Genomic DNA, 142,450 nt, shown 5'->3' with positions numbered 1-142,450 from the left:
TGCTTCAATTCCAACAGTGCTTTTTTTTTTTTTTTTCTGCCCCAAGATTCCCAAAAAAAAATCCTTCTTTAAGAGACTGATTTCTCTGGAAACCAGCACATCAGCAGACTGCACATCCCACTTTCTGGTAAGAAGATTTCAAAGGTGGCTGCAGTGCTCCCTTCTGCTGCAGGGGAGTGGAACTAATTATCCCCACAGTGCTGAAGCCAGTTTTGCCCCTGGATTCCCACCCAGGCAGTCCCAACACATGGGACAGTCTCTGCTACAAGAGCATCAAGGCACCCTGGATGAAGTGACGACAGCAGTGAGAGATTTGATCTTATTACATTCATTTAGGAACATGTTTATGGCAGGCTGGCATGAATTTCAATTCAAACCTTGCTCTCATTCTGTAGCATCTGCAGCTCCCAGAACCTGCAAGTGTAGGCAAACACACTGTTCTTTAAAAACTGAAGATGTAGGTCAAAATGAAAAAAAAAAAGTTCTGTGAGTCCTGTGTTATCTGAGCTCTTTCACAGTTCCACCAAGGTGTTCTGGTGTCTCAGCTCTCTTAAAAAGAAGGGCTAACCATAGAACCTGGTTTCTGTGCACAGCTGGTGACACCTCTTGCAATATTAGAGAGGCAGACCAGCTCCATTTCACAATGGACTTGAATCCTCAAATCTGTTTGTCAAAGAGTCTGGAGCTCTTAATGTTTGTCAAAACAGATTTGTCAAAAAAGTCAAAAAATATTTTGACTTTTACTTCTCAAGACCAGCAAGCTCCAGGACAGGAACTGCTGTGAGACTCAGACTGAAACAGTATGAAGCAGAACCAGAAATACTCCCCATCACACAGCAACCCAAAATCCTGATCCCAAACCTTGCCCTGAGCCCCAGTCCTCCCATGGCACCCTCAGCAATAGCCAGCAATAGCTGCTCCCCTCGTGGCAGCAGTTCAGATCAAGGCTAATTGTATTTGAATCTACAGGGCACCAATTTTCCAGCGAAGGGGTTTTAATCTAACATGCAGATCTCTTGTCTACATTCACGTCACCCCAGAGACCCATAACATAGGTCATTTGTGCATACACAATCTCAGTAATAGGATGCACAATTTTAAAATGCCTAAATGTGTAGTGTAGAAAAAAATGTTATTACAGGAGGAAAAAGAAAAGATTAGCTCACAGGCTGAGATCATGTTTGCCAAGTTTCCACCCAGAGAATTATTCCAGTACCGAATTCTATGCTACCAAAATAACGGGTTTATACAGCAGGCATTGTGCCAGCTTTTTGGCTATAATTATAGTGTTTTCCTCTCTCAAGTTCTTTATTGATATCTGGATTTTTTAAAAAAAAAAAAGGAGGAGGTGGAGAAGTGATTTTATACGTTCAACAAACTACAGCAACACTTGATGCAGTTAAAAAAAAAAAAAAAAAAGGGAAGTTTTAACAACCTGCCAGCCTCCAACTTCACAGGAAATGTCAGTGCCACTATCAGACTTTAGAGAAACCCCAGGGATCCATTACTGCAGTTTGAAGATGTCCCTGCACTTCCCTTTTAAGTAAACGCCGGAGCCGCTTGCTTCATTCGGCTGCTGCTGTGCTGCACAATATTCCTTTGAGGAGATGCTTTGCAGTGACAAAATAACTGCTGACAATGTGAATACCGACTTCATTTTAATTTTGTTTTACATTTTCTTTGGTATGTTTTGATCCTAAAAATCTTTAGAGCGCAATTTTTTTTTTTATGATAATAAAGCAACTATTTATACAGTGCCACGGAGTCGTTGCTCCTCCTCCCCACCCCTTTCCCTTTTTCCTCCCCCATCCGAAGGGAGCAGGTTGTGAAGGAATGACACATCCTCAGCACAGGTTCAGTAAAGGAAGGAGGTGGAAGGGAAGAGAAGCACCCTAGAAAAAGCAGTGACACAAAATAGGGCAACACTTCTCTTTTTTTTGCAAGCTGTAAAAACAAACACTGAAGATCATGACGTCAACGCAACTGTCAGGGAATCGAGCCCTTGCCACAGTCAGTTCGTGCAGAAAATGCTGCCTCTCCATCCTGTCTCCATCCCAAAACAGGCAACCAAGGGCAGTAAGTCCCAGTTGAGGAATCTCTTTCTCAGGGATGCATTTGGCTGAAACCTTAAATTCTCTGAATCCAGGATATTAATAATATACTTCTGAAAACCACGGCTTTTCCATCATCTTTTATAATTCTGGGAAACTTCACAAGCACTTAAATTAAAATTCCATCAGCCCTGAACCCGGGAACAATTAGCCCAGCTGAGATGATTCCTGATAGTCTTCTGCATATAATAACCAATATCCAATATACCTCAACATTGTGAGGATCTTTGTAAATGAAGTGACATCTCTTGCTGGACAAAGCCTGGAAATGTTATCCTTGGGTGATAGGAATCCTAAGGGGACAACTATTCTCCCTCGTTCCGAGGCTTACTTAATTGTTCCAGTGGCTGGAAATTTTAAACAATTTCCCCAGCCGCTCTGCCAAGTTGCGTTAAGCTCTTTGTCTGGCTGATATGCCAACCAAAGGCACAGGGAGATAAGGAGGGCTCTGGGAATTGCACAAGCTGAGTTACACAGCCAGAGTTCCCCCACCCCAGCTCCTGCCTTCAGCTTTGCCACTACTTCTACTACTTATTATTATTGTCACATCACTGGAACCAGCAGTTCTTTCACCTCCGGTGCCTCAGCTGCACTTACATGAGGAGGACTCTAAAAACAGGACACAGCATTTAACACCTTCTTTTTGTTCATTTCCTTTCTATGTTTTCCTTATTTTCCAGGAAAAAAAAAATCCTATTTATTTCACTATTCCAACAGCAGAGTGGGCGTGTCTAAGCACAGATTCATTGACTGCATTGCACTTACTTTCCCAGGTCAGATTTTCAGTGGTAATAATGGGTAGGAAGCCTCTGCTTTTCCAAGAATTACCTGAACCATAAATGAAACCAATCCTCTGGATTTTTGAGCAGATGGGCAGAGTTTGGGTTCATCATCTCCTATGATGTTCAACAGCACAAGAGGTCACAGTGAGACCCTGCCCTACGTCACTGATAATAATACATTATTTTATGGCATTTGTTCATAAAAATGATACTTTCTTGCAAAACAGGTCTTTATTGGGCATCTCAACATTTACCATCTTTGCTGCCATTTTCCAAGACGAAAAAAAAGGTAACAAAACCCCTTTTCCAAGGTTATCTTCTCCCAGGATCAAACTGTGATGCAAAGGCCAGAGCATTCAGTAGAGGGTTGTATTCAGTAGCTCCCAGGAGCAAAGGTTGATCTGTATTGGATTTCAGAAAGGCTAAATCTTGTCTGAGAAGCAGTTATGAGAATCACTGGGGGTTCTGTACTTTTAAATGGACCTTTCCCATTCAGATCCATGAGCAGGTCATTGACAGTATAGTGTGGGATCCTTGGAAGGGATTGATCACTGAAATTTCTAGCCCTAATTCTGGGCTTGCATGACTATTTCACTTGCAAGCTTGCTGGGAGCTTGGAGAAGACAGTGCAGGCTCTCAGACCTTCCCCTCCACTGACCTGCACAGTTGCTTGCCAGCACAGCCACAGCACTTGTTTGCACCCAAACGACAGAGAAGCTGCTCTTTGGCACAAGACCTCTTGCTCCAGTTTTGGCTAGATGAACTTGCCAAAGTGTTTAACTTCCAGGCCAAAACAAACCTCTTTAAACTTCCTGACAGATTGCCCTTTACACACCCCATGGCTTTAATTTCACCCCAAACCTTCATGTCAATATTCGTATTTGCTTCAACATCAGCATAGCAGAAGGATCCAATCTCCTGGTAGTTCTGAAAATACTTTTTCTTCCTAATCCATTGTAGCTCTGCATGAAGACAAACTTCAGGGCAGACCTTCAAACTGGCATGAACTTAAGCCTCTTCAGCACTGATAATATTTCTAAAAGTTCGAAGAGACAATATAATTTCGATATCATGTCCTGTTTTGCAGTATTATGTCCAGGTATCTTCTAGCTCTACACCATGAAAGGGAAAATTTCCTTTTCCATATCCTTTTTCCCCCATTATAACAATACCAGGATACAGAAGTGTGCAGAGAGGAAGTATCTTCTCTCTACAGTCATTTTTTCCTTCTTCCTCCAAGGAGAAAGTCAACAGGAGCCAGGAAGGACCAGAAGAAATTGCTCTGCAGTCTGCCAGTTCAAGCTTGTTACTAAGTTAAAAATCAGAATTGATGTCAATACTGGTGGTACCAGCCCACAAGTGTTTCTCCTCCAGCAAAATGGTTTTTTAGAACACCGTGATTTCCTATCTCTTTAAAATGTTTTCGAGCCTGAAAACTTTTTATAAAATATTTTGGGGCAACAAGTGGAACATTTGAGCTAAAAAAACCTTGAACTGTAACTTGAAAAACCCCTTAACACTTTTTGCAAAAGCTGTTTTCAAAAGTGGGAGGTTTTCCTCCTCAGAAAATATGGAGAACATCATGTACAGGTACTTGTTCCGCTGAAAAGACATTTTCATTTTAAAAATTCCTAAAATATACTCCCTTCAGGAATCAGTTTTAAAAATACACTGATTTTTTGGTTTTGTTTTGTTTCAGAGTGACACCAGCAGTGATTGAGCAGGGGTAGCAGTGCCTGCCCTCACAGCTACACACACAGCAGGGCATGTTCTCCACTGCAGATGCAGCAGGCAGGACCACAAATATCCATAACTCTCCATTGCAGCAGAGCTATGGTGCTTTATAGCTGCAAACCTGACCCGTGGCCCCTACTCCTGGACATTTAAAGCTCTGATTTGTGGCCTCCCATAGCAAAGAGCCCCACTGGTTTCACTGGGACCATCCAGCCCAGTGGCATTAGAACCCTCCGTGCCCCCTGCCAGGTTTTCCCTGCGAATCAGTGACGCTCATCTCCCGACCTTAAACCCATTTCATGGTAGGATGGAGGCAGCCTCTGACACTGGCCTCCACCACGGTGTCACAAGCTCTGCCACTTCAGCAGGATGGGTGTTTGCCAGCAGGAGCAGGCGGCTCAGGATGCAGCCTGTATTCCTTCCTTCAAAATAAAATATATTAGTTTTAAATGCAAGTCGCAGCTTACAAATGCCAAGAAATTCCTCTTGCCACATGAATGTTTCCAGAATGCTGTGCTGAATTAAGTGGATTCAGCTCTCTTTCAGATCTACACATACAAAGAGACAGCTTGATAGATAAATACATTTAGGGTGCAGACAGCTCTGGTCAGTGGACAATTAAGGATGGAAAGACAACGGTGCCTGGGTAGCTTCAGATCCAGAGCACAAATTATTCCTGCTAGAGAATTCTATTAGTAATATTTGCATCTTGCTAATAGAAATCCAATTACTCAGAATGACTCTGAGCACATTATCCATTTTTAGCAAAATTTGCCTTATTCTGCAAACAGATTTTTGCTTGATCGTCACTTTACTTTTGTTCCCGCAGTCCTCTGGGATGCAGCATCCTTCAAGGACATGTCAGAGGAGCGTGCTATCCCGTCAGCCCCTCGCTTTGAGGCCTAGCAGCTGAATCACCCCCAGCCCTATTTTCTTTTCCAGTGTTAGATTAGCGAGAGGGCTTATGACCTGCCATCTGTCACTGCAGTCTGCTGACTGTGAGGCTCTGCTCTCGCCACAACATTGCTGAGGAGGTGGAAGGCTCCGGCGGGGGAGGAGGGCAGGGGAAAGATCCTTTCCATCCTGCTGCTGCTCCTTGCTCCAAAGCCATCCATAAAGCTGAGCCCAGCACCCTGGAGGATGCTCCAGGGAGGAGCAGCCCCCAGCACCGAGGGGCTGTGCTTTGGCTGAGGGGACGCTGGCCGTGCTCGGTGACAAAGTGCGGCGGTACCTCGGAGGCAGGCGGCTCTGGACCTGCGGCTCCCGCATGCTGTTTGATCACACCTGCTGAAGCTTTCCCAGCCTTGCCAGGGAGAGCCAGGCAATGTGACCATGCATCTGGCTTCCTGGCAAGGAAAGGACTGCCTCTGGCCCCGTGCCAGCGCAGTCCATCTCCTCCTGAAAATAGTGCACCGTTTAAAAAAACCACCAGAAACCCGCACGCCCCGCTGCGCGCACAGAGCTGGAGCGCGGCTCTGTCACCCGCCAGGGATGGGTGACCCACGGGTGCTGCCACAGGAGCAGCAGTGCAGAGGATCTGGGGAGAAAACAGTGCATCCACTGCAGAATTTTCCTGCCTATCTAAGAGAGTTCTGGTTGCAAGGCTCCTGCCCTGAAGAAAGGAAATAACTTCTCATTGAAGCAAGGAGTCATAAGACAGCAACTCTCCTTACAAGCCGAGGGAAGGAGTGTTCCCACCTCGTGTTGGTTTGCTTGGAAAAATAATCTCTGCAGAACTTCTCCAGTATTTTCCACTGAGTCTCACTATAATTGTATCAAAGCTCACCAGCTCCATCCCTGCTACAGCAAATGGGACTTTTTCTGATCAACTTATTTCTTTCTTAAAAATAAGACAATGTACAACATAAGCAAACACTAAATCAGTCCAGTTGTGGTGTCAAATTTCTCCCCACAGAAGTTCCTTCACCCTCCTGTTACTGAAGTGGTTTCTACTTCAATGTCCAGCCTAAATTCTGCTCTCAGTTTCTCTGCTGGGATGTGCTCAGGCCATTTCTCCCCAGCAACCTCTATTACTGTAAAACCACAAGCATGTAAGGAAAACCCAGCAGTCTGAGGATGAGAGACCTGATTTGGGATTTTGTGTGTCAGCAGCAAGAACAAACCTGCCCATACATTGAGCTCTGGTGCTCAGGGAGGGGCAGCCCTCCAAACTGGCCTCCAAGAAGGTCCCCTGCCTTCTGACACCATTTGGGTCTGCCAGCACCGGGCTGCTCACATCCTCCCAAACCATACGAGAAGTCTCCACAGATGTTTCCCTGGCTGAGAAAGAAGAAAGGGCTCAGGAACCAAAGTAAGAGAGCAAGTCAAAATATTTCTCCAGCCTGAAATTCCCTGGGGTTGTTTCAGCAGAAGCTGGCCCAGCTTTGGAGATCCAATCAGCCTCAGCCAGACCCCTAACCACTAGAACAGGCTGGGACAGGGGCACACTGCCACCTTGCCAGAGCATTTCTTTATACAGAGACCCTTTTGTATCCACAGGTAAGCATGGCAATAAGCCTCGCACGCCGTGGTCAGATGCCACGTCCTGCCATCCCTTTCCAAGCAGTGATCCATCCAGCAGATGGTATTGTTGACAAGGAGCCTGTGAAACTGGCACTGCCAGTGCTGCCTTCCCTGCGGTGCTCCATGACCTCACCGCAGAGCTGCTCGGGATGTTGCTGAGGCACATGTGGGCAGTCTGATGTTCAGCAGCAGATATTTCCAGAGATAAGGTTACACCCCCTCCTAACTGATATCAGTATGTACCACCAAGCCAGGGCTAGCCTCCCCCTGGACACTGCCATCCCTCCTGTCTCCCAAAGCATTTTATCTGGATGTAGTATGAAGGTTTTTGGCCACATGGACACCCAGAAATCCCAGAGAAGTGGCCCCTGGACACACAGAGATCATCTCAGTGCATTTGGGTTTGCTGTAAGTGGTCAAGCTATTTTTGCAGCATATGTGCAGCAGGCCGAACACAGCTTGAAGAATCACTGGACATGTGTTACCCAGTGTCTGTGCACATATTTCTGCACCAGAAGCCTCCATCAGGAGCGTGACACCTTTTATCATAAGGCAGCAGGACCCAAACATCCAGCCCTGCTCCGAAGCCACGCACACAATTTGAGTGCAGACACAGCAACAGTGTGCACAGGCATAAAATTAACTGAGCTGCATTATCCCCTCCAGCAACTCTACATTCAGGGATGCTGCAAAAACACAATAGCAAAAGAGGACAAAGGACAAGGATGTGGGTTGTAGAATTTGGCATCAAAGCAGGAGCTGTTCAGCTTCAGTTTTCCTGAGACAATCTGGCCTCTTGCAGCCCAAGGAGAACACCACAGGTACCGTGCAGAGCTGGCACTGAACAAAGCTGCTGTGGGAGATGCAGATTAGACCCGTGCACAGGCTGTGGGACTCACTAGGGTGTCTTGGACCTACATTTCTGGGCCCAGCCACCCTGTTTCAAACAGCTCCTGGAATTTCACTCAGGTGGGTGATCAGGCACAGCTGCAGGCAGGGACACAGGTTTCCAGTGAGAACCCCAAGCTTCCTTGCCTGCCCAACACAAGGCTGATGCCACCCCGAGGGGTTGCATCCCCCAGCACAGAAATGAGCTGGGGAGACTTGCTGGGGTGCAAGGCTGGAGGGGCAAAGACCACTGAGCCACTCCTTCTCTCTTTGAGGGGCCATTACAGCCCGTTAAGCAATCCTGGCTCCCCTTTGCACCAAAACCACAGGGGAAATCTGTGCCCTGGCTTTACTGGTGGACATTCTACAGCATGAACTGGACACGTCAAATCCTTGTGTGTTAGACATGCAGAGAAGCCAAAAAGTCATTTGGAAAGAAGGAAGTGTATAAGTTACTCTAGCTTGAGGGCTCCAGTAATTTATGCACTGAGAATTTATACAGGTCATGTACCTATTTACATTGCTGTGCTCTAAAAAAATGCACAGTTACCTTAGCAACTTTAACATTGCAAGTGAGTACAGAGCTTTCTTAAAGAGACATTGTCCAGAGTGGTCAATCTGACCAGCCACTGCCTTGCTTCCCTGTGTCTGCTGGATTCACATCCACATGTGCTTTTCCCCTCAAATATCCATGCTGTTATTTTAACAATGAAAAAACCAGCTCAGAATCTATTGCCATTGCCTAATAGTAAACAAAACCAAGCCTATCATGTGTAAGAATGAGGAAATGTCATCAAAAAATAGACAGAATTTACTCATTTCATCATCCTGACATGTTCTGAAAGCTTAAAATGATTTTTCAATTTGTAGAAATTGCCTAGACTCTATAAAAACATAAAGCACACTAGTTACACCTTGGGGCTTTCAGATTTAAAAAAAAAACATTGTCGAAGAAATCTAATAAGCTGACTAGGCAATAAGCACCCAACCTCTCTAATTTGTTTTAGTCAATTCTCCTCTCTCACCAGGATTTTTCACTAGATTTGTTCATACAGTGTTTTTCCCAAAGCCAAATTAACAGAGAGTCTCTATAAAATGTTCTCTAGTACCCAAATGCAAAAGTAGCTATTCAAAAGATAAACATTTTCTCTGCCCATCACAAGAAGTCTGGTACAGTGAGGTCCCACCAAGTCTTTTGTCAGCCCTGTGAGAAGTTTTACAAACTAGAAGAAGATGTCTGATAAATCCCCCAAGCTGACAGCTGTGGAGAAGGACAGTGAAGTGGAAATCCAGGATGTGGAGGAGAGCACGGCCACCTTGCTCAGGGAACTGGGCAGCCCTTCCCTTTCTGACTGGAGTGCCCAAAGCAAGCAGAGACTGATCCCCAGCACCCAGACACCAGCACAGCTCTCACTGGGGCTTCCAAAACACAAACCTGCCACCCCAGGTGATTTGGGGTGCATTTCATCAGCTGCCAAAAATCCTCCCTCATTTTCTGCAGCTTTCAAAAGCAGAGTAAAGCGATGGCAGGACACACTGTCAGGCAGGGACTGTGCTACAGAAAACAACAATGATTTTTAAAAAAACCCTTGGAGCTACAATCAAAAATGGCCCAGAAATGTTGCACTGTGGCACTGCTGAAATTCTGAACTTTCTCCTCCTTCCTACTCACATCTACAAGCCATTGGAAACACAAAACACACAATAAAATATCTCCCTTCATACCTACATAACAACCATCCATCTTCCAGTGTTAAAAAAAAAAATTGTTTCTCTTCCAAACAACTCTGGTTTTGCAAACCTTAGAGAGCACACAATAGATTTAAACAACAGCTTTTTTTTTCCCCCAACAGCTATAAATGTGATATATTCCCTGCAGCATTCTGTGAATGGTGGAGGTGCCTCTTCTTTTGCACACAAAGGTTGTGCACATTGAGCTGGGGCAGAGAGAGCAAGAGGAAAGCTATAAACCTCCTATTTTCTGGCATCCACTTTATTCCTACACAATCAAAAAAAGAGTCAAACTGTGGCTCCTTGCAATCACAGGACAAAAAAAAAAAAAAAATGCAAAGAAGCAGAATATTGACTCTCCCTGATGAAAAGTGCATGTCCCCAATCGAATTCTACAGCTCTGGGCCCACATAGTTGGATTTTAAACCAGCTGGGCCAGAGAATTAGGGGAAAATCTACCACAAAACTCAGGGGTTTTGCATTTCCAACTGACCCTTTTCCTGGTAAGCATAGCACACCTTCAGGGCTCCATTTCAGGAAAAGATGTGGGACTGGACCTCAGAAATCACCTTCATCAGCAGCACAAGTAGACACCCTCCAAAGCAATACAGCTAGGCTGGGAATTCATTCCTCTTTCCTCTTGCCCTTATGCTTATACACAACCAAACCTCAGTGATTTTCTTTTAATATTGCACCCAGTTGTCCCATCCACAGTGTGCTGCTGAGGCAGCTCTGCACAGGCTGGGCAGCAGCAGCTGAAGCTCTTGTGACCTGCTCTGCCCCTGCAGAGTGAACCCCCCATGGAAACCAGCAGAGGATAATGAACCCCTTCCCTCACATCACTCCCCCATGGAAACCAGCAGAGGATAATGCAACTCTAAGCCATATCAGCCACTGCAAGGAAACCTCTCCTCTAAATCCAACTTCCAGACCTGCACTGAGGAACAGAATCCCCAGCTTTCTGGGACTCCCACGCAAACAGCAGAGCCACTGTCCAAAGCAGCGTCCCACCTGCCTTACAGGCTCCCTTCTCCCCTGCCCTGCAGCAGCAGAGGTGTGGGAGCAGCCAGGAGGATGTGGAGATGGGGGCTGTGAGAGCCGCTCCTCTCCCCATGCTCCGCGCTGTGTCCTTCCCTGTTCTCCACGGAGGCAGCGCTGTGCCTGCCGTGGCCAGGTCCCACAGGCAGTGTGACACTTTGCCAAGGCACTGTCAGCTCTGTGCTGCGTCACAACCAGCCCCTCCACATTAATTCAACTTGGTGGAATCATAAAACAAAATAAAACAAAAAAAAAAAAACCTAGAGGGAAGGCAGGACAAGGCACAGCAGATGGCTGAGGACAGATACTGCATCCCATTCTTTCTTGCTCTGCAAGGAAACAGCTTCACTCTCTGCTGTTTATCATGCTGCTCCTAGCTTTTTTCTTTCCACCTAAAAAAAATGCAGAAATTGGTGTCCAAATACCCAAGGCCTTCATGTTTTTGTTGCCTCCACTGAAATTTTGTGGCTTTCTCTCCCCGTTGCAGCTCTTGAGGCCACATGGCACAATGAGGGTGCGATTGCTATGAGATAATCACACCCTTGGGGTGTTATTAAACACAAGGCTATGCCTCGTGCCTCTCACTCTCCAGGGATGTGATTATATCATGATAACCAAACTCCCCAGAGACACCTTATTGCAATTATGACATTTCTTTCAGGTTTATGTATGAATACATTATTCAAGGAAATTACTTTGATCACCAGAAACTTCCACTTAGTGTTCAAATACTTAAACTGGATGGTTTACCAAGATGAAGTTCCTTCCTTACAGTGTTTGACAGGGAGAGAAACGGGGCTTTTAATCTGAGCAGAGCAGCACCAGGGCCTAATCACCAACATGCAGATGCACTCTCTCTTACTTAGGATGGCAGTTTTTCAAATATCCCGACTAATCCAAATATTCAATCCATATTTTGGCAATTCCAAGCCTTGGTGAACTCATCCCACAAAAAAATTCTCTAAAGAAATGTTTAAGATAAAAAGAATTGAAGATGGAGCTGTTGCCTTCTGGCTTCCTCAGCAACTCACACCTGCTGGTTCAAGGATCAGAGAGAAGTAACAGCTCCTCTTATTGGCTTCATAAACTCAGCTGAGCCACTGAACTGGAGTAGCCTCACCTGTGTAAGGCACCCAGCATCCCACCAAGTCTTTCCAATGACATCCAGTGACTCTTTGCAGTGACTGGCCCTAATGCTCCAGCAAAACTCGTTAGTTTAATGTTCCCATCTGCCTCCCTTAGTTATGGTCATGTCAGCAGCAGCAGGAGCTGTTTGTACAGCTGGTTTTCCACTTCCACTGGGGTGCAAGAACATTCAGATCTGCAATGCTGAAGGGTTAAATAGTTGAGGAGCCAGAACTGGCTCTACAGATTAGTGGTGGGGCAAAATCAAGGTCACACAGCAGACAGGTCACAGGAAAGGCCAGCACTGTGCCACAGATGGATAGTGCCAGCTGATAAAAGGTGCAGCCAGAAGGTCTCCAAAGCCCATCAGATCCTTCAGGGACCAACTGAATTAAAACAAAGAAGCAGAAATAACACCTGCACCCCAATAGCAATGAATATTCCCTAGGGACACATGGACTTAGCAGGAGGGTACTGTGGACCTGTTCCTGTGTTTGTTTGAGTGACCTTGGCTGAGTGTTTATGAAATACATATTGGTTATCGATCACTGTCCCATCCCTCACCAGAGAGAACCCACAGTTAATGGCATTGCTCTGGTGTCAGAGAAACAGAGAAAACACACAGAAGAGGACACAGCCTTAGTGCTTCATGGGAGGGATCAGAAAATACACATCCAAACTCAGTGGCATCATCCACTGATGGCTTTTTTCCATCATTTCTGTACAGCTGGGCTGTGTTCCACAGCAACACTCCTTGCTCCAAACAGCCCTGCTATAACTGCTTCTTTGACAGCCAGCAATTCCAGATGTCTGTGCCACTTCTACTGAAACAAAGACCAGACCAAGGGCTACAAAAAATATGTACCTAATTTCTTACGCTCTCTTTCAAACAAAACAAACAAACAAACAAAAAAACAAACAAACAAAAAAAAAACCAAAAAAAAAAAAAAAAAACAAAAAAAAACAACAAAAAAAAAGGAAAAAAATGGTTGTGCCAGAAAAAAAAATAAGCTCTTATTAACCAAATTCCATCAGTTTGGTTAAATTGTTTTTTAAATGTCCTGAATGAGATGGGAATTTAAACAAGAGCTCAGTGTGCACAGTACAGCTGAACAACCTACAAGAACATTCCCACTCTGGGTACTCAGTTAATATCTTAATGATGTTATTCCTCCACTTGTGACCAACAGCCAAGGAAGAAATCTCATCATTGTTCCCAATTTCCTATGCCAAGCCTGTCTTTCCTATGCAAAGTATTAGTCCCTGATCACCTGTCTCTGCTAAACATAATTGCATCCTGTCATGAGCTTTGATCTCTAAAATAGAGATCATCTCTAAAATTGCCAGTGCTCGGGGGCCTCTGCCTTGCTGACACGTGCTGCAGCAGAGCTCCCTCACAGAGTGCTTCAGAACAGCAGGAATTTGGCTGTGCTGGCTGTGAGGTGGTTCAACCTTTTATTTGGAACTTTAAGAACAGCATTTCTGTGAAGCTCCCGACACCCTTGTCCATGATGGGATTCAGATCCGTGGAAATGCCTGTGCTGATGTCTCTTCAGCCCCAGGTGGCTTCCAGGAAAAGGTTTCTGCAGGTACCAGAGGTCACAGACCATGCTCTGGTGCTCTTAAGGCTTTGGAAAGCCCTGTCCTGCTGTGCAATAGTGCTGCCATGCACCTACAAGCCCACCTGCAAACAGGGAATGCAAATGCTTCCAGTCTGCACAGGACCTTCCGAGAGCTGCTGCAATTCTCCTGTGCCTTCCCCAACCTTCCCAGCAACTTCAGAGCCCATCACACTCACACCTCTTCCTCTGAATTTGAGAAGCAAAGTGGAAGCGTCAGAAAATCTGTTACACAGGTGATGCTTCACTTACAACAGCCATGAGAACGTTTCTGCCACAGGAGCCAAATATATATATAAAGTGCTAAAGATAATGACAGAGTGTGCATTACCAGCCTCTCAACACTGTATAGTTATTGGTGATAAATATGAATCTGTGGTGAACTTCATATATCTCACATCCTTTACTGACTATCAGTAAAGGTGACTCCAGGCAGGGGCAGCTTATCTCCAGCAGTGTACCCAGTTAATTGAAATGAGCTTAAAACCAGCTCAAACGATCAAATTCCTACACACACGACTTTGTTTCTATCTCTTCAGCAACGTGACAGGCGACCTGCAGAATTACAATGTGATGGAAAGTGCCAAGAGAGCTGGTCAGGCACATTTGAGGGGGGAAAAGAATGGGGAATTTGGTTAAGAAGTGCATTTTATTGCTAAACAATCCCTGCTGTTTGAAAGCTCTGGATGATGATAAACAAAAATACTAATGCAGAATAGATTCATTAGTAACATCGCTATGAATTGTATTTACAACATTTGCACTGCTGCTCACCCAGCCTTCCTCAAACAGTGTTTTTCTTTACACTATGAATTTGAGCAGAAACCAAACATTTATGTGTTATCAGGAAAATTGCCTCTTGCTTATCCTGTTATCACAGCACGTGGGGAGTGATGCTGGGAGGCTGAAGCAGCCGGTCCCACAGAATAATTGACAAAGAACATCCTTGGGGTTTCTGTGCACCAGGACTTGCTGATGGAGGCAAATGTGAATTATGGTAGAGCCCAGCCCTGCACAACTCTCTGTATCAATTTTAGTACTGATTCAGCCACCAATTCTTCCCCTTTATTTGACCCAAACTTTCTTTGTGTACATCAATACCTTTATTCATGACTCCCACTAACCCAGACGTGGTAGTCCAGGCTTAAGCTGGGTAAACTGAGGCTGAGGAAGATCATGTGTAGAAACAGCTCTTTTTGTGATAAAAGAGAGTGGGAGACCCTGGTTTGTTTGGCCTCAAAAACCTGAGGTCGTGGGCAATGCCCCTGACTCTCTCCTCTGGTTTGGAAAAAAAACCACACACCTTGGAAGGCTGCTTGGACCTTCCCTCAGAGCACCCAGTGCCCATGGGGAAGAGCCTCCCGAGTTCATCATGAATGCAAATAATAAATGCAATTTGTATACAACAAACAGTTCTTTGGACAATCAGCAAGAGCAATAATTATATTTCTAAAAATCACCCATGAATCAGATCCTTTCTTTGCAATGGCTGTATTGCTCAAGAGGAGGTTTTAGATCACTGTATTTCTCCAAGCTAAACCACTCTCCTCGTGGTAACAAATAAATGCACTTGTTGGAGTGCACTTGGTTCTCATAAGGACAATTACGCAAGGACAGCATCAGCGCTGCCAGAAAATGAAATCAAGGCAGGAGGCAGTGGGTGCCAAAGCTGAGCCTGTACTTTATGAAATCCGATTCTCTCCCAAAGACAAAACTCCAGCCCGGCAATATTCACAGAGGTGACACAACTCACAACATATTCCCGTGTTGTAAAATTCATTGAGGGCAGAAGAAGACAAAAAAAAAAAAAAAAAAAAAAAAAAAAAAAAAAAAAAAAAAAAATTCCAACACTCCACCATTTAAGGAGCGGACTGTAAAATAAATGCACAATGAAAGGTTATGCTGTCATTAAAGGAGTAGCCAACACTTTCCAGCATGAGTTAACACAGTGCTGCACAGGCACTTTGCATTTGCAGCTAATCTGCCAATGATTAAATGAGCTGTTATTGAGCATTTGCCCTGTTGAACTAGGTTTTTCTTATCCTTATTAATCATTCATTTTGCACTACAGTAGCCTCCTGTCTTTCAGCAAAACATCTTTTTTTCTCTCCTATTTTTTTTTCACTAAGGCAAATTTAACTTTTTTTTTTTTCTTTTTTTTTTCCTCTGGTGATGCCTTCTCTGATCCCAAGAGCAGATAGCCGAGCAAAAGCATGGACAAAACCTGGGAGAGCCCTAAAGAGCGTGGGGAAGCAAATTCTTTTTGCACTCAAACTTCGGGAGTTGAAAGTAGAGGACATGGCTGGAGCCACTAAGCTGTGGTGTAAACACGGCCATTTAAGAGGATTTGCATACCATTTATTAACCTTCCAGAGGAACTACACAGACCCCAGTCAGGGAAAACAACTGTGTACACATGTTCCTTCCATTCTTGCTATCGAAATATAGCTTCTTCCAGCCACCCCCAGTATTTTCCAGAGGCAGGTAAACACTGGGAATGGGAAAGGGGTGGGTGGATCCAACCTCTTCCCTGTCCCCTTTGGGCTTCATGAGGTCTGGAATTTATTTTTAGCTACATTTTAAGAAGAAAGGTGTGAGCAGGCACTTGCTGTGCTTCAGGTATTTGTTAATGTGCAGAAAGGAAGGTGATTCCATGATCCAGGCAGTCCTGTCCTGTCAGGAAGCATTGTGGATGTGAGTGCTGGGTGCTGGTGTGGATCATCAGCAGTGCTGGGGGCTGTGACAGAGCCTGCAGCACCTCACGTGTCCTCAGGTTCCTCCACCAGGCCCCAGTCTCACCTTCATCCTGATTTAGGATTTCTCCCTGTGCCACCACAGATCGTACCTCAGTTTCCTCAGGACAAAGTGGGGACACCAAGGCCTGCTCCCCTCCCTTGGGCACTCCCAAATCCCTCCTGGCCCTATAAGCACCATCCCTTGTGCTCTTTCTGCTGTTATAGGCTGTATTTACCGCATACATTTCAAGGAGCTTAATAAAAATTCTCAACAGCAAATTTCACAGCCTTCTGGAAAGACAATCCTCTCTATTCAGACATATTACTGACATTTCTTTTTGAGAAATATGGATGAAACAAAAGCAAAAAAAAAACCTCTCTCCACAGCAGTAATTAAATAGTGCACCCACACAGGGTGAGAGCAGACAGCAGGCACACAGCCACAAATGGGCTGGGGAGATGTTGGATGGAGAAATTCCAAAGGCACCAACTGCCCCAGCTCCTGCAGAGCTTGAGCTGCATCTCCCTAAAACTCCCAGCCTGCTTTCTTTTGGGATGGCTGTGCTTCATGGAGAGCCACCAAATGGGAGGGGGTACAAAAATACCCTGGGACTTCGGAGATACAGATTCTTGTCCCCATCCTACCACATTTGCACAGCTCCAGAGTCCCTCCAGTTTCATCTGCACCACCAGGAGAAATGGCCAGAGCCTTGATCCTACAGCCTGTGCTTTGTTGGAACCATTGGTGGCTTTTAGCATGGCAGAGTCTTGGTGTCCCTGTGCCTTAGCAGGAGTCCTGGTGTGCTGGGACTGCATGAAGATGGGTGAATTTCCACGAATTCCCCTGGAAAGCCCAGATTTCTATCCCTGAGAGTTCTCTGTACCTTTCCAAAGAGTAAAGGCATGAGCTGAGTTTGGAGCTGGGGGTGAGTGGGGATGAAGATCAAACATCCTCATAAAGGCATCAGGGAGCCCTCCAGCCCCTGCTCCTTTCCCACCACACACACAAACACTCTCGTGCTTCAAAGCTTCAGACAAGGATATTATTAGCTTTAAATAAATAAGTAGACAAATAAATAAAAACAGAAAAGAAAGCTTGTTAGAAGAGATTTTTTTTCTCTGCAATTTCTTGTGGCTTTTCACTTTAAATACATGTTTCATTCACTTTACTCTTTGGTTTAGAAGCTGGATTTACTAATTTTTTTTTTTTTTTCCTTTCATATAACAGCATGTTGTAAAGTTTACTCTGCAAGCACTGCATAGGAAAAGCTTTAAAATAAGTCTCTATAATTGATTTTTCATTGATTTTTGGTTAAACTACGGGACCTATGCCATTGTTATAGGGTTTAACAAAATCCTATTGTTATGTGTTTGTTATTCAGGTCATAATTTATTTCAAGAATAACTTCTTTATACTCTTAATATAATAAAATCCACCTTCATAATAGCTAAGCTACCACTAAAAATCCAACAACACCTTCCAAAACCCAAGGTGATCATGCAATTGAGGAAGAAATCCTGACATCCAATATGTTAAAGATATGTTTGGAAAGTGTAATTAATGTAAGACAGAAAGCAAAAAGGAAAGTTCTGAAATCTCTCCCAGCAATCACATACTTCACAGTGTAGTACAAATGCAGTTCCAAGAGCTATTTTTAGCCTGGCACACACGGGTATATTGTTACCCAGCCTGCTGCTAGAAGTAATTTAAAATATCTTTCTGATCAAAGAAGATGCTATATTCAAGAGCAGGCACAGAAGTCATCCTTATCTTGCATTCTCCGTGAGAACATTTGACCTTCCTGATTTGGGTTCATTTGACAAGCATTTGCTGGCTGCTGGAAGATCTGCATCTCATGTAGAATGATTATAATAAAAGTTGGTATCACAAACCCTACACAGAGCAGCATTCTCTTTACCTACCAAAAGGTGACATTTTCCAAGCTGTTACCTAGAGAGCAAAGGACAAATGGAAAAGATCAGTCACATAAAAGCAGCATTATCATAACATCCCATGGCAATTTCAGGGTCCTTTGAAGGCCAGATGCTTCTGCTCCATATCTAAATTTCCTATAATAAGAGACTCAATGAAAACACAAACGTCGCAAAGTAAAAAATCCTGGCTAACCTGCAATTTCAAGTAATTTTCTCTTTAGAATTGGACAATGTTTTCCAGTGTGAGCGTGGAACGTTTTCCCTGCTATGCCAAGGAGAGACAACAAAATATTGAGAGTGAAGTTGTACAAAACGCTATGGACAGATTGGAACTGTTGGACCGGCTCAGCTGGGTGGGAGCTGCAGCTGAGGAGCTGCAGGTGAGGCTGAATTCCCTCAAAGGGCAGGAATTGTCTGGCAGGATCCCACCTCATCCCTGACAGCTGCTTCACAGCGAACACAAGACGCCCTAGGACTGATAATCCAAAACCAACCTGGACACAGGAAAAGCTTTTTGGTGGCTTCTTCCCACGCCAAAGTAGACAACTTCCAATGCTTTTTAAAAACCTTTGGTTCCACTGCAACGTATTGGGTATACCTGCTGTTGGTATTCAGTGCTCAGACTGTTCTGAAGCCTCCAAAGTTTGCAAATCAAGGTTTAGAGTGAAACCCAAGAAAAGCCAGTGCCTCACAAGATCTGAGTGTGGTTTGGGCTCAGCAATGAGCAGCCTCTGGGTACACCCCCAGCAAGCTGACATATTCCAAACTCTGCGAGCTCCATTTCCTTGCACAGATGGCAACCTTGCATGGAAGGTCCACAGCGAACTCTAAAACTGTCACTTCAACCAAACCCTCATGTTGGCCCTGCCTTTCTTAGGCCAAAATCATGCCAGACTATCTGCAGGAGCTGGGGAAAGAGACTGGCTGTAGGAGAGTGCAAACTGACTTCATTGGAACTACTGCCAAGCCAGGCTGATGGAAATAAGAGGAAAATCACTGTCCTCCAGACTGAATTCCCAAAGGAAGCAGAGCCTTTGCACAGCCCTTGTTCCCACTTGCTCAGCCAGAAAAAGAGCAAAAACAAATAAGGAAGGCAGGGGAGAACATCCACAGAGTCTGACCAATGCACGGATCTACCTGGCCTTGCTCTGCTAAATCATCTTAAAATATAGGCTTGTTTCTTGGTTGTTGTTCTTTATTTATATGCTTTTGGGGAAAAAAAAAAGAGAAAAAGAAAAAATCGATTCTTCTATGATTTACAGTGGGGTTAAGGCAAACGTGAAGCCAATGTTAAGGCTGTTCATCTCATGATAAGGCAGCAAAAAGGTCAACAAATTACTCTCTCCCTAATGGTTCATTTGAACCAATGAAAACAGGATATTTTATCCTCCCGGGTCAGGCCTCCTTAGAAATCCTACGTCCTCTTCCCTCCTTCCCTCCTCAGCCTCCCCCTATACCCCCTCCCTCTCTCCCACTCCCAGCCCCTTTCTTTTAATTCTCTATCTCTGATCCTCCAAGGTGACCTTTTCTCCCACTCCTAATACCAAGTTTTCTGGCTGAGTGCCTCTGAGCGCTGCTGCCGCCCTGGCCGGGGCTCCCTGGGCTGCAGGGGCCGGGTTTGGAGCTGCAACCCAGCCTCGGGACAGGCTGTGCCCCGCTGCTGCTGCTGCTGCTGCTGTGCGAGCAGCAAGAGAATCCAGAGCCGGAGCCATGGAGGGGGAAAGCCCTGCGGTTCCTGCCCCGCTTGGGAGAGGTTTATTTGGCCATCGGAGCCTCATCAGCTGTAACCTCGCAGGGGATGATCCAGGGTTCTCCTGCTTTAGCCAGAGCTGGAGCAGCGAGCGCTAACTGCTGCCTATTAGGAATAGCTATCACATCTAATTGTTATCCTTGCTGCTGATTGAGGGGGGAAGTGGAGGGATGGGAAGTTCAACCGGGTGACATGATGCAGTTTTAATGAGTCTCTCTTTTTCTTTCCCTTTTCTTCTTCCATTTTTTTTCCCCCACGGCCTGGCTGTTTTAATATGGAAATATAGTAAATTCTAACAAAATCAGGCTGGCACGCAGAGCACAGACCCAAGGCAAACCTCCAGGAGGCTTTCAGCAGCGGCTGGGCAGCAATAGCAATACAGAAGCAATTAGTTCCTTTAAGTTCTTTAGTGCAGGGCCTTTGGAAGGGGGTGGACACTAGATTAAGCCCTGCTTCATTTGCCTATTTATTCAACTGTCAGGAGGCTGAAAGGGTTAAATCGCGTGTTGGAGCAGAAAGCCTCCCAGGAGCCCGCTCCGAGTGACCGTCCCCGGCACACAGCGCTGCCTCCACCGCAGCACCGCCGCTGCTGCAGCCTGGCCTCACGCATCAAACAGTTAAAAATGCACTTTCCCCCCTCTCCCAGCAGATGCAGAGCTGCGAGGTGGGGCGGCAGCGCAACCTGACTCAGCAAAGGCTCCTGATGTCAGCGCAGCCCCATCGGTGCTGGAATTCGCCCCAGCAGAGGCGAGCGGAGCCCGGGGCTGGTCCCAAAGCCAAACACACGCTCTGCAGCATTAGCCCCACTTTAGAAAAAGAGGATTTCTGAGCTGGGGTGCATGTCTGACACCGGGAGAGGCTGGTACACAGCGACGGACTCTCTGTCTCTAAATAATGGAGAGATTAGGCTCCACGTTGGGGTCTGGTGTGTATTTGTTCCTTGCCTTGCTCCCGTCCCCGCAGCCGTGCGTGTGTCCGAGCCGTGCATCCCAGGGCTGCCCTGCACATCCCAGCTCCTATTTTCCACATTTCATCCGAACTAGATTTAAAAAGTTAACCCTCCCAGTGCAGTTGTTTTGCTTTGTACGCCTCGACGCACACACTGGGCATCAGTTGTGTCTGTACCAGGGAAGGTTTTAATTACAGAATCATGTTTGTGGTGCATGACCAGTTTATCCCCAATATAGGTCACTAATTTGGATTCTCTTTTGGCTGGAGGATCTGGTAGTGCTGCTCTCTGTGATGTCTGGCAGCTCATACCCAACCCCAGAGCTTTTGCTCTTTCTCTCTGCATTATTTGGGATACAATATTGAGAGAATCTGTTTTCACAATCTAAAAAATGTGTGTGTTTTGTTGGTTGTTTTTCCAGGATTCTGTTTTTTTTTTTTTTTTTTTTTCTTGAAGAATTAAAAATGTAACATATCTGAAATGTATTTAGAGACAGGGCTCATATACAATCACACACTCAGAGGAGGGATGCCACTGCATATGGAGTATGATAGCTCAAAACACAGAGAGAGCATGTAATGCAATTTTGTTGCAGCATATCACTGAATTTTGTTGATATAATAACCTGAAATAAAGTATTAAGACAGATTGACATGCTTAGGTAGCACAGCTGAGGATTCAAATATTTAAATCTAACATGTTCTAGCTTGTTCCTGCTGAAATCGATGGAAGTTCTCCTTCACAGCTGATTGCAGTGGGGGAAAATGGATCCAGCTTATGCAGAATAATGACAGGAAGGGGAATGGGTAAGTTCAGCTGAGTTTTCAAATGTTGATTTCTCAGCTCAAATCAGCTCTAATTTCCAGTTGGCTTTTGGTGGGGTTTGGGGGTGGGTTTTGGGAGTTTTTTAGTTAGAGGAAAAAAAGGAAGCTGTTTTCTTCAACATTCATAAATAAAATAGAAATCATCCCAATGCAAGGAAAGAGAGGGGGAAGTGAGTGAAAAACCTGTTTAATCTGCATCTTCCTTTCATGCCTTTCACTTCCTTTGCCACTCTTCTATTGACACTCTATCTACCCAAAGGATGAGACCATATCCTGCAAGAACCTGGAGATTCTCTAAGTCTGCTCACAACGGACACAAAAACTTCAAACCCCGTTTTTGAGCTCCAGATCTGAAAACACAAATATTGCAAAAGGTATCGTAGCCTCACGCTCAATTTATGGGTGGTCACATTCTCATTCGAGTCACCTATCTCTGTTCCAAGACCATCCTGACCAGGCAGTCGCTCTTTTAGCTGCCTGATAACATAATTTTAATTTTTTTTTTTTCCAGGATTCTGCAGCTTTACAGTAGCAATTTGTGTCTGGGCATTCAACCTCCAAACTGACTTCAAAAGATTTTAGCAAAAAGGCACTGGTTTATACTTCCATTGAGACAACAGGGATGCCCCAGTTAATCACAGGAGAAGGAGGCTCCAACCCAGATCCCAAAAAGCTGAAATCTTTCAAAAAAGATTAAACCTATTTAAGTTATTTCTACAGAGGGTATTTTCCATCACCCTTCCACAGGACTATCTCCTTTGATTGACTTTAAACATCAGGAAAGTTCTTGGAAATAGGAAACTTCTGTAATAAGACTCACACAAACACATTTAAAGCTCATTTATAGCAAATTCAAATTTCCATACTAAAAACTTGCCACTTCAAAATGCTTTCTCAGATTAAAAGCCGAGTTTTCAAAAATAAAGCTGCAGCAGCTACAAAAGCAGACTGGAGAATTTTGCTCGAAATAAGGAGGAAACACCTCCTTTCCTTCAAACAAAACTAAATCAAATGGATTAATGAATGGCGAGAAAAATCGACAGGAAGGGTCTTGACATTTCCAATAGGAGCTTTGAAGGGAAAGAAAATAGCAATTCCCAGACCTCCCAAAACAAGCCAAAGAGATCCTTTCTGTGGTAGAAGTGTGGAAAGAGGAAAAATGCATAACCCAAAATACTGCAACACCGCTCAGGGAAGGGCAAGAGAAAACCCTTCCACTATTTCCCATCTCCTGACTGAAAACTCAAACCCTAAATAATTTCAGGTTTTATCCACAATGTTCCTCTGGTTTGTTTTGCTCAGGTGGGGGGGTTGGTTTGGTGTTGGTTTTTTTGTTCCAATTGCGCTTGACAAAAACCAAAAACCCTTCAGCTGCTGAATCCTTCCTGCACTGCTCTCGGCATTCCCGGCAAGGTCCATCTTTTGTGGGAAACAAAGACTTGGGGGATGCAGGCGGGAGCAGCAGCCCAGCCCTGCTGCCCCATCCCGCATCCAGGGGAAGGCACCAACCCCTTGCAGGGTACAACCTTGCTCGGGATGTTCCCTTTGCATCTTGCCGGGAGGAAAATGCCATTCCCTGCCCCGGACAGCTCCTTCAGGCTCGCGTTTGCATTCCAATCATCCTCCCAGGGCACGGGGCTGGGCGCTCACCCCAAGCCACGAGCCAAAGTGTAACTGTGTGTTCCTCAGCTGCAGGAAAGCACTGGGAATACAGATTGGAGCCCGGATCGTTTCCTGGCATTATTTCACTGTAAATTTAAATGGCCTTGGCATTGTGAAGCTCTCTCATTTATTTTAAAAGCAGGGAAGATTTATTCTACCAAGAAATCGTTCAGAGTGGGATGGAGAACAACCAGGACTTGGGGCTTGCTGTTTTCCTAGCAACAACCAAAGTCAGGGCTGCCTCTGGGCTGAAATTGTAGAGGGGTTTGGGGTACTTTTATTTCTCTTCCAAAACACTCTCACATTTTTCCTGGTTTTCCTACACATCATCTTCTGACATAACTCCTGGTAATCTGATGTGCCATTTAGCCCTTTAAAACCCACCTGGGTTTTAAGCAGCAGCTTCCAGAGCCATCCCTGTATTTCTTGTACATGCTAAACATAAAAGTCCCTTCATAGGAATTCAGGTTATTTTGGCAGACGTGGGGTCAAGCTGCTGGTCACAAACAAAGTGTTGCCGTTGAGGACTGTTCTGAGACACAAATAAATACTTAGCATTAACCTCCTCACTTTCAGAGATGGAAGAACAGGCTGGGGAAGGAAAAATGACCCAAAGACAAAGAACAGACCTGCAGGGAAGCTGAGCTTACTGCTCATGCTCCTGGCTAGCAGCCCCATCCCTGTACCACTACTCAAGCTCTACATCTTTGCAGGGTATGCAACTGGCATATGGGATTTTCAAAAGCAATTTTGTAAAGATGGGCTTCTATTTCTGTGCATGCCATAGCTTTTAATCCCGAGGCAGAAACAACCAATGCCTGAGTTTTGCATGCATGCATATGCATTACCTGGAAAAGGCAGGCGAATGTCAGTTTTGGGTTTCTACCAAAATCTTCCCTTAGCTGAGTTTTTCTCAGAAACTAGAGAACAGACAGAAGCAGAGCCCTTAAAATATGTTTTCAGGATTTAAAATGCAAACTGCAGCCTTCTTCCCTTCCCCACTTGTACCTGGGGTGACATTCAGTGCTCTGGGGACACACAGATTGTCCCCTGGATGCAGCACAAAGTGGCCAAGGTGGACATCACCCCACAGAGGTGAATGCTTAACTTGGACATGAGCTTTCTGCTGGATAAAAAACATGTGCAGAGAGAGGCTGGAGAGGAATAAAATCAGGGATGAGAGATATTCTTGACTGACCTGCTGTTATTTGAATACACAGACTCAGCTGTGCAGAGAGGCCAGTGCTGGATATTAACACGGAGGAAATTTCAAGCTCTGCCTTCAGGGTTGGAGCTGGACTCTCTTTTGTCATATATTCACATCTCCCTTGTGTATAACCCATTAGCTGAGGCTGTGCCCAGGCTGTCAGGGGTAGGAACAGAGCCACACACGTGTTGGGTCAGGAGAGTGCAGCATCTCTGGTTTTCATGGATACTGAGCAGCCAGCCAGGGACACCCATTGTTGGACTCAGTTGTACATCATTGAGAAATTCCAGCACCACAACCATCTGAATCACTCATTTACTGCCCACTCCAACAGGAACTGGCCCTAAAATCTGGGAGAGCTGTAAACAGCCCTTCTTCTATGAACTAAGATGGATGTTTGCTCATATCTATTCTTTTAGATGTTTATTGCCCTAACTGGCTTTTCATTAACTCAAGAGCTCTGCTATTAATTTTAATATTCACAGTATTTATGACCTTGTAGCTATATCATCTGATTCTCTCCATATACAGATTCTAGGTCATGAACAGATTGTTTCATTTTTCCAACACTGGCATTTAAAACTATCTGACCAGGTCATGCAATTTCCTACAGAGGAATTCTGAAAAATATTCAGAGCTTGATCTTTTCTGGGCACAGACACCTCACTGAAACTTGGGGTGTGTATTCAGGTGTAGAAATCAGATTTGTTGAAATAATGCACCAAAAAAAATAATGTTTTCCCTTTTTAAAAGAAATTTTAGAATTTCATGGTCCACTTCCATAGGGCTATGTCCAGTTTAGATTTTGGGGTCTGGATAAACTTTGTTTCTTCTGACACAGCGGTCAGAAAGAAAGTAAAAAGGAAAAAATACTCACATTTTTGTGAGTGAACATCTTTATTTTTTCTGGTACTATTTACTCTGACTCCAACGAATCACTTATTTTTTAACCTTTTAAAGGTTTCTATCACCAAGACAGAAGCAGATATTTAAAGTATGGATAACCATCACTTTTCCATTTGTGGCCTGTCTAGAAGCTTCCAGTCTTTGGATCAAACACCCCAGAGATATCGGTGTGGCCCAGGTGTCACCTTCCACCCTCGGCTCGCAGGAGCTGGTTAAGCTCTGCAGATTTCATTGGTATCTGCGTTCACTGATGTGAGGTTTTTAATCTTGTCCTTGGGTTGGCTCTAACTATGATCTGAGCTAAGTGGCAGCAAGGTGAAAGGAAGTGATTAATATTGTTTTCAGTGGTGACTGCATCGAGCCTCCCACTCTGATGGTCTGTGAGCGATGGCCATGGTCAACTCTGCACCGTGCAGGATTCGGCTCTGCTCATTCACAATTATCTTGAATTATCACACAGGCAAGAGAACAACAGAGTCTGAGGGGAAGGAAAAGTCCAGGAATTAAAACAGGCCATAAAATAATGAATTTTCTGCTGGGTTAGAACTGTCATGTCATGGGAAAGGAGCAAACTGAAGAGGCTGAAAATACGACTCCTCTCCCTTCATCAGAAGGGTGGTGGGGACGCAGAGACGGAGAGCTCTGGCTACCCCAGCTACCCCTAACACAGACCTTTGGGCATGGAAAACACCCTTCAGACCTTCCACATCTTCGGCTTTCTTCTCACTATCTTCAGCCTCTCTCCTTGATTTGAGAGGGAGAAAAATCCACTTGGCATTTGCAAATGGCTGTGATTCAATGCAGCGAAGGGTCTCTGCCGCCGCCAGCCTCGCTGAGCCTTGGGAACTCCTTGTGCCATAATGAAATCACATCTGCTGCCGAGTAGGGAGTCAGTGAAGGATGGATGAGTGGGGAGATGCTTTCTCAGGCAGGCTGGGCTCTACTACTTCCCGAGTTTAACATCCATGTGCTGCACCATCTGGGGTGTGTGTTGGCCCAGACATCTGCCCCAGTTACAGTGACTCTCGGGCAGGTGAGGGGGTGGAGCAGGGTGGCACAAGGACCTTTTTGCAATGGATCAGCTGCTGGGGAGTGAAGGTCCTGATCTTCTCAGGCAGAAAACCCAGAAATCCTCAGAAAACCCAGTGTCATAAATGGATGCCCTGATTCCAAGGAGAGGCTGCAGCGGGCTTGGGAAAGCCCAGAGAAGGGGATGTAAAGGCAAACAATGAATCTCATCATGAATTCATGGTAACAAGTGCCTACAGAAGTAGCACTCTTAACAAATTTCTCCAAGCTCTTAGAGCATCTTAAGAGGAGATCACTCTGTCACTTGCTTTATGGGTCTGTGGAGGATCCTACTGGGTAAGAAATGCACATATTTAAGTTTATGGGAAGCTAAACCTAACATTTAGTGCCTGGCTCTGTTCATATTTAGCTCTATGCATTCTGAGGTATATTCCTGCCATATGGGGCATGCTGGCTGACCAGACCAGAATGGGTTCTGTAATTATTTAATTGCTATAGCAGGACGATACCTGTTATTAATATTATAAATAATAAACAATATGTCTTAAACTATAAACCCCAAAGAGCAAGTCAGACAAATGCATGGGAGAAAAAAACAGCAATGTGAAAAATACATCTCTCCAGTAAAGATGAAACAGTGGCACTGTAGGAGTCAGGGAAGTGGAAATACTGGGAAAATAACAGTGTGGTCGCTGCCTTGTGCTGAATCTGCACAAACACACACGATATGAAATAGTCTCTGTCCTGAGGACTTAAAATTCATGGCTTAGGCTGAGTGAGAAAATGCCTTTATGATCTCTCTCTCTCTTGTGTTTCACTGAGGAAAGATCTGCAGGGGTAGAAAGAGCCAAGCCAGTGGATTTTACCATCTCCACGCCTGCCGAGAGCAGCTCAGTCACAGAAAAGGTTTGCAGAGGGACAGAGGGCAGGGACTGCCAGAGAGAAGTGCAGGAGCAGAGACCAATGCAAGGGAAAGAGAGCAAGAAAAGAAAGAGGCAGGACAAGGTGTCTGCTCATCTTTTTACGAGGGACATTGGAAATGGTTTAGGGGGACAGGGCGGGAGAAGCCAAGCAGGGTAAGACGCAGGGCTGGAAGTGATAAAGAAAGGTTTCATTGCCAGAGAGGGTGACATTCAGCTAATCTTTCCCTGCTGGCAGTGAGCCGAGCCTGGACCTGACATCTCCACAGGCAGGTCCTGCATGGGCTCCCTGCCACAGCCACCTCTCCCTTCCTCTCATGTCTGTGCAGAGCAAGAGAAGGGACAACATTTACTGTGCTTTTTTTTTATGTAAAAAACTACTCAATATCACTTAACCTCCCACCCCATCTCCTCTCCTAGAAAAACTCTTGCTTTTTTACTTTTTAATCACTCCATCAAATGAGAAGCAGAATTTCCCGCAGTGCTGGAGAGCCTGGTGTGGATTCCCATTCCTCTGCCCCTTCCAGCTCTGGAGGCACCAGCCCACATCTCTAGCAGCAAAGCCAAGGAAAGTGTTTTAACCCTGAGGATTTTCCCTGAGTACTGGGAGAGGCTGGGAATTTTGACAATGAGGAGGTAAAGGAGAAAATAATATGAGGAATAAGAATAGCCAAGCACAGAACTCCACATGAATGAACTGCTCCAAGGTCACCTGATAAATGGCATGGAGACAGGTGGGACAGATTTCCTCCCTGCTCCCTGTCCTCTAATGAAAGATGCACTTTAATGTGCTGATTTCATTTGCACCAACTTCTTTTAAGTGCAAAGCAAATGCAGAAACTCCAGAGATTTGCTGCACTGCTAAAAAAAATCTTTAGTAAATAATTAGCTAAATCATGCATTTATGTATGTAAGTTTTGTGGAGTTTACAGATTAATAATAGTAACAGACTTTGTGTGGTAAGGTCGGGGCAGCGGGTTTACACTTCATCCCCAATTTCATCAAAATTGTCCAGCAAAATATGTACTTTTTTATTCTAGGGTATTGGTGATGACACAAGCAGAGAGAAGAAATAAATCTCACTGGGACAGTGTGGACAGGAGTGCCTGTTTGCTCTGGAAAGAATTGGAAGAAGAAGAAAAGAAGAAAAGAAGTGGATGGCTGCAGTACATTAATTGTACAAGAACTGCAAAATGGCTGAAAACAGAGGGATGATATTTATAAAGCTGTCTAGTTTTGAAAAAATCAAAGGCAGAGGTAGAGAAATAATCCATTGGGCGTGTGTAATTGCAAAGAATGTATTGTAAAAAAAAAAAAAAAAAAAAAAAAAAAAAAAAAAAAAAAAAATTAAAGAAATATCCCTGGCTGTTTGCTTTGGCTCCTGCCTCTGCCCGGGGCTCGGTCCGCACGGCTGGGCAGGCGCTCACCGGCAGCCGAGGCTGCAGCGCTCCCTGCACCGCCCTGCCCGCTGTGACAGCGCGGTCACCGCGGGAAGGACAAAGCCCGAGCGTCTTTGGAGGGAGCGGGTCACCGGGCCACTGGCTGCGACACCCAGGGCTGTCACTCTGGGGACACACCAGCCTCATCCACTCAGGGCTCGATTTAGGGAAAAAAACAAGAGCCCTTTGATGGGTGTTGGGGAGAGGCCGGATCGCCTCGAAAGCCACCCTCAGGTGCTCGATGGCTGCGTGGGCTCTGCGCTTCATCCATCCCAAAGTGCAGCCGATCTCCTCGCAACCCCACCCACGGCTGTCCCCACCGCCCCGCGAGCAGGACAGCGGCCACTGGCTGGAGGGGACCTCCGAGGCTCAGGGAGGGGACAGGGACAGGCAGGGACAGGCAGGGACAGGGCAGGTTGGGACAGCAAGGGCGGGCACAGGCAGGACAAGGACACAAACAGGCGGGACAGGGACAGGCAGAGCAAGGACAGGGCAGGGACAGCAAGGCAGGGAGAGCAGAGAGAGGCGCGGGGGAGGCTCAGGGAAGCAATAGGGTCTCTGTCCCTGCATTTTGGGCCAAGGACGGTGCCCGGGGCCGGCTGTGCGAGCCGAGCGGCAGAGACCCCTCTGTGCCCGCAGGCGGCTGCGGAGGGCAGGGAGGGATGCCCGCAGCCCCTGGGCACCGCGGGGACAGGAGAACGCCCTGTGCCCACTCAGCGCTGCTGTTCCCCAGCTGCAAAGGGGTGAAAGCCGCTTCCCTGGGCCCTCCCCGAGCCCTCCCCGAGCCGGGAGCAGGGAGGGTCCCCCCGAGGGTCCCCCCGGCCCCGGGGCTCCCGTGGCCGCCGCCCCCTCACCCCGGCGCGGAGCTGAGGCAGAGACTCAAAAGGGTAATTTCACAATCGCCTATTAAAATGAGGCTGGGCGGAATTGCATTTCCCCGTCCCTTTAATCCAATAAGTCAGAACTTCTTAACTGATTAATTACAAAATTAATGAGTAAAATGGCAGCGTTTGGGTGAGGCGGGATGGTGGGGGATTTTATTTTTTTTTAATGTTGTGCTCTTTAAAAAGACTGATGGAAATAAAGTTACCTCAAAGCATCAGGGTGCTTTGATGCCTATAATAGCAATTTAGTTATTACATTAATAGATTTCCTCTTTATTTTTAACAAGGCATTGTTAAATATGGTCTTGTTTTGTCTGAAGGAGGACACTGGAGTTTGCATTTCCCATTTACGAATTCTCCCCGTGCAAAGAATTATTTTGCATTATTTCTCTGCCTTGGATCTCGGCATTAATGTGACATTATCAGCGCATTTCACGGGGGGGAGCAGGATTGGCAAACCCCCACACCCGAGCATCCCCCGGCGTCCCCAGCACCCCTCCCGCAGCACCAGGGCTTGTGTTCGCATGCACACTTTTCCCTCTGGGAACTACAGCACCCAACTCAGCCCAAGCAACCCCCGGCATGAACCCCTCTACCCACAATTCCAATTAGACAGGGCTGATGGTTGGAGGCAGCACCAAAGCAGCAGTTCAATGCACACAAAATGTTTTCCCCCGCTAAAACTCCGCTGGAGAAAATACGGAGGTGACGCTGCAGCAGCAGAGATGAAGGAGTTTTACTCTGTCGTAATCAACTCCGAGGTGCCTTCCTTTCACTCAGATTGTCACTCTTGTCACAGAGGAACGCCAGGCAGAGGTGTCTGCGGGGTGCTACCCGCAGGTACCTGCGCTGCCTTTTCCCCACCGCGGCCCCAGCTCAGGATGCTGCGGCTCAGGCGCTGCTGCAGCAGCTCAGAGCAGTGCCGGGAGCCGCTGCCGGGCTGCTCACACCAGCTGAAGGTGTTTGGGAAGCTCTCTTGGATCAAACAGGCTCCTACCTCCGTTAGGGGCTCGTATTTTTAGGGTAAATATATAAGGAGAGGTGAAACTTGAGGTGGGTGGGAGATCTTTTTTCTCTCTCTAAGCGCTTTTGGTAAATAAAGGAAGGGAGAAAGGGGAAGACAGGGATGCTCAGGAAAGCACTAATGAGTATTTGTCCCCTCAGCAGTTGCTTGGAGAGTGGCATCAGACACAGGAATGTGCCTGATCCCTTTACTGGGACCTTTGCTAGAGATGGGCTGATTCAGTGAGCGAGGTTGGCTTCCACAACGCCAACCCTGGTTTTACCCCATTCCTTAGGGTAAAACAAGCTCTCCAAAGCCCTCATGGCCAGGACCACATTCCTAGGGATGGCTCAGGATAAACACATTTCCTAAGAGTGCAAAAAAACCAATCAGAAATGTGGTGCTTTTCTATTTTTTCCTTTTTTCCTAGGAAAAAGCTCTTCCTATAGCCTACCTGGGGGCACTCCCTAATGTCAGGCTGCTCTCCCAGACACTGAGTATTGAAGAGACCTGCAGGAAGGGATGTGGGGTTAGAGGGAGGGGGCACAGGGCTGCTCCAGCCCCACTGAGTGAGGGTCTCCAGCTCAGCCTTGGCTCAGCCCCAGCTCAGTCACCACTCCCAAGTGGAGGAACGACCAAGCTGCTCAACTTCTGCAGGGGAAGCTGAGAGAACAACACCAGAATTCACACATGAAATGGGGAAATGACACCTCTGAGGGCAAGACATGTCCTTGTGTCTGGACAGATGGACAGCAGCACAGCCAGCCCAGCTCAGAGCCCATGGGAGCTGTAGGGATTTTATAGATCCATTCTGTAAAATACCTCCATGAAGTAGATGTGTCCTGCAGGCTCTGAATGAGCCATGCAGGCTGCACCAACACAGCTGGGGGGATGTGGAGCATGCAGGGTGTTACAGCATGAACTCACACACAGCCTGGCCATGCAGGGAGATGTGCCACCCCACTATCTCTGCGTTATGCAAATATATATAGATAAACTCCAGTTCACTCAGCACACCCATGAGGAAGGAGCTCTAAAGCTGCCCCAACACCTGGGCAGTGTCACATGCATGGGAGAGGGGCTGTGGCTGTGCCCACCAGAGCCATGGGGGAATTTGTTCCCATTTCCCCCCCCTACCCGAGGCAGATCTGTGCCTGGCTGTGGGGTGCCCTGAGCAGAGAGTAGGGCAGGGGCACCAGGCCTGTGCCAAGAGATGGGGGGAGCCCTGACCACCCTCCTGCACCTCCCCACCCTGAATGAACACCCACAGCTGGCCTGAGTTTGTGGGAGTGCAGTGGAAAGCAAAAGTCAGTGGGATGGGGATGGGGATGGGGGGCAGGGAATTGTGAGGGTCCTTGAGTGGGGGGGCAGCACCCACCAGGGATGTCTCCAGCCCTCGCACCCCCTTTCCCAGCATTCAGGGCCCATTCATAACCAGACCCCCCCTCCCACGGCCCTCAGTGCAGGCAAAACCTGCACCCACTTTCCCAGAGACATCTCCCAACATTTTGCAGAAACCCTGTTAAATAAGGGGAGAGAGCAATATTTAAACACAGCACTGTAATCATCAATTCCCCCCACATCCCCCCCATCAAACGTGAGGGTTTAATTGGCTCCAAGATGAGGGAGCCACAAGCAGTGTTATAAAATGAACTGACCCCGCGAAATGATGCAACATCTGGAGGCAGGGCAGGCGGGGAGGCAGGAGCCTCTCAGCGGAGCATCCGTACGTGCAGCCTTCCCTGCGCCGATGGGAAGGGCCCTGCGGAGCTGCAGCCCAGCTCCTGCCTCGGCAGCCCCGTGCTAAGAAAGAGAAGCCCCTCGGTGCTTACCTGCCCGCAGCGAGGCATGTCCCCTCAGCACCTGCAGAACAGGAGCTCTCTCCTTTCAAACAGCCCTCAAAAATTTCCCCCAAGTCCACCCGGGTGATTATTTTTTTAGAGCTAATCAAGGAAATAAAGTTAAAGAGGAGGAGAGTTCCTCTTGTTTGGGGTCTGATTTGGGAGAAGGAGGGGGTGGGGGGAGTTAAAGAGACCAGTTGCTGCCCACTGCTTTGACCAGTGAGGGATTCAACCCTTATTACCATTTTGTTTTTGTCCAGATTTGCAAGTAGGGCCCCCTGCATTCAAATCATCTCCCTCCATCCTTATTGTAAAGGACAGGCCTTAGTGGGCCCCCTTTGGATTGTCCTCCATTAACAATCCCTTCTTTTGTGGAGGTGTTTCTTTTTCTATTCACACACATTGCTGATGGTACTTCAGGCCCAGCTCTTAAAGAAACTGTTTGCAAAATTATACCTTTCCACACACTACTCCACAAGGAAGCGGGGAACTGTAGTTAGGAAAACATTATTGAAGCTTGTAATTTAATTAAAAATGTTAAAGCTGGCAAAGGGGAAGGGAAAGAGGGGAAAAGAGCATAAGGGTGCAAAAGGAGGAACCAGGTTTATTTCCTTTTTGAGCCCTGCACAGGCAGGGCTGGGGGTGTGGGGCAGTGCTCACACTCCTGCCCGTGCACACCCAGAGTGTGTCAGCCTGCACAGGGACACGGGCTGCCCATGGCTGTCTGTGTGCCACGCTCCTGGGCCAGGCACAGATGAGGCAGCCAGACACCCTTAAGCAAATGATGCTTTTAAAATGTGAATGCAAGCTCGGACATGCGTGGACAGAGCCCGAGGGGCACGGCTGTGCAGCGGGCGCCTGCAGCTGCCGGGTGCTTGGGGCAAAGCCCTGGCCTGTGCTGGCTGTGGGGGGGTTGCACGTTGCACCCCGGCAGCCTCCTCCTGAAAACCTCTCTCTTTGCGAGTTCTGGCTGAAAGCAAGCTGGAGGGGCTGCATCCCGCTCAGCATCCTCGCTCTCAGAAAGGCTCAGAAGCGTGTCTGCAGCGAGGACGCCCTTCCTTTGGTTATTGTTGTTATCCCCGCCGCCAACAGATCTGTAAATGTTCAAAGAACAACACGACTTTAAAAAAAAATCATAATAATTCAGCTGGCGAAGCAGGGCAGAGCCTGACCTCCGGCTCCATGGATGAGTGCTTCGCTGGGACCCCTGCTGAGCCAATGTGGACCTTCAACATCAACTCAGAAATTGGTGTGATTTGCCTGGGAAACCAGCAGTCATAGAGCAACTGGCCTTGACAAGATGAAGAGGAAATGTATAGAAGACGTTTAATGGGTCGCAAAAGGAGGAGGGGGGAGAAACTCAGCCTGGAGTGCTGCATTTTAGATGTCTGGAGGGGCCCTTCTGCAGGAAAGGAAGGAGCAGGGCTGGGGAGGGGAGACTTTTTCAGGTTGGGCTTCACTTCCCAGCAATCAGAAGCCATCCGGGAACGCTCTGCCCTGCAAAAGGTTATTTCCCTGTCCCTGGCTGGGACTCAGGCCCGGGCTGGGCTTGCAATAAAACCCGGTGATTTCTTTAATGTCAGTGAATAGCTGAAGGCAGCCCGGCTGGCGAGGCTTTGTACGTAGACGCGCTGGGCTCGGATTATGCACGCCTAATCGCCTAATTTTCTTCGAGTGATCTGGATGCCGTACTCTTGGGCTGTGGAACATTTTATAAATAGCTGTGCTTGGAGTTAATATGATTTACTGGAGAAAGACCAGTTAAGCAATTCCCCACCTAAGTAGAGCAGTAATGAACAGGCTCTGGAGAAGATGCCTTCCCCACCGGCTCCAAGAGGGGGTGGGCAGGGAAGCAGGGATGCAGAGAGGTGATGTTTATTTGTGTGCGTGCACAGAGTGCCATTGATTTTTAATTGTATTAAAAGAATTGCAGTAGCCACAGGCTGCCTCTAGGACTGGACTTTTCCCTTAAATATGTGCAGTGAAGCTGTGGCCTCCCCCTCCTGCTAATGCTTGTACTACTGCAAAATCCCACTGTGGGAGTGAGCGGGGACAGCAGAGCCCTGCCCCACTGCACATCCCTTCCCCTTCCCCTTCCCCTTCCCCTTCCCCTTCCCCTTCCCCTTCCCCTTCCCCTTCCCTGTCCCTTCCCCTTCCCTCAGCTCTTTCTCCTTCCCTTTCTGAAGCCAAACCAAACCAGGAGGTCTCTCTGCTGCGCTGTTCCCCACTCTGAGGAAACTCCATTGTCAGGGGGTGCCAGCAGAGCCAGGCTGAGCCCTGAGGGACAGAAGCATCACTTGGCCTGTCCCCTCCACCAGTGAGGGGACAGTGGCTGCAGCCTTGGCCAGGGGAGTCAGCAGTGCCTGGAAACCCAGTGAGGCCACTGCTGAGCACAGTGACCCCCTGCCACCACCACTGAAGTCCTGAACCAAAACCACCAGGATTTCAGTGAGAACCCCACTGGGGACTCATGCTGACTCTCTCCTCCCTATTCCTGGGAAAGATACACCCTGGGACAATGTGTAGGAGCTTGGGAGAGCATTGCCAGGATCAGGGGTGCTCCTTGGGGAAGAAGGGGGAGATCAGCAGGTTGAGATGATGAAAACAACACTCTTCTCTCAGAAAAGAAGAGAAATACACAAGCTTCAAACCTTTGGAGGTGTTGGTGTGGGGAATCCGTGCCCAAGGCTGGTCCTGGCTCTGTGCAGCAGGCAGCAGAAGCTGGAGATGGGGACAAAGTGGTCAGGCCTGATGTCCCTAGCCCAGGCTGGCAGGGGCAGGGCAGGGGCAACACTGGTTGGTGGCTCATTGGTCACATCCCATCTGAGAGGCAGGAGACACCTCCCCCGTGGTGGGGCAAGAGAGGGCCCCCCATCCCTGCCAGAACAAACCCCACACCCCAGTTGTGCCACTGCAGCAGGGAAGGAGCTGTGCACCCCCTGACACCAGCACAGGGGTGCCCCAGGCACAGAGGAGCCCCCCAGGACAGCTCCTGCTCCCCCCACACCGGGGGATGTCAGACCCCACTCCCAACCCCACACCAGCGCAGCACACAATACCCAGGACCCCACCACGCCCCCAGCACCTCCCCGCCCTCAGCTGTTCCTTCTCGAGGTGACCAGGAAAAATTAGGCTGGAAAGTGTCCTGGTGATTGATCCGACCAAATAAACATCTCTAGGGAAAGGGGGGAAGGAAGAAAAAAGGCTTTCTGCAGCGTGGAGCCCGAGAGGGGAAGCAGGTAATTAGCTATGTGATGGAGCAATCCTCTCCTGCCGAGGAAATTCTTGACACCAGAATTCTGCCCTGAGAAACCAAGTGTGACCCAAGTGAGGACTTTTTTTCCCCCCCTTCCCCTTTTTAAAATTAAGATCATTATATGTTTTTTAAATGTCAAGCCCAGGAAGAAGTGGCGGGGGTGGGGGTTGGGGAGCTGCGGGCATTCTTCACTTCAGAAGCTTGAATGTTTCAAAGTTGCTGCTGTGCTGTTAGCTGACGGCTATTGTGTGTGTTTAAGGCTGGGGGGGGCCTGGGGAGGGGGCTCGGACCCCCCGTTGGTGTGGATTTGCTGTCCAAAGACCGTTAGAAAGAGGCAAGAATGAATGAGATTGAATGGAATTGTAATGCACAAGGCCCTCCTCCTTTCTCAAGGAGCTGGGAGGCCAGGAAAGCGAGTCGTGGGGAGAGCAGGCAGCTTTCCTCCACATAGGAAGAGGCTTTGCAAATCAGCAAATTGTATATTTCTAGGGGAAGAGGGGAAGGAGGGGGGGTATTTATTTTTTTTTTATTACAGATCTGGAAAAAAAAAATTTAAAGCCTTGCAGCAGCTAAGAAGACCAAAAGGAGACAGAGAAAAGAGGGAGAGGAGACTTGATAGAAAAATCTGATTCCCAAACCTCTTGTAAGTGTAATTACTTTCTAAGAAAATGAATTGCTTTCTAAGAAAGATAAAAAAATTGTAGAAGAATGTCTGAAATTATATCAGGGACCAAACTCTGCTTATGCCTTTCCTACACGGAGAGATTTCTGGGGCAGGAACCAGAGGCCTAGAACCCGCGAAACCTTTGTCTGAGACTTGAAAGAGATCTGGGCTTCATTTTAAAGAGATTTTGCTTTCTCCTCCAGGCTGTGGGTCAGCTCCGAGGCGATGCTCGGGCTGGCGACGGGGCAGCGGCCGCTGGGCGCTGCTCCGGTGCCTGGGCCGCGTCCCGGTGGCTACAGACAGACAAAGGCTGGATATTGTTGACTTATTCAGCAGAAATGAGGAGGGGGATGAGATTTTGGGGTGGTTTTTAGCGCTCTGCAATGTGTGTGTGTGTGTGAGAGAGCACGTGTGTGGTGTCTGTGTGTGTGCGTGCGTGTCACGTTGTCCAGGACGGGGCTGAGCGCACGTTTTCCACCGTTTGTTGTGCTGCAGTTGATTTGGGGTTCAGTCTTGTATATTTTTCTAATGTGGTCATCTATGCGTGGTGGAGCAGGGGCTTGGAAATGGAAGGAAAGTGGAGGCATGTTGCTTGTCTCTGGGATTTCTTTGTTCGGGAAACAGTAGGTGGTAGGTTTAAAAAGGCAGAGAGCGACAGAGGAGGAGAAGAAGAAAGAAACGAAAAAGGAAAAAAAAAAATGGCCCTTTACGAATCATCTGACTGTTTTCTTCTGGGATGGAGAAATGCTGCATTAGAGATTAAGGAAGGGCTGTGCTTAAGACAAAATGTCTCACTGGAAGTGCTGGTAAAATAACAGCCAAACCCAGCCCGCCTTTAAAGCCTGGGATCAGGAAAAGGCTGCAGGGCCGCACAAGCAGGGGATGAGCTGGTGAGGGTATTTAATGGCAAACTTTAGAGGGGCTGAGCCGGTGGTGGGTTTGTTTTAAAGGAGAAATAAACCCTGCTGCCAGCCTGCCGTGCAGCAGCGCTCCCCCCCCCCCCCCCACCATATGACACCGCTCAGTCACTACCACGGGGCTTCACATTGACAGGAGGCTCAAAATACCCCAGCCCTGCTCCACCGGGGGAGGGGAGAGCAAAATCAGCCCCTCGGGTGTTCGGGAAGGATTCGAGGGGGGACAGGGGCAGGTGGAGGAGCGAGCGCTCGGGGACAGACAGACCGACAGAGCGAGGTCCCCGCAGGGCCCTCCGGCCGGGTGCGAACCTGTCGGGAAGGGCACGGAGCGAAACACCACCTCATTTTAGGCGAGAAACAGCCCGGGGGTGTCCCGTGTGTCCCCCCAGGGCTGACCCGGGCGCCCCCGCGCCGCTGCTGCGGCTCCGCGCCTTCAACACCATGGACAGCGAAGCGGGGCCGGGCCGGGCCGGGCCGGGGGAGGACGGGGACCGGCGGGCTGGCACCGGGGACACAGGGCAGGGGACCGGTGACAGAGGGACCGGAGGGCTCGGGGAGGCCGGGCCCGAGCTGGATGGGAGGCCAGGGGTCGGGGCTGGGCAGGGGGGAGGCTGCCCAGCCGTCCCCGCATCCCGAGCATCCCTAGAGCCCTTCGGCATCCCCCGTCCTCGGCTCGGAGCAGAACTCTCGGGGCTGGGTGCGGATACCGGGTCCGAGCCTCTCCCGGGAACAGGCCCCGTGCGAACGGTAAACCTGAGCGTTTTCCTCTGTGTTAATTTGTTTAGGTTGTGTTCTTTTAAATCGATAAAAGATTGAGAGCCTCGGTCTGGTGGAGTAAATAGGTCAATATGGAATAGGCTCTAAATAAGCAGATTTTTTTTTTTTTTTTTTTAAGTTTCAGAAGATGAAAAGCGAAGGTAAAATTCCTTTTGCTGTGTAATGTCAAATGCTGATTGTCCCTGTTTTGTGCTTGTCATGAACCGCAGCATTATAAAAGAGGAAGAGGAAAAGGCACACAAACAGGGACAGGGGCTCTCAATGCTGCTGTTGCCTTGTAAATATGGCTCTTGAGTTTGGGAGGTGATATTTCACCTCCCTGCAGAGTATTTCAGTAGGCAGCAGGGCCCACCAGTTTTTTACGAGCTGCTATCTGGAGGTGGCTTCCCCTTCGGAGCCTGGCCTGGCATGGCACGGCCATCAGCAAGGGAGACGGCGGCCTCAAAACAATTGTTTTGCTCCAGCGGGGAAGGGAATAAATAGATCCCTCTTCCAGCGGTTGTTGCTCAGCTGTCCTGGAAATGCTCATAGTGCTGCAGCAGGGAGAGACTTCCAGCACTGGAGCAAGATACCTTCCATCAAAACAATTGTATCCTGCCTTCCCCCACCTTACACCCTTCCTACCATGAAGGAAAATACCTCAGTGCATAGAAATACACCCAGGCAAATAAATCCTCACCTGAAAGCTCTGCCAGCAAACACGCACAGCACTGCTGGCCATAAAAGTTACTCTAGGCAGGGAATAAGGGCGTGTAGAAAGCCACAGACCTGCACATCCTGTCACAAAAATGAGTGTGAGTGTGCCTGTATACAGTTTTTTTTCGGGGGATGTGTGTGTTTGGAGTGGGAGGGATGGATAACTAGCACAGAAGAAGCAGGGTGCTAACCAAAAAAAATTAAACACATGCAAGGCTTCTAAGCAAGACCTCTACGAACTGGACATAGTCTGCATGTTATTAAACAAGATTTCTTTTCCCAGAGATTAAATTTGGTGGCCTGAGATAAATAAATAAATCTCAGAGCCTATTCCCATTGTAGCAGCCGCCCTGTGATGAGGTCTGTAAGTTTAACCAACAAGAGCTGCAGCAAACCCATCTCTGCTTCCCAGCTTGCAAAATGGATGTGGTGGAAGGATATAGTGAGGCACCAGCTAAACTGCAAGTGCAGGATGCCTGAGAGGGACAGGGAGAGACGCCTGGATGCCACGGCATAGGTTAGAGCAGGTTGAGGGCAGCAAATCTATACGTGCTTTTGGCGTTTTCCAGGGTGGAAATTTTAGCTTAAAGAAAAAAAAAATACTCTTTCAGTTTTTCACTTGGAAGTCAAACCCATTTCCTTCCAGGTCCTCGCTCCTGTGAATCTGAGCTCATGCAGCGTTGAGAAAAATCTAGCATTAAACCCCAAAATATAAAATTAGTATTGTATATTTAAAGGGAGCCTCTTACTTTATATAACTCAGGACACATTGTCTCTTGTCGGAGAGAACGGGGGTGAAATCCTACACATTACTTAAAAAAAAAAAAAAAAAAAAAAAGAAAGAAAGAAAACACGTTTTAAAATTACATCCATGTCAGCTCTAAAGAAAATTATCGCTGATGTCTTTTTGAGCTTGGAAATATAACTGTAGGATTCAGCTTTCCCCTCCCCCCCTGCCCCTCCACCCCCTCCCTTCCCAAGAAAAAAAAAAAAGGAAAAAAAAAAAAAAAGAAAAAGCAACAGAATATATAAAGCTCCTCTGATTAACAGTTTAGGTGCAGAACCCTATTTATAGGGTACACGTTCTCCTGTGCTGCCTCGATCCTCCAGCCCGGAGCGGTGCATTATTGATGCAGCTGCAAGTGCTCAAAGCTTAAACAATATTTTTTTCCGAAAGCCCCAGCAGCCCGCCCGGGAGGAAGGTGGGGACGGGCTGGCGATGGAGTCCTGAATGTTACTCCTCCAGTTTCAAGGACATCTTGCTGATGAGGATTTGGTTAATGGAGGAGAACTTATGTCCTAGCGGTGACGTCATTGGGTCCCAATGTAATCCTCTTGTGCTGAACCCAATCAGCAGATGTGCTGAGAGCCGGGATGCGGAGAAGAAGCTCTAATCCCTTAGACTGGATGAGATCAGCTGAAACAGCCAGGACTAGACCCCAAACCCCTCTGCTAGGAAGATCAAGAGAAAAGGGATAAATTGAGAGAGACGCCTCATAACCCCTTTAAAGAGCTTCGGAGAAGAGAAGAGAAAGATGGGTGGTGCACCAAGTTCATCTTGCTTTTAAAGCCTAGCGGGAGCCTGGTTTTCATTCTGATGAGGTCCTTCTGCATTGTTCCAGGGCAGGAGGAGAAAAGAGGAAAAAAAAAAAAAAAGAGAGAGAGAGAAAAGGGGGGAAAAAATGAGAGAGAAAAGAAAAGTCTGAAATTCAAAGATAATGAGAGACTAGGCGCCTTTCTTATTCATCTCCAGCTTGCCTACACAAAAACAAGCGTCCTGAGCCACGGGAGGGCGTTTGCACTGGATCTGAGCGAGGAGCGGAGTTTGTGCCGCCGGAGCCGCCGGGCGCCGCGTCCACGAGTGGGTAAATCCGCTACGAGCGGGGCTCCGGCTGTGAGCGCGGGGTGCGGGCGACAGTGGCGGGGAGCGACCGGCTTTATCGCTGACTTGGAACAGCATCAGGATTTTTTTTCCTCCCCTTGTGCAAGCGACCTTAATGGGCTTGTGATTTTTTTTTTTTTGGTTTCTTTTTTTTTTTTTTTTTTGCCTTTTTTTTTTCTTTTTTTTTTTTTTTTTTGCTTTTGGACAAAAAAGAGGGGAGCAAGGGGAGGGGGTGAGAATTTTTCAGATGCGATATCTAGAGAGAGAAATCGTCCTAAATTCATAAGGCGACTCTAAATCTGACGGCAATCAACGAAACCGGTTTAATTGCTTTACACCTTTTCAATCCCTCTCAATTTTTAATTTTTTTTTCCTTTTTGCACTGCTATTAATTTTTTTAATGAAGCGATTATTGTGCCAACCGCGGTGGAGCGGAGAGATGGGAAACGCATGTTTAACCTCCACCAGTTTCCCTTCAAGAGGAGAGAAATCGGCTCCTTTGCCTGGCCAGCAAAGACAAACACACGAGCGGGATTTTCATTTCGCTCTGGGGAGGGAGCGGGGGTCCCCCGCATCCCCCTCATCCCCCCGCCGGCTGCCCGGGGCTCGGACGGCGGCGGCCCGGCGTGGAGGGGAGAGTCGCTCCCGCAGCCCCGGGACCGGGGGGGGCTGTGAAGCATCTCCGGGCGCTTTGCCGCCGCTCCTGCCTCCGTGCCGGGACGCGCCGCACGACACCGGCAGCCGGAGGCTTTTTGCGAGATGTCCTCGGCGCTACCGGCTCCGTTGTTACTATTATTATTACCATTATTATTACTATTATATTATTACCACTACCAGCCACGTTTTTTTCGCTGGTCGGGCCGGAGCTCGGGATGTGTCCGTCTGTCCGCCCCTCCGCCCCCGGGGCTGCTCCGCGCCCGGCGCTCCGCATCAGCCCGGGTGCGCTGCAGCGGTGCGGCTGGGAGGTGGTCCGGGGGACGCTGCCGGCTCCGGCAGGGCGAGGAGCGGGGGGAAAAGGACGGCAGCGGCTCCCGGCCGCAAGGCAGCTCCTCCTCGCCGCCCTCCTCCGCTCCCCGCCGCCCCCGGCCCCGCCGCGCCCCCGCGGCCGCCCCGGCGGAGGGGGGCCCCGGGCGGCGGGGAGGGCGGCCGGCGGTCCCGGCGGGGTGGACCCTGCACTGACAGCCTCTCTCTCTCTCTTTCTCTCCCCCCCGCTCTCTCCCGCAAGCCCCGCTCACCGCCTGCCCTGCTCCGAGCGGGGACAGCCCGAGCCCCTCTCTGCGTGTTCACAGCGGACCTTGATTTAATGTCCATACAATTAAGGCACGCGGTGAATGCCAAGAGAGGAGCCTCACAGCTTCATTTTCATGGAAATTGGGGACATAAACCCTCTAATTACACTTAACAACAGCCACGGAGCGATCTATGGAGCATCCTCGGCCTTTTGACAAATAGGAGTAACAATGCGCCAGCGCCCGGCGGGGCAGCTGTCTCCTCGCATTAACGGGGGCACGGGGGGGAGGCGGGGGGAGGCCCCGCTCCGGCCCCGCCGGGGCTTGCGGGGGCTCCCGGCGTACAAAGGGCAGGAGGAGCGGCAGGACAATGCGGGCAGAGCTGGGGGGGCCGCGGGCAGGGAGCGCTCCGAGGAGCGGGGCGTGGGCGGGGGGTGACGAGCGGCCCCTCGTTGCAGAGCGAGGGACCCCCCTCCTCTGCAAAGGGACACCCCCCTCTTCTCAGCCTCCACAATGCCGTTCAGGAGCTCCCTGAAAAAACAACCCTCCGGGGGATTTTAGGAAGGGGGGCGCTTTTTGCTTCATTTTTTCAGTAGCTCTTTTTTTGGTTTTATTTTTGCCGTTGCCCCTGCAATGCTCCTCAGTCGCATGGGGGCTCGGCCACGTGGCTCCTGCTGCTCTGCAGAGCCACAAGACAGATCCAGGGTCCTGTCCTGCCCTTCTGAGCCCCTCTGCAACTCAACTATTCACAGAACTAAATGATGAGCCTGCTTTTTTCCAAAAGCAGGGCTGGCAAGGTGAGGGGCTGCAGCACTGCAGCCTCCCCAGTGCCACCTCTGGCCCTGTCACCACAGCCTGCAAGGTGGCACACATCCCCTTTCGCAGTCTCCAGCGAGACTGCAGCAGCCCACGCCGGTTCTCAGGTTAGGATTTAGACCTCAATAAATCTCTGTTGTAAGACTCGTGTATTCAACTTCCTACAGACATAGTGAGCACTAAGTTTGAGCTCCCTGAGGACTGTGCTTGGGCAAGGGAGGATTTGATTATTTGGCAGCAAAAAGCCACAGAGCTGGATTGAGCCGCATACACCCAATTTTCTGTGCCCCCTCCCTGCTCCATCTCTGCTCCACTTTTGTCAGCATTGTGCCTGCCCAAGGAACCCAGGCCATGGATGGCTCCATCCTCCATCCCTGCAGTGCTTGTGTGGGACACACGACCTTGTCTGCAGTGGAAATGTCAGTGGCAGAACACCCGCGTTGCTTAGGAGGGGGGGAAAGGAAAACCTTCCCGTACCTTGTGGGATTACTTGACTTCAAGCTGGCCTGTGAAAAGCAGGGACTCTCAGGTAGGTATCCTGGGGGAAGCGGGGCGAGGGAAGAAGCAGAGGACACGGGCCGTGGAGGACAGGAGCATGGTGTTGAGGCTGTTCTGCTGCAGGGGCATTGCACAACCGAGCAGCTGTGGACGGGTCATGCCTCCAAACCTGTCAGGAGACAGGAGTGAGGAAGCACCCAGTGCCCGCAGGGCTCCATCGAGCGCTGCAGCCACCCATCCCTCTCCTGGGCCTGATCCTGAGCGCTGCTCCAGCGGTACCCTGCACCTGCAGCAGCTCATGGGGCAAGAGGCTGCGAGGTGCAGGATGGCCCAGCTTCACCAGGAGGGGCACAGAGATCCTTAAAAGAAGCTGGATTGTTCCCCTCCCTCTTTCCCAAAAGATCAGCACCAGGTACTGAGGTGTTGGAGACCTGCTTGCTCTGACGTCCATCCTGTGCTGCAATGTCACAGGACACATTCTGACCTCATTTGCCCCCGGGATATGCGGTGAATGGATTCACTGATGTGGGATGGAAACACCCCATAATCTTTTCCATGCAACCCTGTGGGGGCAGAGCTCCAGCCACAGGGCAGTTCTGCTCTTGAACAAGTTCTTGGCTCTTTGCAAAGCTGGTAGGGAGGAATAAGAGCCCAAGTGCAGGGAGACACATCCTGATAAATCTAAAGTTGACATTGAGAGAAGGGAGCGAGCCACTCCAAGGTAATCTGCAGTGCAGCAGGAAAGCTGCTGGCTTCCTCTGGGGCCACCAAGAGGCCGAGGACAGCTCTGGAGGAATGCAGGTAACTGGTGGGAGCTGTGTGCGGCCCAATGGAGCAGACTGGGCCCGGTCCCCAGATTGGGATTGAGAATCAAGACTGGTTGTGCCAAAACTGTGCCAGCCAGATGCTTATCCTGGAGCAGCTCTCTCTCCAGGTTTGCTGGGGAGGGTTTTGCACAGACTCCTCAGCAAACAGGACTGCCTCAATTCCCAAATGTTACCCCTCAGGCTTTCTGTGTGCACCCTTTTTAGACAAGAGGGGATTAATTAAATTTGATCACTTAGATGTAACCCTCTTTCCTCACACAAAGCCCCCTCCTGTGCTACCACACCTATTGCTCCAGAGTGCCTGGCAGGTGCCACCTCCATCCCTGCTCTGTGAGAGCCACACTGGGGGACCACACAAACCTCACCAAGCTCTGGGGCCACCAGGCTGCAAAGAGCCCTCCCCGTGTCACTGATGTGACACCCAGGGAGGCAGCAGCAGCCACATGGGCTGTGGCTGGAGGAGCGGGGAGGGCTGGCAGCACGGCCAGCCGCGGTTTCATGTTGCACATTCCCTGCTCCTACACTGACCCCTCTCTAGGTAAGTCAAGGCTCAGTCACGGGGAGCAGAGAGTTCCTGCAGAGAGCTCCGTGTGCCATGAACTGCTCTCCCCGGCCTTCTCCACCGTCTTTGCTGCTCGCTGTGGATTCACAGGTCCCTTGAGGATATGGTCCCGCTTCAGTGCCAGCTCCTCAGCTGTGGTTGGTGGTGATCCTGCAGTGATTCCTGGCTGGCTCAGAGCCTCAGCTCTGCTGTGGTTCAGCTGGAGGCACCTCCTCCAGGAAGTCACACATCCCACAGGCTGCTCAGTTGAAAAAAGCCCCCAGAGCAACACCATTAGTCACACAGCAAGGACAGCACTGCCACCAAGTCACTTCCAGTCACAGGCACCACCTCCTTGACATTCAGAAGGAGGATTTATCCAAGATTAGATATACTCCTGTGCCAGTCACAGCTTTAGTCCAGTTTCCTGGTGGGAAAGCCTTGGGGAAAATATGAGCTGCAACAATGGGTCTGGATCAGGCCGTTCTATGATAGAGTCACCACAGAGGAGAAATCATCATCTTATTTCCCCTGTACAGTTCCCCCACACTCAGGAGTGACAGAATTTCCTCCCCACAGGGAAAAGCATGGCTGGAGCCAAGTTGGGGTGAGAAGGAAGTGTTACCTTCCACCCTCTAAGCACCTCTTGGTTGTAGATGTACACAAAGCACCAGTCTCCACATCCACATGACAACTGCTCAGGGAATGGCTCTGCACATGACAGGCTCATCCTGTACAAGTCCTGACATCAGGCACCAAGGATAGGTTAAAAAATAGGTGTCTTTTACTCCCAAATCACCACAGGGCAGATGGAGCCTCGTCAGCCCACTGTGTGTGCCAGGGAGGCCTTGGATTTGAGCTACATTAAGAAACACAGGCACCACTTGCAACTAGGACAAGGAGAAACCAACCTGGGTAGAGGCCTGACTTTTGATGACATGAGGGTAAGCCTAAGAAAGAGTGAAGAGCATAAAAGGCTGCTGCAAGGAGAGGGAACCAGACAATTTCCACAGCCGTGTAGGTGGGAACAGGCCCAACCTGCAGCAAGAATGATTCAGGTAATAAGAAAATTCCTTCTGGTGGAAAGGATAGAGAAGCAATGGAACAGCCTGAGAAGAAGGAGAAATTCCTGCCCTGGGAAGAAAACTGGGAAAGCACCTAGCAGGAGTCCCAAGGTAGCACTGGTCCCTTCAGCCTTAAAGCGCCACAAGCAGAAGGTGGCATCAGACATCTGTTTCTCCTGAAAATATGGCAGAGCCCCCAAACATCTTCATGTCTTTTCCTAAACCCAGAGGGTTCATCTGTGTCTCCACAGGGACCAGAAAGGTGCCACTGTTGAAGCGACAATAAAAGAGGGCAGTGCCTTGTTGTCCTCATACAAAAAACAATGCTGAGGCATCACAACAGAAGTGGTCAAATTCAAGAATCATTTTTTCCTAAAAAGATAGGAATGGGATGTATCTTCATCAGTCCTATGGAAATAATCCTGTTTGGGATTACTTCCTCACATGGTTTGTCCCAAGCCAGCTCAAAACCAATTGAGAGCATTACCAAGGTATAATACCCTCAGGTGACATCCCAGAGGGACTGACATTTTTCTGTCACCTCCTAATAGCTCCCTTTCAATTGACTGCACACCTTCCTGGTACATTTGCAGAAACACAGGAAAACATCGATAATCTGATGTGTGTAGCACTATATATCTATTATACAGGTGCATCTGAAAATAGATATTTATTTTATATATATATATAAATATATATTTATATTCATATACATAATATATATATTTTTTGCAGCTGTCTCTTTGTCCAGAGGACTTGCAAAGGGATTCAAAGCACTCACTCAAGGACCCTGAACCATGCTCTACCCTCAAGGGAAGGGAGAGGTGATTTCTTTAGGCTGTCAGGACAATTCACCTCACCTGCAGCACAGCTTTCCCAGCCTGGGCTGCCCGATTTTTACCACCAGAAAGTGAGGGACCCTCAGCACAGCAGCCTCCCTCCCTGCAGAGCTTGCCTGTATGTTACAGCTTTCCCGCGTTGTTTGTGGAGCTTCTCTGGGCCGGGGAGAGCGCAGGGATGGCTTTCCCAGCCATCCCAACCCTCTCAGCAGCCCCAGGGCAGCTGCCGCCCGGCCCGAGCAGCAGCACCTCTCCAAACTTTTATCACCTGTAGCACAAAGGGACAGCCGAGACAGAAGCGGCTCCTGCAGGACAGAGAAGACAAAAGCGGGACAAAGCCCCCGTGCCTCCTGCGAAGGGCCAGGTGGCCGCGGGATGGCACCACTGTCGCTTCTCCTGCGGGACAGCAGGGACGCGGTGCCAGCGCCGCCAGGGCGGCAGCGCTCCCGCCGGCAGTCCCCGGCCCTCCCGGGTGGCGTTTGTGCCACCGAGCCGCCGATGAATGATTCATTATCCTGCGCCTACACCCGCCCTGAGCTACGAATTTGATTTCATGACTGTGGCTCGAATGAAATTTCATTCTGAATTGAGGAGGCAACTCTGCCTCCTCTGCCAGTCCAGCCCCGCTTCCTGGGGGGCAGAGCCAGCCCTCTCCTCTGGCATTTATGGAAACAACCAAAAGGGATCTTCTTCTACATTCTTTCACCCTCAACATTTTAGCCCATCGCCCCTGTCTGCCTCTGGCTTTGCCGCTCTGACTCGGCTCCATCCCGCTCTGCCTGGCAGCCCAGCACGCTGCAGCCCGGCTCCCAGCCCTCCTGTCTCCGGGGCTGCTGGCCCCTCTGCAAGGGCAGGAGGCGGCTGGGGAAGGGACAGGGACCCCGTGCTCCGGCGGGAGCCATGGCTGCTGCTGGGCACACGGTGGCACTCGCTCTCCATCCCAGCAGAGGCTGCGGGAGGCGGCAGCCGATGCAGGATGCGAAGCAGGCGCTGAGTTGTTCTGTCAGAAGATGTGTGCTCGGCTCCTTCCCTGCAGCCCCCGGCCCCTCTCTGGACCTTCCAGACACGGCCGATCTGCTCCTGCCCCGCTCCTTTCTCTCACACGCAGCAGTTCTGGATGCCAGGGCTGCCACTGACACGGGATGCTGGCCAGGAGCTTGTGTCTGAAATGACACAGCCGGGAGCGTGCAAGGAGCAAAGCCTTTCCTGCTGGTCTGCAAATAAACTAGACCCCATAAAAAAAACCCTTTCTCCCCATAGGGATGAGAGAAGGCACCTAAAAACTAGTTATCCCTCCTTTCCCTCGTTTCCACAGGCCTCCCATCCCAGCTGAGACCCACACGAACTCCTCCATCCCCAGAGGCAGCACAAGCCTCCTCCTCCCCAGCCATGCCCCTGACAAGTTAACACAGCCTCCAGGGAGAATGGACGTGCTGCTCCTCAGCACTTCACTGCACAGTGGTAACATCCAGCCTCCCCCCACCTCATTCCATACAATCTTGCATCCCTTCCCATATGGAAATGCCAGCTGATTCAGAGAGGTTCATGTTTTGTGCAAAGCAGTGATCAAAGGCTTGCTTGCAGCTGCTGAGCCTGATTTGAGCTATTGCACAACACAAGAAGCTGCCTCCGAGCCCTCCTTATCCCCAACAGCATCTCCAAACGAGGAGTGGTACTGAAATGAGACCTACAGAAATCACCTAATATGATGTGTCAAATCTCTTGCATTCAGATGGGGGAAAAAAAAGGCAGAAGCAAGGGAGAGGAGGAGGTGGCATGTGCACATGAGAGAATTTTTCAGGAGCTCGTATGTCAGCTCACAGAGAGAAGACTTTTATCCCATGCTTGGAAATGGGCAATTTCCATTTTAGAGGGGTTACTTGTAGTGTGGCACCCTCATAAAAGATATCCCACGAGGTCCTGCAGCAGGAGAGGTTGTGCAGTGCTCATGTCAAGGCACAGAGATGCCAGATCCAGGAGCAGCCAAGCTGTAGCCTTGGAGCAAAAGGCACGAGGAGCTGACACCTAAGTGTGTGCAAATAAATCAAAGCAGGGAGAAGGGAGGTGGAACTGGGATGGAGCAAAGCAGCACTGCAAACTGGCCAGTGAAAGCAGGAGGACATGGGGGCTGTTTTTCTGGGCTGCCTGGCAGTTTTCTGCTCTAAACCCTGCTGGCAGCTCAAACCCTTCCCAGCCAAGGCTCCCCCTTTTCCCAGTGCAAGCGACAGCCAGCAAAGTCAGACATCTACACTGTCAAATCCTGGTGCAAAGCCTTACCACTGGAAACCTGTCATTCCACAGCTACACTCAGGTGCAGGCCCCAGAGACAGAAAAGCTTTTGGCACCGTTACAGGAAAAGATCTGGAAGTGCTGGAGGAAGTTACATCCCAATTAGCTTCACGTCAAGGTGGGGTAAGCATTACAAAGCATTTAAAAGATCAAATGCAAAAGCACAGCTTGAGTAACAGGGACCAAGGTGATTTCAGCAAGGAACAGTTGTGGTTAATCAGGTGGAGCTCTTTGAGGCTGGAACTGCTGCAGCAGCCAAAGGGGAGGGAACAGCACAGCACAATTAGGTTTGCTGCATGCAGTGGACAGGGCTTTGCAAAAGAAGCTAATGACTGAGATGTGGAGTCCCAGAATAAGTGGATGTGCTGTGGCTTAATGCTCTGGAAATTGCCCAGAAACAAAGATGCAAGCAGGAAGGTATTAATGGAAGCCTTCTGTGGCAGAAGGAAATTATTCCAGGGATGCAGCAGTGCAGGCAGCTTGTCTGGAGCAGAACAAAAGGCAGTGAGGGTGGACAGAGCTTCCTAGGGCCCTCTGGCTGCATTTCAGTCCTGAACATCATATTCTGTAACCCCCTCATACTCCAAATTAAAAAAATTACCTTTTTTTTTTTTTTTTTTAAACAGAGCTGCTGGGACTTTGCCTGTTTATATTTTCTTCCATCTGTTTTACTGCTCTAATAGTGTTTGTTTTTTGGGTTGTTTTTTGTTTGTCTGGGTTTTTTTTGGATTTTTTTTTAACAAAATCAGGAACTACTTTCAGAACAAACTGTGCCAGTAGCACCCACAGGCCCCATCAATGTGGGGATGGAACAGTTGCATGGCTGTGATCCCATCCTATACTTGGAAGACCAGGCATCAGCTATGCCAGATGGTGTCAACTGGGAGTTACATTTCCCATATCCTTCCCTGCATTCTGCAAATCTGCAGAGAAATGGGAATGGCAGGTGAGGAACAGAAAAGCCTCATTTTGTACCCTTTAGCTTTGCTAAGAGCCTTGCAATTCAATAATCTGACACATGTGAAAACAAATTCCAAGCAAATGGCACCTAAGAACCATCTCAATTCCCACGACTCAGCAATCTAGAGCAGGGACTTAAGAGAATACTCCAACATGACTAAGACTGGAGCTGAGTTTTTGCTCTAGTCCTTGAATTCACTGCTTGGTTGTAATTCCCACAAGCCAGGCTGACTCAGCTCGAGCTACATCCCTGCAAAGAGCCCAGTCTGAGAGGTTCCCACCTTGTGGGAGCCACATCTGGAAGTCAGAGCTGAGCATGGCATAAGCTCAGGAAAAGAAAACAAAGGGTAAAATATTCTTGGCTCCTGAAGCACTCAGCCCACAGGGAACAGAAAGCCAGCCTGCCCTGAGAGCAGCAGAGCACACACAGGTCAAGGAATCTGTTTGCCAGAGGAGGATGCAAGGCACTCTGAGGGGGTCAGCACACTCATACAATTTACCACAAACCAGTTTATTTCCACTTCTCCACTCCACAGAACTCTGGGAACAATTTACCAGCTACATCACATGACATCAGAGTGATCCACATATACATTCAAACTAATTCAAAGGCATCTTAAATATGCAGTTGGACCTATGGAAAGAGCCAATGCCCTGCCCAGCTCTCTTAGGCTCATCTAACTGAGCTCTGCTGATGGCCACTGAAATGGCAATGCTGTGAACTACAGCAGCAACACCAAATTAGCACCATGGAGATGATCAGGATCTCTGCAGTTGGCTTCTTGGCATGAATTTGCTGTTACATTTCCTCCAGCTTTGCTAATTCTGATCCTTCACCCTCCACTAGCTGTGCTAACTGTGCAGCCTGGAGTGAAGATCCAATCACTGAAATAAGGTATTTTGGGTTTTATAGTTAGAGTTCAATTAAAAAACAAAGTGTGGGCAGGACTGTAATGGGGAAGGGAGCAGCTCTCTGTGACAGAGAGCCTGTGCTGTAAGCCAGGGCTGCTATTAGAGAAAAAGGTAACACTGAATAAAGCCCTTATCTTCCCAGCACTCTTACACTGTAAAGGAATTGTAGAGCTCCCCAAACCCATTGCTTTTTTATTTATTGGCAAGTTCTTGCAGGAAGGAGAACCCACCCTTGCAGAATCCCTTTGTTGGGCTGGAACCACACAATGTGGGATGTGCTTTTACAGCATGGGCAACTGGGCAGGCATCACACCAGACCAACTGTCTGACAAAAGCTGTGAAAAAGGGGTTGCTTTCCCTGGTTTGCATCTCTGAGAACAGTCTCTGATGTACACTGAGCCTTCCAGACCTCCTCCCTCCTCTGCTATTTCATTTCATTGTTAATCATCCCACTTTACTCTTTGTTAGCATCATTAATACCTTTAATGCATTCTTATAAAAAGCACAATGAGATTGCCAGCTAGTGGAAATCAGCAGCATCTGGGGCTGTGCCAATTCCCTTCAGCTCTGACACACAGTGATAGTTACCACCTTCCCATTTGTGTGAAGAAAAAGCCATCACTATTTGTCCGTGCAAGTCTCCTCTTGGAAGCAAATGCATGTAAATGTGTACATAAATGTAACATACACACTGATGTACATAAAGCTATTATACAGCAGAAAAATCCCAGTGTTTATTCCAGAGTGTGATCTATTTGAGAAATGAATGGCTGATTACATGCAGAATGCTCTTATCCTACTGAGGATGAAAAGTGCCTTGGAGAATGAAGTCTGAGAAAGCTGCAAAAGCAACTGCACTGGAAAGGATGACATTAGATCACAATGAAAATCCATTTTAACTGTCCAGGACCCTGGGTCTCTGTTTGTACAACATTTCCTGTGGGCAGAGGTGTCAGAGTGGTACTGCCTATAAACCTCCTTTTCTCTGTGCTGTGACAGCTCCTGTAACTAACCTTTCAAACAGACTGAATGCTTGCTGCAGTCACCAGGCTAGAGATGCTCTGTGCCTCTGGACAAACCTCAGCAGGCTGACTAATGGCACAGCTGGGATCCTGGGAATAATTCAAACACCACCTTTACTGCTCCATGAGCCACAACTGAGGGAGGCTGCAGCAGCCACAAGCCTCTCAGGAAAGCCCATGTGGGCTTCTCACTGCAGGTGTGCTGGGGAAGCTGATGCCAGCACATCCTGTGCACCACTTGTTTGCCCTCCCCTCCGCCTGTCTTTCCATTTACCTCTGGCATAACCACACCCTCGCACTTTAAAAAACAAATAAGAACAAAAACCCGCAGGGTTGCTTTCATATTTGCCACCTTCCCAGGTTTCGTTTATTTTCTCTCTTCTCTCCCACTTGCAGCACAGGCTTTCCACAGACTGCTACTGACCTCCCTGCACAGAGTATTTCTGAGGGAAAACCTGCATCTGTTCCCTGATGAAAGCACAACTTCACAAATGCCTGGTATGTTTTTACTCACCCTCAATGGGCCACTCACTTTGTGGAGCATCAGCCCATCAGGAGGAGGTGACAAGGAAAGGGGCTGTGGGTTGTCTGGAGTCCCAACACGACTCACAGTCCCCAGAAAAGATGACAATTTGGATTGTTTCTGAGGATGGCTGTGCCCCACGACCCACTCTCATTTCACCAGGAGGCTTTTGGAATTCAACAAGAGGAACCTCTGTGCAATTTGTGATCTGCAGGTTTACATCCTTGCTTGTATTTATTATTTAAAATAAACTCTGATGGATAAATAATTGTTAAAAATCTGTCTAAAGATCACCCCATTTGCTGGTCTTCTATTAACACCCTCCTTTTCATCTTCCACTATCATGTTCTTTGAATAAGTGAATTAGCAACTTGCAGTGTTTTCCCATCCTCAGCAAGGTCAGTAAGTTCAGGAAAAATCTGAAATTATACCTGACTCATAAAATTACTCCTCTTCCCCACCTACTATTTTACTCACTACAGGGAGATTTACCTTTCCCACGGGGGCTCATTAGTGTTGCTCTTTCCTCAGCATCAGGAAATCTTTTGGAGTTGTCTTTACTCCCAGCTGATAAAAATTGCTCTTTATTTCTTCTCCCAACTCATTGACCACAACTCCCTGATTCTGAAGTGGCATTTTCAGAAAGACAAAGATTTTGGACCAAAAAAACCCCGCCATGCTTCTAACCTTGATGCTGTTGCTGAGTGAATGAACGAGCTGTCAAGTTCTGCAAATCAAGCATTCATCCAAGGCACCCTAAAAGATTGTTCTTTAAGAGACTAACAGATTAAAACTAGGAATTCTTGTTCCTTGTCAGAACAAACAAGAAATTGCTGCAGTTATAATGTTTTAGTTGTAATTTCTCTTTTACAGAGGTCAAATATATGAAACTGGAGGACACAAAGCAGCATCCTTTGCTTTCATTTTTGAAATGCTGCACACCAGTGATACAACACACAGCTACACCTCTGTAATTTCTTCTTTTGTTCCAAGTTCCTGGTGGCTGATCTAGCATTAGAGAAAAAAAAAAGCATAGATCCCTGAACACTGTGAAATAAGTTAGCTCAGTAAAACAGGTACTACATTATAAGAACAGAATTTGGTGTGATAAGTGTCTGACCATCCAGCTGCTGCCAACAGCTCAATTTCAGTACACCACAACTGAGTATTTTGATTCAAAGGGAGATCTCAAAGTGACAGAGTGAGGACTGAAAAGGATAAAATACGAGAACAATCTCAACAACTTGCCAGTGGCTTAAGAAGTAAAACCTGCTTTGATACCTCAGAATCTAATACTGTCCCAGAAATGGGGTCCTTACCAGTAACTGCTCCTTCCTGACACCTCCAGAGCCTCCATGCTCAGCCTTTTTGGCTCCTACCCCTGGTTTCTGCTCTACCTGTGGGAAAGTACAAAATAGCTTCTTTAAGGATTAAACCTGCACTTTTTAAACAAATGGTTCAAAAATCCTCAGCAGTGGCACAGTTTTGTTATCAGTCCTACCCTGCACCCCACTTCCAGCCTTTGTCCTGCCCCAGTCCTGAGCAGCAGAGCTGGGAAGGATCTCAGCTTTTGTGTATCTCAGAGCACCTTTCAGAGGGGCTTAGCACAAATTAAAGATAGGAACAGAGGTCTAGAAACTTTACAGATAGTTGCACTTCACCAATGTGAATTTTCATGCCAGGTAACAAATGTCATTGATGTGTTTCTGGAATACAGGCCAAGACATCAAAACACCTTGTCTTTTCACCAAAGTGTTTTCAAGAGCTCTAGGTAATCAGCTTTTTTACAAGTGGTCAAAAACCTCTGCTGACAGTTTTTGATGTTACAAGCAGGAGCTCTCTGCAGACCTCTGAGGAGGTCTTCCCCCAACAAATCAGACTATTTGTACTTAGGTAAATGTGTACTGTCAATATTTTACAAATTTGTATGGAACAGATTTATATTAGAAAATTATTTTCAGACACACCAATGGACTAAGAAAGCTGAACATTCTCCATAAATCCCCAGACCTTCCAAAATCCATTATTTCCTGAATGGGCTGATTATCCACAAAGGGGGTGAAGAAGAAGCCACTCTCCACCAGTAAGTTTAACTCCAAACTTGCTAAATCTGGGCCCACTGCAGGGAATGTGCAGTCTTGAATTAAAAAGTGACTCTCCCTCCAGGTGTAGACAATGATCTGATTTGCTACTTCTGAGCCTAATGACTCCCAGCTCCCCAAAGTTCTATCAGAACTGACTAAATACTATTTCAGCAAAATGCCTTCAACTGCAAGAACCTGAACATTCAATTTCTCTGCCCTCAAGTGCTTTCAGCTGAAATGTGTTGTCACAGGAGAGCAGCACCAGCAGCAGGAACAGTTCCTACTGCATCAGTGGTTTCTAACTCAGGAAGGTTTACAGAACACAACTTTCAGGGAAATGCTGAGCTGTCCTAGAGACTGAAATGTTATCAGTCATTAAATTGTTCAACTTACAATTTGCAGGCCCACAGAGCAAAGCACAGAAATCAAAGCAGATATAAATAATGAAGAAAGCTCCCTAATAATATCCATATAAATCAATGTATCTTTTACTGATAAAATTTATTTTTTTCCTATTCTCACATCCAGATGGTGAGGGGGGGAAAATATTTAAGCATGTTGCCTGCAATATATATTACTGTCCAAGGCATTGCATTAATAATCTAAAAATACCTGGAGAATGTATATTTGGTAAAACAAGTATTTACACCTCTTTCCCACTGTCTTCATTATTGAAACCACAGCAAAACACCAGATCCTACTGATTTAGAAGCAGTTGGACATTAGAAATGCATTTGGTGAAGACTTTACTGTCTGTCTGTTGTCATGGTAACATCCCAGGTAAAAATAATTTCTTGAATAACTTATAAACAGACAGATGGCATAAAACCTCCCACGCTCTCCAAATTGAAGGATATTCAGTAAAAGACAGTGATGATGCCAGTTCCATGAAGTCCTGCATGTTGAAGAAGGCACATCTCCAAGGTCTTGCTCGTGCTGGCAGAAACTCACCTCAGGACATGAACAAAAGGGAGATCAGGGATGCTACAGGAAGCAAAACGAGGAGACACAAGTCAAGTCAGCACTCTTGTGTGTAGCATTTCCCAAGGGATTACAAAGGTGCTCTGAAATGATCCTCCTACATAAAACAAGGAAATTAATCCCATATTGTACCAGAGAACAAAAGCTGTTCTTGGAATTGCTGAAGCCCTGCCCTGCTCATGCTCTGACAGGGAAATGAGAAACATCCCTGACTGCCACCACATTGCACGTGCTAAGCAGCTCTGCATCTGCAATAGGCAATTTGAAAGCTTTTTTTTTAATCAACATAAGCTTTCTGAAGACAGGAAAGCTGTGAAATTGATAACATTCATACCCAAGACATTTTCCTTCACCCTCACATTAGGTCAAAGCAGCAGATGTGAATTGGGAAGATGCACTGTGGGAATGATGTCAGCTATGGAACAGTCCATCGGGCTGAACCATGTTTCTCGTGAAATCCAAAACCTCCCTTTGCCAAGTCACCCCCCAATTAAGTCATTTCAACATTCTGAGTCAACTCCCTCAATTCTAAAAATAGGCTGAACAAGAGCTGTTCCTTCTCAAAGGAGCTGTGGACAAGGCAGGCTACAGCCAAGGCAGTGATCACAGCCCCAGCCACGGCTACACTTGCTCTGTTCTTGGGCAGGATCACAAATCCCAATTAGAAACCTGCACTTTCCCAAAAATAGTGACCAGCTTTCTCCTGAAATGAGCAGATGCTGAGCACTGTTGTCAGCAAGAGCCAGAGTTTTTTCCAAGGGAAACAGATTGTTCAACATAAAGAATTCAAAGTAGCTGAGAGACCAGGAAAAGGAGCATTACATCAAAACACACCTCCCTCCATCAGATGTTTGTGCTTAGTTTTACATTTTTCTGCTATTTTAACTAAATTGCCCTTACTCCTCTCAACTTCTTTTCTCAAGAGGTGCAGAAACCAGAAAAGGGCAGTACCATTACATCAGTTAGTTTTCTTTTGATAGTTTTGCACTATCTCTGCCTACAAGTTGATTTTTTTTTTTATGGCCACATTTATTGGAATTTCCATCTTCTCTGGCCAAATAAAATCCCTCAGTTTTAAAGAGGAAAAGCAAAACACCCATGCTCTGTAGTGTACTGTGGTCAGGCTAATGCTTAGAAATAAATACTGCTCTCTTCTTCACTGAGATCTCACTAATACCCTTTGAGCAACTTCATAAATACCTTTAAGTTCTTCAAAGAAATACCAAGTATTTTGTGAAGAAACATCTTTGAATATCAACAGCAGTGTAAATGGTGAAACAAACAAACAAACAAAAAAAAGTAGAATTTTAACTTTTACATTCTCCATTTCCAGCTCCCAAAACTGAGAAGTAAAGAATCAGTCTGGCCTTATGAACACAATGTGTTATGGAAGAGAAGTAATCTTGAATTTCTGCCCTCACATCTCAGTGTAGGTTTAACTTCATTGTTTTCTCTACAAGCTCAAGTCACTCCCAGTGACAAAACATAATCTCCATAAAGATTTAATTATTCAGTACTATTACTTTTGGTGTGGCTACCTGCAAACAAATAGGTTTTTTCCCCTCATGATGCATATCTGCAGCTTTAGAGCAGTGCAACGTGCTGCCATCACCAACCAGTAATCGAACCAGAGACTAAAATTTTAACTTTTTAATCAGCATTTGGTGCTACCAGCTCCATTTGGCTTAAAAGTGAAAGGCAGCAGAGTTCCTGTCCCACCCAAACTCCAGAAACATCAAGCAAAGCAACTCATTTAAGGAGTGAGTTTAAGAATCAATTCCAAAAGCACACAGAACATTCCTTCAGAACTATTACTTGGACTAAATAAAGAATAAGCAACACTTGTGACATGAAGTTATTCTTCAAGAGACACTGGAAGAATGTTTCTTCCCCCTCACAGTGAAATGTGAACTCTGTGAAACACAAAGAGTGAGTCATCCCTTGGAATTGCAGTGGCAGGGGATTGAAAATCAGGACCAGCAGCCAGCACTGCAGTTATCTGAGCACCCAACGTGCTTGTGATGAACAGGATTATTTTACCCACTGTTAAATCTTCTCCCACCTCTCTGATAGGGCTGTACAACACTGCAGTGCCAGTAACAAATCTCCTCTTACTGAAGCTGTTTTCTGTTGCCTGCAAAGCCAGACCGCTGAAACACACCATTCTATAATACTGTCAAACCAGTTTCAGCTGAAGGCTCCCAATTATTAATTTTTTTTTTTTTAGAAAACATTTACCTGAAGTCTACTGGTGTATCACAGCAAAGAGTATTTAGATCTGAAAAAAAAAAAGTACTGAAGTTGTCCAATTAACTTTTCAGGGTCCAGATGCAGCATTCTTTTTGACCCTAGAATCACCAATGGAAGTGTTCTGATGTAACAACTGAAACTAACAGCAGGAGCTTTTATTGGATGGCAACACCTTCATAAAATGCACAATTGCTTCAATAAGTCAGTTAAAAAAATATATCAAAGCAAATGACTGCAGTTAGAGCTGGGAAGCACAGCCAAGTGCTGGGAACAAAACCGGTCAGGGCGTTACTGGATTTGGGAAGTTCTTTTCTCACTCTGGTGACCCAAGGCTGTGCTGCTGCCTCCTCAAGGATGCAGCACAACTTCCAGTCCTCTCCTCAGCTTCTCCACCATACCAGGAGAAAGGGAAGCACAAGTGACAGCCACTGCAATGGATGCAGGTCCTCTGAAGAATGGGAGCTGTATGTGCTCTGTAGAGTCCTGTGAAACCGTTCAAGTGTGCTGAGAGCAAATACCTGAGTTAATTGAACCACTTCTCAAGTTAGATTTAATTGAGGAATCAGCACAAAGCATGACAGGAACAAAGGAAGACAACTGAGTGTAGGGAAAAAATGAAAATGACATCAAGCTTGCTAAATATGTATTGTTTATTAAGGCTTGTATTCTCCTAGAGGAAAAAGTTAATCTGATGCTGTCCATTACTCCTTACAGGCAGTAACAGTCCAGAGACAGAGTTATACGTTCTAAATACAAGTCTAAATGATACAGATTAAACTTTATTTAAATTGGAGGTCCTTTTGGAGTAAATAGTATTCAGAAGATACTTGCTTTCTAATATAGTAAAAGATCCTCTACAATAAACACGTGCAGATTCAGTGTGCTAGAGCAGCGGACATGAGCACCATTTCCATGCTTAACTGGAACTCCAGTTGGTGACAGGTTCTCCGACGGTCCCCTCACTCCACAAAAACATGACAGCAAATTCAATTTCTTAAAACAGGTTTTTTACTCATCCAACAGAAAAAAAAAATTAGACAAACACACTGTCAATTTTAAACATCTGAGGCATAATCCATCATATTATCCGTACTATTAGTTCCTACGTTAAAGCTCAGCATTATTGGTATAAAAACTTTAAATGGCATTAGGATTTGGGGGGGGGGTTGGGAGAGAGTAATGAAGGGAAGGATTAAAAATGATCTGCAATTAACTAATAACACCTGAAAGCTGAAACAGGTTTAAACACATTGTTTAAAACCCCTGCAATGTCGATAGCATCACATTATTATTTAATTAAGCTACAAAAACCGTAAAGCAGAATTATGGCTGAGAGAAAGCATCTTGCTCACCCTCGGCAGGATATGGAATAACAGATGCACACTGAAGCACTGGTTAACAGAATGTGAAAGGGAAATATTTTCCAGAGAAACAATTCCACTGACAATTTGATTTTCTACTAGACAGAAAAAACCAACATGGCGCATCAGCAGTTTTAAAAGAGTAATTGTACAGATAAATAAAGAGGCAGAGCAGCTGCACAAAGTGATCAGAAATTTAGGGGGTTTTTAATTTTAAAATTCTGAAGTGCAGTATCTTACGAGGTTTTTTTTTTTTTTAATGACGAAAAAAATATCAATGCATGGTTTCTTACTTCTGCCATGAAGAAAAAGGGATTGGGAGGAGGATAAAGGAAGATTTGTCATGTATTCTCCATAATCTCTATATCTGGCTAGGAACATAATTCGTGCCAAAATAAAGTCTTTGGGAAGCACTGACACTTTAGTATGCTCATGTATAGGTCCACATTAGGTTAATATAACTGTTTACCAACTTAAAAAAATAAAAACAGACACACCTTTATTAATGATTTCTACAGAATTTTACATAGAAAAAAGATACAAATTAATGCAGATCCACTTGGGCAAAAATAAACTACAATGTACTTAAAGATGCAACAACTTAATTTCCCCTGCACGAGAAGATATATTGGAACTGAAAGCTTTAGTTTGTCCTGATGCCAGGATTACAGCACCAGTTATACTTAATTTTGTTTCTCATAGTCGAATCTAATATCAGTTCTAGTATATATATCAAACTGTTTATGTTTATTCTTATTGTTTGTTTCGATTCTGACGTTCCTGCAAAGAGAAAAAAGTTAAGATTTTAGTCAAAGGAACAAGCAGAGTTTTTAGTAGTTTAACAGAACTAATGTGATCCCAGATAATTACACACTTAAAACAACGCTGCTACATTTTATCAATATACTGTTCATACCCAACAAACCCAAGGACTTGATAATTTAATGTTTTAAAGTGCAGTCTCAGGTGGAACATCTGGATGAATACCTGCAGTCACTTTAAACCAAGGTCACAGAGAGAGAAAGGTATGAAATATCAACACTCCTAAGGAGAACCAGCATCTGCAATATTCTACTTTCTGGATTATTTTAGCTACTGCAGTAGTAGCACAACCAATACACGAGCAGAAAGCAGATGGCAGATTAGTGAACTCCACAGAACTGGTCTCATTTTGAAACACTCTAATGACTTTGGAGTTTAGTCACATTCAGTAAAAGCAGGGAATTGAGCTGTCGACAAATTCTGTCCCTAATTCTTTCTACTGGTTCAACTATTCTGGGAAGCACTGGGAAATACCTGGGGGTAAGAGATAGAAACAATATCAGGTAGAAGGAAAGTTTTGTGCTTCTACACAGTCTGATAAAACCCAGCACAGCTGGACTGACCAACCCAAGGGTGTCCCAAAGTGCTGCTGGGAGGGTCTTTGAGCCTTTCCCCCAAGTTCCTGCTAACCACAAGTACTGAAGCCAGTAAAGGTCACCTAAGGGATACAGCTGGGGCTGCCTGCAGGTGAGCTCCACATCAGTGACCCTGTGCTTTCCCAGCAGGGCTCCAGAGACACCTGAGCAGTGCCCAGCAGAACAGGGCGCTTCTGCACTCAAGAGTTCCAGGAACCCCACAAGTGCAGAACATGCAATGACAGCAGGACAGAACCAGGCTGCTGTCAGTCCTGTGCACCCTCCAGCTAGGGCACCAGTGCACACTGAACAGAAAGGGCTCAGCCTTCCCATTTTTGCTGCTTACAGTACAGAACTGGCATGGAAAGACTTGACTCTGCACTTAAATGCATCAACACGGCACCAAATTCGGTTCCAAAGGAAACTGTGAACTAGCCCAAGCACCACCCACCAGCCAATTCCTGAACTAACACCTTCATATTTTGTCCTGTGGACTCATTCTGTATAAAGTTCATCTCAGAGTTGTTTTACCAAATCAACAAAACAAGCTGTGTAAAGTGGTAGAATTTATTATAAAAATCTATATTCCTCCTGTCTTTTACCACTTGACTGTGATGAATTATCAGCAAAAGCCATTTCCTAATGGCAGAGTATCAGAACATTACATGTTGTTAATAAAAAGAGCTTATGTCTGCCTGACATTTCAAACAAAAGGTGGTTACAAAGTATCTAGAACTGAATCATAACTCCATTTTCAGGCTTCCTGAAAAAAAGGTAATTGTTTCATTCTTTTTCCAACTTCCAAGGTGGCACATCCCCTTTACAGCCCTACCATGTTCATGAGGCCCCTCTTTCCCATCGCCACCTCATGTAACTTATGTAACTTATTTTCAGTTTTCTGTGTAGTCATCCACTGACCTCCCTAATTCCACTTTCTTTAGAAATGGAAGCTTTCCATTCTCATGGACTAGCCCCACATAAAAAGAGGCAGGCTAGCACCTGAGACCTCCACCTGAAGTGCTCATAGCATTCAGAAACTCAGCTCAGACTCTGTAATTCAGTAAAAAGTGCTCTTTACTGATCAAGTTCCCAAGCAGTTCCTCCTACCTTGCTTTCTGCTTTCTCTCTTGGGGGCTAATCTGAGTCTTCCTCTTTACAAATGTCTGAAACCACATCAACTGATGCAACAATTCTTCGTGCTCTTGAGCATGGCTGCTTTTTAGAAGCTCTAACTCTCAAATTCTCTTCCTTACTGCTACTTAGCACTACTGCAAGCAAGAACAAACAGTTTTGTAAGCAGCTAACAAAGCTGTGCTCATTTTGGTTCTGAAGATCCGGAGCCTTCACCTTCTCTTCTCCAGTGGAATACTCTTGATATCTCACAGGAGAGCTCCAGCTGCACACTTCTCCTTCAGGACACTAATCTGTATGGTCTTCAGACACAGGGAAAATGGGTTTCCACAAAACTTGCAGAGATTTCCACCTTGGAGACACTCATCCCTGTCAAACTTCTTTTCTCTTCACCTCAGGCTAAAGCAGCTTCAACTTTCCTACTAAACTTGGTTAAAGTGAGTGGGATCAAAGCATTCATCTTCAGACACAAAACCAGAAATGTTTTCTTTATCTCAGGAACATGGTATTAATCTTAAAACATGTTTTTTAACTAGAGCTTTGGAGGAAGGACAATATTCCATCCTTTTAAGTTCTGTGATTGTGTTCACAGAAAGCTCATCACTGAAAGGCATCACCCAGTGCTAGGAGAAAATGAGTATTTCCAAGTACCAACATGCACCAGCCAACACTTTTCAGTATTTAATCACCTGAAGCAGAACTGGTAATCTTGGTGATTCAGGAGCTTTCTGAGACTGTGCAGCTCTGCCAAGACAACACCAAGGTGTAGAGCTGAGAGCCTTGCCTAGATCAGAGCTGACAGCACAGCAGCCCAGTACAGCAACTGGGACCATCTGCTTTGGTACAGATCCAGGAGCACAAGCTGCTGACAGCTCATCTGTCACCTGTACAGTACCGAGATCTGCAATGAGGTTGCCTTTAAACTTTGGAAGACAACTTTGTTACGGCTCTGATGGCATGCTTTTAGGAAATATTAATAACTAATGCCACATTATACTCTATTTTCTTTTTTAAAAGAAGCTCTCTCACACATCACAACTTTTTTAAAGATTTCAGGGCATGAGCTTTGATGACAGAAGTACCTCTTTGTGGGCACTGCAGCAGCTCTGGAACTGACTGAAAAAGGCTGTGAGGGTCAGGTGAGAATTCATGCTACTCACTGTTTTGCTATTTCATTCCAGACCCCAATCCTCTCCGAGGTTCTGAGTCACCAGATTGGGTTTAAGTATTTCAGTGTAGCAAATCAAAAGCTGGACTTATATCCCAGCAATTATCTCCCAATTCTGGAGGGATACCCTCTTTCAGCAATGCTGCACAGCAATGAACCTTTGGCACTTGAAAGAATTTCATCCAGCATTGTACCTGCCAAAGCCTCACTGGATGACTTGGCACAGACACTGAGGCTCCTACATCAGTTAAACTCAGCAGCACAAGCTGGAGCTGGCTCTGCACACAGCAGCCATGGAAATGCTGGTTAGCAACACACTGGAACCAGCTAAAGAGCTGAAATGCCAGTGGCTTGCCCTGCACATATTACATTATTATTCTCTACTAAATATTTGTGTATGAATGAAATTGTATAATTTAAGCTCTTCATGTAGGGCTTTTTAAGAATTGTGTCCCCCAGGTAATCACAACAGCAGTGAAATGGAAGCACAAAATTTCAATGATTTTACAGCTAAACAAGAGTATAATGAGTTAAACCCATTAAGATGGCACACACACAAACTATCTGAAAATGTCAATTAGGTCGTAAGATACTTTAACTGGCAGTAAGATTCTTCAAAACTAACTGTCATAGGAAAATTAACTTTGTTAACAGGATGGTTTGATCTTCAACAGCACAAACTTCTTAACAATAAGAACTTTAGGTGTGTGTATATCCTGTAAAAAACCAAATTCTTCTAGTAATCAACTGGACTTCTAAAATTCATTTTATCAATGAAGGGGAAAAAATAGTGACTTTCCAATCAAGTTTTATAGAGTGCAACCTGACAAGCAGCATCTTATTTTTCATTCCTTCATTGCTGCTCTGCTTTAGCTCTCTAGCACCTTCCTCAGTGTACTTTGGTGTCCCATTTTCTAAACTGTTCTGGGAAATCTAAGTAATATTAAATTAGACTTCATAGTTTGTTTTGTGAATGTGTAATACAAGCCAGAGCTTCTGTTTTAAATGAGGAAGGAAAATGCATTATTTTGAAAAAAACTGATCCTGTTAAAAATCAAGCAGTGACCTGGGTAAGAATATTTTTGTGCAGATAGTGGGAATTAGTTGTGTTTATTAAATCAACCCAAAATGAGATCAGCTCAAGAGTCAAACACCAGCCCTGAGATCCCACAAAGCACAGAATTCTGCTGTTTATGCCACCACTGGGATCTTGCTGAGGCCAGGGAGTTATCTGTGCAAGAGTAGATCTGTTATCACTTACCCTGTGCTCTCACTTCTTAAACACCCACAGCTCTCCCCTCCAGCCTTGGCAGCAGAGCACAGGGAGACAGAATTAAAAACCCAAACCAATCACACCCCACTACACCACAAACCCTGGGCAGAGGAACCCAGGCTGCCTCACTTTGTCAGGACTCTCTCCTACATAAGGGAACACCTCTCCAACATGCAGGCCACATTAAAAATTGAATTGCTAATTATCTACTGAAGAAATGAAGCATTCAAGTGAAGCCCTTTAGGTTTTGCCTTGTGGAACCCCACAGGGAGTACACAAGAAAAACTTTTTAATTTTAAGCTGTCCCTTCCCTGCTGTGCTGAGGTCAGCTATGCACATCTACCATAGACAGGAAAAGTTCAGCCACAAAGTCTTAAAGTCACTGAGCTCCTTTTCTCACGTAATTTAAGGGTACAAGCTATGAAGACAGTTTAAAGCAATTTTATCTACACTTTTAAATGGCAATTTTAAAATTTAAGCTGCAGGAACATGCATTAAGTCTTTGCTTTAAAAACATCTTAAAACAAGTGTGAGCTACCCTAAACTAAACCAGCCTGTCAAACAAATGCTGTATTTGCAGTGCTATACAGAAAAGGTCTAGGAAACACTATCAACACCAAGGAAATTTAAGTGTTACTTCAGTTGCAACTACACATCCTGACACCTATTAATTTGTCAGGTCATTACTTCTAGACTGCCTAATTAGAGAAAGGCATTCTTGAAACAGAGATCCCTTGTGACAGACTTAGAGCCATGAAAGTGTATGGAAAGTTTTACTACACTCTTGCAGTTACTGCCCAGACTTCTCTCACTACATCTTCACTCAACACTTCAAGAATTAGTAGACAGATTAAACCTGGGAACTGAAAACCTTTATTTATCCAAATAATACATGTGACTTCAGCAGCATAAATGCACTCTTTCTAGCACTGTTCCAGCAATATTATGCAACTCTTTCTTTTCCAGAGAGATAAACTGAATAAACAAAATCAGGTTTCTTATTCTTAAAGGTGATATACAAATTTTAAATACCAATACAGGTATCAATTTTGATAGCCCAGTTCCAGTCAAACAGTGTTTAAACACCTCATATTTAAGGCAAAAAACTTAAGTGACAATCACTGCAGAACCCAATTCTGAAACAGAAACTATTTTCTATTAACCATTTTAAGATAAAAAAATAAATCAAACTCCAATAAACTGGACATAAAGTCCTTTACCCGTATTACTGCTTAGCTTTCTGCTTTGAAACTCATTTACTTGTGAAACTTTCACAAAGAAATATGCATCAGATTTGTGTCGTTAAACACATAAGAAACCATCAAGTTGAGATGTATTAAAAACATTTTGAATTCCTACTTACATTTTTCCACCATAGCAGCCTTCACATTTCATTTTCCCCATATCTGTGTATAAAATAAATTTTTTAATAAGTTTACCTTCCGCACCACCTCCTCCTCTTCCTGGCGCTTTTCATAATGAGAAAAGTCATCAAAGATGGAGGTCGTGTGCTTGTAAGTAGCAATAATTTTAAGCACTTGTTTTGCTTTTTCTAAGGGCACCTCCTGTGTATCACGGGAGTTTGTAACGGGTTTGTTGTCATTGTTCTCCAGCCTGATGTGTCTCAGTTGGTTGTTGGGCACATCCTTCACAAAGATCCACTTGACATCAAATTTCCCCTTCCATTTGTCCTGAGACCAGACACCTGCACTGGTGCCATAGTCCACAGGTGATTTCATCTCTGCTACTCCACAGAAGTGTCCACTGCCATTGACACTGAACAGCAAGTACACCGGGCCCTTGCTGTTCATGGAGCGAAAAGCGCTGTCCAGGCGTTTGTTGCCGTGTTCCGTACTACACCAAATAGAATACTTAATGGAACGATGAATATCATCCTCGGAATAGCTCTTTATTATGAACACACGTCCATTTTTAAGGTTCCATTCGAAATCTTTAGGGTTATAGCTGTGAGCAGCTTTCAGTTTTTCAAGGACAGGATGGGACTCACCGCTCGGAACGGGGTTGGGCTGGGTGCTGCCAGCTGAGTTGGTGTCGTTCCCAGTTCCTCCACTTTGGCCAAAAGCTGCATTTCTGTTGCGAGGAGCTACCCAGCGGTTCTGGGGTGGCTGCTGAGGGGTCTGATACTGTGGCTGAGTCAATGGAGGAGGCTGAGCTGGAACAGGCTGAACAATTGGTTGCTGTGGCTGTGGAACAGACTGAGGAGAAGGTATCTGTTGGGGGGCAGGAACTTTTGCCACAGGACCCTTATTGTCCCAAGTACCTATGTCCATATTATGCTTTATAGGGGGAGGAGGCAACGCTCCTCCAATTACAGGTCCAGTTTTTGTTTTCATTTTAGGCTGTGGTTTTGCAGGCTTGCTGGCAATAGCAGCCCAAGAGGTTGGTTTAGATACTGGCAAGTTTACATTAGATCCACCATTCCCAGAGAGGGCGCCTGTCATCCCAGCACTGTTAACAACAGAACCTACTGTTTTCACTGCAGAAGTCGTGACATCTCCACCAATCTTAAGTCCAACCATTCCCTGTTCAATACTGTTCATTCCAGGAGCTTTATTTAACGTATCATTATGAAATCCTGTTTGTCCATCCACAATGGTACCCCCCAGAGAACTGGGTGGGTAGCTGTAACTGCTCCCATATGCTGAGCTTTGTGTCTGCTGTCCTTGGGATCCGCTTGTTCCCCAAGCTGAGAAGGCAGGATTTTCAGGGAAAAAGTTAAACCGGTGTTGATAGATATTATTTCCCAGACCCCCAGGCTGTCCAAAAACGGCATCGTGCATAAAATGATGATCCCCATTACTGAGCTGTCCATAGGTGGTGAGATAAGGGATAGGAGGATCTCCTCCTGTAGACCATGGTGCTTCACTGAGAGAATAGGGGAACCCAATAGATGGTGGATAATAACTGGACAGATAAGGATCAGTCATTGATGGATAGCTACTGTTCTGTTAAAGAGAAAAAACAGTCACCAGATAAATAAATCCTTCATTTATAAATAGCTACAACACCCAACAGAAAAGAACACTTGAGACAAGGTAATGTAATTTCTAATGACAGATCTTAGTTCACATTCCAAGAAGGATTCAGGGCTAAAATGAAGTATCTGGGCATTTAGAGTACCCCAGGACTAGAGGCTCACCTCGAGGTTAGTACTTGAGATGTTGACACCATGTAATCTCACTTACACTACAGGTTATTTAGTAGCCAACACCCCAAATTATTGCAAGCAACATATCTAACTATATTTTGTAGCTCACAGAACTAAGGATATTTAGCATTTCTAGACTGCTACGTGGAAGAAGCTTTTGATTGAATCATCTTAATATGACAATACATATAACATATAACAATGCTACAATCCTCATTATGGAGTTGTTTTGAGGGGCCAACAGTCTCCAACAAAAAACCCACACCTCAAGCAGTAGAACATACACAGGCTACTTCTGACACACATGCCAAGTTTGCCACAGGTAAGAGATACAAACTGACATTACAGGGCCTGGTGCACCAAAGACAAATCCATGCCCAGAGGGGCACATGACACAGGCCATGCAACCTCTTGGAGAAAGAGCCTTTCCAGCCTTTTGCATGTCTTTTCTTCCCTCAGCAGTAAAGTTACAGCTGTGCAGGAGTGTTCCTGACTGTCCTTCCAAACAGGACATCTCTCCCACTTGTGAAATAAGAGACCAAACATTTATACACCAACAAGACACCCTCTGAAATTTCCTCCCCTTCAAGTGCTTCTTAGACCAAGCTGAGAAGCTTTTCCTCTCACTAACACTTGGCTGGCACCTGATTTTGAAGCATTCCATATGATTCTTACATTCAGCAATGCAAAAGAACAAAGCCAGGATGTTCTAAAGTGGGTTTTATTCCTCTTCAAATCAACTTGAAGCACATATATTGGAGACCTTCCAAAGTGACACTCCAACCATAATTACCAGAGAGGGGGTGGGAAGGTCAACATCTCCTGTTAATGAGTCAAACAGCAGCTCGCCTTTCCTTACTCATAAAGACTATTTTAAGAAGAGGAACTCTTCTTTCAAACTGCTAGATTTCAAACTTGAAAAGAAAAATGTATCTGCAAAATTAGGAAAACAGCACTAGAACTTCAGCCATTTTTCCAAAAATCTGATTATTTCTTAGCTTTCTTAAAAAAAAAAAAGTAAAAATCTCTCCTTGCTGAAGATAAGTCTAATAACCAGTTGATACAGAATCATTTTGACTGCTCATTTTTCAGTGACCTCTTTTCCATGATACCCCAAAGCCAGAGTAATTCAATAGCCTTATGTTTCATGCACAGAATATCACATCACAATATGCCTCCAAGACTTCCACAGAGTACTGCAAACACTTCAGGGATTGAAACAGCCTAAATCCAATGTTATTGATTCAAAAGAAATGATCTCTGCCACTGTTCAAGCTGCCTTTATTTACACACAAATTCTATCAGTAACAAGAGGTACAGAAATCACCTTCCTATGAGATGATCCTCTAAAATACACTGAGTTTTCTGAGGCTCCCAAGCAAAAGTAAGCAATATTTAGCATAAAACCCCATTTTTCTGAAAGACTTTGACACTTTGGCTGAATGTTGTATTTTAAAGTGTTAATTTAAGAAAAAAAATTAAAAACAGATGCAGATGAAAGGGAGAAGATATAAGTAGTTCTCTGATGTACTTATGCTCATAAATTCTACAAGTTTAGAATTTAAGACCAAAAAGAGTAAGCCTAGAGAAAAGCAAGTGTTTTGTCTCAGAAATACTTAGGCTAAAGAATTTTAGACAATTCCTGCAGCTGTCATCTCTTCACACAGCCTGCAAAGTCTCCACAAGGATTCTAACAAGATTCAAGGGAAGTTGCAGCAGCCATCCTTAGCAAACATTCAATCTATTTTAACTGGCTTTATGCCAGAATGTGTAAAATAAACCCTGACAGAAGTTCTTCCCTTCAACAGCAGAACATTTATTTCAATATCCTTGACCTTTCTGCACCCTCCTGGATCTTTTTTATTAAAAGCCCCAAAACAAAACCAACTCAACCATTCTGTTAATTAGGAAACAATCAGCTTTCCCCCAAAATATGCTCCTTGCTGGTGATTCCCTGTTCCATAGGAATAATCTCCTGGTTCTCATTGACTTTACAGGAGGATGCTCCTGCTGAGTGTAAATCTGTATATGAAGAGTCTGCTTGACTCAGTTCCCTCTGCTCTTAAAAGTACTTTTAACACAATATTACTCACCTACATTTGATTTTTGATGTTAAATATATTATTGTGTCAGCTGGGGCTTGCATTTCTTAAGTTTATTTTAAATACCCAGTTGGCTTCAAATCTTTTTTTTTTAAGTCATCTGTACTTTACAGTAATTTTCAAGGGCTGAATAAATCTGACTGGATAACTGGATAATAAGGCTTTGTTCAGCAACATGGCTGTCTTCAGTACAAAATCTCACAGTCCTAATTAATGCTACTGCCACTTTCCACTTAAAATTGTAAGAGGACCTACACAATTGTTTGTTGTGCCATGCCAATTTTTCACTGCAGCATAAATAAATTGGTCAATGGAGCTACCCTTCCATAAAGAAAACTTTTATTATAATTATGTAAATTCTAACAGCCATAGCAATTTTTCTATTTAATCCTAATACTTTGGCTTGTTGACAGCAAAGACAAATTTCCCAGAATAAAACTATAATAGATGGGTCTATTTTTAATATGTGAACACTCAGTATATTTCACAGTTTAGTTTTAAGTCATTAAAAATTACATACAAATGTGACAAAGCACAATTTAAAAAAATCAGAGGAAGGTGAAAACTTTAATTTCATTTAGAATTAATTCTGCATTAAAAATTAAGATTTTGCTTCCTTTTTTTCCCCACAAAGGCTTTTCTACCTTCCACAGTACATTAACTCCAAAAGAAGGAATGCCTCCCATTAAATTATTTTAAGTCTGGAGGACATGTCTATGCTGCAAGCAAGCTCAGTGATGTCATCAATATTAACACTGGCATCTGACAGCTTCAGGCTGGATTATAAATTTCCTTTTTAAAACGTAACACTTCGCCATCCCATCATTTACCTCTGGTAAATGTTTCTCTCTGAAATGCTGTTTCATACTTGTGAATGAAAACCTTTTGCTGCTCCAGTTTCTATAAATTTTGTTCCCTTTGAAGATTTGAATGTGAAGACAAAAATTACTTCAGAGAATACTTTCAATTATAATAGTGTTTTAGTCATGGATGTTCATTTAATGTACATTATAATGAGAGTTTACATTACAGTTCCTTACTCTTAAGTAACACATCTTGAATTCTTAAAATATATCAGTGGACATGAAAGAACAACATTTGCTGAAGTGTAACAAATGGGACAACTCTACGAAGTACCTAGGAGCATCCAACCCAAATCTCAACTACATTAATTTCTATGATTATATAAATAATAGAAACCAGGAGAGCCAAAAGTAGAATTTTTAAACTCCCACAAGCAACTGGCCTATCAAGGAACTGTAAGATCAGGCTCTTCCAGTCCAGCCACACCAATAACCTGCAAGGGGAGGAGGAATCAGCTCCAGCTCCTTGGAGCATCAACTTCATTTTCACTTGTGGCCATCTGGAAATGCAGAGTAATATTAGCTTTGGGAACACAAATGCTGGTTGTATCACCAAGTAACACAATATGCTGTCATTTCTTTTTCCATCTCTATTTAAGGCATTTGCTCCCTCCACACAATCCTATGAATGGAGTGCCAACAGCATGCCTAAGGAAAAAAAAAAACCTAAGTTAAAAAGACACTAACCTGATTTGACTGCCCGGAAAGGTAAGGTTCAAAATCGTTGTCGTGAACTGTGTCCTTCTGATGTAACGAACCATTTTGTACTACAAAAAAAGGGTTACAGCACATTATAACAGCAGCAGCAGCATTGCAGGAGTGATGCTCCACCCTACGCTACTTTAGGAAAAGCCACACTTCTTCTGCAAACCAGAAAGACTCATAAAAAGACCAAGGGAGGACACTTCCCACCCCCCAGATAGTTTTTCTTTACACTACTGTTCATAAAACAAAGTTTGAGTAGATTGAAAATATTAGTAATTAAAAATTCTACAGCTGAGGGTGAGTAAACAGCTCATGTGAATTAACTCCCAACAAAAAAATCATTATTGAGAACAATTTTGTGAAAAAAGATTGGGAAACAACATCTATTGTTCTGGCCCATAATTAGAACACACAAACTCACAGTTCTCCCAGTGTGTGTTATTCACTGCTTAAGCTGGCTAAAATAAGATGAGGTGAGGTTACATTTTATTATTAAATGAAGACTGCTAAGAGCTTTGGTATCCTGATATTTTCAGGAAAACTTAAGTTTCAACATTCTCATCTGTAAAAAAAAAAAGATATCTGCTATAAAGTCCTACTTCAGCATAAAAGAATGTCTGATAAGCATTTGAAACCCATTACTGAATGATATACAAACCTAAAACAGCTATTAGGTCCCTTCAAAAAATTTCCTGTTTGCTTTAAATTTGAAAAAACAAGGACAAATACACGGTGTGGTAGTTGCTATATTTACCTATTTCACAGAACAGCTGAACTAAATATAACACTACACCAAATAAAGTGTTTAGCAAACAAGTTTGGGAATTTAGCAGAGTATTTCTGCAAAGTTTGTCAAGGGGAGGTAAAAGAGTGTTTACAAACACAGGGAGATGTGTTTCTTCAGCTCGAAGGAGCTGGATTTTCAAGGTAGGTTAAGATGTATGAAAAAGCATTTATGAGTTGGATATTACTACTCTGTAAGTCTTAACAGTTACATATTTGTAAGGAATCACAGTAAGAATGAAGGTAGTTCTTAGATGACTTGTTACTAATTTAATTTCAATTGAAGCAGAAGAGTTGTAAAAATGCCTATTATCTTATCAGAAGTTAGCCATCTTTTAAGTTCCCAAAATTATTAAGTTTATGGGCTTAAGTAAATATCTCAGCCAACAGCAGAGCAGCAATGCAACTGCATTCACAGAGCGTGCAAAAGTAGGCAAAAACATTGTACAGGGACATCCTCGTGACTTTATGTAGCAACTTGCTTCATCTTACACGAGAATTATTTAGTACCAACACACAGTCCTTCCCACTGCAAATCCAGTAAGTGGGATGCAGGCAAGCTCGGATGAATGGCAGCCGATGTTATTTTTGAAACAAAGCACGCATTCCCCCATTCCCAGATGTTTTCCATGCACATTAACAGCGATACATTTCTGCTCACCTACAGGCACCTGTGTAATTGATCTCTTACAGTAACAATTTAAGCGACCAGATCGCAGCATGATTTCTCACCTTTATTATCCTGTCCTTTCGGTCTCTGGGAAGCCACAGCACGTGATTACGGGAAAAAAGGAAAAGGGAAATAAAAAAGTTAATTTTAGAAAAAACGCTTACATTGTCATAGGCACTGCAAAGCCCACAGCTTCTGAGAACGGGGAAGAGACTTATAAAAATGGCCAGCAGCATCTCAAGGTTTGTTTGGACCAGGGCTGGAGCAGCGTGTTCCACGCCTCACTCAGCACGGGCCTTCCTGAGAAAAGGCCCCGGCGCCGGGGAGGAGGCGGGAACGCGCTGTGCCCACAGGGGGAACTTAAGGAGAACGATGGAGGTCTAAAGCAGCCGAGGGGGAGAAGAAAAGCCTCGCGGGGCCTGCAGCCGCAGGCCCGGGAATCCCCCCGCCCACGGGCCGCCTCGCCACTCACTCACCTGAGGGTCAACGCTTGTGGCAGACATAATTCATGCACAGGGCCCCGTGGTTCAGCAGAGATCGCCGGGGGACGAGGCAGGGCCGCTCGGCGCGGCGCGGAGCTCCGGGGCCTGGCGGAGGGGCGGCGGCGGCGCCTCCTCTCCCCTCAGGCGGCGGCCGGGCGGGGAAGGGGCCGGGGCCGAGGGGGAGGGAAAGGGGCCGCCTGGCGCCTCCTCGGGGCGCCTCCTCAGGGGACGGCGGTGCAGGCGGCGGTGGCGCGGCTCAGCCGTGGCGCTGCCGGTGCCGGTGCCGGCCCGGTCTCTCACATGCCCGCGGGCCGGGCCTGGGGCCGCAGCGAGCGGGGCAGCGGCGGCCGCCGACTCCAATGGCGGCGGGCGCCGGGCTGCGGTGACGTCAGCGGCGAGCGCGCGCGGGGCGCGCCGGGAGCGCACGGGGCGGAGAGCGGGGGAAAAGCGCGCGGGGCGGTGGCGCCTCGTGCGCGTGCGCGGCAGCGCTGAGGGGAGGGAGGCAATGGGCCATGCGATGTGAGGCCCGGCCATGCGATATGAGCCTGGGCCATGCTATATGAGGCCCGGCCATGCGATGTGAGGCCCGGCCATGCGATATGAGGCCAGGCCATGCGATATTATGCTGGGCCATGCGATATGAGTCCGGGCCATGTGATATGAGGCTGGGCCATGCTGTATCAGGCCAGGCCATGCGATGTTATGCTGGGTCGGGCCGTGCTATATGAGCCTGGGCTATGCGATATGAGGCCAGGCCATGCTATATGAGGCCAGGCCATGCTATATGAGGCCAGGCCATGCGACATTATGTTGGGCCATGCTGTATGAGGCTAGGGCATGTGATATGAAGCCAGGTTAGTATTTTCCTAGAAAATACTAATTTTCCCAGGCTGGTTTGGGTTGGAAACCACCTCAGAGATCATCTTGTTCCAATCCCTGCTGTGGGCAGGGACAGCTCCCACTCTAGACCAGGTTGCTCCAAGCCCTGTCCAAGCTGGCCTGTTCCAATTCTGTTTGCCTTCAGTGTAATTATTGAGCAAGTCAGTAAATCCCTGCTGTGGGCACTCCCTGAGCGAGCTGGAAAGTCTGTCCAAAGAGCAGAGCTTCAAGAAACAGGACAAAAAAAAAAAGTGATCAGTATGGCTGGAGAGAGGAACGTGTGTGCAGAAGGAGAAGGGAAAGGCTGGGAGCCTGGGTGATGGGCACTGCTCCGAAGTCCATGTGATTGTGTATGTTCACATCTCGATATAGAAGCGATGTGACTATGAATCATCCTTGCCAGGAGAGCATGTGGGCAGAATGTTAGAGCTCTCTCTGCTTCAGCATCCCAACGCACAGGGGCTCTTCGGCTGTACCTGTTAGGTTAGACCCAAAGGCAGCATGGCACATATTTACATGCATGTACACATCTAAGTCTTTGTGGGAAATTTTTTTTTTTTTTTCTGTTGCATTTGGAAAATCTGAATTTTTTTTTCTTCCTGGTAATGCTAAGAATGATCTTGTCTATCCGTTGAGAAGTCTTTTAGAAATAAAACCAGTAAGATGAAAAGTCTCAGTTGAAGGATATGGATACGGTAATATTAATATTTTTTTATATATTATATTACTTAGGATACTCTTGGAGTGTAACACTGTATCCCGGGGGAAACATGGAGTTTGGTTCTGTCTTAGTCGAATGAAATGTGTTCTTCTAGTTTAAGAATTATCTTTTTCTTCTTTACTAACACTCTCTGAAATCTCAGAAGAGTTCATGTGTAAACTACAGCATATTTTTGTTGGTGTTTTTGTTACTTGTTTTTAATTCAGGTTTTACAGGAATTTTATGCAGCCCTCTCTGTTATGAGCATGGAAGAAAACAAAATATTGCCATAATGGAATCATCTCCCTCCTGCACCCTACACCCCTGTGGAATGTTCCCAAACCAAGGATCCAGCATTCACTTCCATCATTTTGGGGTGAAAAATAAAAGCAGACACACAGAGAAATTGTATCTGTTCTCCTCTCCTGTTTCTCATGTCACTGACACATTGTTTGTGAAAACATGAGGAGGGAAATCATATGCAAAGAGTGTGGCCTGTGAACAGATCCCATCTGACATCAGCACCACACATGCTGTTCCCTGCAAGACAAATTCCTTGGAAAGCTGTGGCAAGGAGCTCAGCGGAGCAATGACTGAGCACAGGGATTCTCCCCTGTCTCCCTCTTGATCTTCATCCTTGGCAGCTCCTTCTTGCTGCTGTCCTGGGGTTTCTATGGAATTGTAAGGTCAGCCTGTCTTTGGTTACTTTGTTGTGCATTTTTCCCTTCAGCCCTTTGCAGTGACTTCAGGTTGCTCTGTTGTCTTTCTTCCTCATCTTTCAGTCTTGCTATTGATTATTGATACAGGGACAAAATAAACTCATTCCAAGCCAATTTGCATGGAGAAAAGCAGATAATTGTAGTGTGAATAGCTCAAGAATAGATCTTTCTGCCTGTTGCCCAAGCAATATTCAGGCAGCCAGGCACATTCTCTGCAATAAAAACACAGTCCAAACTATAGCAGGATTTAATTGGAAAATCAGATGTTCTGTGATTCTTGATGGCTGATTTTCTGCCAATTATAAAGTAGGATGAGCTCCATTAGAATCACAGCAATGCCTGACAAATTCTTCTTTACAGGTACTTTAATGGCTGAATGGTGGAACGGTGGCCACAAGTGGGTAAGGATCTCTTCTGAGGAGCTGTTAGTTTTATAAATGAATCATTTGGAGTTGCAATGCCACTCAGTTTACATGAGGCTCCAGGTCTTCTGCTTCTCTACCTCCTGGCTTGAAGGGGGTAAAAGGAATAGAGCCCAAATGTGAGGCTCCTCTATGTCAGAATTAGAAGGAACTGGGAAATGATCAAGGTCAGCCAGAGGGAGAGGAAGAGGTGCAATTCATCTTTGGAGAAACCTACCAGGTGCTACTTAGGAAGGAAAAAAGCAAGGAAATATAATTTATATTTTCCATACTCACGGTGGGAATGTACTTAGCACCACGGTTTTCCTCCTCAAATTTTAATTTGTATTCCCAATCCCTGTGCTGCTGCTCAGGCCTTTAAACTCCTCAAATTTTAATTTGTATTCTCAATCCCTGTGCTGCTGCTCAGGCCTCTGAGCACTCTGCGTGCTCTTTGGATCACTGGATTGTTGATCTGCTGAAAACTGAAAATAGTTCAGTCAATTTGCAGCAGCAGTGAATTTTTACAGATTTTTTTCAAGTATTCAGAATGTTATGGGAAACAAAAAAAAGACAACAAATAATGGATGGGGTTTGGGATTGCTCTTATTTTCTTCTTTTTTTTTTTTCCCTCATGATTATTGGGTTCACCAGCAGGGGCAAGAAGGGCTAGAAAACTGGATAAAGAGAAAAAATAATCCTTGAAAAAGAAACTCACATTTTTCAGCTCCAAAAGACACTTAGAAAAATAAAAGAGAAGCTATTTTCTACAAACACTTTCCTTTGAAAAAAAGAAGTGATCAGTCGTCCACCCACTCTTCAATAGCAGAAATATTTTTTTATAATAGGCTGGACACTGAAATCACAAAGTTTTTTAAATTTTAAGGCCAGTTCCTCTACTGAATTTTTCGGTATCTGCTGTGCTTTGCAGATTTTCCTTTTCATATGTACTGTGGGCTGGGATATTAATAGGATTTGATTTGAAGCACTTCCATGAATCACATTGCAAGCTACATTTAGCTATTCCTAACTATTACAATACCTAAAGTTTTGAGGCAATCAAATGCCATAGTAGTGGGGGCCAGGGGAAAAGAATTAGGGCAGGAGATGAAAAGATTTGAATCCCTAGGAAATCACAACGCAGGTATTTGTTACTCACCTGTGCGTTAGTTCCAGCAGTCTCTATGTGTACTAAATGTACTTTTTACAAGAGCATGCAGTGATAGGATCAGGGAGAACAGCTTTAAACTGACAGAGGAGAGGTTTAGGTTTGATCTTAGGAAGAAGTTCTTTACTCAGATGGTGCTGAGGCCCTGGAACAGGTTGCCCAGAGAAGCTCTGGCTGCCCCATCCCTGGAAGTGTTCAAGGCCAGGTTGGACAGGGTTTGGAGCAGTCTGGGATAGTGGAAGGTGTCCCTGCCCATGACAGGGGGTGGAATGAGATGAACTTTGAAGTCCCAACCCAAACCATTCTGGGATTCTATGATTTACTTCATAGCAACATTTTCCAGGCTTCCTGAATGAATGATTGTTAATGTGTGGAGAAATAAACCATTTATTATTATTAATGTGTTATTATTTTTTCATTATTATTGAAAAGTCCGCTGAGGGAAGTGCAGTGAGGAAGCTGTTGATAGGCAGAAAATATCACTGTAGATGTATGGCAGAACTTGTTATGGGAAAAGAAAAATTTTAGCTGCATGAAACAGCAAAGTGAGGCTTCTGAGCTTTGCCCTGCCCTGAGGAAATGGCTTTGTGTTTGTCCCAGGGGTGCTCAGTCACTTTCCAGGGTGCTTTGTCACTATTCACTGCGTTGGATCCTGTTTCCTGTCCACAGTGGATTTGTTTTAGGGATGCTGTGGAGCTGTGTGTCAACATCCAGAGTGTGCCTTGGTCCTTCAGGGCTGCCCTGGGAGGCAGCTGAGCAGATGGGCTCCTCCCGGGTGTTCCTGTGGCAGGAGCTCCCCAGAGAGCAGCAGTGCAGGTGCTGCTCTGCAGGACCAGACCAGCAGGCCCTTCAGGGGAAGGAAGGGGGAGGACAACATGCAAGGAAGAGGCAGCCAGAAGAGGAAAAGAGAGACCCTACATGGAGAAGCAGCAGCAGTCATCTGTGTCTAGGCCTTCAGCTACAATGATTTTGTCTACTCTGCTTCAGGCTGCAAAGCAGTTACATCACAGGGTCTGAATGGTTTATTCTGAAAAATGGTTCCACATCTTAATAGTGGCTAACATTTGAGCAAGTGGGAATGGCAATGATGCCATAAATTTGCTCGATACCCAGTCCCTTTACTCATCAGTTGCAGTGACAAGCTATGGTGTCTCCTTTTGTGTTCCAGCCTCTTCATTTCTTCACCAGTGCCAACTGATACCTTTTTTCCTCCTGTTATAAAAGCCTCTTTCCTCAGTAAGCTCTTAATTTATTGATGAAAGCACAATAGTCTACCTCAAGCTAAGCCACAGAGAACAGCCTCAGCGCCTTACAGCTGTGTAGCACCTCGAGGGTGGAGATGCTGAATTCTGCTGGAGCTTTTCCAGGGGCTCCAGTCACTTCTGTGCTTTCAAGCTCTTCATTATGCTGTTGTTGCTCTCCAGATGTACTCTGGCCCTTGTATTTATTGATTGTTTTCCTTCCGAATCAGGTTGATAATAGCAAGCAGATTTTTGATTAATTATGTTTATATTACTTTCTTCATCGAGTGTTTCCAATCACTGTCTAGTGATGGCAGTGTTGATCATTATCACTGATCTGTCCTGGACTCCTGATTGATGTTTACTGATTCCCACATTTGTTTATCACTAGCTCATGACACTCCTCATTTTAAGAAGCATTCAGAAGTTCAGTAGGACATCTTAACGCTCTGAAAATAAAATGAAAATGTATGACTTGCTAAAAAAGATCAGTATGAGTTGCATAGAACAGATTACTGAATATGTTATTTGCTTTCCAAATTTTGATGTGCTAAAATAAACCCCTATCATTTATACATGGTGACTTGTTTTTATTTGCTCTCAGCACCACACTTGGAGTCATTTCATCTTCTTCTACTACAGTCATCTCACTGGTCCTCCTCAGCTTTCCTTTGTTGGTGAAATGTTCCCCCCAAAACAACATGGGTGTATCCCCACAGATAATCAACCTTAAACCTGTCCTGTTTTTATGATGGAAGAATGTTATGTATACAAGAAAAAAAAAAAAACAAAACAAATAACCACTGCCAGAAATAGACCAATGTTGTCAACTTAGAAGCTGCTTTTGAGCTCTCTGAGATTTATACAGCTTTTCCCTCTTTAACAATCTGGCTGGAGGTTCTCCTAAAACAGGTGGAATTGTGCACACCTTTGAGAAGCCAGGTGGTTACAAGCAGTAGAAGATGAGGTCATTGCTTGTAAAATGCTTTATAAAATCAGAATTATCAATCACTCTTACTGATTAACAGGTGATTTGCTACAAGCCATCAGCAGACCCCAAGCAGCCTCTGCAGGAGGGATTTTGTTAACTCTGTCCTTTGGATTTTTAGGATGTATTCTTCAAAAATCAGCATAGACCTAGAAAGGACAGGACCCACGGAGTGCAAGATGATGTGCAGTTATCTTTATATGTATTTTATTACAGAGAAATTCACTAAGGACAAACCTCCCCAGCACATTCTCTTGTTGCAGCATTCTGTAAATGTCATATAAAAGCACTGCCCTCTACTGCTCAGGGGCTTTCATTAACGAGTATTTAATTAGCAAAAAACCCAACACTGTTTTAAAATGAGAATGATTATCTGGGCTTGCTTGTAAAAAAAAAAAAAAAAAAAAGAAGGACTCTGGATCTTTTTATTAACATAAAAATGCTAATTTATCATATCTAAGAAACATGAACCACCTATGTTCTTATGTTTACATGGAGAACTGATAGTTTGTCAAGATTTTAGAAGAAGCTTTAAGCATCTTTTCAGGCAGTGGTAAAGGAAAACACATTTTCAAGTAATTGCACCTTTCAAAACTATCCTTAAAATCTTCCATTTTGTGGAATTGTGACCACAGGAAGGCAAAGGAATAGGAGGATTTCAAGTTGTGAAGATGCAATTGGAGAAAAAGATTGATTCCCAAAGTAAAGGCAATGCAATCTGTTCAAGCTGTCTGGAGAAAATTCGTGTTGCTATTTATCTGCTAATTTTACAGTACATTTTCTTAAGAAATGTAAGGTGCAAAACACATGTGAAAACAAGCTGGAAAAGATGCAGAAATACTGTTAATAGAGTCACAGCAAACTAGGGATGTGACAGCCATTATATCATAGGAGTCAGGATGTCACACCTGGCACTAGACTAGGCTTTCACAAGATTTTCTGGAGAACATTTGAGCTTAACTTTGCCTTGTGACTCCTTTTTATAAAGATGAAATTTGGACTCGTTAGCCAATAGAGAACTTCAGCCCATCCCAGCCAATGGTGGGGGGGAACTAAGCATTATAAATGGCTTCTGAGGCAGGTGGGCTCACTTACTCCTTGGGAGTGTTTCTGCTTTAGGGGAGACATCTGAGGAGAGAAGATTTTTGTGTGAAGTTTGTGGTGTTGAGAGAGTTTTAAATTATGGAGGCTTTCTGGGGTTTAGTTAGCATGTTTCAGGTAAAGTTGGGGTTTATTTGAAGGAATATTTTTATTGTGCTAATTGCTGGTATGAGCTCTAATGTTGTTTTGGCTTTGTATTCCTATGTAAGTAGTGGCTTGTGGTAGGATATTGGTTTTTAGTGGTGTTATAGCTCTTTGAAATTTTAATTTGGTTTGGGGAGTCTCATTAGCAGAGTAAATGAGTCTTCTGCAGAGTATGTGAAGGTAAACCATAATGAGCTTCTTAATAAGCAAAAGATAAATATATTTGTTCTCTTATGCTACACCTCTTATTAAAAAAAGTCTTTTGTGGAAGAAATAATTTTCTTTGTGAAGACAGAAATCAAAACCTGTGAAGCTTGCTCTCAAGTGCTTTCTAGGTGGAGGAAGGCTAAGATAATCTGGCCATCATTTCTGTGGAACCCAAAACTTGTAGCTTAAGAGTTACAGCTTTTGCTTTGCTAAGGCTCAAGATGAGAGCAGCATGGATTGTGGAGTTGTGCCTGATGAACAAGCTTCTGTGTTCTGGGAGCAAAATCTGCTGTGAAGGCAAACAATCTGCCTCTCTTCAGTCTGCTTAGCTTGCACGTTCTGCTGGGCATCAGGGACTGATGGCCTCAGAGCCTCTATGGACTTCTCCTTATACCAGTGACATAGTTCTTGAGTAGCTTCTTTATTGTATTAAATAAAGCACAATTTCTGAAAGAGACTTCAAGAGCCTTTTCTCCCAGCCCTGGTTTCTGTCCCTGTCTTTATAGAATGGAATTCTGATTGCTAATGAACTTTCTCTTCCTTGCTACCTTTTATTATGAGAGGCATGTGGTTGAGTAAGATTGATTTTGCTTTTAAAATCTCACTAAATGTGTAATGCCTATGGAGGACAGCTATGGGTTTTGTGACTAAAATGACCTGTAAACTTTTTTCCTCCCTAAATGTGCTGCAGCTCTTAATCAAGAGAAACAGTTCTTCAGAGATGCTACTGGCCCAAGTGTTTCTTAAGCCTCCTCAGAGTCTCTGGGATGGTGTTTGCTGCAGAGTAGCTGCTGCATCTATGGTCTCCACTTGTTTGTATTTTGCTGTGCCCTGCTGTAATTATCTGTTATTTTAATGTTGTACCAGCCTTGAAAAATGATACCTTTTAAAAATGTCTATTTATATTTTTTTCCCCTTGATTTAACATTTTTCCTGTGTGACTTTTTGGGGGCTGTATTCTAATAATGCTTAACCCTGATAACCAGTAAATAGGAAGTTGCACTTCCTTGAGTTGAACTTGCCTATTGAGCTGGGGGGGGAAGGGATTTGGATGGCCCTTAATTTTAAAAAAGGGCCTAATTGCACCTTTTATTTAATCACATTGTGTAGGGACTTCTCTCCAAATGAATTAAATTGTTCCTGGTTCTCAGTTGTGTCACTGTAGGGCCTTTTGAAAGTGTCTATGCCAGCCATAGGGAAAATGTTGGAAGCAGTGGCTGAGTTACAGTTCAGCTTAATCACCCAGGGAAGGGCTGTTACCTTAAGCAGGGTGAGAGCTTGGAGAATCAAGCACTTGGAAACTTAATTAATTTTACTCTTCCTCTTGAACAGATGTAGCACAGGCAGAATGTGAAAAAAACTAGAAAATCCTTGATTTAAGGACACCACCTCATAGAAACTGTATCTAATTATTTGAGGCCATGGCTTGGAAAAGTTCTCTTTTATAGAGCTATTTCTAGATGATCACTTCTTAATAATCATCACAATAAAAACATGAGAAATGAGATGTTTTGTGTGGTGTTTGGCTGTAAATTGGAGATCCAGATATTATTTGTTTGGGTGTGGCTGTTTTCTGTTTTGTTATCATATGTCTGGTTTAGGGAATAAAAAGCAGAGCCTTTTTCATGCTGGTTTAAAGGCTTACAAAATGGCTGGGGATTTATCTTGCAGATTAGATGCCAAAGGCTGGCTTGGTTCAGCTTGGGAGGCAGCGCAGGTTTTGCCCTCCCCTCTCTGTTCCATCTTTCCTGTAAATTGGCAGAGGGCCTTGGAAAGCCCTGGACTCTTCCCGTCAGACACCAGTGGAGGCTCAGCAAAAGTTCAACAGCAAAGTACAGCAACACCAGATCTGTGGCTGGGCTGCCGCTCCGAAACGAGCTGGGCTTTGTTACGAGCAGGAGCTTTCTGGAATGTGCATGGGGACGAGGAATAATACCACGGGGTGGGCGCTGCCTGGGGCTGTGAATGCAGCTGACTGCTCTGGGCTCTCCATCCTCTCTTGCAGAGCACGGCCATGGGGGATGCAGCACCAGCAGAGCAGCCTGAGCCCAGGGCTGCTCGCCGCCGGCTCTTCGATGCCAGCATGAGGAGCGTGGCCAGGAGGCTGAGGACTTTCCAGCAGTGGCCCCGCACCGCCCCTGTGTCTGCCCGGGACCTGGTGGAGGCTGGATTTTTCTACCTGGGCCCCGGGGATGAAGTGCAGTGTTTCTGCTGTGGTGGTGTCCTGAAGGACTGGAGACCTGGTGATTGCCCCATAATAGAGCACCTGCGCTTCTTCCCTTCCTGTAAATACCTCAGTGGTGAGGATGTTGGGAACCAGGAGATGCTGTCCCTGCAGGAGATCTTTGACACTGTGGATGGGCAGTTCCTGAGTGTCTTGCAGGGGATAGTCAGTGAGGAGACAGCCCTGCCCAACGAGCCGGAGTACCCTGAGATGGTGACAGAGGAGATGAGACTGTCTACATTTGAGAACTGGCCGCAAAATTCCAGCATGCATCCAGAGCAACTGGCTAGAGCAGGGTTCTTTTACACAGGTGGGTACTCTGGGGAAATGTCCTTAACTCTTATTCAAGTTAACTTCTGAAAGTTTCACTGTTTTATTGCTCTTACAAATACCTGTGTGTATAGTAGTTAAAAACCACATCTTTCCTTCTGCCTGTGCTGTTTCTCTTACTGCTTGTGCAGAATTTGTTTCAACATTTAACTCCTGTTTGGGTACTGAGGGCTCCATGAGTAAATACCTCCTTGCCAGCAGGAGAGGAAAAGGTGATGTGTTTTAAACAGATGTTTTACGGACAGAAAAGTGTGTGCTTTAAGATCCATTGAGTGTGTTTATTCCTTGCACTTCTAAAAGGACTCGAGGAGCTTGCTTGATGTGTCATATTTTGGATAGGCTGTGTCTTGCACTGAAGCCTTTTCTTCTCAAAACCCCAAACCTGAGTGACAGCTGTATGGAGTCAGCTCCTCTGGCTGTTGCTGTGGCTTGTTTCTCTAGGCACTCTTCATTTGAAGTACAGAAATCAGTTTTTTTTTTTTGTTGCAGAAAATTGGCAATATATCTTGTAATCACTTGCATGTGAATATCAATATAATGCTATTCTTTCCCTTTGAGAATGCTTGGCTGCTTAGGTAACAGGTTTGAAGAAATAATCCTCTCTGAGTTGACCAGCCAGGGGAAATATTTGCACTTGGCAGATTGTTGTTAGTGAGCAAAGTGTGTTCACAGGTGTAACTAATTACAGCTCTGCTGCAAAGGCAGGTAGGGGGGTTGGCTGGGGGGGTTGTGCATGGGAGCTCAGCTGCTCCCATGGATGCTGCCTGTTAGCTTGTGATCCCCTTCTGGAATCATCTCAGCCAGCTCTGGGTGCTCAGACCGAGTTCCTGCTCCTGTACAATGTGCACTGTGTTAGTAAATTGTCACGTGTTCATCTCTTCTGTCCAAAGCCTGCTTTTTGTGCTGAGTCTCACCCAGGGTTAGTGTAGGGCGTGCAGTGTCTCAGGTGTCAGATAATCTCTTGCTCTCCCTTTCAGGACGAGGAGATGTAGTGAGGTGTTTTTACTGTGATGGAGGCGTGAGGAGCTGGTCCTTTGGAGATGATCCTTGGAGGGAACATGCCAAATGGTACCCAGAGTAAGTCAGTCGTGGTTAACAAATACCCCAAAAGATAGGTCATGCATTTCACACTGATACTTTTCTTTCAGGATAGCAATGTTTATATCCTCTCACCTTAAAAGCAAAATAAAATGTTCAAGCTTAGGTGGAATGGCACAGTTCAGACCTGAGATTCTCTAATTTGACCTGGAGTTCACCATCTAAGAGTTCAATTAAAATAACTTTCTTTGGCATCAAAGGGCTTTCAGTACTCCTACTCTGAGGTACAAAAGGAAATGTACTGTAAGCCTTGAGTTTCTGCAGCAGTTCCTGTTTCTTTCCTGTGAACTGCTCTCTCATCACAGTTCCTGTGGTTTATTCTAAAGCATGTTACAACCGAGCTCATCTTGGGCCAAAATGAGGACTGGATTAAGGAGGAGGGATCGTGATCCTCTTACTGTCAGCCTTTGTGCAAGAGGTGGGCAGGTGAAACACCTGATACCCTGTCTTTAATGGATATATAGAGGTTTGCTCATTGCCTGTAACATCCTTTGCTTCTAAATTTCAAACTGCTGCTTTCACTTGGGAGATGCTGTACTAATGCATTTCAACTTTTCTGCTCATAGGTGTGAATTTTTACTTCACTCAAGGGGGAGAGAATTTGTTAACAGCGTTCAGGCGACCTTTTCTAACACCCTGCTGGCTCCAGTGAGTTGTGAACACTTTGTGTGTAATGGGTTAGGTTTGGTAGATGGGAGAGTTTTGAACATGTGCTTTTCTTTTTGAATCATTTTCAGAGACGTTCCTGGGATCAGACTGAGCAAGACTCTTCTCCCTCCCAGGGTCAGTGCTGTAATTCCATGGTATTTTATCTTCTGGTGAACATGGTGTAGTCTGAGTTCCACCAGCCCACCTGAGCTGCTCTGCCCTCTGTAGACATGGGGCTTGTGAGATATTTTGATATTCTAGAAGTTGTTGCACTTTGGTTTTAGGAAATGGTCTCTAGCTCAAGAAACAAAATTACTTTTTCTTGTGAGACCTCTTAGTTTAAGGCCAGAGACACTTAGCTAGTCTGGATAATCATGTGAGTTTTGAGTGCTTACCTAACTTACCTCTGGCTTTTGATGCTCTTGCTGTTGATGTCTGTCTGTAAAGCCCTTCACTACAACACTTTAAACATGCTTGATAAGAAACCAGAGAACAGTAGAGGGTCTAGATATTCATAGAAATGTTGTTCCTGGGATTTATTCCCATTTATCAGTTGCTCCCAGAAATGTAAGTAGATGAAGTTTGGCTCCCATAAGCTTAAGCAAGACTTGAGCCTTTGAAGAGACTGCCAGCTGAATTTCCTACTTCTGTTGTTACTGATAAATGGTTCAGGTAGGAGAGGCTTCAGTTGGGATGTTCTACTTGATGCTCATGAAAGCAGTTCTGAGGCTTCTGTTCTGGGATGTGAAAACAGAGATAAGGATTATGGAGTGATGCTGAACACAGGAAACTGTTCACTGATAAAGTGAAATAAACCATTCAAAATAAGTGTCTGGGCTTTTATGAAATTGGCTTTGATTAACTTCCTTGTGAATTATGATTTGAAGTAAAAAATGTGGAAGTTAATCTAGCTAAATGGATAGCTTGAGGAGTGTTCTAGGATATATTAATGTCATTTTATGTAGAGCACCTTCAAGGAATGGCACACTTTTTGCCCAAAGCTCTGCCTTTTTAGTAAAGTACCTGTTCACTGCTTTACAGATCCTCTGAGGGACTGGAAATTGCTGGCTCATCCTTCTGATGATCAGAGTTTCATAGTGCAGAATGTCCTGCAGATGGGCTTTGACCCCACCTGGGTGGCAAACCTGGTAGAGAATAAATTTATGCTGACTGGGACTTTCTACCTGTCTGAGTCTGAGCTGATTTCAGACCTGCTGCAGTCAGGCTGGGGGGCCAGCAGCAGTGCAGGAGGAAGGAGAGGTAGGCCTGACTCACAGCTGGGCTTAAGGGGGTGTTTAAGCTCTTCCTCACTGCACCTGGAGCACTGCTGGGAGTGTCCTGAGGGTCTGCCTTCACTCTGCCCAGGCTGGAATTGAGGGGTAATGCCCCCAAGCCTGCCTTTCCTTGGGAGCCTGAGCAATGAGGTTCCGAGTTAAAGAAACCTGGAGAAGCTGTGGTTGCTGGGATGTCAGTGGCTGTATCTGCCTGCACTGGGCTGTGGTGGGGATATCCTTGGTGTTTCCTGCTGCCCTCAGACCTGCAATAAGTGGCACTCCATGATGTGCAGGCTTATGCACAAATTCACAGCTGATCCAGGCAGAGGCAGTTGTCTGAAGCAAAGCTCCTGGGATGGATGATCACTCTAAGCCTATTTAAAATTGGAATCAATAACCTGTTTAGAAATAGCTGTAGTTCTTGTCTGGGTAATATATATTTCCCTTAACTTCTGTCTTGTGTTATCTGTTTTGTGAAGTCTGTTTGCCGAGTGAAGCTTTACTTGAAGATGCAGTTCCAAAGCTCCTGCCTCCACAGCATGGTCTGCCATTTCTGTAGCTAACATGGAAAGAATTCCACAAAACTGAAATTTTGATTAAATAGTAGCAGAGGAGCTGGAATGACCAGCTGATGTGATAGATAAACCACCTTTGAGGAGAGAATGTGATGTGCACAGACAGACCTTGGCAAAGAGGTGAATTTAAATAGCCACTGAAGCACCACAGAGAACATCAGGCATGCCAGGCTGAGACAAGAAATTTTTAACCAAATGCTTCTGAGGTCCAGGGTATTTCTTTTCACACAGCACTGTCAGGAGATGGATAAAGGAGTGAGTTGAATACAATCTTCTTTTCTGGTTGTACAGGTGCTGTTCAGAGAGAGACTGGAACATCAAGACAAGAAATGCGATCTGTGCAGCAGAAGGAATCAGGTGCTCTGGGCTGGCAGTGTGGGGAATTGAGCTTAAGCATAATTGGGAGGAGTTCTAGAGTAACAGTATCAGTAGTCATTGTACTAACTCATTTTTTTAATTTTGAAGGGGACTGTGTGCTAGTTTGAATGGCACTTGAGCACAGGAACCCTTATTCAGGGATGGGAGTGCCCCTGTGAAGCAGCTGTTACCAAAAAATCCAGTTTATGGGGATAATTAACAGAGTAAATGCTGTTGATCTGTGTCCCTGCTCAGTCCAGTGAGTGAGCTGAACCTTGTGTAGATAAGCCAGTCTACAATAGCTATAGTTTTTCTGCTTAAATGAAACTTGCCTGAGAGGTACTTTTTGCCATCTTCACAGTCTCTGAACAAAACAATGGGCAAGTTGCAGTGTGACTTCCTAAGCTGTCACAACTGGCACTTTGGAGCTGTGACAAAACACTAACAGTTTGGCCTTTTGTTCTTTTTTCTTTTTTTGGTAAAGATGAGTCTCAGCTGAGCACAGAAGAGCAGCTCCGGCGCCTGCGAGAGGAGAGGATGTGCAAAGTGTGCATGGACAGAGATGTGTCTGTTGTGTTTGTTCCCTGTGGCCACCTGGTAGCTTGTGAAGAATGTGCCCTCAATTTGAGGCTGTGTCCCATCTGCAGAGCTGTCATCCAGGGCAGTGTGAGAGCCTTCATGTCCTGAGCCATGGTGCACCCAAGGGGAAAGATAAGTCCCTACAACTCATTGATAACTCAGCAGAGGGAGAAAATAAATAAATAGTTTGCTGGAGCAATCTTATTTGCAGGGTAGCTTGGCAAAAGTGTAAAAACTCACTGAACGTGTCTCCCGTGCACAGTGTTTCTAGGAAGAACTGCTGGTTTGATCTATTCTTGCTTTAGGACTGCTCCAGGAAAACTCTGCTGGGTTCTTTTGTCCTCCAAAATGAGGCTTTTATTGACAGAGATTCTCCTTCTCCACATTTTTGTGTTCTCAAGAGAATCTTTGCTCTGTGTTGAAATCAAAGGCTGTTTTCAGCAGACTCTCTGGTTCTTTCTCACTCACTTAGCAGTTGTCTAGAGATTATTCTCTTAGGGATTCCTTCAGGAAGTTTGATTGAAAATGGGAGTATTTTTTGTACAAAGTGCATTCCATTGGGACTAGAATACTCAGCAACAATGTGTTGTGGGGGAGGGAGGATCTACCTTTTTCTCCCCTTTTTGCTGTCTTTTTTCTCCTCTTTTTGTTGAATTTTCAACAACTGATGAAACGTTTCAGTAATACTCAAATTTGCATAACTAAGTGGAAAAGTCTGGCCTAACCCTCCAAGCTCTCTGCTCTCAGCTGACCTCCCCTGGTGGAAGTCTCTGTGCTCAGGGTGACTGGACGGTCTCCTGGAAGCTTCTTATGGAGTTCTTCCCTGGCTGTTGGGTATTATCCTGGTGGAAAACAGCTCTGGAAACATACCTTTTTAGAACATCTCTTTGCTGGCTAAACTGGTGATTTGTATTTAAAATGGAATATTCTATCATGTAGCCAAAGAGAGTAAGTTTCATCTACACTATCCCTTCTTAAGGGAAAGGAAATGCATTTTTTAATTTAAACTGTTCTTTTTCATGGAATAAAATTTTTCCTTTATTTAATTTAGAGGTCTGAGTATCTGATTATAGTGCAATTCCCTGCTGGGGGAGGGGTGTGGTGGTGTCCTAAGATGTTGGAGTGACATCAGGTTGTAAATCACATCTGTCCTTCAGTGCTACATGGGCGTAAGTAAGAAAAGCAGCTGTTCTTACCATCCATTAGTGTCCTTTGGAATCTTCCAGCCAGCATGTGGGTCGTAGAGCCTTAGAATGGTTTGTCTGGAAGGGACCTTAAAGCTCATCCCATTCCCACCCCCTGCCATGGGCAGGGACACCTTCCACTATCCCAGGTTGCTCCAAGCCCTGTCCAACCTGGCCTTGGACACTTCCAGGGATGGGGCAGCCAGAGCTGCTCTGTGCACCCTGTGCCAGGGCCTCAGCACCATCACAGGGAAGAATTTGGCTCCTCAAAATTCATTGAAACTGCAAAAGAAGGGATAAGGATGAAGGAGAGTTAGGATCTGATACACGAAACTGTGCAAATGCAGAATAATTCTGATGTGAAGTATTTGTAGAGTTTTGGTAGGTGGCTCTTTTTGGTGTATTTGTGGCTCTGGAAGTGCTTCTCTTTGGTTCCAGCTCTGGTTACTAAACAGCTTGGGGGCTTGCCTATGAGTCACTTTAAGGTGTCAGTTGTCTGTAGATCCCATGGGTGGGCAGCTCTCTTCATCCCTGCTTTCAGAAGAAGGGAATATTAGCACAGTTCTTGGCAAAGATGAGAGCAATTACAACTTGAGTGGTTTAAACTCTACAACTCTTGGAGGGATTGGTTGGGTCTCTGCCAGACAGCAGCTTTCCTAGGGAACAGAATGTCACCACCATGCCAATTAGGTCTTGTCTGGATTCAGAATATCATTGGCTTTGTTTTGCCTCTATAAATACAGCAGAAACTTATAGCTTAAATAGATGTGGTAATCTGAGAAGGGATAACACCAGCTCGGTGCTGCAACAGTGTTATTTCCTCCAAGCTCACCTGAGTGTGACTGGAACCTAAGTGAGGCTGGACCTGCACCGACTATTCCTGGGGCTCACCCTGTTGTACGGTGTGAAAATGGTGAATGGCTTTTCCACCCCTCGGAAAGGGAGGAGCTGGTTTGTTCTCCTGCGGGGAATTGTCCCTTCAGAACCAGGTACCACGTTGTTCTTGGAGAAGCATCTCCAGCAATGTCTGTCCCCAACAGAGGGCACTCCGAAACTGGAGATAAGGGAAGCCACCACCTTCAGCTGCTCCTGGGTCATGCTGGGGATGGGATGGGGTGGGGTGGAACGGACTGGCAGTCCCTGCCCTCACAGAGCACTGTCACACTGTCACCTTGAGGGACACGGAGTGAATCTAGCACAAGCAGACCACGAGAGGAGTTCTCAGGGCATGAGGAGGAACGGCTCTGCTAATGAAGCCTGGAGGAGATAATTAAGTGTGGAATATGACCCTTGGTAGGGGTCATATGGTAGGTATGACCCTTTGTTTCTTCTCAGACCTGTGTTTTTTCCTTATGATGAATAGCAGTCATTTATCCTGCATTATTATAGGCTTACCTGAAGATGGGCTTGGTGTTTATTTTACTTCTGTTAATTGGTGCTTTATGCTACAATGAACACGGGCAATTGAGTGGTAGTTCTGAAGTGACTCAGTCATCACACTTTTATTTCATTGATCTTTACCAGTGTGTATGAAAGCCAAGGGGCTTTAAATGCTGTTAAGTGCAGAGTTTGGTGCTTTATCTCTTTAGAGTGCTTGATAAGGGCTTTTGATCAGTTTAATTGGTGAAAGTGGCATTAGAGCTTGGTCAGCTGGAGAGGTGTAGTGTTAAAAACATGTAGACCTCAATTCCAGAAATTCCCTCCTCTTACCATCTAAAGGAACTGCTTCCTGAAATTACCAGTAAAATGTTTCAGGTATTCCGAGCTGAAACGGTGCCTTTTCCACCATCTATGCTGAATTTTGATTGCTCCCAAACAAAGCTGACAAAGACTGCTGGTATCTGATTGATAATACTCTCTCTGAGGAAAAGAAATCATATTGAACCCAAAATGTGTGAAGTCAGTGCTTAATGAGAAAAGGAAAGATTAATTTGAAAAGCCCCAAACAAATGCAAACTTTCCTGGGAAAATCTCATTGAATAGAGGATGTGTATTCTTCGTCTCCTTTTTGTTTTTCTGCCTCTCCAGGGAGCATCAGGTGGGCAGACAGGAATGAGTGTGATCCATAAAGAAAGTGAAAAAAGGGGAGGTGGAGAAAGAATTCTAAGTGTGTGCACACTGCTGTGTGTGATCTCAAAATGGAGAGTAGCTTGTGTTTCACTGGTATTTTTTACCTTGGTAGTAACACGATATTACTAATAAGGGAGGTACTTGACTTTTGTCATGCAGAGCTGTCAGGGTTGAGCTTTTTTCTTCGAGGTATTAAACTAGGATGAAACTAGTTGTCTGTTTTGCTCAGTGAGAAGCTGTGGATTTTGGTGCCTAAAATAAGGGGAAAAACACCCTACAGAAAACAACATTTTTACTTGCAGCTGCACCCAAGCAGAACTCAGGATGTTTGGGTATCCGGAATAGAAGTTGCACAGAAGCAAAAAATACTCTATCAGTGCTTATGCATTTGGGTTTATAAAAGAGGATTTTGCTTACTGGGCCCTGTGGGATGAGACAAAAAAAAAAAAAAAAAAAGCTGCATCATTCTGTCTTTGATTTAGCACTTAATGTTTTTATTTTTGTTTTTAATTCTTCCCTCACACTTCTCCCTAGCATGGCTTCAAGCTTGACCCTTCTGAAAAGCATTTCTCAAAAAAAAAAATGCCAAGTAATCCCAAACAAATTAGGCAAGACAATAATGAATTACAACAGCACTTGAAGTATCAACCCAAAAATGCCAGGGCTGGCTGACAACTGCTCCTCCTCTGCTTTTGACACTTAACATGCTGGGAGACACAGCTAACAAAGCTGACTTGGTTTTGTACTTTTAATCAACTGCTGCAGCTTATTAATGCAACTTAATTACACTTGCATTGCCCCTTCAGCCCTTTCCCTCCCCTCAAAAAGCCTGTCACAAACGAGACTCTTCCACCAGGCTGTTACATGGAATAGGTGTGGCTCTAGGTGAAGGCAGGTGCAAACCCACCTCTGATCCATGTGGAACTGGCCTTTTCCAGGGCCTGCAGCAGGATTCAGCTACACCAGGGTTAATTTAATGTAGCTGGGCAGACCCAGAGTAAGCTACAGCTGCTCCAAGAATGGCTGGGCTGGTTGGAAGGGTGAAGCTGCATGCTGAGTGAAGAGCTGATGGCTGCAGTAGTTTTCAGTTGTTCAGCATTACAGGAGTCAGGCCACAGAACACTGAGCTCCAGGACAAAAGCCTACTGCCATGTCTACAGAGAACGAGCAAGGGGACCTGGCTGGTGGGGACAAAGGAGGGAGAAGTTCTCATCTCTACTTAGAACCCAACAATGCCTAAGTAACTCAAGTGTAAAGAGCCCCCACTTCATTTTATACAGGCAGGGAGGATGTGAAGTTTTGTTAGGGGATTTAGGCTCTGTTCAGAAAAAGGGGAGGAAACTAACTACAGAAGATATGAAGTGTCCCAGGGTGTTATGCAGTGCTTCCTTCTTTCTGGATCCGTGGCACAAGGAAGCAGCTCCGACTTCAACTGTAGCTCTTGAGAGAGGCTCTTGGTGAACTTGTTCTGCCAGAGGTCTTTAGGCCTGTGCCATTTCTGGGCCAGTACCAGCAGACTGTGGTAGGAAAGGTTCGTCAGGGCACTTGGAGGATTAAAAACCAACTGTGTGGCCATTCTTTGATGTACATTCATTGTGTTTGAAAAGAAGACAAGGAACCAAAAAATGGAGTGGAGTTCACCATCCTGCATTTCCTCTGCCAAAGATCCAGGCCCCAGGGGACTGTTTCCTGCAGCACCTTTGGTGGAGTGCAAGGTTTATCCATCCTCTGGCTCCTCTTCACTTACGCAGGCCTATAAAAGGGGGAAAAAAGGTGAAGGCAGGCTGTGAGTGTGGAGCAAGTACTCAACTGCTTTCTTTATGTGGCAGAAATGGTGTGGAAATAATGAGGACATTTTTTTATTTTCTCTTCTGGACTTTTAAATGTGATTGACTACAGATGAGGAATAGGATTGAGAGCTCACAAGTAATGTGGTTAAGTAGTCTTCAAGCCTGGAAAGAATGCAATGCATGTGTCAGACCTGAATATGCTGCAGTTAGGCTCAAGTGTTAGATCTATGGATCCTCAGCGTTTGGAGCTGCATAAACTTTGGTTAGAAACTTAAAAAGCTAAGGGTCATCTCTAGGATAAAGGAGCTGCTTGAAATTGCAGTGATGTGCTTTTTGTGTAGGTACAGCAGGATAAGCAGATCTACTTTTGGAGCCAGCAGCAAAGGTGAGTGAATGCTTTTGGCTGAAACATCACCTCTTACACATGCAGCTTCAGGATGGTCAAAAGAGTTTGCAAATTCATGTTGTTTGTTTGGGAAAAAGTCTACCTAGAAAGAGAAGCAGAAGTGTTTTGTTTTGTGTTTTTTCTCTCCTCAGAACAAAGTGGGATTTTTTTTCCTGTTTAAGTTTCCTTTGTAAATTATTCTGCTTGACAAAATTTGGAGAAGATAGCTGGAAGAACAATTCTAAAGGAGTTTTCCTTCCCCTCCTTCTTATTCCTGTGTTTCAGTCTTGGACTCTGACTTTTTGACTTAATGTTATTTGTGTGCTTGTACATATTGATGTATTGAAGAACTCACTTTAAGCCAGCAGGGGATGATGGTTGTATGGGGACAAATCCTTTAATGCTCACAGCTGCTTCGTGCCTGTGGCCAGCAGACTGTGGCCCACAAAAGATTGATCAGGGACCATTAAGGTGAGCAATTGCCAACTGGAGCCTCAAATCCCTCAATTAACCAATACCTCCTGTCGCTGCCCTGTCAATACTGAGGTCTCCATCTGATAAAAGTCACACCCTGTGTTAACACAGGGACCTTTCCACTGGTAGATCTGAGGAAAGTCCATAAAATCTGGCTACACAACTCAAATTAAAGCTCTGAAGCCCCTAAAGTGATGCAGTACTTGAGATGCCAGATCAGCTTTAGGGGTGAACTCACCTTTGTGAGGTGCAGTTCACTGCTCGGCCTTACAAACACAATCTTAAAAGGCAGGAAGATCTACTGCTTGTCCCTGTGCCTTTTAAATAAACAGAGATCACCTCCTGTCATCCAGCAGGTTCTTGATTTAGCACTACCCTGTGTACAAAATCACGCTTTGAGGCTTTTTTGCTTTATAACTGAGATTGCACAGTGCTGCTTTCCAAAATAAATTTGTAGAGTGATGTCAGGAAACTGAAAGGATTCAGCAGGCAGGAGGGGCTGACAAATGCTCAGGATGCTCTGGGTACTTGGCAGGTAGTGCAGGGGCTTGGAGAGAACAGCTTGAGTGAGAAATGTCAAAGCTGGCTTGGCCAGCACTTCCAGTTATTGGTGCAAAAATGCTTTTTTGCCTCGAGTGATAAGAATTCTGTTACTACCAATGAACAAGAAGAAAAGCAACCCAGAGCTGAGGTCCTGAGCTGTGCAGCACAAGGGGAGACAGTGGTGCCAGCAGGCACAACCTGAACTTGTGCTTCAGTTGAGGGAGGAGAAAGAGTTCAACCCTTTCTTCCTAAAAACTCACTGGAAATATTCTTTTAACCTCAGGTGAGCAACTTTGTCTTTCCAGAAGGGATTTACTATCCCCTGGATAAGTACTTTGACACAGAAACTCAGGCACTGAAGACTTTAGTATGTCTTCTATCAAGAGTGCTAATATATTATTATTATTATTAAATAATTAGTGTGGCGCCTTGATTGGCAATCAGCAGTGAGTTAAGGGCAATTCTTTTGGGCAGTAAAACTTCCAGAACCATTTTTTTCATGTGAGCCTCTTTTACTTCAGGTTGTGACTTCAAACAGTAACTATCACAACCAAACTCCCCTGGAGTCAGTGAAACATGGAACAAAAGCAGTTGTGGAACTTGAAACGACTTTATTTTTAGAATACCATTGTTGCTGTGTGAGTGTTTAAGGTTTGAATTGAGATGAGCACTCTTAAATCTTGCCTTTGTAAACAACAGCACAAAATGATGGTTGATTGTTGTTCGTGTCTTTTTTTAAAGAGAAAATAACACCTTGAAAAATTTGTGAGGTTTTTCACTGACTGGAGGCTGAAAGCTGAGGTCAGGGAGATCACTGTGATAAAGCTGGGACATAACTGGATTATGGTGTGGAAGTACCTATTATCAGTAACAGTTTGGGGAGGTGTGTTTTCCTCCTGGCAGGAGGCAAGGGTATTTAAGAACTTCTTTCAGTGCTGTGGCTGGAAGCTGAAGGCCAGAACTGGGGTGCAGTTTGAATACTGAATTCAGCAGCTCATGTCATTGTTCTGTGGGGTCTCACATCTCTAAAAACTTATAAATTCAGAGATATGAAAAAGAGAGACTTGAGAAAAATGCAGGAAAGGGCACAGTGGGAGGAAAGAATGTGATCTCATCAGAAAAGTATAGGTAAAACTGGAGTGAATAGGATCATTCCAGTAGGGAATGAAGGAAAGTGATCCTGTTAGAGAAGTGTGGCAGCCCAGAAAATGCATCTGACTGCAGCCAAGGGGGTGATGCCATCCTAAAATGAAGGTTCCTGCTTGCAGTCAGCTCCAAGTGATCAGTTGTAGAATAAATTTGGTTTCATTCAGCATTTCCATCAACAAAAAGGAGTTCAAACCAGAAACCCCATGTTCCAGATCCTGAGCTGCTCTTAAACTTAAATTTCAGATAGGTTGGATGTATTTGTTGTTTTGCATCTTCTTGAAGAGGATATTAAAAAAAAAAACAAACCTGCCTTCAAGTCATCACTAAATTATTTTCACAGCTGGACAAGGGCATCTGGCAGTCAGTGCCCCAGCCTGCAACACTCCATGGCACCATAACCTGGGAATGAATGATCCCTTCCTCCCCTCACTCCCATTCACACACATGGAAAAGAGGCAATAGGATGAAATATAGAAACAAAAATTGCTATTTGGTGGCTGCTGAAATTTATAGAGGGTCACATTATCTACAGCTCAGCAGCTGGTTTCACCTTCTGTTAGCCTGAAAGAAATATTATTTTATGCTGGCAGAAAATATCAACAGAGAAGTGATGGGCTAAAGAATGGGAGGGAGGAACAGCAGAATTATCTGTGGACTTGAGCAGCAGCTTCCCCTCTTACTGAGGCCCTGGAAGAAAGTTTTACATTGGTAACTTCTCTTCATATTGCAATCTCCCCATCTAGGAATCTTCATTTAGAAGTGATAGCTTCTTCCACAGAAAGCAGAACTTGCCATTTTAAGAAAAAAGCAGCCCAAACCCTGTACTGTAAAAATGTGATGCTTCTTCAGCATGCTGCTGCACCCAGCTAGTAAATCAGGGAGCTGCTTAAAGCTGCACAGCTTCTGCAGACTATGAAAAATTCCACCCCACTGTGACAAAATGAGAGAGAAATCAATATTTAATCTCCTGTAGCATCCCTTGTAATAACACTAGAGAAACCCCAAAGTTACAGGGAATTCAGTGGCCTTGCAGAAATTACTTGTATTCCTGATTGTGTGCTGCAGTGACAAAGTGGGCAGCAAGTCCTTATGAAATTAGAGGGGCACATCTACCACTCTACCTCAGGGAAGTTTTTCTTCCCTCAGCCCCACTCTTTTCCACCATCCTCACATCTTTCTTTTTGGCAGGATTCTGGTAACATTATTCCTGAAAAACAGCCTCCCTCAGCAGCTGCTGCAAAAAACTTCCATGTGTTGAACTGCCTCTTGCAGATCAATTTAAAGAATATAAAATCAGATCTCATTGCTTCTTTAAACAGACAGAACTGGCCTTTGTGTTTGAGGATCTCATTAAGAACCAGCTTTTAAGTGGACAGAGCGAAATTGTGATCTTGTGCCTCAGGGGGCAGAAATGGGAATTCAACAGTGGCCCTTCATTATTGGTATGAGAGAAGCTGCTGTGGACAAATCCCCTTCCTGCTCTCAGCTGAATTCTTGGGCTGCCCCACATGTGGAAGGCTCAGTTCTTGGAGGCAACAATTTAAAATGATTTTGGAGCTGAGAAAGGGCAGCTTCACCCCTTCTGGTGTCCATTTGTTCATTCCTTCCATGCCTGAAAACCCTGATGGTGAAATTAGCCTGCAAGGATGAAAAAACCCAAACCTGTGGTACCCTTGAAACCAAGAAGCACGTGGAGTCTCTTAGCACAGATGATACTTACAGGTATGTCTGCTTGAACAAAAGGTTGGTGGGTTTTTCATTGACATGGTAGAGAGGAAATGGATCAAATCCACCAATGAAATCAACTGAAAAAAAATCGAAACTCAAATAAACAAACAAACATGGCCAGAAGGTTGAAAGGAAATGAAAGGAAGGCTTGGTGAATGTCATGGCGTAAACACAAAAATTAGTGACAGAACAGAAAAGTGATTTTTTTCAGGTATGGATTTCTGGGATCTCCTGGGATGGGCAAGCATGCCAAAGAGAAGATTTCAGCTAACACAAAACTTAAAGCAGAGCTAACAACGACTCTAGAAAAGCCTCCTTGGGCATTGCCACCACGCTGTGACTGCACGTGAGAGGAGCAGACAAAGCCAGAGCCGAGGGGAGGAAGCTGGAGAACGGCTCCTGAGCGAATGCCAGGGAGAGGTTGGCAGCACAGCCCTCCCTGGGAAGGTTACACAGTGAAGTGGGAATTTTCTTGCCCCACTTGTCTTTCCTGCAAGACAACAGCAGCTTTGGAAAGCTGCAACCAGCTCATTATCTCCAGCTCTGGTATTTTTCGCATCCCCTCTGCCAAGTGAATTTCTTTGAATTGTGCACAGGCAGGAACAATGCTTCCCTTCTCCAGGGCTCACGGAAGGGCAGCGTAACTCAGCGGGGAGAGCTCTAAGTGACAATTCCCTTAGTAACCAGGGAAGAATTTTCCAAGGCTGTCTCAGTTCCCTGGACTTCAGGCCAAGGCTGCAGCACAGAGCTGGCCAGCACAGTCAGGGCAGGAGGTGTGAGGTGCTGTGGTTTGTCACTGACCTCGCAGGCCTGGCTAAACCCTTTAAAACTGACCCAGTTTGGATCATTTTTTGGTGCCAAGTTAGTACATTTTGTATGGAAGTGTGAAAACCATCCTGTCCAACTGCCATTTAAAAATAACTGGAGAGTTTTATTAACTATTTAAGTGCCTGTTTATTTTTCTTTCCTGAAGGTGGCACTATTATTTTAAATTTAAGCTGAAGATGTTTGAGGTTTTTTGTTGATCAAATAATAGAAAAAATATTTACTAATATACTGGATGTGGAAAAACCCAAACTTCTTAAAATATATTTAGAAACCTAAGGACAACAGATTCTGACAAATTTCATATTGATGGAGAGCTTCAGGCTGATATTGTGATTTTGGGACAGCTGAAGGTAATGGGTGAAATCTGCAGAGGTTCTAAGTTAATTGTGGAGACAATTCCCAAACAGTTTCAATGAAACTTTACCTTTTCTCAGCCACTTTTGAAAGTGTTTGAGTATTCTAAAATCAAAACAGGCTGCCATTTTAAACAAAACCAAGATATTAACTTTATTACCTCAGTTGTGGAACACCTAAATTGAGAAACTTTAACGAACTGCAATTTTCAGTAACTATTGAGTACCTTGAACAAACAAGTCTTATCATCTGAACACACAAGCATGAGGGCACTCAAAATCCAAGACACTTAAAAAAAAAAATCTGAAGTGTGGTTCCTTGTGATTCACTACATTGCATTAGCACATCTAAAATATTCTTGCCCACAATTCAGCATTAGTAGGTTCCTACTGCTGTGTTTTCTCATGAAAATCACGTTAGCATGAGCTTCCTGATTAATGTGCCTCTGCACTTATAATTACTTCATGCTGCATATCAAAGCAACATTTAAAGGAAACCACAAATGGAAGAGAAAATTAAAACGCAGCTCAAATTTATTCAGGTCACTGGAAGGATCTACCCCTGTGAGTGTGAAATATTGATGGTTTGTCATTGTTAATTATTCAAGCTGGCATTTTAACTCCAAGCTGGGAAACTCGGAGGGAAAGTGAATTTGTTAGTGGGAAAAAAATACATATCCTGAAATTACCAGCTCTGTGTTTCCTAGATAAAGCTTCCTTCCATGTTGTTGCCTCTCCTAACAGATCCCTACTATAAAAATTAGTTCTGTCAAGTTATTGCTTTACAATATTCAGCAGGGGCTCAGAACTGGAGCTATTTAGCTAATAGAAGAGCTATAGTCTAATTTAAAAAATATTACTATAATGTAGCACCTTCTCTAAGTGCACTGCCAAGCTCTAAAGAAATGATCAATAAAGCCAGGAGAATGAGTTCAGCCAGGAAGGAAGGAAGAAAAAAACATAAGGACAAGGCAGATAAGTAATGCATCTCCTCTCACTCCTGTGAAAACACATTCTTCACATACTTTCAAATATTCAGTTCAAAGCTGTTGTTTTCCAGCTCTCCTCCATGCCAGCTGCTCTTTAAAACAACAAAGCTACTTGCACAAACCTAACCAATGCCTTAAAAGAATTGATGCTCAGATGTAAAACCTTTGGATGAGATCCTTTGCTGGAGTAAACTGGCCTAGACCCAACACCTTGCCAAACTTTGCATTTACTTTATGCATCCATTTTTCTGTTTGTGAAATTATTGGTCTCAAAGAGCATTTTAGAGGGACAAAGCAATCCAGGAGCAGTTGGGCACCTGCACAGGTCCCACAGACCTGTGGGTCTTTACCCTGACACATGTCACAGTGACTGACTGTCACTGAAGAGATTTGTGTACCCAACACGAGTGAGCTGGCTCCTTCCTCCTCCTAATTCAAATACAGCACTTCCTCTGCTCTTAAATTAGTGGTCAGATTGGTTCTTGGCAAGAACTCTCATGATCTGCTTCATCCTCAGCTTGTGGCACATGAGATTCTGCAGGTCTCCTACTTGAGCCCTGGGCTGAAAGCTTTGCTGTAGGTGCTTTTAATCACAGCAGTAATATTTCAGAGCCATTATTCTCACGCTATAGGAGCTTGAGAACAGATGCAGCTGCTCAGTTTCTCCAAGGCTTAGTCCAGCTGAGAAGCCAAAACCAAGCTCTTTTTGTGCTCTAAGTGTAGCAGAATTACAGCATCTAACACAGAGTGACACGGGGCAAAAAAACCCTCACAGTAAAAATAGCTGATCTTTGAGGGGTAGTTAGTGCCATAACACACAGAGGCAGAGATGGAAAGAAGTCTGGTGGCAGCTCAGTCCTGACAGACAAACATCTGAGAGAGAAATAAAATTTACTAAAACCTTTGCCAAGAGATCTGTTGATAAATACTTACAGCTGTCTTCTTCTTCTGTAAAAACACTAACCACGTAACAGGCGTACACAAAGCCCACCAGCTGGAAAAGAAAGAGAATAAATCACTTTAGCATCAGCCAGTGTGAGCCTGGTCAGAACCCACTGGGCACAACTTCAGCAGGCACTCAGCATTTCTGTAACTGTGGAGCCAAGCCATATTTGCTGCAGGGAGGGAGGCAGGTGTGGGTGTCAGGGAAGGCACTGATGGAGCACACCCAAAGCTTCAGAAGGAAAACTAAGACCCATCCTCACCTTCAGAGTAGCACCTTCAGTTGCTTGAATTATTGGCAAGAACATGGGTTGGCTTTGTTGAAACTGAAACTCCTGTGCTAAGTCTCTGTAAGAAGTGATGGGGATAGAGGAGAGGGCCTTGTGGGACAGACAACAATGTACAGGAGACAGAGTTTGAATGACGAGAACTCGTCAGCTCAGCATTCCTGTCATACGGGGTAAATTACCAATTAGAGGTGAGTAGTTTTTATGCAGATGAGATAGAAAATGAGTTAACCATAAGAATAGTGCTGTGCTGGCAGAAATGTTCAGACACCAAAATCTCTAGTAACTTGGTGGTTTCTAGAAGCTCTAAAGCATCAGAGCTGCCTCCTTCAGGCTCACTATCAAGGTGTTCCTCAGCCTAAACAGAGAAACAAACTCCTGCTAGTATAGGAATTAAGCATTCCAGATGCAGCAGGGTCTTATTTTGCTTTGCCTTCTTCCTGTTAATCAAATATCCTCTCTATCCTTCATTTCACATCTTTACATAACACCCCACTTAGTGAGATCTTGGTTGACAGTAACTGCATTAGTAAAGTTATTGTGAGGCATAATTGTTTTCCACTGTGAACTCAATTCCTGGGAACAAGAGTCAGCCTGTAACACACAGTGACTCACTCCAAGTGGAGACAGAATGATGCATGGGAGGGCTTGAAAAGTAGAGTCCATTCATTTCTAATATGACAGAAAAATACATCACACCCTAAAACAAAAGGCAAGATAATGAGATTTCTGCTGGGGAGTTTTACAGTATTTGTGGTTTCTCCAGCTCTCCCTGACAAAACATGCCTTGTTGGGAGGAAATGGAATGTTTTTGTAGCATCACTAAACCCTGTTTTTCCTTTGAAGATTTTTCTATAATCATCTGAAAGAGAAGGGAGCTTACTCCTTTCCTCTTGGGTGAGCCTTATGGGAGCACATCCCAGAAGCTCAGTGGAGGAAGGGTAGCTCTGGGGACTCCCTCATTCCTCTGCTGGGCATTTCTGAAACCAAGGCTGCTTCAGGATAAGCTCCTGTGAGCTACAGGGAAACATAAATCCTCTGGCCACATGCACGGCCAATCTAATTGTACCTGCTGCCTTTTAGAATTGTCTCAGAACAGAACTATCACTGTTTATGGCAGACAAATCAAAACCAAACAGAGTATCAGAGATTTTTCCTCTCTCCTATGGCTTGTACTGTAGAACCATAAAACCTGGAAATTGTGGTTTTGTTTTTTTTTTTTTTTTTCCTGAAGTTTGTGGCAGTTTTTGGGTAGGTCAGGGCAACAAAGCTGGGGAGGGCTCTGGAGCACAAGTTTGATGAGGAATGGCTGAGAGGGCTCAGGAGAAAAGGAGGCTGAGGAAGGACCTTAAAGCTCCCTGTGACTCCCTGGAAGGAGGTTGTAGCCAGGTAAGGACTTCCTTCTCTCAAGAAACAAGCAGACAGTAGGAAATATAGGCCAACAATAGGCCTCAAGTTGTGCCAGGGGAGGTTTAGAGTGGATATTGGGGAATATTTCATAATTAAAAGGGTTATCCAGCCCTGGCACAGGCTGCCCAGGGCAGTGGTGGAGTCACCATCCCTGGAAGCATTTAAAAGACAAGTAGATGTGGCACTTGGGGACAGGTTTAGTGGTGGGCTTGGCAGTGCTGGGGGAGCTCGATGGTCTTGGGCAGCTTTCCCAAGCCGAAGGATCGCAGGGCTCCCGGCCCGGCCCGGGCTCTGGCCGTGGTGCTGAAGCCCCGAGGCCGCTCCCGGAGCCGGGAACCACCCGCTCCTCCCGGGCTGCGGGACGTGACCCAATGCTCTTGGGAAAACAAGAGTGCGTCCTGCACGTCCCAGCACTCCAGGAGAGGTGCAACCAGCCTTCTGCACACCCTGATCTCCAGCATAAAGGCATTGGAACCCAAGTGACAAAGTCGGAGTGTGCTCATACACATCCTCTGTACTTGCTCTAGCATTTTTAGAGTTGCGAGATCCAGCCTCTTACATCAGGTAAAATAACACAATTTACACTCACACAAATATCCAGGCAGGAAAAATGCAACCTTGTTGGAATCCTGGATGCTGAGAATTTTAAACTTTTAAACCCACAAGAGAACACTGCATTTGACCTGAGGTCATGGAACAGGCTTTTAAAATTGATTAATAGCACTGGGATTATGGGTGTGTAGTTGGTTAGAAGTGTGTAATATCACAGGGTGGAAAACTTAGAGTTTGGGATTTTATAATAGAGAAATAAATATGAAGCAAGGTGGAGGTTTTAGGGTGGAGGTAGGTTGTTCTTCTTTACCTTCTTCTTCCTTCTTCTTCATGGGTTTGGGGATGTTTTGTGATTGGACAGAAAGGTCCACATTGCAGGCTTCGAGGGATCAGTTATTGGGTTAAAAGGGAAAATAATCTAGGTGTCATTTCTTAATTGTATAGTTTAGTTTTAAAAGACCTTGTAACAAGAGTTAGTTTGCCATTTTATGCCTTGCTAATGAAAAAGCTGCTGAACTCAGGGTAGTGCGACTGTAACATAGATAAGAAATAATAAACACCTGAGTCTGAACATGAAATACCATCTCAAGTACCTTCAATCCCAACCTCGAGGAACTGATACACCCTGAATACACACCCTGATTCCAAGGGAACTCCAGGACCGTTTTCTCCCTCCCCAGATTTCCCATCACCTCTCAGAGTAGGAGCTTTGGGTTAACAGCCATGCAAAGTGCCAGCCCTAAATCCACTCGCTGTTATTATACCCTATAGCATGCTGACACAAATCATATGTGGTACCTGTGTCAGGAGATTCCGGATAGAATTACCAATGAAAATGATTTACCTGCCCAGTTTATGAGCAGAGTCAGGAGCGATTATCAGCTGTACTGTCACAGCAAACCTGATAAAGCTCTGGACATTTTTCACGGTTCAGAAGCACCAAGCAATGGGATTGACTTGGGAAGTTTGTTCTGCACAGAAATTAATGCTCCATAACCCTCAACCATCATTCTGCTCACCCCATACATTTTTCACTTTATGACTAAGGTGACTTTTTTTGCATTCAGAAAAACAAACCAACCAATCAAAAGCTAGTGAATTAAGTGAACTTCCCTAAATCTCTAATCCCAGCTTCATTGGAGTGGAGGGTTTTCTTTTAGATTCCTTCCATCTCCTGGCTTTGTTTCAAAATCTTCTGCTTAGTGTTTAAAATTTACTTTTTATTGACTCTATAATCCATTCCTTCTTTAGATGCATTTCAGCAATAAAAAAATTTGTTTATTTAGTGGAACTTTTTATTCAAAGAAGCTTTGTCTTGTGATCTGGCCAGAACAGGTAAGTCTCAATGGCAAAGGGGGAAGAGATGTACAATATAAATATGAATTCCAGTTTTTTATGTGCTGACCTAAACTGTAATTAAATACTCTAAAGGACTCATCTGTAATTAAATAACCCCAAATTAAATAATCTCAAGGATTAACTGAACTCACGAGAATCCCTGTGTCTCACCTTCAGAATAAATTATGAATTAAATACAGCTAAGGAGGAGAAATGTGCTCCTACTGTCCAGTCTTTCCCTGGAAGAGTCTGCTGGAGTGTGGAATGGGCAGTCTCCAAGAAACACCTGAAATTCTCTTCTGACTGCATCTTTGATAAAGCTGTGTCAAACCCCCAAACATCACCCAGTTTATCAGCAATTAACACACAACAGGAAGTTTCACAGAAGCCAACAATTTGGAACAATTTCACCCAAGTGCCATCCTGGCTGCTGATTTCCATACAAAGGAGGAGTTTAAGCTCTGTATCCCGGGGAAATACCAATAATTCCTGGATCTTTGCAAATTACAGCGGGGAGGTGGAAGAGGAGGGAAAACGTCAGCGATGTAAAACGACACTAAGCCACTGCTCTAATTCCCCAAAGAATGTTCTAGGGCTTTAGCCTCTGCTGCTGTTTCTCTGCTTGTTCTGCATGTGCAGTACCAGCTACTCCAAGCTGCAGAAGGATCTGATTAAGCTTTTTATTAGGAACACATGTTGAGGGCAGGTGTGTTCTGTCAGCCTGGGAACGCACACGCTGCCCCACCAGAGAGGATGGAGCTGGGGTGCCCCAAGCACTCTGCAGGCAAACAGGGTGGGAAAGACAGGAAGAGACAAGTGTGCCCCAAGGGAATGGGGGAAACATATGTCTGAGCATCCCCCTGCCCCTCAGTCCTCTGAAGTGAACTTTTTAATAGAGAGTTGAAAACTGTTCATCAAACAGCAGCATTGAATGAAGGCACTGGAGCCAGAAAGAGTAAGTTAGAGAAAAACCTGGAGAAAGGGACCAGCTGGCTGCAAGTGTGCAAAATGCACAAAGGATGGGAAGGCAAATTTTAGGAGGTGTTACTGTTATTGTATAAGATTTTGGCTTTAGTCTACTTCTGTCCTAGTGAAACTTCTCTCAATAGACAAACTTGCCACTGCTTTTTCCACCACAGAGAATAGGTGCAAAGACTCTTCTTTCAGTCAGATGCATTCTAGGTTTCACTTCTAATCAGAGCTAATGAAAGGTGCACACTGACATCAGTGCAGGAGAGGGAAATGAAGGGAAGTCTGCTATGAGAAAGCAAAAATCCAGCTTGTGAAAGAGCTATTGTGACCAGATAGCCAAAGAAAGGCAATCAAAATCCTTTAATTCCTTGACCTTCTTTACTCTTTGGATGCAATTACAACCACTGAAAATCCACCTTCTGCCAAGAGCAAGGCATCTCTTGCACACTGGTTCTCACATAACATCTGCTGTCAAGGCTTGCCTTGCTGCCTCCCTGGGAACCTTCCAACCTGTCAGTCTGAGTGAAAACAACAGACAGGCAGGCAGCGAGTTCTGGCGCCTGGGAAGACATTTCCAATTTCTACCCCATTCAGTGGAGCCTCAGGAAAAGCCCAAGCCTCCCCACTCCCAGAAGTACCATATGGAGAGCCCAGAGCTATGCCAGGTATTTCGGAACTGGCAATCACTCCTCTCCCTGCTGGCTGGCGAGCTGGGGACGTGCAAGATGAATCCTTGCTAAGGAAAAGCAAAGCAGATTCTTATCTTGACAAAGTTGCTGCTGCATTTCCTACCTGAGTTGGTAGGATTATCTTTACAGTTCATTTCTATACCAGGACAGACTTTTAGATGTTGCCCCAATGAACTTTTACCTCCTTTTACCTCCAATGTGTTTTGTGCTAAAGTATTGAGAAAGATTTTCATACTGCAACTTGTATCATGTGTGGTGACTAATATGCCCAGGTTTGATTGCATTCCAGATTAAAGGAATTGCTTTTGCCTTCAAGGAGTACAGACAAGCTCTGAGCAAAAGCAGACTGAGACCTTATGTATCCTCAAATGTATGCCCAGGAGCAGGATGATATAATCAGCAGGAGTCAAGCTGACAGCCAACACTCTGCTCACCAGATGGGTCCAGGTTTGCTTTCCCTCTCCTTTGGCATGCAAGACTGAATTCAGGGAGCCTTGCCCCAGGTACACAGCACTGCAGTACAGTCCCTCAGTAGTCTCAAGGAATTGGAACTTCCAGAAAAAAAAAAATAAAAATCAAGTGCTCACAGTTGGGCACTGCCTATTCAAAGAGTGTGGATTTCACAGTGCTGTATCTGGGGTGAAAACCAAACCAAGCAGAACACACCCCCCACCCCACAACTTCTGAAAAACATTAGACAAAGCAAAACCAAACTACTGAAAGCAAAATTTTGCCTGTCCCTTGCCCTTCCTAACAGGGAACTTACTATTCTGGTCTCAGACAAGGAGGGAACGAGGTCATGTCTCTTGCTGCATCCCCTGAGCCGTCACGTTGCTGGTTGTGTTTTTGTGCTATTGATCTGTGTCCCTGCCTGTCTGCAGCACTGTACCTGCCAGCACTCTGGGGACAGCTGCCCGTAATAAAACCTGCCTCAAAGTGAGATAAAGGGAACAGAAAAAGATACTGGCAGGGATCAAAGGGTTTGACCCTCAGAGAGTAAAAAGGGAGAGAATTGGCTGACTGCTTTCAGGCAAGGTCTGAGGGAGAAAGACTTGCTTTTTGCCTGACCTCAAAGAAGAGGGAAAAAGCTCCATTCCTTCCACTACATGACAAAATTACACGAGCATTTCAGAACCAGCAGCAGTTACAGACCTGGGGCTTCAATACTCTCCTTTTATTACAGGACAAGTAGAAATTTAGTTCACTGCATAGCTCAGCCCATATGGGTTACTTGCCTACGAGTATTTTAACCCCATTTCCAGGGTTTAGGACTCAAAAATTTATTGCACCTTAAATCTCAGGGAGAAAGAGAGAGACAGAAAGTATTTCCCTAAATCCTATTTTGTCTTATATTTCCCTCCTGCCTCCCCATCTGGCCCTTAGTGATGTTTTGCAGATGCACAGAGAATGTTGTCATGTGCCTTTGGGAAGAAGCAAAGGAAAAGCCACTGCCAGAGACAGAGTTCTATATATCAGAGTGATCACTTAGCCCAGGGCCACGTGCCTAAGTCAGTAAGCTGCCAAAAAACGAAGATCTACTCCAAACAAACTCAGGACCATTTGTTGGCTCAACCTCTGGCCCAGGGCACAGGGGCTGTGCCAGCTCAGGAGTTCAGGAAGGATGCTAAGAGTGAGAAACCTCTGTGCTTTAAAAGGGGGTGTTATGACTGCAAAGTCTGCCCTTGTTTCACCAAACTCAGGTACAGCACCAATCCTGTTCCACCTAAAAGCCCTCTAAAAGACACCAGGCTGTGATTTCCTGGACACACAGGTTTGCCTTTCTCACACAGGGGCATGGCAGCAGCTCTCAGACAGATTCATGCAGATCATTTGGCCCGAAGGAGAACTGAGGGAATATTAACAGCCAGCACACGTGCCAGGGAGCTCATCCAAGTCAGGAAACAAGAGTTTCTGCCTCTGCCTCTTCTCTGTGACATGGCAAGAAAGGGGCCTGAGCCTTCCTCCCTCCCTGAAGTTCACTGGGTCACACAGACCAGCCTGGCTAACAGAAAATGCAGGATCAGGACAGTAGAAAGCTGCACCAAAAACGTGCAGAGAAGTACTTGGCACTCCAGAAACGTGAAAAATCTCTGTTATCCTTCAGCATTTAAACAGGGCAAGTTGCCTTTCTTTTTTAAGCCAAAACTGAAAGCCAAAATGTGAATGGTTTCCCAGTTCGTGTTTGTAACTAAAGCCATTAACCCCAAAGTAACAACTCAAAGCAGATTAGACATGTGGTCTACAAAACGCAAGAACAGCACCAAAGTGAGTGGCACAATGGATATTTTGTTTCAGTTAATTTCACAGAAAAGTGAGAAACAACAAACAGTGAACCTTAAGGACGCTGCATTTTTGCAAAGTACTTTAAAAAGCCCGAGGAAGACTGTGATGAGGAAAGAGTGGATGAAAACATTTGGTGACTATATCTTGGGTATCAGCAGAAGGAAAACATGCTGCTTACTGCCTCCTAAAAGTTGATTTCATTTTCTGGAGATTGTTCACAATGAATGTGTAGGTTTGTGCTCCACCACCCATCACTGAGCCACGGGGAGTAAGAGCAATCCTTCATAGAAACATGGAATTAAGGTTGGAGGAAGCCTTTTAAGGCTTCAAGTCGATCATCAACCCAGCATCACCACCACATTCATCACTAAATTATGTCCTCAAGTGCTATACCCACACATTTTTTTTTTAACACTTCCAGGTATGGTGGCTCCACCACTTCCCTGAGCAGTCTGTTCCAGTACTTTACAGCTCTTTCTGTTCTGAAATTGTCTCCAGTATCCAAACTACACCTCCCCAGTGCAATATGATGCCATTTCCTCTTGTCCTGTCAAAACCTTTTCTTTTCACCCTGCACCAGAAGGGTCTCTGTCCTTGTCAAAACATGAATTCCCACACCCCAACAGGGATTCAGAACCCTTTGTTGCTCTATGGTTGCACAGATGCATTACTTCAGGCATCAGGCTGCTGATACCCATTTCCAACTATTTTCATAAGAGAGAACAGGAGAACAATCCAACAGAACACATTTACAGAGGCTTTTGCAATCAGGCAATACAAAAAGTGTTGGAAAATACAGGCCAACCTCTGTGTTTGGAAAAGAACAAAACCAAACCAGCATCTCCTGAGGAAGTGCTCCCCTCATGAGGCACTCACCGCGATGAGGATCTGGAAGGAGCTGTGCATGACCTCGATGTAGCGGTACTCCAGGGCGCAGCCGATGACAGAGATGTAGGAGTGGTTATCCAGCCCCTTGATGCCAGACATTGAAGCCTCCTTCCTTACACAGCCAGGGCCATTTTCACTCCACCAGGATTGGTGCCGGGAGATGTTGAATGTCAGGAGCTCGCTGTCCTAAAGAGAAGAGTTGCAAAGAGAGCTCTGTTTACTCTGAGAGTGCCAGACATGCCGCCAGATGGAGTTTTCCATTAAATCAATGGAAAACTTAGTTTCAGAGATCCCCACTCCCCAAAAATGCTAGCACAGATCAAAGCACGTTGGCTTGATATCCCTTCATAGAATCATGGAATGGTTTGGTTTGGAAGGGACCTTAAAGAACCTTCCACTATCCCAGGTTGCTCCAAGCCCTGTCCAGCCTGGCCTTGAACACTTCCAGGCGTGGAGCAGCTACAGCTTCTCTGGGCAACCTGTGCCAGGGCCTCATCAGTGAGAATTTCCTCCTGTTATCTAATGTAAACATATGTCCCAGGCAGGCTGCTGTGGTGAGAACCACTCCTGAGGCAGCCCTGCAACAAATCTATTTCACCGTCCTCTAGCAGCACAATTCGGATGCTGGCTGCAGACCCAAGAACATTTTGCTGGTGGTTTCTTCATCCAGAAAAGAACTCAAGTTTTGGGGTTGGGAGATGAACCCTGTAACTCCTGAGGAAAAAGGTAAACAAGGCAGCACTAAGTGTCCTGCCAGGCTCTTCCCAGCATGGGAATCAACACAAGTACCTGGAAAATATGAACTTCACAACCCCAAAGTGAGTTTCCAAACCCAACAGATCTTCCTCTGTTCCTAGTTCCTGACAAGATCCTGTGCCATTTTTACCTGATTTCCTTCCACACTCTTCACATCTGGTGCTTCTGCATCTCCTGTCAGCCCCAGGTCAGCCTACCCAGCCCAGCTGACCTCACAGTGCTGACTGCAGCTTCTTCTAAACTCCTCCCCTGCAATTTCTTATCAACTTTACCTCCAAAGGGTTTTTGCTTTGCTCCCTTGTCTTTCCTAGGTAAATACTTTAAACCACTTGAGGGGGTTACAGAGTGAAATGCCACACAGGGAGCGCAGGGCTTTGGTGTGCAGCCAGGTACTTATTTAAAAATGACCACACTTTCCTCACACTTGAGAAAACCTCAGTAATTATAGGACTACTCAGAAGAGCTTTGGGATTTTGAGCTTGCAGGACATGGCAAAGGTAAAAGACAAACTCAGGACTGGCTGAACAGCTGCAACCCTTCATGGACGAGTGCCAAGTGCTGGCTGCCCCTGAAGAACTCTCAGGTCACTTTGATACAGAATCAACAATTCCTTTTGACCATAAAACAAGGCAAGGGGTTGGAAGTTTTATTCTGAAGAATAGATTAAAAAATTTAAAGGCAGAGAACCTGTATCTCTACAGAGAGGGATGGATGCTGGATATCCACACGTCACCCACCCATTACTAAAGGTTTTAGCACCTACCCATAAACTATTTCACACTGCTCGTGCCAGGGTCCCACACAGTCCCAGGAGGAAATCCATGGCTCCCAGAACAGCATCAGTCAGAGCTTGGGGTATGCACATTTCCCAGCATGGAAAACCTCCCATGGCAGCTCCTTTGTGTCAGCTCCCCATAGAGTCAAAAGGAAAAACAGATTCAGAGCAGGTTATCCAAGCCCCTGCTCCAAATTACCCTCCAGAGAGGGCCTGTCTGCACAGCCAACACAGGAGCCAAGCCAGGCAGTCCTGCAGATAGAAAACAGACACTGAAAAGCATGTCCAAGGCCAAACTCGAGTCAGGGGGGCAGGAACCTGAATGGCAGCCAGAGAGCCAGTGAACAGTCCCCAGCTGCCCTGCTCTGCACCTTGTGTGGGGACCCTCTGTCCAGCACAGACACCCCAAAGCAGCCTGCAGAGCCCTTATTCCAATCTGCTGCAGGAAGCACGTGCTGAGAAATGTGGACAATTAGGCGAGAAGACAGCTGCCAAGCTCCTGACATAATCACCACAGCAGATGGCATGTGCTGTGCAGGAGATGGAGGAGGGCACAGAGATGGAGCGTGGCACCGGGGCAGCAAAGACAATGGGGAAAACTCCATGGACACTTGGGAGTTCTGTCCTTGCCTGGGCTTCACCCTTCAGTGGCCCAGACATAGCTCAGGAAGTCACCAAATCACAGCTTTTCTGCAAAGCTTGTTGTTCTTCCCCCAGGTTTGTGTGTTAGGAGGAGGATGGATTTTCCCCAGCCTAAGCCAGGCCTCCAGGCTGGGCTCTCCTCCCTCTCAGAAGGCACTCGCTGCTTTGGCTGGGGAAAGAAGCAAACATCTTTCTCAAAAAACAAACTCCCCCAAACAAACAGAAAGAAACCTCCAGAACAACCAAGAAACCCCCAAAGTGAATTCTTGTTTCTTTGCCCGGGGCTCCCCCCATTAGCACTGAACCAAAGCTGTTCCCCAGGGCACCACAGGATCTTCTCTCAACCTCAGTCCCCAGGGCTTCCCTCTCCCCGCTCACAGATGGTGCCTTCCCAAACCTTCTGCCTCACTGATGCAGACAGAGCCCTCAGTGTCCTCTCTGCTCCTTACAGAGGCATCAGTGTGTGCTTGGCAGAGTAAGAAACAGGCTGCTTTCCTTCTAGAATCTCCCTTTTGTCAGCCTTCAGAGATTTGGCTTTGGCTTAACTTTGCTGCTGAACTTGTAAATTCAGCCTGAAAAAGCAGAACAGGTGTGGCTGGAGGTGGGCAGGTGGAGGAACAGGAGGTCCTAACCAGCTCTCACTGCTTTTTGTCTACAATCACACTCCAGCTCTGAGCAAAAAAAAAAAAAAAAATTAAAAAGTTCTGCATCAGTGCAGATTGGCAAAACTGAACACATTTGGATTCTAAAAGCACCACAATGCCTCAGACTCATGAGCCATCCATTTCACAGATGTAAAGTGAATACTGATTGCACACTGGGATCAGGGAATGTCTCTGAGCTCACAGCCACCTTCCTGAACCAGCACCTGTCTGGAGCAAGGGCAGCACGAGAGGGTCTCAACATGCAAAGCAGAGCTGTTCCTTTGCCCGTGTCCCTGGCTGGGTGCCCTCGGGGGATACCTGTGTGATGGGGCACAATAAAAAGAGCACTCAAGAAAATCCCTTAATTGACCTCCCATTGCTCAGAGCTTGCTGGGAGACCACGAAAACAACTCCAGGATGTCTCCTGTGGTTTGCCAGCTTCGTTTGTGAGAATGCAGTTGGAGAGAAGCGAGACCATGAATAGAACAGCACACAAAAATCAGGAGAAAAGAGCCAGTTTTAGGAAGATTTAGGGAGCAGCTGTTTCCCAAAAGCTTTCTGCGATGCATTTGAAATCTAAACACACTGAAATGCTCCCAGAAGTGGAATGTGGGCTGGGAGATGTTAATCAGCCCCAGCAGTGAGCCAGCCCTGCTGCAGGGAGAGGGATCTGTGTGTGCCTGGCCCCTCCTCGTCCCTTGCCAGGGCTATCACTGCCTCTTTAACCCCCAGCCTAGGGGGAAACACGAGCCAGGAGCGACCCAAGCTCCTTCCCGGAGCACCTTGAAGGCCAGCCAAAAAAATCCCATCTCACTCTGAGCTGCTGCAGCACCTGGCTGCCACTCGTTTGCACCGGGGTGAGAGGGAAGACAAGAGCACTGAACCTGCAGCACCTACATTTCCCAGAGCCTGTTTTCCCCAGCATGGCCCACGGGAAACTCACAGCTACCTCCAACACCCACAGAGCCAGCTGCATTCCTTTGCTAAAATAGCACCCTGAAAGCTCTTCTGAAATGATTTTCTAAGGGACACGATCAGAGGTGGTTTTATTTCTTGTTGTTAACAGCCTTCTGAATTGCCTCCCCCAAATTTCCTTAATTATCAGGCAAAACCACACTAGGACAGCTCTGGAACAAACTGAACCTCATTTGGGAGCCACCAGAGCTTGACAGCAGAATAATTTTGAATCTTTTTAGATGGAAACATTTCTTATTAAAATAGGAAATATAATGTTCATCTTTCAGTCCTGCATCACCTTGAGACACAGAAAAACACTCCCAATGTCTCTCAGTGGGCTTGTTGACAATGCCACAGCATTTAAAAGCCAAAATCCCAGGCTTCCAAGTTCTAAATTTATAAGAAGTTGAGGGACAGTTTTATATACACAGGAATTTATCCATCCTCCTGGTATTTTACCCAGGTACAAAGTCATCCTAAGATGCCACCCAGATTCTCTGAAATACAAATAACCCTGTTTGACTCACAAGGGCTGCTTCCATTTCAAGAGGAGATTTAGACCACCACAGCTCTGGATTCAGATCAAAGCAGTGCATAGACAAGAGAGAATATAAAGGAAGGATAAAAACAAAAATTAGAAATCACCATTCAAGAAGGATAATTCCAGAGGGAAAAGACAAAGGAATACATTGAAATACAGGAGACCAGTTCCTCAAACCTCTCTGAATATTTCTCTAGTACATGATGAAGAGTCAGTCAGCATGGCAGCTGGACAGACATATGCTCATATGTCTTAACAGCAGGATTTTAATAATTAACTCAGACTGAGGGGTTGCAGGAGGGATGCGTTTCACGCTCGAGTAGACAGCGAGAAGCTTAACACATTATTGCAAACACAGCCTGGAAACTGCAGAGCTAGCTCCCAGCAATTCACCCACCCAAATGGCCAGATGGACACGGGAAAAAGAGGGAGATGGGACAGGAGGAGGAACAGCAACCTGGAAATTGGGCTGTGAGCCCCACCACGGAGCAGTGGCACAGCACTTGGAGCTGCAAGTGTGCTCAGGAGCACGAGCAGAGCAAGTCAGCAAGGCAAGGCTGCCAGAAGCTGCTCAGAGCACATCACCACCTCCTGCCAGTGCTGAGAAGCAGCCCTGCAAATCCAGGCTGCTCCAGCACTCGCCTGCTCACTGGCAGAGCACTTCCAGGAAAGCTGGCATGGGCTGTGTGCTTGGGGAGGCCCTTCCAGCAGCAAGGGAAGTGCTTCCTCAGACACTTGTGCTGATCCACCTGTGTCTGGTCACCCAAGGAAGTTCTGCTGGGCCATATTTCACACTCTTACTCCTGCTAAGAAAAGATTCCAAGATAAAAACCCTGGCAGGATAGAAAGACAGAAATCAAGTCAGTTTAGCTCTTCCAAGAAGTAGGGAATAGATTCAGTGATCAGTAGAATTTTCCTTTCCAATAAAAAATTCAGCACAACTAGTGATTGGTAGCTGGTTAGTAATTAGTTATAACTCCCCTGAGCAGGGCTGACCAGAACAGCATCCTCAGCAATTCTATGCTGGAATAACCTGGAGGATAAAGGAGCACTTCAAGAAATGTGAAAGACAGGATGAAAGAGAGGGTGAGAAGTGGAGGGAAGATGCAGCAGAGAACAATTCCTTGGTAAGGGAAAGCCAACAGCCAAACTGCACCTACCAGCCCTATTCTACTGACCTGAAGTTCATAACTGAGAGATTGTCTCAACCCCTTTGCCAAATCACTCATGGGCTGACATGGGGCTGTGGGGTCCCTGGATTCTGTTCACTAGATCAGCCAGGCACCCAAAGCGCAGGGAGCACAAGAACAACATCCCTGTTCTTGTGAACAGCACTTTCCTGCTCCCATCCTGCATCCCTTCACCACTGTGAAATCAGACCTGGGCAGCAGAGCACAAAGAATTGTTTGCAATGAGTGCACATAACTGTTTCCTCATAATCTCAATTCCCTGGGATTTTCTTAAATCTGTTACATTGGAAACACTGGAATCCTTTCTGTCCTTTCTCACCCCACCTGAGTTATCACCTGTCTCAGCTGCACTGGGCTGTCGTTACCAGGCACCAAGTTAACAAACTCCATTCTCTCCAGTTCCCTGCCCTTTCTGCATTCTCTCACTGTAAATAAGCTGCTGACAGAGTCTGCCCTGGCAGGCTGCCCTTGTCAGAGCACAGCAGGGTCAGTGCAGGGCTGGCAGGAATGCCACTCTCCCACTCCCCCAGGCTCACCAGCAATCACACAGGAAACAGCACCCTAAGGACCTCCAGAGCTCTGAAGAGTCCCTTAAGGGACTTGCACAACCCTGTCCAAGCACTCCCCAGTGTGCTCATGCTCAGTGTAGTAGTTAATGAGTTCGTGTTTATCAGACCAGCTCCATCAGCCTCCTTCCACCAAAGCTCTTCGTCCAATATTTGCAGCTTCCCTGCAAATTGCCAGGCTCATGATGAGCTTTGACTTTGACTTCTGGTCAGGACTGGAGGGCAGCCTCCTCCCGAGGGCCCTGGGGCACACAGAGGTACCTGCAGCCCTGCTGCCATCCACTCCTGGCTGACACTGCCCTGCCTTGCCCAGCACTTGTACAGCCAAGCCCAGATGTCCTTCTGGGGTCTGATCCCACGGCTGACATCAATAAAACAACAGCTGCCTTTGGATCAGGTTTCCAGAGATGCAGCAGGAGAGCCCAGCCTGTGAAGTGTCCTACAGAAACCTCGGCTCCTGCTTCAGGTGGATCTTTTGGTGTCTCCTGGAAGTGAAGATTTGTTTTGCCACTACAAAGACCCAAATTACTTCAGTGAAAGTGGAGGAGGATGGAAAGCAGCATCATTAGTTTTCCTTACAAAACAGCTTTTTAAAGTGAGAATAGCTCATTAAGAACAGAGGCAAGGCTGTCAACTACTTTACAGCCAAGCAAGCACAAATTCTCTCTTGGTTTTGCTGTTTGCCATTAAATGAACTGATTTCTCACTGCAGCCTGAGAGGAAAGTCCACTGAGTCAGTAACAACTTACACTGCAGCCCAACTCTATAAAACATGTCCCCAGTCACAAGTGTCACCCTGCAGGCTAAATAAAGCCTCTCTGTGTGCTGGCTTGGCTAAAATGAGCCCCAGCACAGAGCAAGGTTACCAGGTGAAGCTCCTCAGTGGCACAAAAGAAGGAGTTTGTGGAGCTGTTTGAATTGCAGAACAGCAACCTGACGTGTTGCAGTGCAGGTTGGGATTAGCAAACACGAGTATCCAGCTGGCTGGAAGCAAACACTGGCTCTGAGAAGCTCCCAGAGCAGTTTATCAAGCCAACATTTTCTCTGCAGAAGGGAGCATTTAAACAGTTACATAAAATTCTTTTTTCAGCTGGACACAGCCAACATTGAGATCATCTCAGGCTGAGATTTCAGACTATGAATAATCACTGTTTTGGGCAAGAACTCCCTCAAAGTTTATGGAGTTAATTGAGAGGGGAAATGAAGATGAATTGAGACATTAGGAAGTCACATTTTCTTATCTGCAAAGGATTTAGGCTGCCACTCTTGACTTGCTGTAGGCCTGATAAAACCACAGGGCAATTCCAATTATGACTGCAACTCCAATCCATGACCTGGAATTTGGGCCAGATGTGGAGTGCTCTGAAATGAACCTGCATCCCACAGTCTGAGTCTGCTGTGCTACAGCAACACTCAGAATTCATTGCTTACAGCCCAGGCTTAATTTAGGGCCTGCCTCCCATTTTTATTATTTCTGACTCACCCCTCATTAGGCAGACAGCAATACTCAGCTAATCTAGTCTTCAAAGAGCTTTGCATATTAACTCACAACAGCCTGGCCAGCAGCCATGAGAAACTACCACTGTACTTAAAAAGGAAGAAACAAGGCAGGGAAGCCACATCCCAAGGAGATGAGCCAGATCCCTCTGGGGAGGGATGTTCTCTGCTCAGCAGACAGAGGAGTCTCTCTCCAAAGGTACAACAGGAAATATTTTGCCTGGTGTGGCAACAACCACAGGCAAAGCAAGTCTTCAGCAGGACTGGGAGGCACAAAAATATCAAGAGAGGGTCAGGTGTAGAGTTCCAGCAAAGTCCTTGGGTCAGGTCAACCCAGGCAGCCCCTGCTGCAGCCCTTCCCTGGGACAGGCTGGCAGAAAGGCCACCCTCAGTGCTGCACGAGGGCCCTCCCCTCCATCACACACCTTCTTGCCAAGGTGGGCTCAGATCCCAAGAGGATCAGCTGCAATCTGGTGATCTCCTAGCCCTCCTCTGCATCACTGCTGGGAACTGGCCCTCAAACCCCCTCTCCCCTCAGGATGGCTCTGCTGCCAGGCCTGCTCTCACCTCTGGAAAGCAAATGCACTCCAGCTGCTGTGAGGGCAGGGTTTATTCCAGCCACCACCTGCACCAACCAACCAAGAGCTCCAAAACCCAATAGTGGCTCCTCAGTTTCCCAGCAGTACTCCCCATCCTTGATAAGCAGCCCCCTCCACAGGCAGGAGGGCAGGACCTGCTCCCAGGCAGCCCCCAGCCCTCCCCTCCCCACTCAGCTCCACGCCCTTTGCTGCAAAGCCTGGGCACTCACCTTTGAGAGCCCTCCCACTTCTAAGTAAAAGCAGATGATGAAGATGTTCCAGGTGACCCAGACTGCAGTCCAGATGGCATACTGGGAAGGAATGGGGTTGGGGAGAGAGAAGCAATAAGCATTAGGAAGTCACTGGGATTAGTGTGTGTATATATATATATATTTATATTGATGTATGCATGCTCTAGCTGGGGGCAGTGGAATGCCCTGAGTCAGCACTGAAATCCTTTTTCTCTTCCTCTGTTTGTTTTGCATATTCAGATGCTCCCTTGCCTGAAAAGCCACACAGGGGTAGAAGTCTGGAGGGATGCAAGAGTTTCTGTGCTGCATTTGTCCAGCCCCTCACCCTCCCTCTCTGCTGGGCAGCGTTTGCTCAGGGCTCCCTTAGCACAGTAAGAACAATGTGAAACCTTCCCAGTTTGGCACAAGCAGATTCCTGAGCACAGCCAGGCACTCTGGCTAGAGCAGCGAGCAGAGCTCGTGCCTGATCTCCCAGGGGCTTTGCTCTGCCCCTCATCTGGTGCCACATCCCCCAGAGCACGGCTGGGACAGGCTCTGGGTGCTGGGAGCCCAAGGTGTCACTCACCACCACGATGTAGCGAGGTCTGTACTGGATGGTGCCGAAGAGCCCCAGGATGACGATGATGATGTGCAGGAAGTTGGCGAGGATCGGGGCCCACTGGTATCCCAGGAAGTCGAACACTTGCCTCTCTAGTGCAGCGAGCTGGGAGGGAGAAGGACAAGGAGAGTTACAGTCCTGCACCCACAGTGTTTGTGCTCAAGGTTTTCACACGCTCCCTGAGCAAAGCCCTGCGGCAGCGGAAGGTGGGACTCCGTTCCCAAAGCAATTTGCTGCCCCTGAACCAGGTCAGTAGGACACAAGGCTTGTTTACACGTCCCCCTTCCCCTCTGCTCCCATCCCAGCTCCTCTGATGGCTGAGCTGCAGGGCTGTGTGGGGCATTCCTCTGTGGTGTGCACTGTGGGGCTCTGGCAGAGGACAGAGGGGAGCAGAGGGACGGTAACATCTTAAATGTTGAACGTGAAATACGTTCACAAGGATGTCAGTGTAACTTTCTAGAGCTCGTTTGTCAGAGCCTTCAGCGTCACTCCATCATTCCTGACACCTCCTGTGTCTCTGCTCTCCGGCACACATCCATCAAAGTGAGGGAGAGGAAGAAACTCTCTCCTCCACCTTCGACCCTCAGAAAATGCTGCCACCAGTAAGGAAATTCTGCCAACACATCAGTTTTCCAGGACAGGCTGTGTTCCTCTCCAGCACTAATAACATGGTTCAAGGCTAGTACTGTGTTCTAGACATAAAACTCCATTCCTGTTAGAGTGCTGGGGCTGATTTTCAAACCAAAGCTGCATAAAGATGTGTTTTTTACCTGTAGCCATCATCTGTGTATCAGACAACATCTGGTCCCCTGGCCCTGAGCCTCTGTGCAGCTGAAAGAGCACAATGGACATGCGATTGCCTGCTGGCCTTTGCATGCCCACAGCCTTTAAATGATATATCTATAGGAGAAATATAGTGAGTGTAGGGGGGAAAACTGCTAATGTGGGTTTTTCTCCTGTGCCCAGCCTTGCATGGAGAGATCTTCTCTTTTTTTTTTTTTGTCTTTAATAGCACAGTGCAAGCCCCTCCATGGACCTGTGTCTTCCCTGTCAGTACAAGATTTGAAATATGTTTAATTATCACAGTAGGCCACTGGGATTGCATTATGACATTTCATATTTATTTTTGGCTAAATAAATAATTACAATTTACTATCGACAGTCAAAATTAATTTAACTCCTAATCAGGCATTAACCATGAGTAATCCTGGTCTGCTGTGTGTAATCAGCTATGTGACACCTTTTCCTGGCTGGGATCTAAGCAGCAGTGCTTCTGTGATGGCTTAAAGCATTTAAGGATGTGAGTGGCTGCAGGTTCCTCTCAAGCCCCAGGATGGGAGAAGCCACATCTGTTAAATGGCCATTATTCCTCCTTCTTCCTGGTTCAGTGGGGAAATTGCCTTCACACCTCGCTTGGGCTAGGAAGGTATTGCAATTCCCAACACTGCTTTGAAAGTTCAATAAAAATCTGTATTTCAAAGAAATCTGTGGTTAAGGGCAATCAGTCAGGGAGGGGGTAGGCAGCTTTCCCTCTGTGAGATGCTATTCCCAAGAAGCACAGAGAGTGGGGAAGGAATGGAGGCAGTCACCAAATCTCTCTCTTCTGCCAAATAATCTTCCCTGAGAAGCAACACCCTCTGATCCCTCTGAAGCACCTGGAAGATGCTGTGGCCACAGAGGGGGCTGTGGGGTGAGTGCTGCTCCCCCAGCACAGCAGGGGTTTGCCACACCAGCCATAGGTTAAACTCTTAATCCTTCAGGAGGGATTAAAGCACGTACCTTAACGACATTGGGACATTTGGGATCCTGACTGGCTGGCAAAGGGCCCCTTGACTGTGACTGCTTCATCCTATCAGGCATTTAATTGGCTTTGTGTGCTCCAGGAGGAGTGTGAGCGCCTCACCCGGCCCGGGGACACAATGGGGTGTTCACTGAGGTCCAGCCTCCCCTCCTGCCTGCAGGCTCTGAAAATCAGGATGAGCCCAGACTCCTCCTACCCAGCCTTCTGCCATGAGCTCTCCCACTCCAGAATCAGGGCAAGCCATGTCTGGAGGAGTGTTTCCTTCTCCATTCTACTCCACAAGTATTTATCATTAGGGCTGTATAAAAAGGGGGAAGCTTGTCCTGCCACAGCCTTGTTTTATTTCCTGGTTTGTTTGCACCAGGGCTGTGAAGTGACAGATAAACGACCACCCTGGAGATGGACCTGCCAATCTACACAGCTTCAGATTTGGGCACAGCTCCTTGAGAAGTCTCTGGATTTTCCCCCATAACCCCAAAAATTATCTTCATACCATACTTCCTTCTCCCTCACCTCTCTTGTCTCCAGATTCTTTCCATCCTGATCTACTTTCTTGTGCCACCTTCCCAGCATTATTAAACTGGTTTTGTGTATCTGGGAGCTGCAGGCAAGACTCAGCTGCTCCAGAGATGGGCTGTGCCCATCTGCTGGCTCAGGGAAGGAGAGGAGATGTGGGATGTGTGAGCTCACACAAGCTGTTTCCTCATCTATTTAAAAAAAAAAAATTATGATTGTCTGTAAAACACGTTGGTGACAAGCAAATGCTACTGATGAAACCAACACTGTGTTAGTGAGGGGCAGGGAGTGAGTCTGTGATGCAATCCAGTCATGGGAAATGCAGCCTGAAGTTATCCTGGCTTCCCCCGCTCCCTCAGGAACTTACCATAATGAAGGAAATATTTGCTGAAAACAAATTGATAAACACCCATTTCATTTGTTACACTGCAGGTCTGTGTGCACAGCTTAGCCACAAAATGCTGCTGAGATTTGCAGGTAAACAGGGCTGATGCTGGGGCTAAGCTGGCCTTGATTTGGGGTTGGGATGTGAAAAATGTCACAGTGTCCTTCAGCCCTGGTCCCTCCAGTCCTGCTCAGAGATGGCAGGGTCAGGGTTTGCCCTGATCTATCTGTTCCCTCGTACTGAGCCTCTCTGGGTGCCTCTTGCTGAGCAGGGAAATGCCATCTTCCTCTTGTGCTGCCAGGTTTGTGCACAGCAATATCCTCGCTGTGGTGGTCCTTACCATGATTCACACTGTCCTATTGAGAAAGCCTATTATATTCCAGAGATACTGGCTGTAAAGAGAAATGTCACAGATTGTGGCACAGGTTTCAACCCACTCAAAGCTGACAGGACCTTTCCATCAGGGAGGACAAATTTTTCTTCTTTATGACTGTTCTTATTAAAACCAGGATTTCTTCTGCTCTTTTTGCTTCTCTAAGCCATAGTATACTTTTACCTTTCCTTCTTTAAATTAAATGATTTATTGCAGCACTAAAATCAGAAGAGTTGTGGTAGAATTTTCTCTCCTGAAATAAACCCCATTTCTGCTGATCTGAGTGAAACTGGAGTAGCAAATAACCACGTGAAGCAATCGTTAGCCAGGCAAAAAACACAAGCCAAAGCTCTCTCTTGGGCCATCATTCATTTATACAGCTGGGGAAGAGATGAAAGGCAGAGGGATGTTCTGCAGCTCATGGAGCCCATCCCATAGCCCACACACAGGGAGCACAGAGAGCTCTGGACATGCCCAGGGGCATCACACCATAAAACTTCTCCAGAGAGGGAGGCTGTACCTGAGCTGGAGGGGTGCCCACAGCAAAATAGCAAAAAAGTCCTAGAAAACATCTCAAAACATGGGACAGTTTCTCACTGGGGGTTCAAACCATTCCAGTTGCTTTTCCAATGGCTCTGGCAGGACAGTGTCACTGGCAGGTGTCACTGCCAGCAGGACACTCCGAGCTGGTTCAGCATGGCCTGGGGGTGCTTGTTTAAATTCCAGTCCCTCAAATCTTTTCTATCCCCTCAACTTTGTCTTCTGTTGCTCCTCTCCTGCTGATAAGCTGGAGAGTCCAACCTGCTCCCCTGTGCCCCCACAGTGCAGAGGAGGAAGGGATGCTGCTGAACAGTCAGGTACCTGTAATTCCTTAATTCCCTGTCCTTTATAGCCCACTATCAAAGCCATGTTATCAGCTAGATTTGCTCTTCTTAATTTATTAAGCTTTTAAAGCCTTTAATCTTATTTGGTTTGTATCTGTGTCTTTCACTGCATTTCTGAAATCAATTGGGACACAAAAGAAAAAATATCAGTCTCAAGACATGTTGACTCATACGGACACAGGAAAGGTGCTCAGAAAACCCCACAACAGGTACAGTCACACATCCTGTTGTATCTGTTTCTGTAAGCAAACCTGCTTTTAACCTTCTCAAGTTAAGCTTCAAAATGAAATGTTAGAAATAAATATCCAAGCAAGCAATAAAGGGAACAAATAGGAAAGGCTGATCCTACTGCTGCTGCTGCTGCTAAAAAAAAAAAAAAAAAAAAAAAAAAGCCCCCAAAAAAACCAATAAAACAACAAAAAAGAGAAGAAAAAATGTTTTACCCAGAAATGTTTTACCCAGAAATCCAGGCAATTTTCCACTTGACCTATAAGAAAACAACCTGAAAACTCCTTTGCTACTCCTGTCTCACAGTTCTCTTGCTCCTCCTCCAGCTTCAACTGGGACTAAATTTGCCACTTCACCCCTGTTTGTCCTTTCTCTCCAGCCTGAACCCAGCAAGAGCCTGAGCTGCAGCCCTGAGTCCCCCCTGCACTGCTGGGATGCTGTTCTGGCTCCTGGCTGATCCCAGCGCCCTGATCCAGGGTTTGATTTCCTGCCAAGTGCTTTAGCTTTTTAAGAAGATGCTCTTTCTTTGTCTGCTGTGCAAACACCATCACAGCTTTCACTGGAAAAGGCCTTTTCTTGAGGAAAAACCTGCACTGGTTTCCTGAGGTATTTTGCCATGGGATGTGATAGCTCCAGCTCAGGGCAAGGTCTCAGTGCTACGACCCCTATGATGGAAATTTACATCCTGCTACCTGAAACAGCAGGAAGAAATTAAAAAGTCTCAGATTATATAATTTGAAAAGTATATCCATTTAGGTTTTGAACACAAATATCTTTTTTTTTTTGGTTCTTAAGTTTGGCAATACTAAAGACCTGTCTGCAGTTTATCATTATTAATATATTGGTATTATTATGATATAATATTTAATTCTACACAGATTTCTATATAATTCCTTTGACTTTATAAATGCTGGGACAATGCTAGAACTAAAGAATCCTAAACCCAAGCTGCTGTGTGCTGAGACTATCATAAGTGAGCAAAAAAAAAAAAAAAATCCCTTCTGTGCCAGTGCTTATTCAAGGTGGAGAAGATTCTGTGAGTAGAAAAACAATTAAACAATGTCTGCTTTTACCACAGTGGCTGCATTTCTAAATAAATACGAATGGTTGCAATAACTCTTTAATTAAGTTTATCTGAAAAAGCAGCTCAGTGAGCCATTACTTCCCATCCCCAAATGGAGGGGCTCGTTCTGCGAGGTGCCACGTCCTTGTCTCTCCCAAAGTCAGCCTCTCACGTGCTCACACCCGCTGCATTCATGAAATCTCATTTTTCTTCAGTAAGTGTTGTCAAGGAAACCTTCCTTGGGGCCTTGTGATCCACAGCTCCTTTCCCAGCATCCCTCTCCCACCACAGAGGTCAAGAGACTAATTGCACAGGAGGTCTCTGTTTGTCACTTGGTCTCTCAGGCATCTTTGGTCACTCTGGCCACTGCATACAATGTGCCCCATTCTCTGCTCCTCTGCTCTGTTTTCTCCCCAGAAGCTGCTGAAACCTCTTTGTTCACACAGACATTAAAGAGGCCTCCAGCAGCAGGGCTGGTACCTTGAAGTCATTTATATTTCAGAAGAAAACTGGTCACTGTGCTGGCCCTGCCAAAGGGCCCCATGGGGCAGCAGGGGAGGTCCCCATCATGGTCCCACACCAGGTCACTCCCTGCAGCAGGGCCTGGCTGCTCCTGGGCATCACACTCCAGCAAACACAACTTTTAGGCTGCCTTGTGCCACATCCAAGGATCAGGACTTCCCCCAGCCCAGAACCATCCTGTGCAGAGCCTGGGCAGGTGTAAAACCCTCCCTGTGTTCAGCACAACTTCCCTGCTGAAGCCTGGAGCATCCTGCTGTTAACCATGCCGAGGCTGAGCCCTCACCTCCTCATTCCCCCTGGCCTGGCACCTCTGAGCTCTGAGTCCTCCCCTCCCAGCATCATTCTGTGTGTGAGCAGTGATGCTCTCAGGAGTGCCACTGCTGTGACCTTGAGCCCTGAGCTTTCTGCTGCCAAAGCCTCCCAGAAACATCTGAGCTGCAAAGATATGTTATTACTCAGTCCCACATGCCCAAATGCTGCTTAGCATTCCAGGGAAGGCACAATCCTGCTAAACATAAGGGATGAGACTGGCACTGAGCAGTGCAGAGGGCTGTTTGTGTCTGGAGCTGAGGCTCTGGCTTCAGGGGGACTGAGGTTTCCTAAGTGCATCTTAGAACCACCAGCTCTGCTCAGCTGAAGACACAGGCCATGCCCAGCAATTCACAGAATCATGGGATCATTTAGGTTGGAAATGACTCTAAAATCATTGAGTCCAACTGCTCCCTCAGGACGGCCAAGCCCACCACTAAAGCGTGTCCCCAAGTGCCACATTTGAACATCTTTTAAATTCCCCCCAAATAGTGACTCTAACACTGCCCTGGGCAGCCTGTTCCAATGCTTGACAACCCTTTTGGTGAAGAAATTGTTCCTCATATCCACTCTAAACCTTCCCTGGAACAATTTAAGGCACACATCCAAGCAAGCCTCTTAAGCCTTTTTGCTCCAAGTGCTGGATTGTGCCACAGAACTGGCAAACCATCAGGAGCTGGCAGTACTTTTTCTAGCAAGGGACCACAGGATTGCCTCAACTTCTCCCAAATCAGGGTCAGTCACATGTCTGATGAGGCTTGTGCTCTCTACCCCTCACAGCCTCTGGCCTGCTTGGTTTCATGGATCCCATCTCCCCTTGGGGCTCCAAGCCCAGGGGTGCAGGCAGCACTGGACATGGGAGCTGCTGTTCCCTGTGCTCCTGCCTGTGTCTCCTGGGGGCACCTCAGCTCTGACACTGCTGTGATTGCTGATTGCTGGGAGCAGCAATCAGCCTAAATTAATAATCAGGTGCCTTTGTGATCCAGGCAGAAAAGCACTCTGACAGGAATGACAAACTTGTTTTATTTGCAACCTACGTCAATGCTCCAACCTAAGTTGCCCAAACATAATTAAATTAATCTGTTGTGCCCACAACGTTCTCCCCTAAGCCCCTCCAATGTTTTTCTCCTCCCTCAGTTTCATGGCTCAGCTTTGAGACAGAGAGAGGAGGCACTGGGGTGAAGGGGATATGACTGCATTTACAACTGACATAAAACCCAGTGAGTTTCTTCAACAAGTGCCTGATATTTTTATCACCCAGATGCTCAGGCTCAGGCTCCACACTCCTGGCTTTCCCTCACCTGTTGAAGAACTTGCTGAGCTATCTTAGCCTGCCTCATGATCCTGGGCAAACATCCCAACTGCTCCCTGAGCAGCATCTTGGCGTGGCTGACAGCTTCAGCTCTGGGGGAAACTTCTCCCACCAGGAGCACAAATTTCCCCATTGTATGAAATAATATCTATTAAATGTGTGCCATTAACTCAGCAGCCATTTCCCTCTGGAGATCTGCTACCAGTTATGAACCCATCTAAACACTCCAAAGGCTGTGAGGTAGAGCAGTGCTGGAGATCAGCAGGAATTTAATTTTCTAATAGAGAGATTTATTCCCTACCAACAGGGCTTTATATTGTGTGATCCCTGCCTCTGCTCAGCCATGAAGGCTGAGTTTGGGCTTGTTCCCATGAGAGGGATGCAGGGAAAAAAGTGAAAATACTTGAAAATTAGCCAAGGGCTTGTTGTGTTTAGGGAATATAACCTATATCCTTTTGACCTGCTATCCTAGCCATCATCTGCTTAGCTAACAGAGAAGGGAAACCATCGACAGGGCTGCCACAGGAGGCACAAGGCTGCCCTGAAGCACTGCTTGGGCCAGCACTGCCCAGCCTGTCTTCTCCTGATGCAGCCCTCTGGAGTCTCCTGGGTGAGGGAGCAGCAGAGTGCGAAGAGCTCAGAGATCCCACAAACTCTCAAGTGTACTAGAAAGACTTTAAATTATTCAGGGGTCTGACCAAAACTCTCAGTGTGTATAAAGCCCATGAGACACCAGCTGGACTCAGTTTAGAAAAGAATTCTGTCTCTCTTTGCTATTTTATAGGCAGTTACTGCAAACTGCAATTTTATTTCACTGCTGTTTACCCCAAAGCAGAATTGTGGCTGTAAATACACCACTGGCAGTTTCCCCAGGGGAGCAGTAACTCTTGCTTCAGGCTCAAAAAGCCAAGCTCAGTTTTCCCTCTGTCCTGTCCACACACAGCCTAAGACTAAAGACTCACTGTGGCCAGGTGACACTGAGACCACCCCCTGCTTTTGGCTTTATGAACAGAAATGTTCACTGCTGTCTCCTGCCAGGCTAATTCATGGCTGGCACCTGCAACATCTCCTCTTCAGGAAGGGTCAGCTGTGGTCTGAGTGACAAAAAGGCAAAACACCTGCAGAAAGCCACCTGAAGCCCTTTTTCTCATCCAGTAGAAGATGAGGGTGAGAGTTTTTGGTGCACAGCCAGCAAAGCCCCACTCTCTGCACAGGTCTGTGTCACAGCAGCCCTCAGGATGCTCCCAGCACATGGGGCAAATGGTCCCTGTGCTGCTGGACTTTTGTAGGAGCCCTCCAGGGCCTTGTGAGCCCAAGGTCCCTGCTCTGTCCCCTCCCTGCACCCACAGCTCCCGCCCCCAGCTCAGCTCCCCCAGCTCCTTCCTGCACATGGCACTGGGAGCTCCAGCAGCTGATCCCCTTAATTGGGTCACAAATGGATCACGTGTAAAACACTTGCACCAGCCAGCTCTTCTGAAGGAAAAACACGCAAACCCTGCAACTGGGGTAAAAGCTCGGGAGAGGAAAGATGCCAAAGCTGAAATAACTCTTCAAAACTTCATCCAGAGGAGCCTTGCTTCAGTTTCTGCTCGACAGCTGGGCCCTGCTCCCTGACACTGGAGCTAAGTGGTAGCTTTGCTTTAATTTCCTCTTGCTTCTGCTGCAATGCCAGATTGCTTGGATATTCGTAAACAGAAGGAATTTAATGAAAATTATAATTAGAGCCCTGCGGTGCTCTTGCAGGTCGCCTTTACACTGGGCTGCCTATTTACATTACAAATCAGGCTGGTGTCACTGCAGAGTCTACAGCAAGAGAGGAGAATTCATTAAAAGGGAAGCGCAGGGTGGGTGAGAAATAGGGGAGAGAGAGAAAATGATATTGTTATTATTAATAATCTAGGAAATTGGGATCTGCCACGGTCTTGCTGCAGCTTTGCTCCTCGAAGGAAAGCTCATCCTAATCAGCCTGAAGCAGGAGGGGACACAGCACAGTCACCCAGAGACTTCCATGGCAATTACTGTACAAATGGACCCTTTTTTCATAGAGCAAGGCTTTCTCACCTCACCATGACACAGAGAAGTGCTCTTAGCACCTAGCTGTCAGTTTGGGAGTGTTGGGAAGAGACAACATGAAGCCAAAGGAATGCAATTGCCCTTATTTTGCAGCTTTCCCTTTCCACCTACCAGCAGCTCCATATGATGCTTTTTGCCCCCTGTAATGCCACGGGCAGCAGCTCCTGCTCCTTCCACCAAAGCCCTCCAGCACAGCTGGGGACTCTCTGTCTTCCTATCTATGCAGTGAAATTAGGAATAACAACCTCGTTTTACACAGAGGATTGCTGAAAACTTGCAAAAAGGTTCTGTAACATTCCACATCAATAATTCTGCCTCAGCACTAATGGCATCTTCGCTGCCATTGTGGCTTTTTGGACACCCACCTGTCCATGGTGGCAACAAGAGGTGGCATTTTAGGTCGGGAACTTCCCATAATGACAGCAGCACCAACCCTAACCCCTCACCTTTCCCTTCATTGTCACATTCTCAGCACAGAGGTGAATTCCCCCTGTTCCCATGCCTGCACCCCCAGATGAGAAGCTGGAGGCATTTTAGGAGTTGGGCTGCAAACAGGCCAAGTGGTTTGTTTGCATTTCATCATGCACAATCATCATATAAAGTGACCCATACTGTGGCAGCTGGGTTTTAATCATCACCAGTAACACTGATATTTGTGCTTTGCCCCACCCCCCCAAAAAAAAACCCAACCAAAACACAAAAATGTGTTTGTATCAGTTAAAAAAAAAAAAAGGACAAAATGAAAACTTATAGCTGAAAAAACATGTAGCCATTTTTTCAGCTGAAAAATAGGTATCAGTGAAGAAATACTGACCAACTCTCCCCTAATGAATGTACCAGCAAATTTCCAGGCCTGTCATCAGAGCATGAAATGAAAAAAGAACTGGGAAGAAAATAGTATTTTGGACAATAAAAAACATTTAGCAGTTCAGCTTCTGGTTCCAGTAAAATGCTTCTGACAGGAAGAGATTTAAATTGGAACAAACAGGAAAACAATGATTTTGTTCAAAACAGGGACTGTCAGAGGCTTTCGGGGTATTGCAGGAATTTTCCAATAACCACAATCCCCACAAAGAACTTCCCTCTAAGAAGTGGATAGAAAATGAATCAATCACTATTGATTTTCATCATCTGATTGCTTCTCTGGAAGAAAATCAGTCCTACTTAAGCAATTGATTCATTACCTTAGCAATTGCAGGTAAAAACCCTGGCTTTCCTTGCCTCCTTCAAGGCATGCCAACTAGGGATATTCCAGTTTTCCAGCCATTTCAGGATGCAGAGCCAATTTTATGTGAACAAAGATGAGTTCTGAGCTGTCACCAGCACCCTCAGCATGGTCCCTCAGAGGTGAGGAAGGCTGGGCACCTCCTGGGCTTCTTCCTCAGCTGCACCTCCCCAAGAGCAGTGCAGGCTGCAGAGCAGAACTCCAGCTCTATTTTCCTCAAATAAAAGCAAGAAAACAGAGACACACAGCGTGCTCAAACAGATTCATCAAGTAAATACCTAAAGAGGGAGCTGGCAAAAAGTTTAGGCATGATTTGAGGCTGAAGATGTGCCTCCTCTTTCATGGATGATGGAGCAGTTTGGGAACTGCAATCTGCTCTGGGCAGTCATGGAAGGGTGAGAGCTCAGCTCTGCTGCAAAACATAATCTGAGTGCTGGGAATCAGGGCTCCAGGGTGGATTTCTGGGATTCACAGCGTGAGAGTGGCTGTGGGGGAAGTCACCGTGGTTTTCTCATGCCCACTGTCCCCTGCACCGCTGTGTTTCCTGCTATGATTGAGAGGAGCTCAGCAAAACCAAAGATTCTCATCAGGCATTTATCAGCAATACACAATCATGCTGAAAACCCACCAAGGTTTACCAAATCCGCCCACTGGCACTGACAGCATTGACCACCTCACTTTTGGTGCTGCATGCCCTTTGTTTTTGCTTCTCAGCCCAAGTGGATGATGAAACGAGAGCCGTGACATTCACTTTGATGAAGGCGAGCTGCTGGCTTTCCAACAGGGTAAATAGGGATTCAGGGCCTTTTAAAAAGCATTATTTTTAAAGGAAAGCCCTTTTGAGTGAGGGCTCGAATGGGGTTATTTTCCACATGACCAAGCACCAAAAGGAAAGCAGCAGCCCAGTCCATGCTCTTATCACCCTCCCTGAGTCACCCACTGGATAGATTTGTCACAAGGTGAAATAAGAGCAAGTCCTCAATTTATTATCATTTTCTACTTGTCCTCCTTAATGCAGTTCCTGCCAGGATGAGTTTGCTGTGGGAAAGTGGAATGAAACCAGGCCTTTCAGTTTGCTGCTAAATGGGTCTGGGGGGGAGGAGGCTTGCAGGGGGGAGGGAAAATCTTCCTCATTAGAAGGGGAAAATGTGCAATGCAGAGTTTTCATTGGATGCTGCCCAGCCTCCCAATTAGGGTGGTTGGGACAAACAGTGGTGTTATTATATGTAACTGTTTATCCAGTGTCACTCAGCCATTGTTTATTTTATGAGCATAATCTATCTCCTCTGTTGTGCTACCCAATTTGTTTGCATTTTCAGTCCACTCGAGTGTCTCTCTTTCATTGTACACATCTTTTGGCCTCCCACCAACCAACTCTCCGAGTTTCCAGGAGTGTCACACAATGGCCAGGCCCCTCCTGGGCTTCATTTTTCGCAAGACATTTTTGTCCCCTTATTTCTGCGCTGCCCCTGCCCCTCCCCTGCTGCAAACCCGCAGCTCCTCAATGGCTCATGGTTTATTCAACAGCAAAGCTGAATTTCTCTTTCCCTTCTCTTTTTCCACTTTCCCCTCCTTCTGGAAACAGTGGCTGGTCAATAGATGCCACTCTGGTAGCTCTGGAGAACAAAGTTCACTTGCAGCAAATCTTTGTGATCTGTCTCCATAGGGCAAGAGTTTGGTGACCCTGTGGGGGCTGAGTCCCAACCAGCAGCTCACCCATGGGGCCCCCACAGACTCTTGTGTCTCCTTCAGCCATGGAAAGGGACAAAGACTTGTCCTTTATTAGCTTGTGACACCAAAGCTTCATCCACACCTCTCCTTGGAGGGGTGAGATGATTCCTCATCTCTGGAACAATGGCACCTTTGGTTTGCTCCTACTCCAAACTTCCTGGCCATTTTCCCTCCCAAGTCCTGTGATCTTCTTGCTTGTGGGTCTGGCTGCAAGGATTAGCTAAAATAGAAAAGTGCTAATCCACATTAATGGAAATTCAAATCCTTGCTGCTACATTAAGTAATTTCAAGGAAGTTTAATCTGGCAGAACTCGGAGGAGACTCCAGTCAGTGACAACAACATCTCTGCATTGCCTCTTCCTCCAGCCTGGTGACACTGCAGCAGGAAGATGCAGCATTTTCCTCCCTATTGTAGCAGGACCCTATTTCTGATGGGTTCTGATGAGCTCTCAGCCCTAGCCTGTAGCTGAACCTGGGGTTTACTGCTTCTTCCCCATTGAGTGTGCCAGGATTGGGATTCTGGGATTTCTGACAGAAAATCTGGACAGTGTCTCAGCACCAAACCCTGGAGCTCCATCTGAAATGCCCTTTGTTTAGAGGTTAGTGGCCAAAACTGGGAGTGAGGAACTTTATATGGCCAAGGGAGGCTTCATGAGGAAAAAAAGTTGGCAGCCGTGAAACCTGGGATACGTCTCATGCAAGGAAAGCATCCTACAGGATACTGTCCTGCCACCTGCTATCACTGTGAGCTGCTCCAGAAATTCATTGTACTTGAAATGATTCACTCAAGTATCCATTCAGTCGCAGTTCATGGATTGCAGAGCCTTTATTGCACACCCATATATTTAGCACTGGGAGAGTTCTCAGCAGTTCTAACAGCCCTGTCATCTAAGGAATAAAACAAAGAGCCATTATTCATCACAAGGGAGACACAGTCTTTATTGTCTGAAGCCGTGGCAGAGTTTTTCTATCACCCTATCTATTCTTTCTCACTGTCACACAACTCAGCTTTAAGCTGTCTCAGTGGCAGCCCTGAAAGCCCAAATCTTTTGCAGCTTCTCCCAGTGAAGTGCTCAGCTAATGCTGTGTTGGATTGACCACAGGACTGACCCTGAGCTTGCAGGAGCAGGAGGAACCTTTCCAGAAAAGCTTGAAGTGGACATTCATCTCTGCTGGGTCAGGAGTAAAAGGCAAGCAGGGTTATTTCAAGACATGGGGGAAGTACAGCTACAAGGAGATATGAACACACGTGAGTTTTGGGCACAGATCACACCCAGAAGATCTGGGTTTGGCCCTGGCCTGGTGGCAGAGCTGTGTTGGCTGTAGGACACACCAAGCTGTGCACATCAGCTGTCCCAGCCTCCCAGCAGCCCTCCCAAACAGCCTCAGGGTTTCCTTGCTGGATCTGTGTCCAGCATGCAGCCAGAGGAGCCAGCCTGGTTCTCTGGGTCTGGATATGTGGGGATTAATACCTTGGGACCTAAGCATGAACCACGCTCCATCCTGCTTAGCATCTGCCTGACTTGCTCTGTGCCTCTGGAAAAAGCAGGCCAGATTTGGGGCCACAAGACCCCCTCAGGCCAGAATTGGGGCCAGGAGATCCCCTCAGTGGTGCAGATGAGCCTATTAAATACAAACAAAGCAGCACCATTCAGAGAACCAACTACATCATGGTCTCCTCAGGCTTCAGCAGCATTTGAGGCTGTGCCTGTATCAGCACAAGGCAGGACAAGGAGTAGAGCAGATCCCTATGAAAAGTTCTGTGCAGGGGCTCTCACCAGCTGTTTGCAGTAAGGCAAATTCTTCCTTCCCTTGGATGTCTCTGCTCAAAATAATGAGATGGGAAACTTGGAGACCCACAATCCTAAAAAGTGTCAGACATCTGAAAAAAAAAAATTGCACTTTCCCAGCTTTTAATTTGTTTTAAGGTTGGCAATCACATCTCCAAGCACCCAAGCTCACTTTTCTCCACATGCTCAGACAGCAAAGGGCACAAAACAGCCTGTGAACTCACATCACACTTCTCCCAGCACCTGCTCTGCTCCCTGCTGAACAGCCAGCAATCTCCCAGGCTAATTAGCCAAACGGTATTCTGCACATATTTAGCATTTCTGAGTAATTAGGATAATCAGATTTCTCCCCTAATTCTGTACATCCACAATATAAGCAGGTGTGTTGCCTTTCCCACAATGACATCACAGAAGAGTGTTGTCTGCCAGAGCCAGGGGTGCCAGCAGCCTGGCAGAGCCCATCCCCATCTCCCACATGGAATCTGCTCATGGATTACCAGCAGCCATGGGGAATTGGGAACTGGGTTTGTGTTGGCTGAGCAACCAACAGTTCAGATATTCATGCAAGTTATTTAAATGCACAGTCCTCAAATCTGGCCAGGGATCTGGATGTTCCCTTCACCATGCTCAGGGATCAGCTGCGGGAGGTGTTTTCTGCTGCAGTTGAACAGCAGGTGTTTGCCCCAGAACCTCAGAGGGGTTTTGGGGAGGTTCTGGGAGTCTGCCCAAGATTCAGGACTCAGGTCTTGGTCATTCTCCACCAGATTCATCAGCCCATGGGCCTGGTCCTTTTCTCTGTGAACCTCTGAGCTGACAAGCACTTATCTGTGGTCTGTGCCACTTCCAAGGTCTCCTGAAATGAATGACCTTAAATGAAGGTCCAAGACAGTCTGGCCAGGCCAGCTCTTTCTTGTCCTGCTGAGGTGGGTCTTTGATTCAAGTGGAGATTTTCCTTTAGCCAGCTTCACTCAGTAATCCCTTCTCAGGGAAGCAGAAAATTTTTGTGGTTTTTTTTTTGTTTTTTTTTTTTTTTTTAAGTGCCCATGAATATATCCTGGTTCAAGGAGCATTTGGATTTGCTTCCACAAAAGTGGGAGTTCTTAAAGGAGTATCAATGATCCAGCATCTCTCAAAGAAGGAAAGGTTGCCCCCAAGCCCCAAAGCAGAGTTACATTCTCCCAAATATCTGGACCATAGCAGTAATATTAAGCAAAGACCCTGCCACATTGCCTCCACAAAAACACCATCCATCTGCTGAGCTTCAGGTAGGGGAGAAGTTTGCTTGAAGACCTTAGAGTAGAACCCAGTGTACTCTCAACTGAAAGAAGTTTCTAACATGCAAGACAATGCTCTTGTTGTAGTACTTTACAATAGCATCCAAACTTCCTAAATATGAACAAACATGAGTCAGGCCAGGACTTAAGATTCCTCCTGATCTCCAAGTAGGTCAACCATGCTGGTAGTGAGATTGAGCTCTGGTTACTACAGAGGTAATGTTCAGGTGGAGCTGAAGGCAGACAGTGACAAACTGTTAATTGTGGGGAGCCTGTTTATCTGTGATGGATGACCACAGCACTCAGAGCACGCCATGCAAGGCTACACTCAATATTTTATAAGTTGTGTGTGGGTAATAAAATACTCCATCCCCTTCTTTAGTGTCCTCTATCTCACCTTCCTGTTCACGTGAAATGGTGCTCATAGATGAACCATCCCCAGGGAACAGCACTTAGAAAATATAAATCAGCACCAAATGCTTTAATGGGTCCAAGGCTGTTGTGAGGGTCACCACAGACACAAGGCAGGTCCCTGGTCCCCTGAGAGGTGTCACAGGAGGCATCTTCCCAGGTTTTATATATTTTCTGTAACTGTGTATTCATCTGAGTACCCAAATCCATTTTTTATAAGGTCTTAAGACTTCGGGAGAAATGGAACTAAACTGTCCTCAGTACTGTTCAATTCTTGCTATTTCCTCTTAACCCAGGTGACCAGTTGGCCAAGTGCTCACCAAGGAAGGACAGAGTGTGTCCTGTATCATTCTGACCTCAGGTCAGTGATGTCCCAGGTCACAGGGGTGGCACAATGACAGAGCACAGCACATCCAGCCCTCCCACCCCACCACAGGGCACTGGGATGGCTCTGCTGCTGAAACGGGGGGAAACCTGTGCTCCCACACCCCTGAACATCAGGGCTGGGCACACATCTGTGTGCTTGCTCCACTGGTTCAAAAGAACACAATGAGAATCCTGGTTTACTTGAGTTTTGAGCTTTGGAGGGAAAAAATGGAGGGTTAAAAAAAAAAAAAATAAAGAGGGAAGAAAGCAGATATTTTGCTGGCCAGAGAGAGCCTGGGGAGCAGGTGGGAAGCTGCCTGCAGGGCTGGCCAGTAGCTGGGAGGTAGCAAAGGGAGCTGGCACAGCAAGTCCTGATGTCTGCCCGCCTCGGGCAGGTGATGAAGACAAGCTGTTGCCTCAGTTCCCACAGTATATTTTCATTAGGCCCAGGCAGATGGCAGCTGAGGTCATTGCTTCCACACCATCATCCTTTCAGCCCAAAGGTGTCAGGGAATCTGACATCTCAATTACTAAACCTGGAATCACCCAAGCAGCACCTGATGGACGATGGGGGAGAGGGGATCAGAAAAGCTGCGCTCCTGATTTCCATGAATTCTCACCTTTGAGAGAAAACCTGGGACGTGCACTTCCCTGATAAACAACATATTTGTGTCCAACGTTCTGCACAAAAGCAGCTGTGCTAAGAACGAGCCACAGACACCAGGAAAAGGGCAATTAAGGCCTTGTGGAAAATAGACCAAAAAGCACCCCTTGGAAAAGACATTTGATGTTAATGAACTACAGCAAAGTCAAGGGAGGAGATATTGATCTTGCCCCAGCAGAGATCTGCTGCTCGCTCCTCCATAGTCTCTGAAGCCTCAGAACACAGAGCAAAATAAAACTTCTGTTCTTCACAAGGACCCTCAGATATGGGACCAGGGCTTAGCTAAGGCAGGAGGAGCCAGAGCAGCACCACCATTGACTTTCCTGTGCTCAAGCTGAGACACAATTCTGACATGCTGGTGAGAAGCAGCAACTCTGCTGAAACATCATCTCAGAGATTTCTGCCAGATACTTCAATCACTTCAGTTTTTCTCCTCCCTGTTATTACCACCTACTCTCCTACTATTATTTTACTACTACAAATTCTCGACTTTTTACTCCTGTTAATCCATACTTTTGTAAACCCTACTATTATCCCTGGCAAGATGAAGATGAAATAAGATTCTGACTCTTACCAAAGATCAATAAACAAACAAAGCAGAAGTTGTTTATTCTTAGTTTGAAATCTCATGAACTTTAAGGTAATATTATGACTCTGGAATGATTACAAAATATCTCAGATTCCAATTTCCACAGGGCATTTATTCACTGAGTTTCCTTCTGAAACAAAAATACCCCAAACCACTGTGAGCAGATGAGTCACTGCAGCAAAGCACCACCCTGAGCAACACCCAAACCTGTGCTTTCCCTTTGAGGATTTTTCTCCTTAAACCTCGCCATGAGCTGGGTTTGGGGGAGACATAATGATGTCAGAGATATCTGAAAGGTGAGAACATCCAGGGTGCACAACCCCAATGAAAAAAAAAAAAAAAAACAACAACAAACCAACTTCTTTTTGGGGAGACTTTTCAGCTGTTTCCAGAAGTGTTTTCAAGTTTCTGTAAAAGTTCAGAATATTTGGGGTTTGGCACAATAAACACCCCCATCATTTTTAGCAGACATTGCTAAATGCCAGGGTATTTTCTTCCTTTTTTGTCCAGAAATGTCATTTTTTTCCCTCCTCGTGTTCTTTAGACAGGGAAGGGGTGAAGAATGTGCTGCTTTTGAGACAAAAGTTTCCACTTGGTTAAAAACTGTCTTTCTACCAAACTGAAACACAGAGACACAACCTGTGCAGTTGGGTGTGCCCATCACATCTACTGTGGGAGGACTGGGGACAAAAGGAGCATTAAATCACAAATTATCCCTGGTTTTGGTGGGTGTTTTGACAAGAAAGAAAGGTTCAGTTCTACTGACCTCAGACCCAACATTTTGTTAATGGGAAAGGCAATGCTACAGCTGGGGCACTTGCTGCTCACTGGATATTATGCATTTTCTTAAGTGCTCAAAAAGCAATGGGCTAGTCCAGGGTTTTCCTGGAGGAAAAGAGATCACAATCTGGCCTTTGTTATCCAGTTTGTTCTCCAAGAGTTCATACTTGAGGGGCCCTGGAGCAGATTCTTGGAAGAGCTCCACTTTGCACCCCAGCCAAAATGATCTGAGTTTCCATATATTATTAGCACACAATGGAGCAACGTCAGCTCCCTTAACCCCACACCAGCCAGAGGGAGAGGGTCCCCATCAGGGAAAACCAGCTCCTTCTCTTCTTCTACTGAGAGGAAAAGGGGAAGCCAAAGGAGCAGAGAGTGACCAGGAAAAATCAGAGTGGTCAACAAAGACACTGCGTCAGCTGAAATAAAACCCCAGCTCTCCAAGGAGAGTTGACTTCAACACCACCCTGCCCTCAGCTGCTTTTTTGGCTTGGCTTTGGCCAAATTTCATTCCTGGTCTGAGTGGGTTTGGTCAGAGGACACAGTTCCTGTGAGTCATCTGCAATCTCCAGCACCACCATAGGAAAGGCGGATGTGGGGAGCCAGGAGACCTGGGCACGTCTGAAACACAGACCCCAAACTGCTCCTCCCTTGTTCTTCCCTTGTGCTGCAGTGTACTGACTCCAGCTGCTCAGGAAAAATGGGAGAAGAGGGGGAAAATCTCACACAAAAATTCAACTTTTTGTAAGAAAAGTTCCACCACTCCAAAATTAAAAGTGTTTGCCAGCACAGCAAACATTTGCCAGCACATTTTTGACTTCTTGCCAAAATATTCCGGCCAAAACTTGGGAGAAAAAGTCAGGATTGTCTATGGAAAGCAGATACTTCTCATGAAAATATTCATTTAGTCAAATCCCCAGGTTTCTACTGAAAGTCAGCTTCGGTGGAAAATGCTGACGAGCTCTATTATTGGCATAGCTTTAATTTTCCTTTGTCTGGAACAGACATGGAGAAGACAGCATCTGTCAAACGTAGTCTTTAGTCCTACATTATTATTTAGCCTGGAATATTGTTCAAGGTCTTCAGGACAGGTTTGAGCCATCACAGAGCTGGGCGCTGTGCACATCCACCAAAGATGGCCCTTTCCCTGGAGGGATTAGGATTTAAGCACAAGCCATGGAGAAGATAAACAGCTGGGGAGAGCACAAGGTAATTTTGGAGGGGTCCTGAGCAGCGTGATGAGCAAAGGGACGCTGTGCTTCCCCTTGCACCTGCTCTTCCCCCCAAGGCTTTGTGCTCAGCCACACGGCAGCTGGGCAGGCTCACAGCTCCCTCAGGGCAGCCTGACTCTGCCCTGGCTCCAAGGCAGCTGCAGAGAAGGGGAGAGACAAGTCCTGCTCTCCTCTCCCAACCTCCAGTCCAAATGATCCCTGGGGTGGAGAGGAGAAAGCCAACCAAGTAATTTCTACAGCCCCCAGACACTGCAATCCTGTCTCCTCCTCACCCTAGAGAGGGACATGCTCTGCCACCCTCCCCCTTGCAGCCCACGTGTGCTGAGGGATCGAGTCAGAAATCAGGATCACAGAATCCAGGTTTGGGCTGGAAGGGACCTTAGATCATCTCATTCCAACCCCCTGCCAGGGCAGGGACACCTTCCACTGTCCCAGGCTGCTCCAAGCTCCATCCAACCTGGCCTTGGACACTTCCAGGGATGGGGCAGCCACAGCTTCTCAGGGCCTCACCACCCTCACAGGGGAGAATTTCTTCCCAAAATCCAATCTAAACCTACTCTCTTTCAATGTAAAGCTATTTCCCCTTGTCCTATCACCACATGCCCTTGTAAAAAATCCGTTTATTCCAACTATTTTAACTCACACTTCATTTTTGCCCAGATCCAGCCTTTCCATGGCATCCCACCACCAGTCTGCCACACTCCCCTTCTGCCCTCACTCCTCACATGCTCTGCATTATTTTATGCCTCAATCAAACCAATAAAAGCACTTCAAGAGAGTAGTGAGAGAAGGATCTGTGCTGGTTTCAAACAGCTTCCAGAACTGGTCATCCTCTTCTGTAAGAGATTAAAAAGGAATCACTAAGAAAGGAGCAAGGCAGAAAGAGAGCATGAGGAAATAAATAAACAAGCAAATAAATAAATAAATGTATATATGTATATAGTTACTTTTGGTTAGTCTCGATGTGCAGTCCCATCCCAGGGCGCCTTGTTCTGTGCTCATTGAAGTATTAGTCACTTTTTCCATTAGAAGCTGTTATTCTAGGGGGATTTATAATGTATCTGTAAAATTGTCTCCAGGCTTTGCTTGGCATCTGAGCTCTCAATCCATGGACAGAATGTAAAGAAACTACAGTTGTTTGATTTATAGGGACAGGGCACAGGGAGCCAGGGAATTTTTCCATGCTCAGTGGAAATAAATTCACATAGTGCCTCCGGTGCACAGGCACTTACTGCTCCAGAAAATTCACCAGTTGGGTGCAATCTCACACTGGCCGAGAGGAAAGCAGCAAATCAATGCTTATTTCATATCTCCCTGCCTGAGACCCAGCCCTGGTCTGTGGCTCCTCACCAGGACCCACCCAGCCCACTGGTGGGTGTGACAGCCTCATTCCACTCGGGTTCAGAAATCCTGCCCTTGGCAAACCTTTTTCAATTCTAATTCCTACATGGGGCATTTCTTAACCCACTACAGAGGCTCCCTGACAGAGAACCTCATGATTTTTTCCTGGGGAGGCCTATGGCTCATTTAAACTTTGCTCTTGTTTCTTAATACGCATCTGCCCAAAGGTTGGGAGGGATGAGGAAGGGCTGGTGATCTGATACAGGTGCAACAGCTCCTGGACAGCAGAGGTGCTTGGGCAAAGTGAGAACGGGGAGGTGACAACCCCTTTGGGAATCACAAACCCTGGAAAAGCACCCCAACACTTTGCTGATGGTCCTTCTCCATGCCATCCATGGCTGAGGATAAACCCTTTTGCAGGGCAGCCCTGACCTGGGCCATCTTTCACCCAACTGCTGCTGGAGGTAGGGCTGGACTGGGAAAAATGGAAGGATTAGGGACAGGGATGCACACCAGGACAGAGGAAGGGAGAGCCAGAACCTTCTTGCAGCTTCCCTGCAGCACTGCTCAGCAAAGCACCGAGCCTAACGTGGACGCTTCAAGGAAACAATAATCTAAAATTGGAGCACGGCAAATTATTTATTCAAACTACAGCCTTCCCTCCCCCCTTGATTAGCAAATCACTGGGGAGTCAGTCCTGATTTTCTTCAGACAGATGCAAACGCTCTCCTCCTCTCCCTGTGCCACGAGGCTCAGCCCGTGGGGGGCTGAGGAGCTCGTTGGTATTCGCATTGTGTAGCAGCTCCTTCAATTCACACGTTGTTCTGCTCTCCGGCTGGAGCACAAACTTTTTCTTTGGGAGCACACACTGCAAATGATGAATTTGTTTGTTTTCTGCCTTTTTTTTTTTTTTTTTTTTCCCCAGGGAAACATTTAGACTGCAGTGTGCAAACACTCCCCACACGCTCACTCAACTACTTGCACCTAATAATAAAACAATCTAAATGAAGCATTGCAACTCAGATCCCTGAGTCGAGTTTTTTGGGGGGTTGTTAATGTTTCCATTCATCATTTATATAAAAAGCCCTGTGAAGCTTTGAGGAACAGACACGAGAACATGTAACAGATCTCAGGGGTGTGCTGCAGAACTAAAGTGGGAGATCCCAGCACCAAAATCCTCTCCCCACTTACTCAGAGGCAAAAATGTCCACACAAGAGCCAGAATTTCACCCTTGGAACTTTGGCAGTGGGAGACCCAGAGCTTGGCAACAAACAGGGAAGGCTGTGAAGGGTTCAAAGTATCAGATGAAGCTGAGCAGAGACATGAGAGGAACAAAGGAAGTTCACGTCATTATAATTTATTGATGATCTTGTCCTGATTGCTTCAGTGTTTTGTCTTAGCAGAGCCCACCCTGGGCAGCAGCGAGTCCTGCACGTCACTTGGCCGTGTGGATATGGAAGTGATGTGATGATTTACAGACAAAGTTTGCTTAATTAAATAATAAAGTAAATAACAAAGCACCACCAAAGCTGGATCTCACCCTCACCCAAGCTCTTGCTGGGAACTGGCCAGGATCTCCTGACCTCACAGCTCCAGAAATTCCCTCACCATAGTTCACATTTTTCCAGCTCTACCAATTCACCCAGCAAGTGCCATGGGAAATCGCTACAGCTTGAGGCATCCAAACTTGCTTAAGAATGAGCCAAACTGATTCTTTTCTTCAAGGAGGAGGGTCTTAGGGAAAATAAAATGCTGGGGGTTCTTTGTCCCCGTATCTTGGATACAAGAAAACTCCCACGCTTGTCAGAAATCAGAACAGCACCAGCAGCTCATGGCTTTTTCTTTTTCTCATTCCCTCCCTTTTTTTCCCCCCAGTGTGTGAATGTGTGCTCAGAGCAGGAGGACATAGTGATGGGTTTAAGAGACAGTGAGTGCTGAGACACCAATTTCTAACGTAATACAGGGTGCAGCTTCTTTCATGTGTGATCACGGGTAAAAATCAAAAGAAATAATCCAGGAGACTAAATACACTCCCCAGCCATTCAACTCACTCATAAATATGCTGAGCAAGATGCTTTGTGCAAGAAAACCCCATCACTTCTATTCTGTATTTTGTTTAAGGATGAGTCAAATCCTCCACACTCGTCTTCCGATTGTGCTAGTCTGAGTTCACAGGGGTGCATTCCCACCCTCTTCCCTTGCAATTTTAGGCCGATGGGTATCATTTCAAAACTAGCAGGTTCCCAGTTTTCCTCTCCCACCTTCAGTCCTGTGTCTGCTCCCTGACCCTTTGCAGGAAAAGAAACGTTGTCACAGCACCAAACTCCAAAACAAAGAGTTTTAACTAAACTCACCCCTTGGCACCAGCAAACTATTCAAAAGAACTTCGCAGGAAGCCTGCCCTTTCCTGCGCGCTGCTAACGCTCCAAAATAAAGCAAATTTGGGACACGGCAATGAAATTAAAACCCTAGATGCTGTCATTTCCTTTTTAAGGCTGGAGGAGCCCTGGAGCCCATTAGCAATTGACAAGAAGGGGACCCTCCAGATCCAGGCTGGATGCGCACAGACACTCAGGGAACAACCAGACCTTTGTTTACCATCAATGCAGATGTCATAAGGACCAGGAACCCGCACTCGCCAAGGACCGACCCGTGCCCACCAGGGACCGCACTCTCCGCACACTGGGAAGTTTATTCCTACATAAATACATTCGTATTAACAGGCACATTCTATCTAAGCACTTCATCCCGAGGAGGTTTGAAAGAATTCCTTCCGAGCCAGCACAAACCCCAGCAGGGTGGGATGCGGGCGACCAGGGTGGGATGCGGGTGGACCTCTCCATGAAAGAAGCCGAAGGTACCGGTGGGTTTGTGCACGTATGAAGTTTGCTTTGGTTTGCAACATCGCCACCGAGCCGCCGAAACTCCTCTCAAAGAGTAATTTTCTTCTTTTTTCAGTTGTATTTTATAAGCACAAACTTATTAATTGAAAACTACTCTTTTTTTCCCTCTCCCTTTTTCTTTTTTTTGAGTTCTAAGCACCGGTAAATCCCCCCTGGCACAGCACAGCGTCCCCGGAGCGCAGCCCGACATCCCTCCACCTTGCTGCTCCGAGCCGAAGTTGCGGAGGAGCGCAGCCCTGCCCGGGGCAGCGGGCACCGAGGCGCTTTTGTTCGCGGCCCCGTCCCGGGGAGCCCAACCCGCCGGTCCCCGCCGGCTCCCCCCGATGCCGAGAGCCTCCACTCACCAGCTGCAAAGTGCAGAGGAAGATGAGGGTGCAGCGGCCGGTGCAGCATCCCATGGTCCCCGAGCAGCGGGGGCAGGGCAGGGGCAGCCCGGTGGCCGCCGCCCTGGGGCTCCGCTCCGCTCGGCGGCCGCGGGGAGCGAGGCGGGCGCGGAGGTCGCTCGGTGTCGCTCGGTCGGTGCCGGCTGCCGGAGCCCCTCCGGGAGCCGGGGAGGAGGCGAGTGGGGCCACAGCTTAAAAGGGCAACGCTCCGGCGGCGCTGCCGTCCCGCAGGCTGGGCGGGCTGGCGGGGCGGGGGCTGCCGCCAACGCCGGGATGCGCCCCCCGGGCCCCCGCAGGCGCGCTGGGATGCTCCGGCCCCGGCCCCGGCCCTCCCCCGGGAGGCGGGGGCAGCTCCGATTCCCTGGACGGGGCAGCTCCTTGTTTTTCTCTTGGCCGGACGCGGGAGTGACCGGTCCGTACTGGGGCAGAGAGCTGTGCTGGCCAGGTGTGCGTGCAGGACACAGGGTCTGTGGAGCTCCTTTCCTCTTCCCACATATGCTCCCCCGTGCAGGTGCTGGCATATTCTCCCTGAACATTATGAAGCCCCAAACTAACCTAAAACGCAATGGTTTTTCTCATAAAATTTTTCAGAGAGGATGCACACGGAAAACAAACTCCTAAAGGGCGATAAGACACGGGATTCTTTAAAATGCACCTGTATGGGTATTTTACAGTGTACCCAGGCTTGAGAAGGAATCCCTGACTGGGAGCAGAGGGATGTAGGAGAGCATCGCTCTACTTCCAAAAGTGCTTCTATCTGAGCACCTTGTATGCACCACTCGCTGTACCCTGCAGCTGTAGAAAAGCAAGTCAGTCGACTTTAATTGTGAACAGCAGAGCAAACCCACAAGCACACAGCCACCTCCTTTACATGCCCGAGTCCTCCCCATTGCCTCCCCTGCCGCAGGAGAAGCAGGATCCAGAAGCCACGGCTCATGCCAGCCCACCCTCTGCACGCACTTGTGGCTGGCCTGAGGAGCAGGTCACACACCACACACTGTGACTGAGACAGACTTGCTGCTAAGCTCAGCACAACAGGATAAGAA

At 46.1% G+C, this 142,450-nt stretch overlaps 3 protein-coding genes and 1 long non-coding RNA gene across 7 annotated transcripts; 2 read left to right on the top strand and 2 right to left on the bottom strand.

Annotated features, from left to right (window-relative positions):
- The first annotated feature begins 21,654 nt into the window (after nucleotides 1–21,654).
- LOC128816104 (uncharacterized) lies at nucleotides 21,655–28,677 on the top strand. Its single transcript, XR_008439787.1, has 3 exons — nucleotides 21,655–21,726; nucleotides 22,004–22,118; nucleotides 28,509–28,677. It is a non-coding gene; the product is annotated as an uncharacterized LOC128816104 (long non-coding RNA).
- A 29,617-nt stretch (nucleotides 28,678–58,294) lies between these two features.
- YTHDF1 (YTH N6-methyladenosine RNA binding protein F1) lies at nucleotides 58,295–73,104 on the bottom strand. Of its 2 annotated transcripts, XM_053992871.1 has the most exons (5): nucleotides 72,761–73,104; nucleotides 72,347–72,371; nucleotides 70,814–70,893; nucleotides 65,432–66,958; nucleotides 58,295–59,803 (listed from the first exon to the last, which is right to left on the bottom strand). In XM_053992871.1, exons 1-5 carry the CDS (start codon nucleotides 72,785–72,787, stop codon nucleotides 59,777–59,779), a joined length of 1,686 nt encoding a protein of 561 aa, XP_053848846.1. In that variant the 5' UTR covers nucleotides 72,788–73,104; the 3' UTR covers nucleotides 58,295–59,776. The 2 variants fall into 2 exon arrangements, with proteins under 2 accessions (XP_053848846.1, XP_053848845.1); XM_053992870.1 differs by lacking the exon at nucleotides 58,295–59,803 and having other exon boundaries at nucleotides 64,843–66,958.
- Nucleotides 73,105–80,044: 6,940 nt separating this feature from the next.
- BIRC7 (baculoviral IAP repeat containing 7) lies at nucleotides 80,045–87,629 on the top strand. Its single transcript, XM_053993106.1, has 8 exons — nucleotides 80,045–80,080; nucleotides 82,320–82,848; nucleotides 83,846–83,945; nucleotides 84,533–84,614; nucleotides 84,704–84,749; nucleotides 85,656–85,874; nucleotides 86,755–86,820; nucleotides 87,305–87,629. The coding sequence occupies exons 1-8, from the start codon at nucleotides 80,045–80,047 to the stop codon at nucleotides 87,505–87,507; spliced, it is 1,281 nt and encodes a 426-aa protein (XP_053849081.1). The 3' UTR covers nucleotides 87,508–87,629.
- Nucleotides 87,630–91,125: 3,496 nt separating this feature from the next.
- Nucleotides 91,126–141,685, bottom strand: NKAIN4 (sodium/potassium transporting ATPase interacting 4). Of its 3 annotated transcripts, XR_008439778.1 has the most exons (8): nucleotides 141,366–141,684; nucleotides 117,216–117,353; nucleotides 116,630–116,710; nucleotides 108,242–108,439; nucleotides 99,826–99,886; nucleotides 96,715–96,799; nucleotides 92,859–92,931; nucleotides 91,126–92,406 (listed from the first exon to the last, which is right to left on the bottom strand). XR_008439778.1 is itself a non-coding variant. In XM_053993304.1 (7 exons), exons 1-7 carry the CDS (start codon nucleotides 141,417–141,419, stop codon nucleotides 92,397–92,399), a joined length of 627 nt encoding a protein of 208 aa, XP_053849279.1. In that variant the 5' UTR covers nucleotides 141,420–141,683; the 3' UTR covers nucleotides 91,126–92,396. The 3 variants fall into 3 exon arrangements, 2 of the variants coding, with proteins under 2 accessions (XP_053849279.1, XP_053849280.1); XM_053993304.1 differs by lacking the exon at nucleotides 92,859–92,931 and having other exon boundaries at nucleotides 141,366–141,683; XM_053993305.1 differs by lacking the exons at nucleotides 92,859–92,931; nucleotides 96,715–96,799 and having other exon boundaries at nucleotides 141,366–141,685.
- Between the last annotated feature and the right edge of the window lie 765 nt (nucleotides 141,686–142,450).

The sequence above is a fragment of the Vidua macroura genome, chromosome 17 (assembly GCF_024509145.1).
Source record: "Vidua macroura isolate BioBank_ID:100142 chromosome 17, ASM2450914v1, whole genome shotgun sequence".
Classification (NCBI taxonomy): Eukaryota; Metazoa; Chordata; class Aves; order Passeriformes; family Viduidae; genus Vidua; species Vidua macroura.
This window is presented reverse-complemented; position numbering and strand designations above follow the sequence as displayed.

Excerpts from the sequence above, each read along its gene's own strand:
- YTHDF1 (XM_053992870.1), bottom strand. The coding sequence starts at position 72,787 with ATGTCTGCCACAAGCGTTGACCCTCAG. Across the intron at positions 70,894-72,346 it reads GAAAGGACAGGATAATAAAG|TACAAAATGGTTCGTTACAT; the intron begins GTGAGAAATCAT and ends CTTTTTTTGTAG. Across the intron at positions 66,959-70,813 it reads TTTCCGGGCAGTCAAATCAG|AACAGTAGCTATCCATCAAT; the intron begins GTTAGTGTCTTT and ends TCTCTTTAACAG.
- BIRC7 (XM_053993106.1), top strand. The coding sequence starts at position 80,045 with ATGGAGGCTTTCTGGGGTTTAGTTAGCATGTTTCAG. Across the intron at positions 82,849-83,845 it reads AGCAGGGTTCTTTTACACAG|GACGAGGAGATGTAGTGAGG; the intron begins GTGGGTACTCTG and ends TCTCCCTTTCAG. Across the intron at positions 84,615-84,703 it reads CTAACACCCTGCTGGCTCCA|AGACGTTCCTGGGATCAGAC; the intron begins GTGAGTTGTGAA and ends AATCATTTTCAG.
- NKAIN4 (XM_053993304.1), bottom strand. The coding sequence starts at position 141,419 with ATGGGATGCTGCACCGGCCGCTGCACCCTCATCTTCCTCTGCACTTTG. Across the intron at positions 116,711-117,215 it reads GACCTCGCTACATCGTGGTG|TATGCCATCTGGACTGCAGT; the intron begins GTGAGTGACACC and ends ATTCCTTCCCAG. Across the intron at positions 96,800-99,825 it reads TACAGAAGAAGAAGACAGCT|TTGATTTCATTGGTGGATTT; the intron begins GTAAGTATTTAT and ends ATTTTTTTTCAG.